The following is a 140,000-nucleotide window of genomic DNA, read 5'->3' as shown; positions in this document are numbered from 1 at the left end:
TTTGCATCAGATGTGGGAAAATATGTAGGTGGAATCTGGGTTTGCATAGTTATGTGAAACACTGTACTCAGCATTAGTCTTAGGAATCGAACTCATTGCCACTTCTATCAATACATTTTAATTTTCAATTCGATTTTGCAGTGCTGAAAAAAAAAACTTCACAAAAATCCTTATATGAGTTTTAAATGTCCCTGCTTACCATGTCCGTATTCTGTACACCAGATATACCACAAAGCTATTCATGGGTTTACCCTCGTTGTATTCAAATATCTAATTGAGAAAAAAAAAGAGTCCATTCTCTAAAGATACTTCCAAGTTCAGGCGTACTCTCTACTATAATCAAACCCAACACGTACTCCCGTTCTAATCAAGGGACACAATAATGCTTTTAATGTTCGTTTAATTGTGTTTGTAAGAATCTCAGACATAAAATACAATTTTCAAAAGGGGAGACTACATCATCCTACGCATAGCCTTGAGGTAATCTAGTAAACTCTAGTTGTCAGTGGAATAAAGATATTCTACTGAAACAATCAGCTGTTTTTTTATTCCGAGCTAGACCATTTAATAGTGCTATCATTGAACAGTGTAGCTCAAGTAGTGGATCAGTTTATATCCATATGTATAGATTACGTAAATCTTTTTTATAAAGCTTATATTAAATCACTCCGTCTCTCTATCTGCACAAGTGAATTCTTTTAGGCTATTGTAATGCAACCATTCATTCACGGATCAAGTTGTACACAATCATTCTTACTCGATGACAACATTCGAATAAATGAAAAAAAAAAAGTATCTAATCCAATAGGGGTAATTAATTATTTCAGATATAAAAAATGGGAGGGAAAACTTGCATTATTGAGAGATATGGCAGTGATTGAATGGTTCTTACCCTTAACTCAATATATACTTGTTTTTAAACATGAATTTTTAGCGTTCCCGAAAGGGGAATAGCCGCTATTCATTTTATGTGGTCTGTCCGTCCGTCCGTCCTGTTTAGATCTCAAAGACTAGAAAAGATATTATTAAAAATCGATATCATGATATTTTAGATCTTTTAAAATTCTGGTGCAAGGGCTACTTTTTTCTTTTCTAAAAGCAAAAAGTTTAATTTTTTAAATTAACTATGATAGCAGTTTTTTTTTTGTTTGTTTTTTATTTTCATATAAAATGGTAAAAATACGAGAAATTGTGAAGTAACTGGGGCAGTCACACGGTGGATTTATGCAAATTGTTTTGATATTTATTTATTTATATATATATCAAGTATTATCTGTCATATTATCTACCTACTTTTAAACAAAATGTTTAATTTTGTTTTTAAAAAGAAAGAATCTATGTATATAAATGGAATATATCGAAACGCGCACGTTTATAATTTTATATTGAATGAGATAGAGTAAAAGCTGATAGCTGCACACTCATAATAGTCTCTGATATTCTTGCATAAGCCTACCACTTCTGGGGCCGATTGGACAGAGTGTGCCGATACGAAAAGGTGCGTCCAATAAGCCTCGTGGGATTTCGACAGTACGTTTCCGGAGACAACGTCATTGCATTAAGCCTCCTCGCTGACGGTGGGCTTTCGGGCGCTGAGGTTAACGGTCCCGGACAACCTCTAAAGGTTCCTTCCATACCTTCCAGGTATGTGCGGCAGTACGACGAGGGTAAAAGCTAGTTAAGAGGACGAGCTCTAGGTGGGCAGTAACGTCTCAACTGGTGAGACCCCTAAGTCTAACATGTAAACCAGAACTCCCCAAGTTTGGGGAACTATCAAAATCATGACTAGTACAAAATTATCTTCAAAACCTGATCCAACTTGCAGGGCGGAGTGCATGCAGGGCTAAAATATGTGATAGCTCTGTATTTTTACATTGGAGTCAGAAAACTACGATAATTTATATTCCTAGCTAGAGATAAGTCTACTTAGTGCGACATTAAATGTTTTTTTCTAAGATCTATACTCTGTAGGACTGTCAAGTGAAATACAAAGTAAAAGTCTACTTAGTGCGACATTAAATGTTGTTTTTTCTAAGATCTATACTCTGTAGGACTGTCAAGTGAAATACAAAGTAAAAGGTTGATCACTTTAACATTTTGTTTTCTTTGCCTATTCACTATCAAACACTTGAAATGATCTGTGCCACTATTACGTTAAGAGCTGTAGAAAAAATTTGGATCCAATGCAAACGGTTGATTCTGTTTCACAAACTTTTACTAGTATTGAATTATTAACAGAGGAAGTTTTATAGATGCCAAACAGATGGGCTAGTCGTGGGACAGTTGGAGAGACTTGCCCAGAACCGAGACGATGGTTGATGGTCAATGCCCCAGACGGGACCGCATACATAGATGATGAATTTTTATTAAACTACATTTAAATGTCCAGATATCTTGACATAAAAGGTAGTCGATTTTTTATATTTTATGCTTTAAATAGCCGTCGCCCAAAAATTGTCTAAAACATTTTAGAACATTTTAAATCAGAATATTTTTTTCTTATTATCGACATACCAACACATAATTAAAAACATATTTTAATATAAAGATTTACTATTTCTATTTGCGGTTTGAACTATTCGTAAATAGCCAATGCTATGATCATGAATAGTAGGCTTTTTGTTACCGGGTAATGGTGTACAATGCATCCGATGTACAATGTATCCGATTCATTTCTTAATGTGATACTGTTGCTTACAAAATAAATAAATCTGCACCCCTAAGCTGTCAGAAGCTAAGTTATTGCCTTAATATTGCCTTATTATTATTATTATTATTATTATTAATTAAAATTCTGTTCAAATTATCAATACATTTATACTATATAAATTATAAATATATCTAGATCTGGGCTCTATTTAGTATTGTTTAGACTGTCAAGTGTATTCACTATAATGAGGATATGTCAAAATTGCGCGCTATAAAAGTAGTTCGTTATTTTAAACTTATAACTAAAACGAAGTTCGTATTAAATTCTTTTTAAAAAACAACATTTGAACCAGTATTCTATTCTTCTTCTTCTTCTTCTTCTTCTTCTAGCCAGCTTTTTGCTGCTGAGCTGTCAGCTCTTTTGCAAACTGTGCCAAGGTTGAATAGTGTGCTGTTTTCTTCATTTGTTTAGCACTGCCGTACAGGGTGTTGGTTATGTTGGGCTGGAGTTGTAGTAGGGTCTGCCTAAGGTGGATTAGGAAGGGGCTTTCAAAAAGGAGTATTCTATTCAATGAGTTAGTTAATAAATGGAAAATTATATTTTAAAATGATCCATTGATACTTTTACCATTGTGACCTTAGATGTAAATTTTTTGTACCAATACGCGAATCTATGAATGAAGCTTGAGTTATTAATGAAGATGTCCATGACTTTTTTTAAAAAGTTAGCTTCCCTGAAGTTTTTCATTGAAAAATGGTGTAATTTTTTGAAAAATATGCTTGCATATATAATTTTTTAAATTAGATGATTCACTTTCGGAAAAGAAAAAAGTAACCGTTGAATCAAAACTTTGAATGATCTAAGACATCATGATGTCCTATTTTCATTTTCTCTTCTCTTTTCTGAGATCTAAACAGGACTGACGGACAGACCACACAAAACTAATAGCTTGTTTTCCCCTTTACGAGGCCGCTAAAAACGCGATATAGCAGGATTCATTCCTAATATTGACTCCGTTAAGATGCTCGTGACCTTTAAACTTTTTAAAAGGGATGTAATTCTATGGTCATTGGAGTCTATTCATTCCACAACGTTCATTCAATTTTTTTTTTTGTGTTCGAATCGACAACAAAATGACGTCATCGCTTTTACCGTAACCTCAAAATAGCGTTGTCATAATTGACGTCTTTCCTTAAACCTCTCTCTCCTGAGGAACTATTTTTGAACGTTACATAAACTGTATTTCAAAAATAAAAACTAAAACACTTCGCTATGAATGAGAACAAGGGGGCGTGTCTTTCTCCTCTAGTGTGTGTGTGTTTGTGTGTGCATTATGCTTTTATGTGTTTGTGTGTGTTTGCGTGTGTTGACATAAAGTTTACTGACACCTTGGACTTTCGACGTGTAAAGCCATCTTATAAATAAGCAAAATATTTCTAAAAATCTAAAAATAAAAGAGTATCTAAGAGAAAGAACCGCTAAAATCACTCACATATCTAAATACTGTAATATTATCTCCATTTTTCTTTACAAAACTAAATTAAAATAATAATCACTATTGATTGATTTGTTAATTTTTTTATCGATTCCTGTATTTTCATCGACTATCAATAATTTGTGCAAAATTTATACTTTCTCCCAGAATAGGAAGAAGAAAAAAAACGTGCAAAGCGAAATAAGGTAAATAACTCCACATCTTCATACATATATCTCTGTAAGTAGCATTTATTTCCCCTTTTATCTATCCAAGAAAATAATTAATTACCCATAATTAATTAACTAATTCCTTTTTTTTTAATGATTCGTGTTTTGTTAGGTACAACAAATACGTTTTTAAAGTATAAACTTGATTCAACAATAAGTGTGGGAGAAATAACGTGTATAAAAATTGTCCCAGACAGACAGAGTGAATTGATAAAAGCTAAGTAAAAAAAAAATGGTTGCATAGCTGTTGTAAGGAAATAATGGAACTTTCCAATATAGAGTTAAGTTAAATGCGTTATTATAGAAGCTATACAAGCCCTACATTGTTATAGTAAACACGAGTATAGCGGACACGGCTATAGTGGATTCGTTTGCTTCAAACACCAAGATGTTCCGTGCTACGTCTTATATAATACAGACGTTACTTCAAAAAAGAAGATGATTACGTCCTACGCGTCATGCATTCAGTCATGCATATTAACCAATGACTTAAATTCTGCCAAGTCACTGGTTTTCCTGGCTAGCTCAGGCAACCCATTCCATGCTCTAATAGCACTAAAGAAGAAGGAGTATTTGTACAAATTTGTCCTAGCATATGGGACGAGGAATGTGCCTTTATCTTTGTGTCTTTCTGAGTATTTTATTAAGTAAATTTTGTTTTTGTATTTGAAGATTATAGTTCAGTGTTTTATGTATAATGGCTACTTTACTTTTGAGTCTTCTATCTTGAAGGCTTTCTAAATTTAGTGATTTTACTAAAGGTGTTACTCTAGTCAAATGTGAATATTCGTTTGTTATGAATCTCACTGCTCTATTTCGTGTCTGTTCTAGTTTCTTAATGTTTTCTTGAGGGGTCCCAAACGGAGCATGCATATTCTATTATTGGCCAAACCAAGGTTAAATAACATTTTAGTTTTATGTTCTTATTTGATTTATAGAAATTTCTTTTAATAAACCCTAATGCTTTGTTTGATTTTTTGACAGCTTCATCAATATGGGGATTCCATGACAGTTTTTCATTTATTATAACACCTAGGTATTTTGCGTTATTACGCTAGAGTTGAACATGTTCTGATGAAGCCATTGCGGTCAAACGAGTTTGAAAAGTGGATTTGTTTTTTGTTTCCATAATGTTAACATAATTTAAACGTATATCAACTGCTATGATCTCAAGGGACAGAATCTTGAATATCATTATTTACCACTTAGCTCCCACGGCCTCTGAAGATCTATATAACAAAAGATGATAATTAAAAAGGCGAATGTTTCCCAGTAAGAAGGTTGTAGAGGATTGAAGAGAACTTTATGGCCTCTCTGCCCACCCTCTCCATCCCAATACCCAATTACCGATTTAGTAAGTCGAAATCAATACCGTACGAGCGTGACACCTTGACAGTCTAGTATATCAGTAGGCACGCCCTTGTCTGGTCAATCCTTGGGTGGGGCGAGGATCAAAGGGACGTAACACTAGACTCACGAAAACAACAACATGAGTTATCCTTTTTTTTAATGATCTTGTCAACAGTCAACATGGAGGTCATGCAGCAGGAGTCCTCAAGAATGTTACAAGGGGATCTAAAGAGACTCAAAAAAAAAATCACACGCATGAGAGTAACATATTTAAATAGTCGCAGCAAAGTCGGAAATAATTTAACTCTTTCTCTCCGTAATTATTTTTCCACGTTTTGAAGAAATTCTTCATTTTACTCATTACTATTTTACTACTCCTGTTATGATTGGGCTTCAATAGCTTTGTTGTTTGTTTTCAGAAAATGTTGTATTTGGTATAGAATTAAAGGAGAATGCATGCTCTTTTTATATAATTCAAAGTCAAGTTTAAAAAATTAAACATTAATTTAATTTAATGAGGTAAAAATCAACGATGGCGTCGTCGATTAGGAGAGAAAGAGTTAAAGACATTCGCCATCCGCTCTATCATAGCTCCGTCAAGTCGTCGCGAAGTGGGCGTCTTCCTCAGATCTTATGAGAGAACTTAATCAGAGGCGATGTTTCGAAGACTTTGCTACAGCTTTTGTCCCCAATGATTTCAAAGTTTTCTGGGAGTAGGAAGGACATCAGTTGTGACTTATTGTTTGGGGTTGGTGCTGTCATTACTGCTGAACCTTTGTCATTGGTTTTAATGTAATCCTGCTTTTGAAATTTTCATTCCACAGAAAATAATTTCATCTTTGAAGAAAACACTTTTTCCAGATTTGCCTAAAGACCATATTCCCTCAGTCTGGCGAGTACACTTCTTAAATTGGCAAAATGTTCTGTGTCATCTTGTCCTGTGAGGATCATGTCGTATTGATTGTATTGTGCCCCTGGAAGACCAGGATTATGTCCATTGTTCTAGAATATTCTAGATCTTGTTTCAGATCATAGGGAACGATGTGATCCTGAAAATGAGTTTATTGTTCATATATAGGTTTTTGTGAAAATGAGTCTGTTGTTAAAATATAGGCCTTTGTGTGTAACAATGGCGGATAGAGGTTTTGAAGCTTTGAAGCTTGTCTTTTTTGAAGAATTTCGCTAGAATATCTTCTATTTTAGGTAGAGAATAGTGTTCGACACCGGTTTAATGGTTACCTCGAAGTCCCCACATAGAGGAACATTGCTTGATGGTTTTATTATTGATAGCATAAGGTACACGTATTGCGTTGTAGAATTTTATTTCAGCATCTTCTTGTGTAGGCGTTGGCATGAATGTCTCTGATGGGCCTATTGCTTTCAAGATTTAGACAATTCAGAGGATATTTTAAATGTTTGATGCCATTTACGTCCAGTAAGCATTCCGTGAACAAATTGAAAGCTCCGGCGCTATGTGATAAGTAGATACAGCTGAAAGGGAAACTCCGATGGTTTTGACAATTTTTGATATTATATGTGTTTTGATTTACAGATAATGAATATATAATTCTTTTTTCTTTTGCAAAAATAACTTAGTAATTGATGTAATTTTCCTGCGCATCCATAACAGTCAGACACTCACCGGGTTTCTATGTGACGTCACACTAGCCTTCTAATTTAATCTCTTGACTTATTGTATAACGGGAGATCATACAGCAAAGTTTACATTCTCGTAAAAGAAATATATCTTTGTCTATGCAGTTAGATCTAGGATATTGTAAACAAAGAAAAAATGCATATTAAAAGTAGATTTACATGCTTGACTAACCAACGGCAGTGTGTATTTTCTCGCCTGACCACTCAACAGACAACAAACGCTATCGTCTGGTTGTCTTGTCATGACTGACTACACGCAGTCTCGACTAGCCTTACACTGACCAGTTTGTTAGAATCAGTCAGACACACGATCTATTTACTTCTTGGGAAAGGGAGAGGCTTAGATGAAAATGTTACTTTTTTTCTTGAGTTGATTATCCTAATGCCTTTAGATCTACCTATAGATGTATATATAAATGTGCCATAGCTCTGGAATAGGCCGTCACTAAGCCCAAGAGCATGTAAGAATGAAGCGATACGATTGGTTAAATCTAGTTTCCTTTTCAGTATTGTTGATGGAAGTGATGTATGCCTAACCTAGACACAAAATCTCAAAGAACCCCTTTTTTTTTGGAGATGTCATGAATTTACTGTCTAATTTATTAAATATAAATGTTTCTAAGCATTTAAATACAAAAAAAGGTAAAATGTTTACTATTACAACTTTTTACGTAGAATTCAAATATGTCAATAAATCAAATTTGAAAAACCATCGGAGTTTCCCTTTAAATAGAAAGCTTAATACAATAGTGGTATTATTTACTTGACTACAAATACACCACAATTCGCTACTGTATGGAGACAGTGAACAAATATATAAGCGTGTCTTAAATCGACGTACACCTCGACAATATAAATGTCACCGGGGTTATTTTGGGTGTCTTATCTTTTCTTATATAATACAAACGTTACTTCAAATAAGAAGATGATTACGTCCTACAAGTCATTCATTCAGTCATGCATATTAACCAATGACTTAAATTCTGCCAAGTCACTGGTTTTCCTGGCTCAGGCAACCCATTCCATGCTCTAATAGCACTAGGGAAGAAGGAGTATTTGTACAAATTTGTCCTAGCATATGGGACGAGGAATGTGCCTTTATCTTTGTGTCTTTCTGAGTATTTTATTAAGTAAATTTTGTTTTTGTATTTGAAGATTATGGTTCAGTGTTTTATGTATAATTGTTTCTGTCCTGAAGGCTTTCTAAATTTAGTGATTTTACCAAAGATGTTACTCTAGTCAAATGTGAATTGGTGACATTGGGTTCATATTATAAACTTCTATTGAAGGCGTTGTCAGGATGAATACTTCATACGTACTTCTATCTTCTGGACATTGATTTACTGTCTTAATTGTAAAACGTGTGTGACAGTTGCTTGTGGAGATGAATATTTTTCCTTCCATGAATATTTGTTTTTATAAGGGCGGATGGCGTGGGTCTGTTTTGAGACGGAAGCGGCACAATGTATTTGTTCCGTTCTATTACATTTCATTCGATAGGAATCTTCTTTAGGGATTATTTATTTTTGTTCTTTTGGTCCTAATAAGAGTTAGAGGATATTTTAAATGTTGATGTCACTGAGAGATCTTATCCATTCACGTACAGTGTGCAGCCTAATATTCCGGGCTCACATAGGTCTCACCAGCTACATGAGGAGGCACTAAACCCTAGTTCAAAGCCCTCAACCCCCTGGATGACAAAAGTGGTCATCATCGAACCACGATGGACGAGCTATATATCCATTCACGTCCTAGTATAGGAGGACTGCAGCCTTTACTTACAAATGTACAGAGGCGACTGCAGCCTTTACTTACAAATGTACAGAGGCGACTGCAGCCTTTACTTACAATGTACAGAGGCGACTGCAGCCTTTACTTACAATGTACAGAGGCGACTGCAACCTTTACTTACAATGTACAGAGGCGACTGCAGCCTTTACTTACAATGTACAGAGGCGACTGCAGCCTTTACTTACAATGTACAGAGGCGACTGCAGCCTTTACTTACAAATGTACTGAGGACGTTTCTTGATTTCGTGATCATTGTATACATTCACATTAAAGAGAGGATTACTTCTCCTGTATACGTCCTCGAGCGGATCTTTGTGTCTTCTAGTTATGGTCGACTTTTAAAGATGGACCTGAAGTCTTCTTTGATCACTAGTGGCAGTGCCGAGCCAGTAGCTAGGTTCTTTTTTTGTGTTATGTTTGTTAATATTGTTACGAATCTCACTATCCAGGCTCTCTGCAAACTGCACCATACACCACCAACTTAAAGAACTTGACAACTCAGGGCTCCAAAGTAACGTAACACTTTAATAGTTGAATAAGTAACAGCCAATACTGTACAATTGGCAGCACGTACATTGTACAAATATCTCTCTAGTTAATAGCCGTTCCGCCGTATCGACTCTTGCACTGGCCTCTCCGTCTCGTTCCGGGCTTGCACTGGGTTCAACAGTTCAGGACTGACTTCACACACTAGGCTCGTTGTGTCGGACTCGATCGCAGACCAAGATCAAGACGCCAGCCGTCTCAACTGTACTTGACAGTACTCCGCACTGAACCGTCGTAATGCTCCGTACAGAACCACACCGCTGAACTGTGCTGTAGTCGACCGGACTGTAGTGGACCTTCTGTCGTAAACCTCCTTTCTGAACCTTCTGTCGTGAACCTTGCTGTATTGAGCCCCTTTTCTCAACCGTCTTGACTGCGTCGCCTCCGCTCTTATATATGGTCCCTACTGGCCTTCTCGAACCGGAGGGAACGCCGCTCGACGTTTCTAGGTGGTCAGATGACTACAACTCTCGTGACGCTCCTGAGCTCTGTTCACGACGTCGATCCTACCCGGATCGCCGTCGATCCTTCCCGAACCGCCGTGTTGACACTCGTCTCGGCTGACAGTCGTAACTCGTCACGGTTGACCGCTCGTCTAGCGCTGGCCTGGGGCGATTTGCGTCGGCTGACTACACACACACCACTACCCCTATCTGTGCCACCACCAGGTTTATAACAATATTAATTCAATATCACATTGTTTTTGTGCTTATGGACAATGTAAAGAGTTCTTCTTCAATTTTTTCTTCAATATATTGTTTAAGAGACTTTTGTTTTACAATACCTCTATTTAACTTGCGCCTTCCTGAAAATGTCTGGGAAAAACCTGGAAACGGATCTCGAAAACGACTCTAATGATTTTTTTTTAGAGATTAGACAGTTGATGTATATCTTACGGAAAAGCATCACTAGCTCGTTGGCCACACTGAGAAAACTCTAATTTGACCGTTATAAGGTTTACTAGAGAACTAGAAAATATCTCCAACGGGGTATAAGATTTCGGGTATTTCCGCATTCAGTTAAAGTAGACCTAGATCAAAAGCCTATCATTGGAGTATTATATATATGGTCTAGTAGATTTATACCTTCGCTTAACCAAATTTTTTTCTCGGGGTGGGGTTGAATGTGGTTGAATTGTTTTTTTTGTTAAATCTAACATCATAGCTGTACAAAGAGAAATAATCGCTCTATAAGTTGTATAAAGAATGAATTTTTGTGAAGTATGTGATGTATGTGAATGGTTTTCTTGTTTGTCAATAGGACATGCCCCCCCCCCCTTTGCAAATCTAAAGGCCTTGGGACATTTTCAAAAAAGTTTTTTTTTTTTTTACATCTTGATAATTGCGATAAACAAAGAACGTAGACCTATAGTTTCCGCAATTTTTGTTATGAGAAATAGAGACTCCGACGATTATCATCGCATATCTGACTTCATAAAGATATGTAGACTTTCCCAGATACAGCTAACACTATCATTCATTAACTGTTGACTAGTACATTGAACTGTGTATGTAAGTCTGTATGTTTATCTGTATATTTTGAATTAGTCAAGCGTAAATGACATTATCTGTCTGGAATGACTAATTTACTTAAGACCATTAGTAACCCTGGCAACTATGGAGTGGGCTTCCTTCACACATGGAAAACTTTTTTTTTCCTACAAAAGAAATGTGATTTAGAACAGCGAGTTTCTAGACCGTTGTAATTCATTTTATTTATTATTTTTTAGGGATGGGGGTGGGGGGGGGGGGTGAACGTTCGTCACATGTACGCGTAACGTCTAGACTTCAAAGAAAGCAATCTTTTAGTTATCCATAAACAATATCTGTCCCAAATTTTTGTTTTTTTATTAGGCTGTTTATTTTTTCGTTTTTATTGTAATTCTTTTTTAAATTTTGCAGGTTTTTTTTTATCAAAATATTTATTTCTGAGGTGTCACATCTTCTCAACTATTACCCATAGCTAGACTTGTAGGAAATTGTGTGAACCATGAGTTCTTGAATCAAAGGTTTAGATTCACTATCTCGAACTATGTCTACAAATATATCACATTCCATATGAATTGAACAGATCTCTAAATAAATAGCTCTCTAAATAAATTTGGTTTATGAATGAAATAAATAGATCTGTCAATGAAAATATCCATAAAGAAACAGGTCTGTAATTTGCAAGAATAGATTGTAATTGAGATGATTAAGTCTATCAATGAAATGACTGTTACTCTGTAAAAGCTGCATTTAAACTATTTATGACTATTTTAATTGCGTCGTTTTGGTAAGTCACTGGGTAGAATATAAATGAATATATACTTGAATAAGTTACTATTTCACTTTAAGTTTGTCTGTAAACTGTTTTTTTTTTGTTCTCTAAACAATATTCAGATTTATGACACACAATGTTTCGTCTCTTGACCCAAAACTATTCAATCTTACTTGGTACGCTGCTTTTCTAGAGACGGTTAATGGTATTGTCTGTGTGTGAGAGAGAGAGAGAGACAGTGACAGACAAAAGGTGAGAGAGAGAGAGAGACTGACAGACAGAAAGAGAGACAGACAGAGAGAGAGACAGAGAGAGACAGAGCGAGAGACAGAGACAGAACGAGAAAGAAACAGAGAGACAGAGCGAGACAGACACAGAGAGAGAGATACAGAGAGAGAGAGAGAGACAGAGAAACATATAGTGAAAAAGAGAGTACTAGGAACAAAACCAGAAGTAATGGTTCTCAAAAGAAAGAAGAAGCGATAGTTAGGGTTAGGGTTAAAAAAAACAATGTCTTCAATAGGAAGTTACAGAAAGAGAAATGAAATGGAACAAAAAATGAAAAAAAAAGAAAAGAAAAGAAAGACACAAAATGTAGATTTAGAGAGTGAGAACAAAAAGAACAAACTTAAGATTAACTCCCCCTGTCCGCCCTTCGTTCAAACTCCCCCGCCCACCTACTTGTTTAAAATATTCACCTTTATTCAAGAAGCTAACCATTACATTGTGGACTGTAGAACCAAGAGACTTGTGTATTTATTTGTAGAACCAAGAGACTTGTGTATTTATTTGTAGAACCAAGAGACTTGTGTATTTATTTGTAGAACCAAGAGACTTGTGTATTTATTTGTAGAACCAAGAGACTTGTGTATTTATTTGTAGAACCAAGAGACTTGTGTATTTATTTGTAGAACCAAGAGACTTGTGTATTTATTTGTAGAACCAAGAGACTTGTGCAGGGGCGGACTGGCTATATGGGCAAACGGGCAAATGCCCGGTGGGCCGGTACCAAATGGGCCGGTCTGGTCGCGACTAAAGAAAAAAAATTCAATGCAGACAACTTTTTTAAAAAAGTGACAGCAGCAAGACACAAAGGCCCGAACACGTTTTCTTTTTTTTTTTTTTTAATTCTTATTACAATTAATTTTGTTTGAAATTCAACAGGAATATATATATAAAAAACAAACAAACACAAATCTATACACTGTACGTATTATTATTTACAAAACGTTAGACCGTACTTTCTGCTATGCACGAGCGGCATGGACTGCTTTGATGTCTTCGAGGTTGTGTTTGACCTACTCGTTTTGCTAGTCGGCATGGGCCTTTGATGGCACTCCGATCTTTTTTGCTACTTCCCTCCCCCGTCTTTTAATGGTTCCAATGAAATTTAATCAAAAAGAGGGATGAGGGAGGTTAGAAAACATTGATATAACGCAGCAAAAAACAAGATTACAAAGACAGTTTGTGTGGACTCTAAAAATAGGCGCGACAATTAGCTCTTTAACAATACTTAATAGAAATTAACCAGGGGCGTAACTAGGCATTTGGGGGCCCGGGGGGATTGACCTCTTGGGGGCCCCTTGCATTTTGACATTCGTCATATGACATGAGATAATGTACGCAAATATATATAAGCCCAAAATCAAATTGGTTCAGTATATCAGTAAACTTAACAAAAAAATAATCATGAAGACTCTTTTAATGAATATTGCCGTTGTTTATTAGTTCAATAATGCACAAGTGACAACTCTCAATTGATATCGCTTCACGTCGTGCATTCTGTGCAGCAAAGACATCTATAACAACATCTACATCGATACTTTCTAGTATTTGTGACTTCACTGACAATAAAGCCATGATAAGCTTTTCTTGCGTCATTGTGCTCCTGAGATAGTTTTTGATGAACTTGAGCTTTGAGAATGATCTCTCATATGACGTAATGGAAGTGGAGTTAGCGGTATTCGGAGGAGGTTGCAAAGTTTGAGCACACGTAATTCCCATATGAAGCCTGTTTCCTCAATATGTCTATTGGTGATTGTATTACTGGTTTGTTGATGAAAAGTGCTCGTGCATCAATGACATCATTGAAAAGGCGATTTTCCATTTATTTCATCATACAAACAGGAAAAGTAGCACAGTTTGTCATAAGCGTGTCTTCATCTAACAGGTGTCTTGGTTCAAGAAGAAACCCAAAGGTATCCATTTTCTTTCCAGCCTTTGGAATCTGCCCTTCATCTCCATCTGAAATCTGTCCAGCACTTCTGTCGCAACACTTTTGAATTGCAGTTCTATTGACAGTCCTACATTAGAACTCAACTTCCCATCAAGTCTTTTCTTTCTTCTGGTTGTTTTGATTACAGGGAATCCATAGTATTCACTACCTTCTTTTGCTTTTTCGATGGATTGGGTTTTTGTCAGTTTCTCATCATTTTGCAGAAAGCATGAAAGGGTACTAATTTCTTTAGCAGCTTCCCGTATATGCAGTCCAGACTTTTGTAGTTTCTTCTGAACTATATTAATTGGGCGCAGGAGCTTTGACCAGAATTCAAGATAGGCAAACAATTCTTAATTTTCCACTGCATGAAGAAGATTCTGTGATAATATTATATGGTATTACGTCATTGTTGGTTGTTTATGTTTTGTGCGAAAGCAAAAGGATTCAGAGCATACAAAAGTGGGAAAGATCCATATCTCGTTATGCTCGAGTATAGAAATACTCCGATAAGTGGACTGCCGTATTCACCAACACAACTGCTGACGAGTAGAAGACTCAGGGAATCATTCCAACTGATCCCAAGCTATTGAAACCATCGGTAGCTGAAAATGCAGAGACATTACTCGACGAACGACAGATGAAAAGCAAAGTGAAATACGATGCAAAAGCTAGACTACCTAAAGATTATTCTGTCGGAGAGTTCGTCTAGGTCAAACATGGCAGAAAGCAGTTGTCATAAAAAAACATTCAGCACCCAGATCTTACATTATAAAGAGAAAAACATACAAACGAAATCAACGCTTTTTGAATAAGAGTTTCGATGAAGACATCTCTGGGTACTATGATATCGATGAAGACAATGAACTGCAAACTGTTGGAACAAAAGAAACAGACAGTTATAGACCAATGTCTAGAGAACTTGTTGTGCCAGTCAAGACAACCAGAAGTGGACGAATCGTTAAAGTTCCTAGTAGACAGGGCCGGCCTTAGGCCTCTGCAGCCTATGCGGTCGCAGTGGGACCCGCGCTTTCATAGGCCCCGCGCTAATTCTAAGTATTAAATTAAACCATTATAACGTAAATAAATTAACAGGGTTTTCGCGACCTCCTGATTTTCCAGGGCCTCCAGGAAATCTCATGAAAAGGCAAAATATACGATAAAGTCCTGAACTTTTTTTGAATTTATTCAGATCTCCTGAAGAATAGACCGAATTGACATTTTCGGGTGTTGATAAATAAAAAGTGGCATTGCGAGGCTGCGAGCTTTCATTTGATAAAAATTTATTGCAAAGACGAAAGTAGGCCTATTTTCTAATTCAAAAAAAATAATTTTGACATTATGCTTATCCCTACCCAGACTAGGCCCCGCGCGATCCGTTTCGCATAGGGCCCCGCAAATGCTAGGGCCGGCCCTGCTAGAAGATATCACTCTTAAGAACTTCAAAAGGAAGGGTGTGATAATAACTTCAAAAGGAATGATGTGCTAATATTATATGATATTACGTCATTGTTTGTTGTTTATGTTTTGTGCGAAAGCAAAAGGATTAGATGGAAATAAAAAGGGAGTTTCCATTGAATGGAGGAAAGATAAATAGAGGGGTAATAACTCGAGTGTGAAGTTTAATTCTGAAATTATAGACGCCAAACCCGAATAATGGACTATTTTAGCATTATTAAGAATAACTTTTAGATCTGTTATACTCGATTCTGTAAATTTTGCTTCAAGGTTAATTAGTGTAGCCACAAAATACTCGCCATTTAGATTTTATGTATTTACAAATTTATTTCGGACACCCATTTGGGGGCCCCCCCTAGGTTGGGTCCCGGGGGGATTTTAAAATTCTCCCCCCCCCCCATCCCCCCCCCCTTAGTTACGCCACTGAAATTAACTTTAACACATACACACAGCCGCGAAATTGCAAACCACCCAACTTATTCACAGCTCAATATGGGTATAAAGCTCTATTTTCTGCGATTTGAAAAGAAAAAGTAAGTTTCTTTTTGTTTATTTTTAATAACATAGATCTACAAATACTACACTTAGGGCTTACAAAAAAATATTATTTAATTAAAAAAATAAATCTAGATCTAAATCAATTTTTATACTATTATAATTAATGGCACACTTATGCTTAGTAATAATAATAAGGCTAGTCTTCGAGTCCGAAAATTAGTGAGGAAAGCAGTATTTCAAGTGGCTGCGCAGACCCACATGAGACCTACATATTTTGCCACATTTAGGGCAAACATAACCATTGTCCGCAGGTGGTCGATTTAGATTTTCTTTTCGCCGTCTGCGTTTGTCCTCGGCAGCAGAATTTCTTTTGGTCTCAAATGTGTTTCCAGCGGCCTTCGTGAGTGACCTCCAGCTGTCTCGTTCTGAGGCCGCATGCAACCAGGTGCTCTCTACTATGTCAGCCAAGGAAAGTTGACGCCTAAGCTGGTCTTTGAATCGACTCTGTTACGTCGACCACCTTTTAGCTCACCAAAAAAAGACTGCCTTTGGCATTCGTTCGTCTCCAATACGGGATACGTGCCCTACCCATCGTAACTGAAGTCCCTCTATACTGTCCATACCGGCGTTCGCAAGGACATCGCTGTTTGTATTGCGGTCTTGCCACCGTATGTCCACGATGGAGCGCAAGCATCTTTGGTAGAAGCGCTCAAGAAGTCTTAGATGTTTCCTGTTTAGTGTCCATGTCTCGGAGCCATACAGAAGGGTTGAGAGAACCACCGCCTGGTAGACACTGATTTTTGTAGGCAGGCGGAGCGATCTGTTCCGCCAAACTCTCGCCTGAAGGCGTCCAAAAGCGCTACTGACCCTGGACAGACGGTTATCAACTTCCCTTGAAAGTGAGGCGTCATTTGACACTATACTACCTAGATATGTGAAGTGGTCTACCAGTCAGTTTACGGTGATCCTTGGGGCTGAATATGTTTCATTGGTTGACTTCGGAAACATGACTTCTGTTTTCCAGAGGTTTATAGATAGACCGAAAGAGGCGGCAGCGTATGTAAATTTGTTTACCGCGTTCTGGAGGTCATGCTCATTGTGAGCTAGCAGGGAGCAATCATCGGCATAGAGAAGCTCAGTTATGACCATCTCCTTTGTTTTTGTATGGGATAGTAGACGTCGAAGATTGAACACATTGTCGTCAGAAAGAAACCGGATATAGATGCCTTCGCGTTATCGCTGCCTCATTTGACCCAGCATTACACCAAAGAAGATAGCGAATAGAGTAGGAGCAAGTACACAGCCCTGCTTCACACCATTTTCTATTGGGAAGTGATCAGAAAGGGCACCATTGTGTCTGATCTGGCCTCTTTGTCCCACGTGAAGCTGCTTGAGAATGGTTAGGAACGTAGATGGGCATCTCAGCCTGGCTAAAATCCTCCACAAACCATCGCGACTGACCGTGTCAAAAGCCTTGTGAGGTCCTCGGTGAGGTGACTGCCCCAGTGCAGCCAACTTAAGCAAACTACAGTCACCAGATTTCATGAGCGTAGCCAAAAGGGGTTTTGTGGTTTCCCTTCCCCCTCCAATACAATACCAGTCGCTGGACTCCATTGAATAGCAGATTTGGTTTTTGAATTTTTTAGCGGAAGAGTAGCAGGCTAATTGCACTGTAGATACCTCAGAATATGCATTTTTAAAGCTTAAAATAACGAAAATAATTATTTGTTTCCGGGGCTTCGCCCCGGACCCCACTGTGGGAGCTCACAGCGCTCCCCTGGACTCCCTAGCTGCCCTTTGGCGGTGTGTACTGTCTTTCCACTAATTATAGGAAGAGCGTATTCTAGGGTAGAAAAAACTTTTGAAAGAATGAAAGATCAGAATGTAATGAAGATTAATTACTTATACACACACACTTATATATATATATATATATATATATATATATATATATATATATATAAATTGCGGAGTGGGGTAAAAATCCCCCCCACCGAAAATATATGACATGCCATTTGTGGGCCGGTTTATATGGTAATGCCCGGGCCGATTTTGATACCCAGTCCGCCCCTGGACTTGTGTATTTATTTGTAGAACCAAGAGACTTGTGTATTTATTTGTTTTTCTTGACACTTTGATTTGAAGACATTTAGCTCAGCCACTTTTAAAAACAAGTCAAAACATTGAAAAGGTGTTTTTGTTTGTTTCTTTTTAAAAAAATAGCTATTTTTTAAGTTAACCATTTCATCATAACAAAGAGTCATACCACCCCCACGCCCCTCGAGATGTTACGGAGCACTCAAAGATAACCACTGTTTAACGGAGGAGTTGCATAATTTTTAATTGCTGTTTGAAATCTTAGATGATTTAGTACAGTTATATTTATGTAACTAAATGTATTTGTAAGTTTATATTTCTGTAAATATATGTGTATGTCAAAATATGAGATTGCGACTTTTTGTGTAGGTAACTATATGTGTATTCAACTTTATGTGTATGTAACTGTGTGTATATTTAACTACGTGTTTTCTTGAATGCTTATATATATATAATATATATCATATATATCACCTCAGCCTGTGGTCCCGTCTGGATCATAGGCCACCAACCATCTTCCTCCAGGCGTCTCGGTTCTGGGCGAGTCTCTTCAACTGTCCCCACATCATCATCATTTCTTTCTCGTGTTGTTAATTTTAATCGGAGACATGGTTCCACGTCCGTCAGTCTGTTCCTTTTTTTATTTTTTTATTAGCTTCTATCAACTCACTCTGTCTGTTTTGTAAAAAGTTTATAGACGTTATTTCTCCCACACACAATCTCGGATCAACCTTTTAAACAGGGTTACAATGACAGTTAGTGTGGAGACAGAAACTCAAAATCGGCCCCCGAAGTGGTTCACCTAGGCTGGTAAAAAGGCAGGTTTCTATATTGTCAGAAAGAAATTCTATCAAAGGCAAATGACAGTGAAGAATGGAGAAAGAGAGTTGACAGATCTTATGTGGTGCCCCAGCGGTTCACAGACCAAAGGATAGGTGAAAGTGGTTGTGAAGTTAGATGTGAATATGGCCTAACTAATGTCTTATAATGAATATATAATTGCTCTAATTGTTTTGTAAAGGGACAATCTCTAATTCCTCAAGAAAAAAACATTTCAGTAAAAAAAATATTTTTTTTTTTTAGTTTTCTGTTCTATTGTTCCGTGAATATGATTCAGTTCACGCGATAATATGAAAAAAAAATTCTTATTAATTGCTGTTTTAAATTATGTCCAACTTATATGCATACTAAATAGATTATTTGTCTTTAAAAAAAAGTTAATTTTTTTTGTGTGTAAATATAGTAGTTAGTATGACAGAACTTACTTAACTTAGCAATACAAATGTAAAAAAAAATAATTCTAAAACCGTTTCCATTGGTGCATTACAGATATGGAGCCTCACAAGTTTGTTACTATTAATAGTGAATGGTTGTAAAAGTGGTGTATTTTTATGAAAAAAACTGCTTGCATAAGTGATTTAAAAAATTAGATTTTTCACTTTCAGAAAAGAAAAAAAAAGTAGCCGTTGCAGCAGAATTTTGAATGGTCTAAAATATTATGATGTCGGATTTTCACTATCTTTTCTAGTTTACGAGATCTAAACGGGACAGATGGACGGACAGACATTCCACACAAAACTAATAGCGTCTTTTCCCCTTTCGGGGGTCGCTAAAAATTAAACAATTAGTTAATTAACTATTGATAATTTATTATTTTTGTTTAGTATCTCGGACAAGGGAAAGATATTGTTCTTGACTGATGTGGTGATATAAGTGGTGATAAGGTGAATTATTCCCCTTTATAGGTCGCTGCTTTAAAGTAAGTTTGAAATAAACAATAGATAACTATACAAATCTTCTATGTTCATACATACCTCACTAGCAGAGTGGCTAGAATGTAGTCTTTGAGTCTTGAGTGCAAATTCCGGTCGTTCCTCTTTTTTATATATATATTTTTTTAATAAATGCTTTTCACAAAACATAATGTCCTTACTCCATACCATCATGGCTTTAGGAAATATAGATCATGTGAAACACAACTAGTAGGACTTTATGCCCAGAACCCCCTTACCGCCCCCTATTGTGCCCAGCGCCCCCCTCTATCACCCCTTTGGCTCCCAGCGCCACCCAATTTTACGAAAACGCCCCCCCCCCCCTTGGAAGACCACTGGTCTAGATCTATTACAAGCTTAATTACATGACTAATCGAAACGAATGGATAAGCTTTTTTAAAAAGAAGTTTTGCTTGTTGTTTGTTGTTTTTTTTCTGTTTTTTTTTTTTTTTTTTTTTTTTTTTTTTGTTTTTTCTTGTTGTTTTGCTGTGAATCAGTGCGTGACACACAAAAAGGTTGGGCATCACTGCTTTTACCTTCTCCAGCTCCAGTTCATCTAAGCCTGAGAGATTAAAATTTGTTTTATTGTTGTATTTGGTTGAATTTTTTTTGCTTGTGTCATAGTTGTTTGTGTCATCGGTGTTGTTGCTGATGTTTTTTTATTGATGTTATTATTATCGATGTCGCTATTGTTGTAATTTTTCGTATTCATGTTGTAGTCATTGTTGTTGTTCAAGTTGCTGTAGCCATTGCTGTTCTTGATAATGCTGGTGTAGCCAATGCTCTTATTGCTGTTCTTGATACTGCTGGTGTAGCAATTGCTCTTATTGCTGTTCTTGATACTGCTGGTGTAGCAATTGCTCTTATTGCTGTTCTTGATACTGCTGGTGTAGCAATTGCTCTTATTGCTGTTCTTGATACTGCTGGTGTAGCAATTGCTCTTATTGCTGTTCTTGATACTGCTGGTGTAGCCAGTGCTGTTATTTTTACTGTTGATGTTGTTATTGGGTTAGAAAATCTATACCTTACACAGATTACGTCGGTAGGTAGGGTAAAAACTTACGTACTGTATTCCTGCGTGCATTAGACAAAAAAAAAGTTTGTTTAGTTTTTAAGAGCAAAATGATCGTTCTAAAAGAGGTGTATAGTAGGAATCGTCTTTTTTTTTAAAGAAGTATTGATTTGATTTTATATTGTTAATCTTAAAAAAATAATTACAACACGTGTTTTGGGTCTATGTTTTTTTTTTCAGACACGGTCACACATATTTTTTAGAAGTGATTGACATAGCACTTTTTTTAACATTTACAATGATCTTAAACCTTACTGAAATACTGATCTAGAGGTCAACCTCCTATCAGTAAGGGCCATATCAGTGCACTATATCTTGATTAGGGTGTCAGCTTTTTATCGTTGGTAACTCCGCTCCTGACTCGGCAATCGCCTTGAGACACTTCGATGAGATGAAATCGTTGAGATTGTGAGGTCAAGTCTGTGGCAATCAGTGCGATCAGTAGTAGATCGATCAAATCTCGACCATGACCTGTATCACTCTGTGTTACTAAGAAACATTGTAACTGAAATAAAAAGTTGAACTAAAAAATAATTAAGCGAAAGATAAAAAGGGTGAAAGTTTAATGCCATGTAATTGAAAGATGAACAGAAACATATGAATAGGGAACAAAAACATGTGAACATATATTGGAAATACCCGATTATATGACGTAGAAACTGCTGATTGGTGAACTCTTTTTTCATAGAGTTACGTTATGTGTCACAAAGTTTGAGAATATCTTAAAAAGCTAAATATTTAGAAAATATATTATCAATAATGGTTTGTATTTAGGGTTAAGACACACGATTATTCGGTTACATTTCACACCACCATTTATTTACACATCACTCTTTTTTCAATACGTTTAAACATCATCTTCTGACTACAAGTTAACCTCTCAATGCACACCAACTTACCAATAAGATATGAATCATCATTTCACTACACATCATCATCTGATTAGACATCATCATTTCATTATACATCTTCATTTTAACACAAATCATCATCTTCTTAAGCATCATCATTCGATTACACGACCATTTCGTTACATTTCACCATTTTACTACACCCACCATTTCATTACACATCACCATTTTATTACACATCACCATTTTAATTTTTTTCACATCATCATATAATGCGTTAGTTTAAACATCAACATTTCATTACCACCATTAGTTTAGGACATCTCATTTTCAATAAGATGCACATCACCATTTCAATGCACATTGCCATCTTATTGCACATCACCATTTCAATGCACATTGCCATTTTATTGCACATCACCATTTCAATGCACATTACCATTTTATTGCACATAACTATTTCAAAATACATCCCCATTTCCAAGAGCATTTTGTTCTATACCTTGGTTTCATTACCAATCGCCCTCTCATTAAGTGAAACACAACAAAACTGGCTCAAGCGTTATACTCAATGATCGATGTAAAACGATATTCAAATTGAGAAACAAATACGTCACGTGACCAGTGCTGTGACACTTCCGGGAGACATCGCATTATTGATTGATTATATTTAGTGAAAGACAAATATGTGAAAAAAGACACAAATATGAAGACATAGACCTAGTTTTGAGACGATCAATGCGCTCTGATCAAAGCCCACTGGAGGCCGGACGAGACCCAGTTTACGGTCAATCAATAGCCTCTGATAAAAAAAAAGAAATACTAAAAACAAAATTTGATAGATTTCTACGCTTCTCTACTCGTACATTTCTATTCGGACGATTCTTTAAACAAAAAAAAATTCGTTTCACATATTTGAACAAGAAACACTTGGTCATAGAATTGTAATTCTAAAAGTTTACTTTGATATCCAGGAGTTTGCTTTGATATCCAGGAATTTGCTTTGATATCCAGGAGTTTGCTTTGATATCCAGGAATTTGCTTTGATATCCAGGAATTTGCTTTGATATCCAGGAGTTTGGACAGCAACAAAAAAAAACGTTCATATTTTGCGGTTTTCATTTTTTGTCTTCAGAAAATAGAACAAAATGCATTCATGTCATGTTTTATAGCATTGCTCTATGTCATGTTTTATAGCATTGCTCTATGTCATGTTTTATAGCATTGCTCTAATATTTGTTGTAGTCGGGGTTTTGGCGCACGTATTCGGGTAAGACCATCCAATAGTATATGTGCCTTTAAGATCCCATAGATTTGAATATATGGTGGGGAAACTAGAAACAGCTATTTGGTGTCTCCGGTGTCATGAACTAGAAAGTGCTGAGGTACTTTACACATTCCGCTCACTTTTGTGCACTTCTTAGCACTTTAACCTTTTTCACTTGCAGCACAATTTTCTTATCTTCTTATCTTATCTTACAGACGTTCCATCTTAATAGAAGATAATTACGTCCTAAATGTATCCTTGTGTCAAGCAAGTCATGCATGTTAATTGGAGACTTAAAGTCTGGTAAGTCCTTGGTTTCCCTGGCTGATTAAAGACCACAGTGCTCTCTTGTACTTTATTTAGTTGGCAGCATTGACCTTTTAAATTAACGTCCTTCACATTGTTTACTATCGAAGATTTATCGTGAAAATACCCATTAGGCTACATATCTTCAATCTATCTAGAGTATCTTATGTAGCTTTTGTTAAGAACATTCTTACTGTAAGCTTTACATGTCGAAAAGGTTTGGAAAAAATAATATAAAGTAGTATGAAAGAGTTGTGAGCAAAGAGATCTTGGGGAGAAGACTGTTCAAATCAGTCACATTGACAATGAACCTCATTACACCAAAACGAACAGTCACGTGACAACCATTGATTTAAAAAAAAACGGAGAAATACGGTCACGTGATATCCATGTTTGATTTGAATAAGGTCGTAAGTTGTAAAGAATAGATAATGGGGTGTTCGTTTACGATTAGTGAATGAGGTACACAATTTGATTAACTTATGTTAAGTAAGACATTCATACAGACTAAAACTTTTTTAGAGTTTAATAATACGTCTTATAAGAATCAAAAAGACATTGTAGCTGTCCATATTGTACTCGAAAATGTAATGTACCCCTTTCAGACCTTGTGATTTATAGGGCAGATGATGTAAATGTCATCTGTTTTTGTGGCCTACGGTTACCGAGGGTGTCACGTGGCTAGCACAACGACCAAACCGCCTTCACCTTTTTTCCCCAACTAATGTCAGGTACCCATTAGAGCTGGGTATACTCAGAGGCGCCCAATGATCCCGAAATTAAAAATTCCAGTCTTCACCAGCATTCGATCCTAGGACCCCCGGTTCAGAAGCCGAGCGTCTTACCGCTCAGCCACCGCGCCTCCACATTTACGATGTAGAAGGTGTAAAAACCTATATTGTATACATTTAAAATAAATATTATACCCAAGTATGTAACAACAATAATAAATGCTTTTCATATGTGTATATATTCGATATATATATATATAATATATATATATATATATATATATATCTCGAAGACAAGCCTTATATATATATATATATCATACAAACAGGTCTAGCTAATTTATCGTTATCCGCCATATCTAAAAAACTACAATATGGAATTTTAATGGCACACTTTATATATATTATAAATACACAAAATAATATTATATGAATATAATTAAGTCTATAAATATTTGTAGTCTAAATAAAATTGTTTTCCTTTATTATATAGTGTTTCCTCTGTAATGTTCAAATGTCATTGTGGCGGTTCGTTTATTCCAATGTCCTTTATCCAAGGCAGAAAGTGTGCACTAAGCATTAGTAATTAATTCCGTTGGAAAAGAATTCTTGTCTACCATCAAATGTTCAATCTCTTCTGGACAAACCAGCACAAAGGTTTCCAGGTTTTCATTCTGGTCAGTGGCGGTGTCCACGCCGTTATGGATGGCCATGAACCGGACCAATCGTTTCGGATTGGAAATTTCGTTGGAGTTAATGTCGTCTGAGCTCCGCGCGGAGGGACTCCGGGACGAGTCCGGCTCCGGAGTGGAGCTAGCGCTGGAGTCGTGTGAGCTGTCCCCATTCGCCGTGGACAGAACCACTCCTACCAACTTTTTCCGTACTTTGTCTCTCAGGAGGTGGCCGTCGCCGTCTTCGCTGTCATTGAGATTACCACAGTTGGCAGCCAGATTGTTATAATTGGAAAGAAATCCTGCTTTCGTGTTCAGGCCGGAGGTTTCCTGGGCAGAAAGTAGATTTTTGGAAGTGTCGGGGTCGTTGCTCTGAAGTTTCCTTGTCTCGCTCTGGTTTAAGCTCGACTCTTTATGAACGCCTTTAAAATTACGTTTATCTAGGACGAGCATTAGACGAGTCAGCGATTTACTGCCAGATTTGGCAACGTTGTTTGGGGGGTAGTCGTTGGGGAGGCTGTTTTTTTTAGCGCCCTCCTGATAGTTTTTAACTCCGCCGCTTTCTTTTGATAAGGTTAAGATTAGATCTTGGAGGTGTTGCTGTTTTAGGGTGACACTGCTGTGGACGTCCACAGAGCCCACCTCCGTGAGGGTCACAGTCCCGTTGTCAGCCTCGTCGTCGCTGTATGCCCCCAAGCTGCCAGCCGGAGAGCCTCGATCCGTGGCGTTGTATCTGGCGGCGTGGATGTTGTGGGGCATGCTGGGGCTAGGGGTGATGTAGGTGCTCAGAGGGAGCTGGGTGGCCTGGTCGGAGCTTCTCTCCGCGGGGCACTCCTCTGTCATTTTGCCTCCGGTGTTGATGGAGACGTTGGAAGTGACGGACTGCCAGCAATTAAAACACTTGACACGTCTCCGGTAGTAAGGATTCATAGTGAAGTAGATCTGAAATAGTAAGTGAATAGTAAGGATTCATAGTGAAGTAGATCTGAAATAATAATTGAATAGTAAGGATTCATAGTGAAATAGATCTGAAATAGTAAGTGAATAGTAAGGATTCATAGTGAAGTAGATCTGAAATAGTAAGTGAATAGTAAGGATTCATAGTGAAGTAGATCTGAAATAGTAAGTGAATAGGAAGTAAAAAAGTAAGCTTGAAGAAAAAAGTAAAAAAAAAGTAAGTAAAATATAAGAAGGAAGTAAAGGTAAGGAAACAATTAGTACAAAGTAAGTGAATAGAAAGTACAAAGTAAATGAATAGAAAGTACAAAGTAAATAAATAGAAAATACAAAGTAAGTGAATAGAAAGTACAAAGTAAATAAATAGAAAGTACAAAGTAAGTGAATAGAAAGTACAAAGTAAATAAATAGAAAGTACAAAGTAAGTGAATAGAAAGTACAAAGTAAGTGAATAGAAAGTACAAAGTAAGTGAATAGAAAGTACAAAGTAAGTGAATAGAAAGTACAAAGTAAATAAATAGAAAATACAAAGTAAGTGAATAGAAAGTACAAAGTAAATAAATAGAAAGTACAATGTAAATAAATAGAAAATACAAAGTAAGTGAATAGAAAGTACAAAGTAAATAAATAGAAAATACAAAGTAAGTGAATAGAAAGTACAAAGTAAATAAATAGAAAGTACAATGTAAATAAATAGAAAGTACAAAGTAAGTGAATAGAAAGTACAAAGTAAGTAAATAGAAAGTACAAAGTAAATAAATAGAAAGTACAAAGTAAGTGAATAGAAAGTACAAAGTAAATAAATAGAAAGTACAAAGTAAGTGAATAGAAAGTACAAAGTAAGTGAATAGAAAGTACAATGTAAGTAAATAGAAAGTACAAAGTAAATAAATAGAAAGTACAAAGTAAGTGAATAGAAAGTACAAAGTAAGTAAATAGAAAGTACAAAGTAAATAAATAGAAAGTACAAAGTAAGTGAATAGAAAGTACAAAGTAAATAAATAGAAAGTACAATGTAAATAAATAGAAAGTACAATGTAAATAAATAGAAAGTACAAAGTAAGTGAATAGAAAGTACAATGTAAATAAATAGAAAGTACAAAGTAAGTGAATAGAAAGTACAAAGTAAGTGAATAGAAAGTACAAAGTATGTAAATAGAAAGTACAAAGTAAATAAATAGAAAGTACAAAGTAAACAGAACGTATTGAAATCATAATAAAACAAGAAAAACATAAAAATACTGTAAAAAAAGAACAACAAAGCTTATATTAAGTGTAATTGTATCAATTAGTTTCGATCAGTTTGGTGTAATAATATGTATGAATTACCTAGACATATTTAATCTGCGGTTTGAAATATTTTTAACAAATTGTTTTTTAATTTATAGCTTTCTCAAAGTGCTATGATTCTATCACTTGTCTGGACCAGTTGGGAAAAAGGATGGGGGGGGGGGGTAGAAAGGGGTGTCTTGGTGAATGTTTACATAATCTTTTTTTATAATGGTATTTTTTTTTAAAAGTTCACCCTGGGCGCGAGTCCTTAAGGGAACAAATTCAACTTATACCATCACATCTGTCAAGTATGATTTCTTTCCCTTGTTCAAGATTCCGAAAAAAAATCATTGCCATTAGTTAATTAACTAGTTGATTACTATTTTTATTCACATTTATGTTGTCAGGTAAAAAAAAAATAATTGTGCAAAATTTCAGCTTGATCCGAGAATGGGTATGGGAGAAACAACGTCTATAGATAAACATTTTACTTGACAGACAGAGAGACAGACAGACAGAGTAAGTTAATATAAGCTTTGTAAATATTTGTGTTCAGCTTAACGTTGCTCAGTAATGCTATATGTTGATGTAATAGGTCTGCAGAAGTAACGCCTTTTGGCACGTAACGAGAATCCACCTACGTAAGTTGAGGACCTTAAAGATGTCTTCAAGGTCAGTTGTCATCATCCCTTCAAATAATATATTTATTTTTTCTTTATTATAATTCTCATCATTATTATTTTAATGAGGCAGTTGATTGACACTCAAGACAAAGTAATCGTCTCAATGGAACAGTTTTACGGCAGGAAAAAATAAAAATAAAAAAAACTCTTTATATTACATAATGTGAAGGCCAGTGAAGGGTATGGTGTAGAGTTATGGTGTAGGGTATGGTGACCGGGTGCTCTGGATAACGAAACGGGTTTGAATCTTAGAACTTATAAATAACACTACTATGGCCTCCTTCAGTCGCGAAGCGACTATGAATCATCTCATAGAAATGAGATGAATGCCTGGGCATCAGTGCCGGTCCTACAATTGCTAGGCCCTATGCGAAACTGAATGCACGGGCCTTGTCTGGGTGGGAATAAGGATAATAAGTGAAAATTAAGATTTTGTATTGGAAATAAAATTCGACTTTGAATTCTATTCATTCTTTACTAAGTACAAAATTGCGACTTTACTTTACGAACCTTGCAACATATGGCATATTTATATGCCAGTGACTATACAAGTAAATAAAGTATTGGAACTTTCGATTAAGGTGAAAATTCGCCCGGTTATTACAATTTTACATGAAATCTGACGGTGCATTATGGGTAATTGGAATCAATGGGACGGACTACGTCAACTTAAAGGCGTACCTGACATACGTCACGAGGTAAAGGTGGTTGTTGGTCGTTGTGCTAGCCACATGACACCCTCGTTAACAAATAGCTATAAAATAAAGCTAAACTTTACTTCATCTGCCAGTATAGATCGCAAGATCTGACTGGGGTTACGTTTTAAAGCGTACCTAATCTTAAAAACACTTAACATACAAGAGAAGATGAAACACAAGAAGAAACAAAGAAACATTTTAATCTTTTGTTTTTGTGTAGCTTCTAAGTCGAGATGAAAATCGTGTTGTTTCCAGTTCTTTGTGCAGACGATGTTTTAATGGTTCAATAATACTGAGAAACATGAGCAGACATAACTTGATGATTGTGAAGGGGTGGGGGGAGGGGGGGTTGTCTGATGAGCAAGGTTCTAATTAAGAACCTAGTCTTACAACATACATCAGTCGGACATCGATACGTCGCATTATTTACAATGTGAGGCGTTTCAAATGTCTTCTTCCTGTCACGTGTAACGTTTCTTATTTGGTAGCCAAGTGGCTGAGAGACCAACACCTCTTTGCCACGGCTTGGTTATATAACATGAGGAATCGAGTTCGAATCTCGACAGGAGCAGAGTTGTCTAAAGACAGCGCGAAAACCTTCTCACATATATCCCCTCCCCCCACTGGTCCACAAAAAAGATTGGACCACTGCTAATATAAGCATGAAAGATTTGCTGTATCAAAACAATTTTAAAAGTAAACTGTGTACTCGAAGAGGACAACTTTGTGAAGGGAACTGAACATGTTGCAAGGTCTATTGTAAGTGGGTCATAGTTAGGACTCAACTTAGAAACATGTTAGGGGTCAGTTACTCCGTTGGTTCGCTGACCAAACTTAATGAGGGCAGTTGATTAACTGCCTGAAATTGTTCTTACCGCAAGCAAAATTCAGTAACATTGGTTTGGCTTGATAACTGCGTGTAGCCTCACCACTTAGCAGATTGTGATTGTGTGTGTGTGTGTGTGCGTGTATGTCTGCATGTGTCTGTATATATATCTGTGTACATGTAACAGCTTAGAGACCACGTCTATCTCGGAGGAGACAATGTCTAAAGTTTGCAGTTTGTAGGAAGTGACATTGTTCAAAGCATGTAAGAAAACAATTTGACGAACCCCCGGTCTGGGCTATAAGTTCAGTGGCGACACCTATGTAGATGTTGATGTAGATGTTGATGTATGTGATCATGTTGATATCGATATTGATATACAATAATCGAATTTTCCTGTCTCTCTCTCTCTGTCTCTCATTCTCTGTGTATCTACTTTAACCTCTCGTCTGCATCTATCGTAGGCCTACTGAGAGTTATATGGTAAGTGCTACTCAAAACACACTCCATAACAGTTTGTATGTGCTAATTATTGTGGTCTTAAACAAAGCAATAATCGGCCTGCTAATTTTAAAGCTTTGTTTTCTAGAAATTACATTTCTAACCCATGTCTTATTTCATCACCTTTAATCATTTCAGTCCATCGCTTGATAAGACCATTAACAAACATAATCGATAGTTGACTTTATATAGAAAAAAAACACGTGCGCATGCGTAAATAAAAGGATTACTTCCCTTTGGGCATCTTATTCTTGTATTTCCGGTCTTACTATAGCAAAGACACCCACACATATTCAACTAAAATATACCCAGAACAACACACACAGGCTTTCTGTTTGTCTGTCCTTAGAGTGACTTACCACAGGGTTAATGACGTGACTTATCTTGGCCAGCACAGTGGGGATGGCCGACTGGACAGGGTGGACGTCAAAGGCGGGAATGTAGGCGAAGCAGATGCTCAAGACGGAATAAGGCAACCAGATGATGAGAAAACACACACACATGATGACCGCCATCTGTGGGGTGGACAAGAGTTCAAACAGTAAGCAACAACAGCCAAGGGGAGATCAGTTGGATGGATGTGATGAACGCATGCGCAAGAGAGTTAAAATACGTAGAATAGCAATAGAGTGTAAAATACATTGGCTAGCAGTAGATTATCACCATACAAGATAGCAGACGTCGCAAAGCCAGGAGAGTAACTAATGTAATTGTATAAAGTTACTAGTCGACCCACGGCGTAGCATACGCCGTTAGTTTGCTGGGCCGGCCTTAGGCGCTTTCACAGGACCCGCACTTTTTTAGGACCCAGCTAATTCTAGGTGTATAAATTATTAAATTAAACCATTTTATAATTTATAACAGATTTACCGCGGCCTCCTGTCGATTTACCAGGAGCTCCAGGAAATCTGAAATTGCAAAATATACGAAAAAGTCCTGGAAATATCCGGAAATTATTTCAATCTTTTGAAAACTCAGACAAATCTCCTGAAATATATTGACGTTTTGGGGTGTCATTCAATATGGAATCCTACGCGCGAAAAAAGAACGGCATTATGCAATACCCGTAATTGTGGAATCTGGTGAAAGAAGCTTCTCGCTCCTCAAACTAATGAAGAATTATTTGAGGTCAACAATTCTCGAAGATAGATTGAAACATTTGGTAATTCTTGCTATTGAGCGTGATCTATGTAGGAAATAGAATTTTTATGATATACACGCAAGGCTCGTAAAGTAATTCTGTACGTAGTAAAAAATGAATAAAATGCAAAGACGAATGTATTTTCTAATATAAACTCTTAATTTTCACTTATAATCCGTATCCCTACCAAAAATAGGCCCCGCTAATTCCGTTTTGCATAGGGCCCTTCAATGGTTAAGTCCGGCCCTGCTATAAGTTGCTATTTACAGAGTAGATTACTTGTTCTCCTACCCCCCCCCCCCCTCTTTTTTTCGCCGCTAAAACTACGTGGGGTAGAAACAAAAAAGAGTGATCTTTCCATGACTTCTTGGTCACAACGGTTAAGTCCGGTCCTGCTATTTTTTGACGGGTGAATACTACTTGTTCTCCCCCCCCCCCTCTTTTTTTTCGTAGGGTAACTCTAGTCCGACATGCAGAAATAAAAGAGTGATTTTTCCTTTACTTCTTGTCCAAACTCTTGCGTCATGAAGAGAATTACATATATAGGTGATTGATTCAAAATAATTCAAGTAAGTTCAGTTAACACAAGCTAGGTTTTTAAAAAGGTTTATGTTATATTTAACTTTTTTTTTTTTTTACTTTGGCTCATTTTTACATTGTCGGCTGGGGTTATTTCTACCTCATTGTCTGCTGCTTGTCTTCTCATCACTTGTCTCCCCTTAGAGCTAAGTCTTCCCAGTAACATTCTGATTATAAACTGTTTTTATTTGCTCTTCGTCCATCGACGTTTTTTATGGTAGGAATCGGTCGCTCCAGACGTCTCTACTTAGACATTTACATGTAACGTATACCTTGATCTCGTTACGTTGGGAGATATCATTTCTGGCTCGTTAGCAATCATTCTATCTGCCGTGAATCCTCCTCTAACCTTTGGGAGTCAGCCAAGGATCAAAATAGTCATTCCTACTATTTCCTAGATGTCTTTAGTTCATTGTCTCTTCTAGAGCTCTTTCTTTGTATGAATGGAAATATTGGTTACTGTGTTAGACTCAGCAAGTTTTTGGTCATTTAAAAAAAAAAAATCATGCCGTGAGTAATGCTCTAACTATGGTCCTCGGGAACTAACCGGCACTTTATGCTCTGCTATCAAAGCCATCGAAATTCTTCCCACAATACATATTAAAGCCTCGGAAGTTCTATTTCATAGCGCTCAATGATCTTTTGGTCGGTTGTACGGCTCGTGTCACATATGTAGGAATTGTATATTTGGGTTTAACTCTTTCTCTCCGTGATTATTTTCTACTGTCCAATGGAATGTTAACCATTCTGCCCATTTGTATTTCATTCCCCTTTTATGATTAAGCTTTAATAACGTTTTTACACAACGCTAATTCATGTTCGTATAACCAAAAATGAAACAGATCGACGTTGGTTTTAGTCATTAGGAGAGAAAGAGTTAAAAAGGCTGGACGCCACTCTCATAGGAGCTCTTTCGGTGTATGAAGCCTGACAAGCAACCAGGCCACCATTACTTTTCACGTACTCATGAAAGATGAGTGTACTTTAAGATTTGAACCAGGGACTCTCTGTCGCTTTTGTAGCCGCTACGTTTATCATCAATCAATGTTTTGAAATGTATAAAAAAAAATTGTCATGATTCTAGAGGCTATTATGTAAATTCCATTGAACATATCGTAGAATTTATCTCAAACTCTATACCACATTGAACGCTTCATTTAAAACAAAAATTATGTCACCATATGGTGGCCAGGTTTTAAAAAATTATAATACAGATTGTCAGCTTAATAAGTTGCCAAATGTGGTCTTTTGGACAAACTAAGTCTTACAAGCTGGTCGTAATAGAAACGACTGCAATGCATGAACTATCAAGTTTCATGTGACACGTTCAAAATACCAGGTTAGAAGAACCACATACCATGACTACATGACAGACTACCTACCCTGACATACCATGACTACATGACCAGACTACATACCCTGACATACCATGACTACATGACCAGACTACATACCCTGACATACCATGACTACATGACCAGACTACATACCCTGACATACCATGACTACATGACCAGACTACATACCCTGACATACCATGACTACAGGACCAGACTACATACCCTGACATACCACGACTACATACTCTGCCATACCATGACTACATGACCAGACTACATACTCTGACATACCACGACTACATTTCCTGTCATACCATGGCTACATGACCAGACTACATAAACTGTCATACCATGACTACATGACCAGACTACATGCCCTGACATATCCTGACTATATGACCAGACTACATACCCTGACATACCATGACTACATGACCACACTACATACCCTGACATACCATGACTACATGACCAGACTACATACCCTGACATACCCTGACTATATGACCTGACTACATACCCTGACATACCATGACTATATGACCAGACTACATACCCTGACATACCCTGACTATATGACCAGACTACATACCCTGACATACCACGACTACATACTCTGCCATACCATGACTACATGACCAGACTACATACTCTGACATACCACGACTACATTTCCTGTCATACCATGACTACATGACCAGACTACATGCCCTGACATATCCTGACTATATGACCAGACTACATACCCTGACATACCATGACTACATGACCACACTACATACCCTGACATACCATGACTACATGACCAGACTACATACCCTGACATACCCTGACCATATGACCTGACTACATACCCTGACATACCATGACTATATGACCAGACTACATACCCTGACATACCCTGACTATATGACCAGACTACATACCCTGACATACCATGACTACATGACCAGACTACATACCCTGACATACCCTGACTATATGACCAGACTACATACCCTGACATACCATGACTACATGACCAGACTACATACCCTGACATACCATGATTACATACCCTGACTAAGCGGTTCTGGCTCTTGGCCCTTCTCTTCCTCTCGGCAAAGTACCGCTCCACACGAGAGGCGCTTAAGCTCATGTGATACACCACACAGCCGTAACAGACCAGCATGATGAACAACGGCACGGCTAGGACACCTGTGAACACGGCTGTGACATAGCTGAAACAAATCAGAAATTGTGTCAAAACGTGACATGTCAAACAGCTGCTGCGAATTTGTTGCACTGAGTCTGAAGTTAGTGTACTTATGACCATTACTACTTGGTCTTTGTTGAAATGTGTACTTTTGGTCATTACTAAGGGTCTTTGTAGAGATCAGGGACTCAAACTCTTGTCTTCTATTGAGTCAGAATCGAGCAAATAATATTCAACTGTGCCAAGCACTTCAATGTGAAGAGTAATGCCTTTTTTATTTTGGTAAGAGTACACGTACTTTATCCTGTTTTAATTTAAGATGAAACAAATGTCAATGTTTGTTAGAGTTAGAGAGTATAGAATGTAGAAGTTATTTTCCTTTTTCGATAATAAACATAATAATTAATAACAAATATATAATTGACTTATTAGTTAATATTTCAATTAGTGCATGTTTCGTTAGGTAAAATAATTAACTTGTTTAAAGTTTAAACTTGTTCCGAAAATGGGAGTGGGAGAAATCAAGTGTACAATTAGTTAAGGCGAGAATATCCGACATATTCAGCCATATCTGTGAATATTGAAGGATTACTTTCCCTTGTTGGTTTCAAACAAAATAATTAATAAGCAACAATTGATTGACTAATTGATTAATTTTTGTTTGTTTTATGTATTGTCTACGCTAATGAATAATTGTGTAAAGTTTGGACTTGATCCGAGAATGGAAATGAGAGATAGAACGTGTTCAAACTTGTTACCAGACAGACAGACAGACAGAGTTGATAGAAACTTTGTAATCAAATGTCATGTCAACTGATGAAAAATGAAATGAGACGTGTTGAAAAGTGTACCTTCTGTCAGGATTCTTCCACGACACAGTGCACGAGGTGCCGAATGGCTCAGGGGCGTATACACCCCACCCAAACAGTGGTGCTGCAGTCCAAATCAAGGCGTAAATGAGTACTCCTATTAAGACCACGCCCGTGTAACGAGGCTGTTTCACTAAGGCTGAAACAGAGTAAAACAAGCAAAATATAAGCCATTTATTTTAAATATATATATATTTATATATATAAAAGAGAAAGCCCTGCATAAACACTGTCATTTGTCTCAATACTGCAAGGTTTAATTCTCCCTTTTCCATCTAATACATTTTAGTTACCATTAATTGATCAAATAATTTGTTAATTTTTCTTTTATTACCTTATGTATTGTCTTCGACTATGAATACTTTGCCAAATTTTAGCTTGATCAGAACATGGGAGATGGGAGAAAAAAAGGGTCTAAAAGAATTCCACCAGATAGACAGAGTGAGTTGATATTAACTTTGTAAACAAAATCCTCAATGGATAGAGTTCTACACTTCACGGAGGTCAATTCTGGACAAAGAGAAAGGCTATTGATAGTATTGATCGTATAGAGAAAAAGATTAAGACTCCATGTCTGAAAATATATTAGCTCTTTCTTTTTACGGTGTTTTGGAGTCTGTGTCTCTATGGAGACGATGAAAAGAGGTTAGCGATAGATTGTGAACGATGCCACATAGGTTGGTCTTAGTTAGGGGAGACGACTCCAGAACGTGACAGTGACAGGTTGTGAACGATGCCACATAGGTTGGTCTTAGTTAGGGGAGACGACTCCAGAACGTGACAGTGACAGGTTGTGAACGATGCCACATAGGTTGGTCTTAGTTAGGGGAGACGACTCCAGAACGTGACAGTGACAGGTTGTGAATGATGCCACATAGGTTGGTCTTAGTTAGGGGAGACGACTCCAGAACGTGACAGTGACAGGTTGTGAATGATGCCACATAGGTTGGTCTTAGTTAGTGGAGACGACTCCAGAACGTGATAGTGACAGGTTGTGAACGATGCCACATAGGTTGGTCTTAGTTAGGGGAGACGACTCCAGAACGTGACAGTGATAGGTTGTGTTATTATAGTGACTTAGATTTTGCAAAAAAAAATATATTATTACTAAAGTCTACTACATTTATTTCATTTATCACAAGTTGTTTTTTTTTTTTGTCTCTATTATAAATAAAGTTTTATTTAGTATTATTCCCAAGGAAGTCAGTCAAGTTTTATTAGTTCAGATCTATTACGCCTCCAACGGTTTAGTTGTCTACCAGCAGTTTGGTGTTAGAATTCATCGACCTGTAACAACATCAAGGCACTACTATACACAACAAACAAAACTGCAGGGTCCGGCATGGTATAAGCTTAAAGAAGAAAAGGTTGGAGACTCACTAATGTCTTTACTTACACGGAAGTGGTCAAGTAGACGAAGCTATGTGGGGGGGGGGGGGGGGGGATTGAACAAAAAAAAATGACGTCAACAAAGATTTGGCACTCTCGTGTAAGCGAAGACTATTACATTTTGGTATTTTATGACCTAGCAAAAAAAAAAACTTAAAAAAAAAAACAGACTTTGATATAATAAAAAGGTGAGCGTAGTTAAATGCAATAGTCCGGCAAGCAAACAAAAAAGAATACTTTTAAAATTCAAATCTTATCTTAGGAAAAGAACCGCTTATTACTGCCATTTATCTCAAGATGATGGATTTTAAGTTTTTAACTCCCCTTCTGTTCTATAAAACAAAACTAGTGAATTATTACCATGTAACGATACAGACAATTGCAGTACTGTATTCTGCGTTATCTTTAACCCCAATTCCGGTTAAGCTGTATTTTTGGTAGTGTTTTCGAGAAAGTATTGTACAAGGTCAATATGACATGAAGTCTCAGTTTTCACACAGTCAAAGAGAAGACATTAGAAAGAAGAAATAAAAACATTTAATGGGTTTAACAAATATTCATCAATGTTGTTTTTTATATTTGAACACAAATATCTTGAATAGCTTTTATATACTAAGTCTGCACTCAATATTTAAAAACCTTATTTAATAATTCTGCTTTGGTTAGTAAATAAAATAACAGATCACGAACGACGTCAGCTGAGATAAAAAAGTTAAATTTTTGTTAGATGTAAAAATATTTTTTAAAGATATTTGTAACGTAGAAAAGAATAGTTTTTTAGCGTTGTATTATTATTATTGGACTTCTATTTACAGAATATTTGTGTGTGATGTTTGTTTTCTTAATGTTCAGTTGGTGTGGTATTATCTTCAACATGTCGCTTTGATAGGGTGTTTAGTTCTAATGAGATTGGAAGCCGAGAATCGTTTTACATTTTCAATTATATATGTGATAGTTTTGTGATTCCCCATCTCGTCCTTGCTCAGGGATAGACATGAAGACGATTTGGTCTAGAATAGTGTTCTCTCTTTCTCTCTCTCTCTCTCTCATCTCTCTCCCTCTCTCAAGCATTTTTCTCTATTGTTCTATTTTTTCTTTTTTTGTTCTTCTCTTATTCTTTCTGTCATTTCTCTTCCAACTCATTTTCTTATCTTCTTTCTCTTTACTTTCATTTTTTTACACATTTTGCCTCTATTACTTTTGTTTCTTTGTTCACTTTTTTCTTCTTCTTCTTCTTCTACTTCTTCTTCTTTCTCTCTTCTTCTTCTACTTCTTCTTCTTTCTCTCTTTCTCTCATTTATCCTCTATTTTTTATTTTCTATGTTTTCCATTTTTCATGTCTTTCTAATGTCTAATGTCTCTCTCTCTCTCTCTCTTTCTCTCTCTCTCTCTCCATTCTTTATCTCTCTCTCTCTCTCTTCTATCTCTTTTTTTATCTCTATCTCTCTTTTATCATCTTTGTTTCTCCTTTATTTTATTCAACATGTCTTCTATTTCTCTTTCTAATTTCTTCTCTCTCTCTTTCTTTCTTTCTTTCTCTCTCTCTCTCTTTCTCTCTCTCTCCTCTCCCTCTGTTTTATTTCTGATATTTGAAAAATCGATCATCAGCCCGCCCCACCAAGAATTCTGTTTGTTTTACATGTTTCGGATGTTCCTTCAGAGTTGAAGATAGTTTACTTCCTAGTCCAAACCTCCCGCAGGACGACGGGGGATGGGAGCGGGCAGGGTTTGAACCCTCGACCGTCGATTAATCCGAACGACAGTCCAGCGCGCAAACCGCACGACCAGGCAGCCGTTAAGATCAACGTGACCCGGTGATAGAAGAAGCAAAGAGATAATTTAGCCTAATAATGCAAGATGAAGGACATACAATACTATTGGACTTGGAGTTATGAACAAAAATATTATTATAACAAATTATAACAGTAAAAAAAAAAATGTTGTCCCATGATGCACTGCTCTAAAGGGTACACGGTATAGAACGGAATCGTGGGTAGTGTGGAAGAAAAAGGGAAGCAACTGACACTGCTGTGTCTTTCGCTAGTGTCCCCTTAGATCCACAAATTAAATTTGTCTGTGTATGTGAAAGAGAATGTTACAGAAAGAATTTTCGTAAGGGCAACAGCAGAAAAGGTGAAAAAAAAATGTGTGAGAAAAAAGAAAAGTGTTCCCAAAGACAAACGCTATTGCCAGGACATTCTAGACTTTTTTTTTGAGTCAGAGGTAGCGTGCCGTATCTTTGTACAAAATTAATTTTGTTTGTTTGTTTGTTTGTTAATCTGTTTCAAATGTTTCTTCCGAATTGATGATTCTTACATCCAAGCCCAAACTTTCCATATGACGGCTGCGCATGGCAGTGGTCAAGGTTCGAACCCAGGATTATTAAATGACAATCAAGAGGTAGCCCAGGAATAATACTAGTGACCAGGGCTACCTCCTTATTAATAGACTTTTTTGTACTAGGATGAATAGTTCGTTCTAAAAGAAAACTCATTGATGTTGGCCTTTTTATATTCTTTCTTCTTATTACGAGAAAAAAGTGTAAATGCTAGGAGAAAGAATTTCTGAAGCTGAAAACACCAGAATACGATGAGCGCCTGGACCGGACCCGAAATCATGCCCCTTGAGGACTTGAGCGGGAATCCGCCAAATGGTTTATTCTACCTACAGAAAGAACTTTTTTACAACGCTTAAAAATTATGTAGGCAAAAAAAAACAACAAAAAAACAGACTCGTTTTGGCGAAATTACATTATGTAATTTTTGTATTCTAAATATAGTGTTAAATAAATGGAAAATAAAACATAAACATAAACATTGTGTTATAATTTTCTTTTCTTTTTTATTACATTCTTAGAAAAACGGACTTCACTGTGGGAGCCTACGTCGCTCCTCTAGGTCTCCAGCTTGTAACAGGGGCTCGAACGAAAATTTTGTTATATAGGGGGTCGCCACCCGGAAATGTTTCAGAAACACTGCCCTAACGTGTTTTATTTCAAGTCATTGTCTTTCATATATATATACACACATACTAGACTTAGATATATATATATACACACATACTAGACTTAGATATATATATATATACACACATACTAGACTTAGATATATATATATATACACACATACTAGACTTAGATATATATATATATACACACATACTAGACTTAGAAATATATATATACACACATACTAGACTTAGATATATATATATATACACACATACTAGACTTAGATATATATATATATACACACATACTAGACTTAGAAATATATATATACACACATACTAGACTTAGATATATATATATATATATATATACACATACTAGACTTAGATATATATATATACACACATACTAGACTTAGATATATATATATATACACACATACTAGACTTAGATATATATATATATATACACACATACTAGACTTAGATATATATATATACACACATACTAGACTTAGAAATATATATATACACACATACTAGACTTAGATATATATATATATATATATACACACATACTAGACTTAGATATATATATATACGCACATACTAGACTTAGATAGATATATATACACACATACTAGACTTAGATAGATATATATACACACATACTAGACTTAGATATATATATATACACATATACTAGACTTAGATATATATATATACACATACTAGACTTAGATATATATATATACACACATACTAGACTTAGATATATATATATACACACATACTAGACTTAGATACCGGTATATATATATATACACACATACTAGACTTAGATATATATATATATACACACATACTAGACTTAGATATATATATATACACACATACTAGACTTAGATATATATATATATATACACACATACTAGACTTAGATATATATATATACACACATACTAGACTTAGATATATATATATACACACATACTAGACTTAGATATTTATATATACACACATACTAGACTTAGATATATATATATATTATATACACACATACTAGACTTAGATATATATACACATACTAGACTTAGATATATATACACATACTAGACTTAGATATATTGTTACGATTCTCTCTCCTAATCAGTCTTCTGTAAACACTGCTAAACACAACACAATACATCAACACATCAAGAACTTGACAACAAGAGCTCCACATAATCTGGTACTTTAATAATGGGTGAATAAGTAGATTACAGCCAATACTAGACAATTGGCATCAAACACATCAACAACTAAAATGTCATTCTGTACATCACCGTACAAAACTCTACTGTCTCTCTTTCTGGACTTGTACATCAACACATGAGGACTCAACCAGGACCGACTTCATGGCCGACTAACAGTCCCGGTCTCGACGCTCTCCGGTCTTGAACTGCCGCTTTCCTACACACTGTGTCCTCGTACACGCAGGCTTTCGATCACATGACCATAACATTGGTCATATTTGCGTGTAATCGTGTAATCGTAGTACTGTCCCTTGTCCATGGCCCCGCTGACCTGAGTGATTCACGTGTGTGTCAGCTGAGCCTGAGTTAACCCTTTTGCGCCGCCAATAGGGTCGTAACAATATATATATATATATATATATATATACACATACTAGACTTAGATATATATATATATATATAGGTCTAGATATATATAGATTGGTAAAAATGGTATAGCGGGAATAGGGTTAGGACCCACTGGTCCACAAATGAGATTGGACCATAGCGCTGTAAGCATGCTATAAGCATGAAAGTAGCGCATTATAAAAGGTTTAATTCAATTTTTAGCGGCCCCCGAAAGGGGAAAAGACGCTATTTGTTTTGTGTGGCCTGTCTGTCCGTCCGTGCGACGGTCCCGTTTAGATCTCAGAAACTAGAAGAGAAAATGAAAATCAGACATCATGATATTTTAGATCATTCAAAGTTCTGATGCAACGGCTACTTTTTTCTTTTCTGAAAGCGAAAAATCTAATTTTATTTGCAAGCATTTTTTTTCATAAAAATACACCACTTTTACAACTATTTACTATAAATAGTAACAAAAACTGGAAGCTTTATAGTAAAGGAAACAACAATTTACCATTTTTAAACATTTATGCAAATGGTTTTAGATTTTTGGTCAAAAAATATTTTTTTTTATTTACAATTGTATTTCTAAGTTATGTAAGTTTTGTCATACTAAAAAAAACATTAAGAGAAAAAAATCTATTTATTTACAGTGCAAATAAGTTGGACATCATTGACAACAACAATTCATAAGTAGTTTTTCATATCATCGCGTGAACTGCAGTACATTACTGCCGTCGTGGAACACAACACTAAAGGAGTATTTTGGGTTTTTTTTCTTTACGGAAATGTTTTTTTTCTTGAGGTTTAGAATAAGAGATTGACCCTCTACAAAACAATTAGATCAATTAGATTCATTTTAAGACATTAGTTAGGCCAGGTTCACATCTAACTTCAGATTTACTTTCACATATCCCTTGGTCTGCTATACCTTTGGGGCACCACACAGGATCTGTCAGCCCTCTTTCTCCATTCTTCTCTGTCATTTGCCTTTGATAGAATTTCATTCTGATATTTTTTCTGAAAATATTGAAACCTGCCATTTTTCCTGAATTTGTGTTTCCACACAAACTGTCTTTGTACCTTGTTAATTTTACATTGATATAATCTAGGTCACAGCCGTTTGTTCGTAGAAATGTCAATATCTTTAAGCTTCTGTTATGCTCGGACTCAGACACTGCCTCTCATTATGTAGTGAAAGAACAAAACGTTTTTCTAGAAAAACAAACTTCCAACAAGATTTTTAAATCTGATCAAACTGTAGGAACTGTTTTTCTTACATAATAAATAGAAGTATTTCTCACTCCAAAGCCTGCACAGAGAATGAAGATCAGGACAAAATAAAACACTTAATTGCTGAGCGGTAAATACAATTGTAAAGATACAAATTGTAACAACGGAGGTGTAGATCGATGAAAGCAATCAAAGTGAAACTAGATGTAACCGGTTGGACCTTGTTTGTTTTTTCAAACTATAGAGAGACGAAAGAATTAGGTGTCAGAAGTGTGGATTTCTTTATACTCAATGTCTTTCATTGTTTATCTTATTTAATGTCATCTGATTAGAATTTAACGTTTTTGTTAAGCTTATCTTGATTTCTAATAGATTGGTAATGAACTTAATGGACTATAAACCTCAACTACTAATATATCAAACACAATAAGATCCTGCAAATTATTCATTGGCGTATCTAGGGTTTGGGAGGAGAGGGTTGAATTTGAAAATCCCCCAGGACCCCAAATGAGGGGGGGGGGGCAAATGGGTGTTTTTACATTAAAAATTAAATATTACGCAAAATGCGGGGGCCCCCAAGGAAGTCAAGCTTGTCCCGGGCCCCCAAATGATAGAAACTTCCTAGCTACGCCCCTGAAATTATTACACCAACAATGACCCTCTGAGAATCATCAAAAAATGCAACTAACTACTGTACAGCAATATCACTAAATCCCTGCTTCAAGCTAAGACACTACTCAAGGGAAAAGGGAGAATACTAATTGACGCAGACAGAAAGTAATAAAGACAACAGTAAGGATTGGTTGGGCTTATCAATGAAAGACACTCGAAACCTGTCAATAGCAAGAGAACTAGAAAGAGACAGATCATCTGCGGTGCCATAACGGCTTTAAAAATTAATGGACAAGTGAAGATAAAGGTGAAGGTGAAGGTGAAGATGGAGGTGAAGATGAAGGTGAAGGCGAAGATGAATGTGAAGATGAATGTGAAGATGAAGGTGAAGATGAAGGTGAAGGTGAAGATGAATGTGAAGATGAAGGTGAAGATGAAGGTAAAGATGAAGGTGAAGATGAAGGTGAAGGTGAAGATGAAGATGAAGGCGAAGGTAAAGGTGAAGGTGAAGATGAAGGTGAAGATGGAGGTGAAGATGAAGGTGAAGATGAAGGTGAAGATAAAGATGAAGGTGAAGATGAATGTGAAGATGAAGGTGAAGATGAAGGTGAAGGTGAAGATGAATGTGAAGATGAAGGTGAAGATGAAGGTAAAGATGAAGGTGAAGATGAAGGTGAAGATGAAGGCGAAGGTAAAGGTGAAGGTGAAGATGAAGGTGAAGATGAAGGTGAAGATGAAGGTAAAGATGAAGGTGAAGATGAAGGTGAAGATGAAGGTGAAGATGAAGGTTGAGATGAAGGTGAAGATGAAGGTGAAGATGCTGGACATTACTATCATATCTGGAGAGTGTTGGAGAACTCAAAACGACTAAAAGTTGTTGGAGAAACAAACCAACAAATTTAAAAGTGTCGGACAATTGACCAACGAATTTAAAAGTGTCGGACAATCGACCTACAAATTTAAAAGTGTCGGACAATTGACCAACAAATTTAAAAGTGTCGGACAATTGACCAACGAATTTAAAAGTGTCGGACAATCGACCTACAAATTTAAAAGTGTCGGACAATTGACCAACAAATTTAAAAGTGTCGGACAATTGACCAACGAATTTAAAAGTGTCGGACAATCGACCTACAAATTTAAAAGTGTCGGACAATTGACCAACAAATTTAAAAGTGTCGGACTATTGACCAACGAATTTAAAAGTGTCGGACAATTGACCATCGAATGTAAAAGTGTCGAACAATTGACCGTCGAATGTAAAAGTGTCGGACTATTGACCATTGAATATAAAAGTGGCGGACAATTTACCATCGAATGTAAATGTATCGCACAATAGACAATTGAATGTAAAAGTGTCGGACAATTAACTATCGAATGTGGTCATCTGTTTCTATGGCCAACGGTTAACGAGCAGGGTGTTATGTGGCAGGCACAACGACAAACCGCCTTTACTTTCCCCAACTAAAAGTCAGGTAAGCATTAGAGTTGGGTAGACTCAGGGGCGCCCTAAAAATCCCGAAATTCACCGAGTTTCGAAACCAGTACCAGAGGTTCAGAAGCGAAGCGCTAAATACAGTCAGCCACCGCGCCCTCTATCGAATGTAAAAGTATGGCGAAATTTACAAACAAAATCTAAAAGAGTGAAAATTCACCATCAAATCTGAAAACCTTATATAATTTCTTATATCATCTACAAGTGTGTGGAAACCAATCGATGTAGGATAACAGACAAGACATTCCAATTTTAACAATTATACCCAAAGAAAAGTTGGCAGCTGGAGACCTGGGAATGTAAAACTAGACTAATTCTAAATTGAACTCTCTTCCAAAAGATCGAGTACTATGAATATCATCTGCGTCAGACGCACACCTATTTTAAAACGTATTTTCATTGTTTTTAATGTATCTAATCATAAATATGGTATGTATGCCATTAATACCAAGAGTTCTCTCATATTCGGGCGATTACATTTCCTTCTTGCTTAAGTTTTATTCTAACATGACGCCTTTTAAAAGTACATATCTTGTTACATATATATATATATATATATTATGATATTGTATTAGTTTGACTTTTTTAAAAAAGTAAAAATAGAACACATTTTAAAGTTATTTATATTTTCACTAGATGTCCGCTTCCACTAATGGCTAGTGGGGGTCAGATGATACTCCTCTCGTTGAAGTAAATACCAGATGGCGATGAGACCACGTCAACTAATTAAGTTCAAATGACAATGCTTTTGTTTTGTAATGGACATAATTAACTATCGATTCTTTGATGCGAGTACAATTTCTCGGTGTACCTTTCACAAGATACAAGTGTAACTCCTAGGTTTACATTTAGTCATGAGAAAAAGCGGGTTCTTGGTTTTCATTTCAACCGGGTCGAGATGCTAATGAATTATTATATCATGTAAAAAACAATGTCACACAAAAGTCTATCCACTTATTTCTCAATATTTCAGAATGGACCTGAATCACAGAATTTTTCTTAAGAATTTTATTTCCAATAGACCTTTTTTTTTCTTCCTCTTCTTCTTCATTGTTCTGATTATCGTGTTGGAGAACAGCTCTCTATACAGTTTGTCCTTTCATCTTGAGAAAGTTGACAGCTCTCTATACACTTTGTCCTTTCATCTTGAGAAAGTTGGCTGCTCTCTATACAGTTTGTCTTTTCATCTTGAGAAAGTTGGCAGCTCTCTATACAGTTTGTCTTTTCATCTTGAGAAAGTTGGCAGCTCTCTATACTGTTTGTCTTTTCATCTTGAGAAAGTTGGCAGCTCTCTATACAGTTTGTTCTTTCATCTTGAGAAAGTTGGCAGCTCTCTAAACAGTTTGTCTTTTCATCTTGAGAAAGTTGGCAGCTCTCTATACACTTTGTCCTTTCATCTTGAGAAAGTTGGCAGCTCTCTATACACTTTTCTCCTTTCATCTTGAGAAAGTTGGCAGCTCTCTATACAGTTTGTCTTTTCATCTTGAGAAAGTTGGCAGCTCTCTATACAGTTTGTCTTTTCATCTTGAGAAAGTTGGCAGCTCTCTAAACAGTTTGTCTTTTCATCTTGAGAAAGTTGGCAGCTCTCTATACACTTTGTCCTTTCATCTTGAGAAAGTTGGCAGCTCTCTATACACTTTTCTCCTTTCATCTTGAGAAAGTTGGCAGCTCTCTATACAGTTTGTCTTTTCATCTTGAGAAAGTTGGCTGCTCAGAAGGACGTAGTCATTATTGTCAGGAATTACTCCACGAACGAACGAGTTTTTTACTGATTGTTGTTTGTTTTTTTTTTGTTTTTTTTTGTTTTTTGTTTTTTTGCTTTAACATGTTTGGAATATTTTGCTAATAATTACTTTCTCTTCAATCTGCCTAATCTCTATTGGAGATGTTTTCCGTACTGCCTTCAAGCGCTCAGCGAACACAACTCTGGTAGATAGCAAAGCGGTTTAGTCCCATCTCATATTTAAATACATAATAACCTTTTCTTAATTAAAATCTCTAAATAAAATATCATGTTCTACAAAAACTTCTGGAAGCTTATAGGCCCGGACAGTGCTGCTCAAACTGAACGTGACGCCCGGGTGGAAAAATAGCGGTGACGGTTTGACCAATATCGAAAACTTTGTTCATTGCACTTGCGGGGATGTAAGAGAGCCTTGTCACGATCTGCACACCGTTTCCCAAGGGCGGACGTTTTATGGCGGACATCCACATATAAAGATAGAAGGATAATAGGCATGTAACAAATTTACTTCTGCTGGGGTCTCTCCTAGACGGAACAAATAGCTTTCAAGACTCAACTTCGACAACTACAGATTTGGTGTGGAAGTTCCTCGGATGTTGGTTTAACCTATCCCCACGCCCACCCATCTGTCAGATTTCCCATCACTTCGTAAAGTGAAAGTTAATATAAAAAGGTGATGTTGCTTTTATCTACCTGACATAAAAAAAAACACAATATCGCGTGCGCTAAATATATATCACATTGAAATCTTTGATACGTTTAGGATGAGAATGAGAAACATATCAAACTGTTTGTCGTCTGCAAGTGAAGATCTGCCAAAGATTAAACTACATTGTAGAACGTATTGTTACTTCCTAATACTGTTCCCTTTTCATGACATTAAAATCTGCGGCGAAATAGAAATGCATAGTTGCAAATAAAATCGAGCAGTTCATTTTTGTTGGTTGTTATTTTATTTTATTGCTGTCATTATGTTAATGTTTAAAAAATTTGAACAAAAAATAGTGAAACATCTTATGACTACATTAATTGCAGTTATAGGCTAGTTCACTTTAACAAAGTAATATAGCAAATAATTGTTGTCGATAGGATTATTTTTTATTTATATCAACTCACTCCGTCTGTCTGTCTGTCTGGTAAAAAGACGTGGGAAAGAACCGAGACGCGAGTTGGTAGCCAATGTCCCAGAGATTGTGATGAATTTTTAAAAAGCTTATATCAACTCACTTTGTCTGTCTGTCTTGTAAAAAGTTAGAACTTTTATTTATTTTTTTTTACTATTTCTTATTCTCGGATCAATTTAAATTTTGCATAATTATTAATTAAACCTGACAAGACACGAATCAATTTTTAACAAAAATTAATTATATGTTGTTGATGATTTATTTTGTTTGATTTCGAAATAACGGAAATAAATATATATATATCTTATATATATATGGATTTAGTCCCATTAGAACACGTTTTTCTCCCACTTCCCATTCTCGGATCAAGTTGAAACTTTGCACAATTATTCATAGTCGATAACAATACACGAATCAATCCAAAAATTAACCAATTACTTCATCATTTAGTAATTATCGTAATAGTTTTTTTAAGCATTTGCAAAAAAAAAAAAAAGTGGAAGGGGACGACACGAAATGGAACTCGTGGATCACTCCTCTTAGGGCCGTGTGCAAACCACTCTGCTAATGAGAAGATTGCGTAGTTATATATTGTTTGTTTCAATTTAGAATGGCTACCTACAAAAGGGACTAATTCAGCTTATACCAACACTTCAGTCAAGTACAATTTATTTTCATTGTTCGAGATACCAAATAAAATAATTTATTAACAATAGTTAATTAACTAATTGGTTGATTGCTTTTGTTGTTAGGTAAAAGAAATGATTGTGCAAATTTTCAGCTTGATCAGAGATTGTGTGTCGGAGAAATAACGTCAACAAATATTTTATCTGACAGAATGAGTTGATAGAAGCTATTTAAACTCATTTCTCCTATGGCTCAGTGACAAAATCTAACTTTTGGCTTGTTGCCCAATCTGGTTGATTTTGTTTTCCCCGTTTTGTCAGCTGACATCCGGTTATTAAATGGAGAAGGTTAACCAAAGAAAAAAGTGATTATATTTTGGGATTTATTTCATGAAAGATTCAATTAGATGAATGTGTCTATTGCATGGGCGTAGCCAGGGGGGGGGTTCTTGGGGTTCAAACCCCCCCCCCGAAATGAAATCCCCCCCCCCTGCGGGGAAGGACGGAATTAAGTGAGTGATTTTTGCTTTCATTTTGTTTATTTTAGGTGAGATTTTAATACTAAATCATCACTTACCACAGCACAGCCGAGGCAGTTTTGAGTTAAAAACCCTCTACCAGGGGTTTTTAAGTTTAAATCCCCCTACCAGGGTGTTTTGAGATTTTAAAAACCCCTATCAGGGGGTTTTGAGATACGAATCCCTCTACCAGGGGTTTTGAATTTTAAACTCCCTACCAGAGGTTTTTGCAGTTAAATCCCCCTCTTCTATAAAACAAAACAAAAAAATGCAAACAACAATCCCCAAATTCCAACAGCACAGTTGAGGAAGATTTTGATTTTAAAACCCCCTCCAAAATTTACGATAACCCCATCTTCAATATAAAAAAGCAAATTACACACTCAAAATCCTATGAGCGTAGCCAAAGGGGTTTTGAGTTTAACCCTCCCTCCCCCTTCCAGTTGGGGTTTGAAGCTAAAAAGTACCTCTTCAATATAAAAAAAAAGCAAGTTACACACTATAAAATCTATGAGCGTAGCCAAAGGGGTTTTGAGTTTAAATCCCCTCCTCCAGATAGCTTTTTCTTTAAAGCTTAAAACCCCTCCAGATGGTTTTGAGTTTAAAATTCCCCTACAGAGCGTTTAGAGTTGAAAACCTCTCTCTTCAATATTATTTTAAAGCAAACTACAGTCACCAAATTTTATGATCGTAGCTAAATGGGGTTTTGAATTAAAAACAAAACAAACAAAAAACCAGAGATTTTTTAGTTTAAAACCCCCTCAACAGATGATTTGACGAAAAATTTTCCTTTTCGATATAAAATCTAAAGCGAAATACAGGCATGTAATTCCAAGAGCGTAGTCAAGAAAAGTTACAAATTTCTACCAGTAGCTTGGGCTCCATTAATTAAGTGTGAATAGTCTTCTGCCGAAATTGAAAATCATTAAATGTGTCTCAACAAAGATGTCTAAGACAGATTTTAGGAGTCAGTCATAGAGATCGGGTCTAAATCAAAGAAATCATATGCCGAACTGGGATTGGAATCCTTAGTAATGTTGTGACAGAGCGTCCCATGAGGTTTTGCGGGACATGTTTTCCGACAAAATGAATTACGCAAAATAAGAGTTGCGGAAACAGCTTGACGGAAAATGCGCCGAACGGCGCGAGAGGGTCTAAGTCAGTAAGAATAGCACATTAGGTTTTTGAAATAAAACTTTTTAATAGCAAGATAATGCACTGTAGATACCTCAGAATATGCATTTTGTTGGCTTTCAAATAGTGCTCGGCGGAAAATGCGCCGAACGGCGCGAGATGGTCTAAGTCAGTAAGAATAGCACATTAGGTTTTGAAATAAAACTTTTTAATAGTAAGATAATGCACTGTAGATACCTCAGAATATGCATTTTTTGGCTTTCAAATAGTGCTCGGCGGCGGGGCTTCGCCCCGCGCTGGGGGAGCGCTGCGAACTCCCCCAGACCTCCTTGCTAGCAAGGGCGGGGAGTCTGCAATAAACAATAAACGTCTTCCGAAAGGGTCAGAATGTAATAAAGATTAATTATGTACACACACACATATATATATATATATATATATATTTTCGCGGCGGGGGGGGGGGGGCGGAAAAAACCTTCCCCGAAAAAAAATCCTGGCTACGCCCATGGTCTATTGACATTTAGTGTCATTTAGTAACTAGGTTCAGTAAAATTAACTTGATGTGTCTATTGACATTTAGTGTCATTTAGTGACAATGTCTAGTTAAATTTACTTAATGTGTCTATTGACATTTAGTGTCATTTAGTGACAATGTCTAGTTAAATTTACTTAATGTGTCTATTGACATTTAGTGTCATTTAGTAACGTATGTCCAATCTAGTTTACTTACCACAATGCGGCATTTTGACACTCAACATTCGGACAATAGACATTGTGGACAGAACACCGACGTCCACTGTACTAAAGAGAAAACCAAAGAATCCGTTGATGGAGCAACCTGCAATAAACAAAAGGTTTTAAAGCAGGTTTGCATGTAGGTTTAGACATGGCATTTCTAAAATAATGTCGTGTCGCGATGCCTGTAAACGTTTTGTTTTGTTTTAATTTAAAGGGAGGGGGTTTTGGAGAGGGTAAATGACTGCATGTATCTTGAAGTGTAAGGAGTGTATCAGTGTGTATCAAGAGATTGTATCAGTGTGTATCAAGAGAGTGTATCAGTGTGTATAAAGAGAGTGTATCACTGTGTATAAAGAGATTCTATCAGTGTGTATCAAGAGAGTGTATCAGTGTGTATCAAGAGATTGTATCAGTGTGTATCAAGAGAGTGTATCAGTGTGTATAAAGAAAGTGTATCAGTGTGTATAAAGAGAGTGTATCAGTACGTATCAAGAGAGTGTATCATTTTGTATCAAGAGATTGTATCAGTGTGTATCAAGAGAGTGTATCAGTGTGTATCAAGAGAGTGTATCAGTGTGTATCAAGAGATTGTATCAGTGTGTATCAAGAGAGTGTATCAGTGTGTATCAAGAGATTGTATCAGTGTGTATAAAGAGAGTGTATCAGTACGTATAAAGAGAGTGTATCATTTTGTATCAAGAGATTGTATCAGTGTGTATCAAGAGAGTGTATCAGTGTGTATCAAGAGAGTGTATCAGTGTGTTTCAAGAGAGTGTATCAGTGTGTATCAAGAGAGTGTATCAGTATGTATCAAAACGGAGTAATATTGTATATCAGGAGAATATATGTAGAGGGCGTATCTAGAGCGCTATCTAAAAGTCTACAATGTGAAAGTGCAGTCTGATTCTATTATTTCTATAACATCACTCTTGTCTTGTAAAAGTTGACTAACAACTTGTTAATGTTAACAAAATGAATGATGGAAAAAAAGTTGTAATTTATCATTGAAAACAATTGAGTGTTGATCATTAGTTCTCGAAATGTTTGTACAAGATAATGTATTAGTACTTTACACAAACATTACACGTAACCTGTTTATATTTCAAACTGTCGCAACACATACTTTTTAAGGATTAGTCGTTTTTTTTTTAATCTACGGCGGAAAACGAAATCTATAAATAACTATCTCTTTGGACAGAATCTTTTTTAAAAGTATAATAAGCTATGTCTTTTTATGGACAACGGATCATTTTTCCATGCACTTAATGGCACAGCCGAATCAGTTTAAAGCTTTTCCATTGGTAGATTTATTGTGTCTGGTAGGCAACATTGATGTTCAATTTAGTGACCTTGACATTGTATTAGTCTATTCCCAATCGACGCCGTGACCTCTACCTAACGTAAGAAACTGGTTCACTTTGTTATTATTATGTTAATGAAGATGGATGGCGGTGGGTTGATCAAGAATAGATATCTCGGAAATCCAGAGAGAAGGCGTTGCTAAGTGTACTTTAATGAATGGCTCTTGCCCTAAGTGAACTCACGAGTCTTAGATTAATGTAAGTTAATGATGGCCCTGGACGTAAATATCCCCACAATGTCACTAGGGACAAAGTTGTCAAATGATTCACATTTTAAAGCAAAAAATGTAATGAACAGCGGTGCTCAATTTTTTTCTGTCCTTCAGATCCAAAATCTTGAATAAATATGAAATGTTACAGGAAATCCTGAGTGTGTATTAAGTTTCAAGAAAACATTTAAGTAAACTTTTTATTTAGTTTCCAAGAAAACTGTTCGTAAACATTTTAAGATTCCAGGTAAACATTCAGTAAACATTTGTTTCTAAGCAAATTTCAGTAAACATATGCGTGTAGTTGTGTGGGGTGTGTGGATGACAGGCCCAAACAGCTTGGCTACGTCTTGACCATCTAACAAGGGGGCTCTAGTTCGATTCCCAACCCGAGTAGAGTTGTGTTTGCTAAGCGCCTAAGGGCAGATACCCCCATAGCCATTGATCCACAAAGGAGATGGACCATAGGGAACTGACAATGCTATATGCATAAAATATTTTATATATTATCTGTGGCATTTTACGTCTCGATATATCATCTATTGAATTATATTCCTTTTCCAGCGTCCTGTGTGACTGGGAAGACAACACAAAGGAATGGACGGGCCTTCTGCCATCTGTCCAAGGCAAAAGACAGGAATGGAGAAGGACGGTGGATAGATCTTGTGTGGTGCCCCAGACTAAGGTATAGGTGAAGGTTACGGAACAAAAGTTTTTCAGCTGAGTTTTAAGATGGCGAACTTCAGGATTCTTGAAGGGCCACCACCTAGCTACAGTAAAGGCTCTCATATCTCTATATCTCTGTGTTAAAATTCCGATTGGCATCTTGACAATGGTCATTAACAATGTTAGACCTGTTTTCATTCCTACCTGACCTTCCCAAGGTTTTCCTTGACCTACTGTAATTACTATTTCAAATATTTTAGACAACCTGTCGCAGAGTACATTCCCTTTAACTCAGAACCTTTTTACTTCATTAAAATGTCAAAGCGTTTAAGGTACATTGATCCCAGATGTCAGGGCTATTGATATGAATCTCCCAGTTGTATACACAGGAGAATGGGAGATTGCTTTGTTGGATAAAATTATTAATTAAGATGAAGAGTTTTTTTTAAGTAATTAATGTAAGGTTCCTTCCCCTGGACATCTCAATGACAGGCTGAACGTAGCTTTATTGCATATCCATTTATCCGAATGTATAAAAGATCTGATTAAAAAAAAAGATGTGCAATGCTTACATAAATTTTATTAAAATAACAGGAAGTTAATCTGCAGCTGGACAGACACAAAGACAAATGTATATATGAAGGTCAAAAACCTGGCCCATGGTTCATGAATTGTGGGAAATAAAAAACAACGCCATTCTAAATCAAACAATGTATAGCATATTTCAAAGGTGAAACTTGCAAACATGGTGGCCATTGCCTTGGCTATCCTGTTGTTTATGTCTTTATCCAGTAGAGTGTTGTTGGACATGGGCGTAGCCAGGGGGGGTTCTTGGGGTTCAAACCCCCCCCCCCGAAATGAAATCCCCCCCCGGGGGGGGGACGGAATTAAGTGACTGATTTTTGCTTTCATTTTGTTTATTTTAGGTGAGATTTTAATACTAAATCATCACTTACCACAGCACAGCCGAGGGGGGTTTGAGTTAAAAACCCTCTAAAATTGGGGCTTTGAGTTTAAAACCCCCTACAGGGGGTTTTGAATTTTAAACCCCCTACCAGAGGTTTTTGCAGTTAAATCCCCCTCTTCTATAAAACAAAACAAAAAAAATGCAAACAACAATCCCCAAATTCCAACAGCACAGTTAAGGAAGATTTTGATTTTAAAACCCCCTCCAAAATTTACGATAAAACCTCTCTTCAATATAAAAAAAGCAAATACACACTCAAAATTCTATGACCGTAGCCAAAGGGGTTTTCAGTTTAACCCTCCCCCCCCCCCCCAGTTGGGGTTTGAAGCTAAAAAGTACCTCTTCAATATAAAAAAAAAGCAAATTACACACTATAAAATCTATGAGCTTAGTCAAAGGGGTTTTGAGTTTAAATCCCCCTCCTCCAGATGGCTTCTACTTTAAAGTTTAAAACCCCTCCAGATGGTTTTGAATTTAAAATTCCCCTACAGAGCGTTTAGAGTTGAAAACCTCTCTCTTCAATATTATTTTAAAGCAAACTACAGTCACCAAATTCTATGATCGTAGCTAAATGGGGTTTTGAATTTAAAAAAAACAAAAAAAATTCAAGAGATTTTTTAGTTTATAACCCCTCAACAGATGATTTGACGAAAAAAAATTCCTTTTCGATATAACATCTAAAGCGAAATACAGGCATGTAATTCCAAGAGCGTAGTCAAGAAAGGTTACAAATTTCTACCAGTGGCTTGGGCTCCATTAATAAAGTGTGAATAGTCATCTGCTGAAATTGAAACCACTAAATGTGGCTCAACAAAGATGACTAAGACAGATTTTAGGAGTTAGTTATAGAGGTCGGGTCTAAATCAAAGAAATCATATGCCGAACTGGGAGTCGAATCCTTAGTAAGGTTGTGACAGAGCGTCGCATGAGGTTTTGCGGGACATGTTCTCCGACAAAATGAATTACGCATAATAAGAGTTACGGAAACAGCTTGACGGAAAATGCGCCGAACGGCGCGTGAGGGTCTAAGTCAGTAAGAATAGCACATTAGGTTTTTGAAATAAAACTTTTTAATAGCAAGATAATGCACTGTAGATACCTCAGAATATGCCATTTGCTGGCTGTCAATACCAGAAATAGTGCTCGGCTTCGCCCCGCGCAGCTCTCCCCCAGACCCTCTTGCTAGCAAGGGCGGGGAGTCTACAAGTTTTCCACTAATTCCACGAAGAACCTATTCTAGGGCACAATAAACGTCTTCCGAAAGGGTCAGAATGTAATAAAGATTAATAATGTACACACACACACATATTTTTTTTCCGAGGGGGGGGGGGACGGGGCTGGCACAAGTATCTTAGTCTTGCTTTGACTGATGTTTAAGCCGAACTTCTGGCAAGCAGCAGATAGTTTGTCAACCAGGGACTGTAGCTGAATAGCAGAATCAGCCACAATAGCTGCATCATCAGCATACAGGAGTTCCCTGACGAGTAGCTTCCTAACCTTGGTTTTTGCCCGCAGCCTTGATACATTAAATAGTTTTCCAGAGGATCTTGTATGGAGAAACACACCTTAAGGGGACTAATTCAACTTATACCCCTACATCTGTCAAGTAGAATTTCTTTCCCTTGTTCGATATCAAACAAAATAATTAATTACCAATAGTTAATTAACTAATTGGCTTTTTTTTCTAATTCTTGTTTTGTCAGGTACAAGAAATAATTATGCAAAATGTTCAGCTTCATCCGAGATTGTTTGTGTTTGTTTGACCAGACGGACACACAGACTAAGTTGAGATGAGGTTTGTGTGAGAGATGACGTGTACACACGTTTGACCAGACGGACACACAGACTAAGTTGAGATGAGGTTTGTGTGAGAGATGACGTGTACACACGTTTGACCAGACGGACACACAGACTAAGTTGAGATGAGGTTTGTGTGAGAGATGACGTGTACACACGTTTGACCAGACGGACACACAGACTAAGTTGAGATGAGGTTTGGAAATTTAAAGAATAGGAATCGTCCACTGTCGCCGCGATACGAAACAAAAAATCTAAAACTACTTGGTATTGCTGTAATACAACTGCTCAACAAAAGACGCTAACCTGTCAAATCGCTTATAGCTTATCGCTTACAGTTAGTCCTATTTGATTTATTGCGTCATAGATGCTGGCTAAGTGTCACTGCTAAAAATAAACACAATAAACAAACCCCACAATTTACGCGCCAAATCTAATATTGTCTCAAACAGCTGGTGTGGCTATCCAGAAGCAAGCGTTGCCTTATATAACGGTATTACCCCCCCCCCCCTCTCCCCACCTCCACACGCAACCTACTTTCACCCCCCCCCCCCCCCGACACGCGCTATTATATCGAGAAGCCAATGTAATGGAAATTCAAATTTCCCTAGATTCCACTTTGAAAGTAGAAATGAGACCTAACCTTGAGAATTGATTCACTGACCAACAAATGACACGAACGTCTAAGACAATGGCTTTCCCCTTTCTTTCCCAAGGGCTGTCTAAAACCAAGGGACATAAATATTTCTTGGTCGTAAAAAAAAAATCTGTCCTTTTTCTTTCTAATTAAAGGTCAAGGGAGATAGCTCGCGAACGCTTCTTTGTTGCTTTTTTTTTTCAGACAATACTACTTGACGTAGCAATTTTGGACTTTGGGGTTCTTCCCCCATAAAACTCTGAAAAAAAATAAAAACAAAAATAAAGCTTTTGTCGTGGTATCCAATTGATTGTCTGAACCAGAACTCGAGAAGCAGACGATCTCTCCTTCAACTTTTCACACTAGAGTTGGGTTGTTGTTTTTTTGTGAGTGTATGGAGGGGAGGGTGGTATTTTTCTATTGTTGTATGGCATGGGACCAATTGAGCCCTAAAATAATGTTTGCTTTAGAAACACTTTCTGCTAAAAAGAATTAGCGGCTGTAGGTTTTGATGGTGTATGTTTTGTTTCTGCAGGTTTTGATGGTGCATATTTTATTGATGGTGTATATTTTGTTTCTGCAGGTTTTGATGGTGCATATTTTATTGATGGTGTATATTTTGTTTCTGCAGGTTTTGATGGTGCATATTTTATTGATGGTGTATATTTTGTTTCTGCAGGTTTTGATGGTGCATATTTTATTGATGGTGTATATTTTGTTTCTGCAGGTTTTGATGGTGCATATTTTATTGATGGTGTATATTTTGTTTCTGTAGGTTTTGATGGTGCATATTTTATTGATGGTGTATATTTTGTTTCTGTAGGTTTTGATGGTGCATATTTTATTGATGGTGTATATTTTGTTTCTGCAGGTTTTGATGGTATATGTTTTGCTTAAAAAAAACTAACCCTATATATGGGAAAACAACTGTACACTTGTAGCAATATTTAACAAAACCATATGATCTATTTCCCTAAATCATTATCGAACTAAAAATGAATTACCAATAATTAACTAACTGGTTACGGGGCAAAATTCCAGAAAAGGTTTTGACCTAGATTCGAGTAAAGGTTTCCACAATAAAAACAAGCAAAACATAAAAATACTTTTTTAAAAAACCAACAACAAAGCTTATCAAAGGGAAAGAGATCCACACTTACAACTATATTTCTAAAAATGTAGAAGTTATTTCCCTTTTTCTACCAAAAATAATAAATTACCAATAATTAATTAAACTAACTGCTAAATTTTTTAATTGATTCATGCTTTGTTAGGTACAATAAATAATTGATGTGAAATGTGTGACAGAGGCTTGAACTTGGCTTAACTACCTATCAAGAGGGGAGGCGGAGTTCGAGGCTCGACACCCGATTCAAGCGGAATTGTGTTTTAACTGAGCGCCTAAAGGCAGCACGGGAAAATGTCGTGATGATGAAAGTATATTTAGTGTAGAGAGAGCGTTCGAAATTTTAACTTCAATTTCAGTGAGAGCTTTTCATCCATGGCGGAAAGAACTAAAAATAGTTGTGTTTTTTTTGGTGTATCCGGTATGCAGAATAAAGTAAAACATTGATAAGCTGTGATATTTTAAAAGGTATGGGACATTCCACTTGTTATCACAGCAGAAGACAATGTTCACCGTTTTGCAGATCATATATTTTTTTGTAAAGTTTGTAACATACTATTTCTATTTAGCCTTTTTGGCATTGATTAGTTTCTCCAGAACATTCCCAATAAATGCAATTTGCATTTCATTAATGTACTCATCCGCCTATCCTTAGATAAAAGGAGTCGTTAATTTGTTCCTCCGCCTCTCCATAGAACAACAAAAAAGAGTATAGTGTCTCCCTCCCTCCACATTTCCGAAGCACCAGAAGGAGACAGAAATTTGACGGCCTGGCTTTGACGGGCAGCAGAAATAGAAATGTCAATGAATGTCATTGTGGTCCTTTGCGGTACAATAGATGGCAGCTTTGTTACAAAACAGACGCTTAAGAGGTTTCACGTGAATAGGAGAATCCCCGGAAATAGCCTAATTCTCGTTAGGATGGAAACATTAAATAGTTGATAGGTTTGATCAAGCTGAATATTTCTCAATAAAAAACTTGTCAAATAAAAAAAATGTACACAATTTTTTTTTAACTCTCCGTTTCTCTCTTCATCTCTCTCTCTCTCTCTCTCTGTCTCTCTCTTCCTCTCTATCTCTTTCTCTCTTTCTCCTCTTTTTCTTTTTACTTTTTTTCTTCTCTCACTGACCGAGCCAATAAAAACAAAAATCGCTCACGCTTTTCTCTTTCTTTCTTTTTCTTCTTTTTTTTTCTTTCATTTTTTTTTGTTCTCTCTCTCCTTCTATCTCTCGTATCTTATGGTTGTCTCTAATTCTCTTAAATTATTTTCTATCCTTCTCTCTTTCTCTTTCTTTCTCTCTCTCTCTCTTTCACTATCTCTCTCTTTATCTCTTTTTTTGATTTAGTCTCCAATTTCATCATTTTTTATAAAACTTCTTTTCCTTTTTCTCCCTCTGTCTCTCTCTATTTCTCTCTCTCTGTCTCTTATTTTATTTTGTCTCACGTTTTATCATTTATGCTACAACATCTGTGTCTTTTTTTCTCTCTTTCTCTTTCAATCTTTTCTCTTATCTCTCTATATCTCCTTATCTCCATTTTTCTTTATTTTTATTTTTCTCTCTCTCTCTCTCTCTCTTTATCCGTCATTATTTTTTCTCATTTCTACTACAACTCCTCTCGCTTTCTTTCCCTCTTGCTCTCTCATTCTTCTAATTCTTCTCTTTCTGTCTCACCCTTCTAATTCTTCCCCTTTATCTCTCATTCTTCTAATTTTTTCTCTTTATCTCTCATTCTTCTAATTCTTCTCTTTTATCTCTCATTCTTCTAATTCTTCTCTTTATCTCTCATTCTTCTAATTCTTCTCTTTTATCTCTCATCCTTCTAATTCTTCTCTTTTATCTCTCATCCTTCTAATTCTTCCCTTTATCTCTAATTCTTCTAATTCTTCTCGTTATCTCTCATCCTTCTAATTCTTCTCTTTTATCTCTCATCCTTCTAATTCTTCCCTTTATCTCTAATTCTTCTAATTCTTCCCTTTATCTCTCATCCTTCTAATTCTTCTCTTTATCTCTAATTCTTCTAATTCTTTTCTGTATCTCTAATTCTTCTAATTCTTCCCTTTATCTCTCATCCTTCTAATTCTTCTCTTTATCTCTCATTCTTCTAATTCTTCTCTTTATCTCTAATTCCTCTAATTTTTCTCTTTCTGTCTCACCCTTCTAATTCTTCCCCTTTATCTATAATTCTTCTAATTCTTCCTCTTTATCTCTCATTCTTCTAATTCTTCTATTTATCTCTAATTCTTGTAATTTTTCTCTTTTATCTCTCATTCTTCTAATTCTTCCCTTTATCTCTAATTCTTCTAATTCTTTTCTGTATCTCTCATTCTTTTAATTCCTCCTTTATCTCTCATCCTTCTAATTCTTCTCTTTATCTCTCATTCTTCTAATTCTTTTCTGTATCTCTCATCCTTCTAATTCTTCCCTTTTGCCTCTCATTCTTCTAATTATTTTCTGTATCACTCATCCTTCTAATTCTTCTCTTTATCTCTCATCCATCTAATTTCCTCTTGCTCTCTTTGCCTTTCTGTACCTGTATGTCTTGAATGAAATATATCATTCTATAGAATGTCAATAAGTTATTTTAGCTACAAACACGTGAACATAAAAGTATTAATTTTCTATTTCATTATTCATTCACTTGGGAGAGAAAACAGCGAGATAGTCTTTGAATCTTTGTCTTACATTCAAATGGATGACCCAGTTTTCTTCTTTAGATCGTGATCTCTATAATTACTAAACAGGTCAAGCACTCAGATTGGAAGAATGTTTGTTTACATTGGAAACAACGAACTGAAAATCTGTTGTGATTTTCTGCTGGTAGCTAGTCAAAGCATTTCAATTAACGTAGCTGTCCGAGACAATTCATATAGAAGGCCTCAACGCTGACCAGCAATGTCACAACAAGTGGGCTGTTCAGACCAATAGCTTGTTGCCACGTCGTCCAGAGTAGTGACGTGGCGAAGAGCCATTGGTCTCTACTTTCCACGGGTTGTGACGTTGCAGGTCAGTGTTGAGTTGTCACGTCGTCTCATTTTAAATTATGTTAATTTTAAATTGTGATGGTAGAGTTAGCAGACACTGTATCCTCACGTAGACCATAACCAAGTCATGAACTGCTCAAATTGAAGATTCAAAATACTTGATAATGGACCTCATTCATCAATCGTAGAGAAGCAACATTACAACTTAAGACCAAATTTTTATCAACAATGGTTATCACGTGGCAGATTTTTTTCTTTGTTTTATCAATGGTTATCATGTGATAGTTGGTTTTGCTGAATAAGAGCCAAAATTAGTTAATCTTTGAATCGGAATAATGAATTCACTTGTAATTAGATTTTTTTATACTCCAAATGAGACGTATAAATTAAACCAAACATCATTCTCCCCTCGATCGTATCCGCACAGATTGCTTTAAATTCCCTTTGAGACGACGCATAATTTCTGTTTGTTGATTCTACTACCATTGAGACTGGTGTCAGTCTAGGTACACTGTTTACTGTTAAGAAAGTGCAAGGTTAAATCCCCCGGGCTAGCCAATAGACTTGTAGAAGCAGCATCCGTGCTTTTCATTATAAGATAGCTTTTAGTACAAAGTTATTTACAAAGCTTCTATTCACTCACTCCGCCTGTCAGTCTGTCTGTCTAGAACAAATCTTGTACTGGTTTTTTTTTCTCAAGCTTTTCATTCTCGGATCAAGTTAACATTGTGCACAGTTACTCCTTGTCTTTAACGAAACATCAATCTATTAAAATAAAATGTGACCAATTATTTTATTTGGTTTGTAATTATTAATTTTGTTTAATGCAGAAAAGGGGAATTAAACCCTGCAGTATTGAGAGATATGGCAGTGATTATTCCCTTTGATAAGTTTATTTTTTAAAAAGCTCTTTTTTATATTTTGCTTTTTTTATATTTGTTTTGAGAGATATATAAAGAGAGAGAGCGAGTTATGTTCTCTAGTTCCTTGTCTTCCTTGTGTTCCTTTTCTTTCTTAAGTTTCTTTTGTTTCTTGTGTTCCTTTTGTTTCTTGTGTTCCTTTTGTTTCTTGTGTTCCTTGTCTTTCTTTTCTTTTTTCTGTTCCTTGTCTTCCTTTTCTTTTTTCTGTTCCTTGTCTTCCTTTTCTTTTTTCTGTTCCTTGTCTTCCTTTTCTTTTTGTGTTCCTTGTCTTACTTGTGTTCCTTGTCTTTCTTTTCCTCCTTGTCTTACTTGTGTTCCTTTTCTTTCATTTGTTCCTTATTGTGTTCCTTGTCTTTCTTGTGTTTCTTGTCTTAATTGTGTTCCTTTTCTTCCTTTTCTTTCTTGTGTTCCTTGTCTTCCTTTTCTTTCTTGTGTTCCTTGTCTTCCTTTTCTTTCTTGTGTTCCTTGTCTTCCTATTCTTTCTTTTGTTCCTTGTCTTCCCATTCTTTCTTTTGTTCCTTGTCTTCCTTTTCTTTCTTGTGTTCCTTGTCTTCCTTTTCTTTTTTGTGTTCCTTGTCTTCCTTTTCTTTCTTGTGTTCCTTGTCTTCCTTTTCTTTTTTGTGTTCCTTGTGTTCCTTTTCTTTCTTGTGTTCCTTGTCTTCCTTTTCTTTCTTGTGTTCCTTGTCTTCCTTTTCTTTTTTGTGTTCCTTGTCTTCCTTTTCTTTCTTGTGTTCCTTGTCTTCCTTTTCTTTCTTGTGTTCCTTGTGTTTCTTGTCTTACTTGTGTTCCTTGTCTTCCTTTTCTTTCTTGTGTTCCTTGTGTTCCTTGTCTTCCTTGTGTTCCTTGTCTTCCTTGTGTTCCTTGTCTTCCTTGTGTTCCTTGTGTCCCTTGTGTTCATTGTCTTCCTTTTCTTCCTTGTGTTCCTTTTTTTTGTGTTCCTTGTGTTTCTTGTCTTACTTTTCTTTCTTGTCTTACTTGTGTTCCTTTTCTTTCTTGTGTTCCCTACTTCCTTGATCTGATTATGAGGTCGATTGCGACTTCGAGTGTGTTTAATAACACGTGTCAGAGATATTCATCTGACATGACAACGACACGAAAGCGACATGCTAAATGTGACATCTCCATGGCAACCAGATCTTCAATTTATCTTTTTTTTTTTCGCTTTTGTTTTAATTAAAAGCTGATGTTTTTCTTGCATATCCCCCTTCGAGCTAATTGTAACATGCTATCATTATTGTGAAAAAATAATGAGGCCATATTAGCTGTATTCAAAGTTTATCTGTTTTTATTATCAAAGTTTTATTTTTTTGAAGTCAGATAAATTCTAATATAAAATAATTTTATGTTGCTATTGGCAACACGTACGTTTTCTTCGTTGCTAACAGTTTGACGTAATATGTATTCAGATCGAGGTCAGTTGTTCACATGATCAAGATTGGACACTGAGTTAGTACAAAAACTAAACTTGGTTATGTGGTCAGCGTTTATTGTTAGAGACTGCGTTTGCATATGTTTTGGAAACAAGAATGAATGATGAAGTAGAGTGATTAGATCTACGCCCACTTTAAAATCAATGAATACATTTAAATGAGTTCACATGCTGAGAAAGAAGCAGTGAAACAGAAGAGAGAAGCTTGCCTTTGATTGTTTGACATGCCTGGGATTGGGAGGTAATTACATCCTGGCCCAAACCTCCAGTACGACGGACGGGGATAGCAACGTGTTCGAACCCGGGACATCGAGACAATATTCCAGAGCGCTTGCCACGACCATTAGAGATTGAGACAAGCGGAATGTTGTTGTTGATATTATTATGATAATGCTGTTAATGTTGTTGTGACCTTGTTGTTGATGTTAGAGTTGTTGTTGATGATGATGTTGCTTATGTTGGTGTTAATGTTGTTGTTGTTCTTCTTGTTGTTGTTAGTGTTGTTGTTGATGTTAATATTGATATTTTTTGTTGATGATGTTGATAATGTTGTTGCAGATGCTATTATTATTGTTGTTGGTTACGTTGCTGTTGTTTTTTTGATGATGTTGTATTTCCTGTTGTTGTGCATGTCATCTATGATTTTTCATTGATGTGGCTGATGCTATTTATGTTATTAATGTTGTTGCAAAAGGGCTTTTTTGTTGATGTTTATGTTGCTGATAATAATCTTTCTGTTGATGTCGTTTCCCCTACAGATGTTGTTGTTGATTTTGTTTATCTTTTCGTTGATGCCTTTTTGCGATGTAGCCCATAATTTTGTCTGATCATTAAAGCTTCTCTTACTTCCACGCATTCCGAGTGCTAAGCCTCCTTACTACACCAACACTAACATACACACACATACAAATACTCATCTTTATTAAGCAAGGACACTTGTTTGTTTATGAAACGACCTCACCCAGGACTAACCTCATTAGCAAACGAAGTCCAAGGAAATCCTACGATAGTGTTTATATTTAATGTACCATAAAATGTTGGTCTTTTTTTTTTATTGTCAATTTTCTCACTAAAATTGTATTTTGATATAACGTAATTTGTGCAAACACATTTTTAAAATGTTTCATTGGCTAGTTTTTATTATTATCCTAATTAACTTCTTTTAATTGAGAAACTGGGGGTGTGGTGGCTCAGTTGTAAACCGCTAGACTTCAGACCGAGGGTCTGGTGTTCGATCTGGGAGAAGACTGGGATTTTGAGTTTTGGGAGTTTTAGGAAGCCTTTGAGTCTACTCAGCTCTAATGGGTACGTGACATTAGTTGGGGAAAAGTAAAGGTGGTTGCTCGTTGTGCTGGCCACTCTTGTTAACCGTCGACCACAGAAACAGATGACCTTTACATCGTCTGCCCAAAAGATTGCAAGTCTAACCAGCTCAAATGGATACCTGACATTGGTCGCTGTGCTGGCCACAAAGCAACCATCGTCCATAGAAACAGAAGACCTTTACATCATCTGCCCTATAGATTGCGATTTCAAAATGGGCTTCTTTCAAGGACTTTTTTGTTAACGAATCAAGTCTTAAAGCTGCGAGGCACATAAAGTAATTGCAATTAAATTCTTACATGTATACTATAGTTCAATAATAGTCATTGTGTTCGGTACAAATTATTCAAATGAAAATAGCAGGAATAATTCGAACACATAAACACTTTGACTTAGCTTGACCCTTAGCTTCCTGTTACCTTATCTCTATTCCTTTCTTCTGGCTTCGGAGGCCTCTTTTTCAAAACTACCCATCTAGAATGAAGCTAGAGAGAAAGACAGAGAGAGAGAAAGAAAGATGAGATGAGATACGTAGACGATTGCAAAAAGTGGAGGTTTCACTTAATATTGATATAGCGCTGTTACAATTTGATTGTATAGATATCTTCCGTTGAGGTGATGGATCTTAATATTCTGATTTACACAACACACTTCGTCAGGAAATGCGATTAGTTTTAAAAATTCAACAAAATAGAATTATGTCTGTGGAATACAAGTTTCAAAACAAATACGATAGACTCTGTAAGATGAACTGACAAACTGAATGAAATAAACAATGGAAGCTGACTTTGTCTTTGTTCAGACCACCATTTCACGGGAAGAGTTGTGACAAACTGGGGATTTTCTGAGATACTCCATTAGCTATTTGAAAACGAGGCGCCAACTTCAAAACGTTGATAGAGTAATTCTAGTAGTTAAAAAACTTTTATCAATTCACTCTGTTTGTCTGTCTGTCTATCACAAAGTTTATACACTTTATTTCTCCAAAAACCATTGTTGGATCAAGTTGAAATTTTGCACAATTATTTCTTTTACCTGACGTAACAAAAATCAATAAAAAATAAAAGTTGAACCAATCAGTCAATTAACTATTGGTAATTAATTATTTTGTTTGTTATCTCGAACAAGGGAAAGAAATATTACTTGACTGATAAGGTCATATAAATAGAAAGAAAAGTTTGAAACTAACAATAGATAACTATAAAACCATCTATTTTCATAAGCATTCTCATGGCATAGTGGTTAGTGTATTGGCTCGAGGAAACTCGAATTCAGGTCGTTCACTAATTTACAAAGCTTACATCAACTCACTCTGTCTGTTTGTCTGTGTGTCTGTCTGGTTAAAAGTGTGTACACGTTATTTCTCCCACAACCATTCTCAGATCAGGTTAAAACTTCACACAGTTGCATAGGTAAGACATGAATCAATAAAAAGTTAACCAATTAGACAATTATTTTCTAGTAATTAATTATTTTGTTTGATACCGACAAGGGAAACAAATTCTTCTGTATTCACAGATATGGTTAAATTTGTTGGTTAGTTTGTTTGTTAGTTAGTTCCCTTAAACAATGGTGAACGCGATTTCCCATTCTTGTATTCCCCGATTAAGTTGAAACTTTAAACAATTATTTATTGTACATAACAAAACAAGCATCAATAAACAAAAGTATCCAATGAATCAATTAATTGTTTAATTATTTTGTCTAATATCAAATAAGGAAAAAAAAACTTATTGATAGCTTAAGTTCAAAGGTCAGAGTTCTTCCACTATAGATAAGCATTGCTTTTGTTTTTCAAACGATTTGTCTTTATTTTGCTTGTGTTATAATTGCATTGAAAACCAGATACCCCCAGTTTTCCCCCTCCACACCTGTCAAATGGTCCGGATAAGTGATAGGATCATAGCACACATATTCATCATTGTTAGTCTAGAGCAGTGATTCCCAAAGTGGTCTATATAGACCCCCAGGGGTCTACGAAGACCTCCAAGGGGTCTACGAAAGTAAAAAACTAAATTGGGGGTCCATGAGATGCCCACGGGGGTCTACGATAATAGATTTCATTTAAGCACATTTAATGTTCACATTCCACTAATGTAATTATTGCATACACTAATATATGATTTGTACCTTCATAAATCCTTTAAATATTTATCCTGCTATTCAAATGAAAAATTGTTGTAATCAATTTCAATACTTATTTAAATATCTTAATTTTGTCTACATGTAACTAATATTTAGAACAACAAAAAAAAAAAGAAAGGTAGACAGTACGGCATTAATTATTTAAAAATAAAAATGGGATTGATTCCTTCCTTGTCGAACAAGCCTAAGTGACTTTTTATGACGATATTAACCAGATTCGCTGGAAGATCATTTGAGACAATGCTACCCTGACAAAAATAAAGATTTTAAAAACTTTCGAACACTCAAAGTTCAAAATAGACACGCAAAATCATAGTTCGACATCATATAGAGAAAATGGTGGTTTGTGAGAGTATTACAAGATTTCTTTTCTTATAGCAAAATACGGAAAAATGCAAAGGTCAAACATTGATTCTACCAGCCGTTTTGCACAAACCTACATCTGTTATTATTAAAAGAATTTCTTTTTAAGCAACAATACAGTTCAAGGTCGCTTCGGTGGCATGAGTTATAAAATTAAAAGCTTCTTATGTAAATCTTTACAAGATACATAAATACAGTTTGGTCTGACAAGGTGTAGCGCTGTGTGCTACAAACTGTCTAATGGTCACCATCTCATCTCATCTATGCCTGTAGTCCCTTCTGGACATAGGTTACCAACCAGCTTCCTCCAGGCATCTCGGTTCTGGGCGAGTCTCTCCAACTGTCGCCACGTCTTGCCCATCTGCTTCCAGATCGCAGAGACCTGGTGAACCACCATCACCACCATGAAAAAAATTCAGCAATCCATCAATACCTGCCTGATGAAAATTCTTATGATCCGCTGGCCAGACAAGATTTTGAATGAGGAACTGTGGCAAAGAACAAAGCAGCAGCCCACTGAAGTAGATATCCTTCAGAGACGCTGGAGATGGATAGTTCACACCCTTCGCAAGCCTGCATCTAACATAACAAGGCGAGCCCTAACCTGGAACCCCCCAAGAAAAGAGAAAGAGGGGACGGCCCTGAAATACATGGCGCTAATGGTCACCGTCTCCTTTATATTTCCTTAGGGTTGACCCACGAGACCTTTCCCATGTTTGGGTATAGTAGCAAGGCAGCAGAGGTTTGAATTCAGTTTTCCTTCTGCTAGGTGGGTAGGAAGCCAAGGTTAATGAGCCCTTCCTGCTTGAAGTTTACTGGTTTAGGCTCCAGTTACTCGCCTTTGACCCATCTCCTGTTAATGAAAACAGTTCAGCAGATTCAACATTTGAGCCACACGTGAAAGATCAAGAAATACACGAGAAACTGCTCTATGCGACACTTTTTACAATGATACTTAAGGCATATTAATTAATTAATTAATATTTAATGTTGGAAAGACTACTTCATAGAACGACAAATTCGTATAATAAATTGTGTAGTTTTAAATTACTTTTTCACTCCTCAACTCACTACAGTTAGAAATTTGTTTAAAAAATGTTAATGAATTTGCAAAAATGTGCAAGTTGAGCAGGGGGTCTACCGAAAACCAGAAAACATGGCAAGGGGTCTACGAGACAAAAAAGTTTGGGAACCACTGGTCTAGAGATCTGTTACAAATTTAAATACATGACTGATCCAAACTACGATTAATATAAGCTTTGTTTAAAGAAAACAAAAAACAAGTTTTTTTTCTGTTTTTCTTGTTTAAAAAAACTCCATTGTAAGCATAGCTCAAGGCTAAGATCAGCCCCCTGTGTTTGCTGCGGCTTGTGAAAGTCGATAAAAAACCTCTTCACATAATGGCAGCATGACCACCTGTTCGTGCACTGAACCCATTTTCCATTGTCAAGGCCGGCCTCTTCAGTGATGTAGTTGGTCTGAAATTCGGTTCTTTTAAATACACTAGTAATTGAACTATTTACTTTTTTTTTTAAAAGTCTAAGTCTCTATGTCGTGTGTAACAAGAAAATGTGTCTGATAAAGTTCGTGCGAACGAGGAATATAATTGTTTCGTGAGACAAGAAATCATCAATTTTGTTTTACTGATTCTTTTATTTTTATTTTTTTTTTGAGTTTTCAAAAATCGTTTTTTTTTTTGTTTTTTTTTCTCTTTGAATGTTTCTTTTTAATGTTGTTCACGTATCTCTTTTTTATCATGTTTTTTTTCTCGTTTAGATGAATCTTTAATTGTCAATGTTTGCAGCAAAACATTATTTTGTTAAACTGATTACAAAAGCAAAAGTAAGCAAATATAATTAAAATTGTATTGTGTTAGAGTTTGATTTTTTAAACTGCCAGTCTGTTGATTCAATTACTTTATATGAAAATTATATTAAAATCTTCGTAACATTTGTTACTGCTGGAAGGAGGATGCAAACACCCAGAATTCAGTCTGAATGCCAAAACAACCACATTTCTGTTATTCATTCAAACAAACAAAATGATTGTGTCACTTAATGAATTGTTTTACTTGCAGCAGACGACGGAAAAAAAAAACCTGCTCTCCTTTTAATGAGCAATTTGTAGTTCGGTTAAAAGCTTGCGCAGAAATCAAGTAGTTTCTTCGAGACGAGAAAATGGGAAGTCGATAAGTTCAGTGATTTCTCTTTCTTGTAAACAGCAGACGAGTTTTAGTTTAATTGTATCACTACATTCGTGTTAGGCTTTGAAAGAAATGGTATTTGAACAAGTTTTTTTTTTCCTTAGGAGTTCAACTAGTTGGATTGTCCTAGTTTCTTAGGAAGATTTTTTTTTCATTACTGCGAAAAGCTGCCCCTGTCCTTTGTTTTATTCAAAGATTATCTTAATGGTACAAAGCCGCTAGGATCATTAACAAGACAAGGGCTGCTTTAATGAGAAACATGGTCATTACCAAGACACAAGGAGGTTTGCTGAGAAAAAAAAGGTCACAACAAGACACAAGGTAGTTTGCTGAAAACCAGGGTCATTACCAAGACACGGTGTGGTTTGTCGAAAAAAAAAGGTCTTAAGAAGACACAGGGTAGTTTGTCGAAAAAAAAGGTCTTAAGAAGACACAAGTTGGTTTGTCAAAAAAGGTCTTAACAAGACATAGGGTGGTTTATCGAAAATAAGGGTCATTACCAAGAAAGCCAACATCAATCAAAGACACGGGTCGTTGACTACTTTCTAAGAAAGAGGCAATTTCGTTTTACTTTTTATTATTCTGCATGATTCAAATGTGTTGATTCTCCTGGCCTATTTAGCCATTTGTCCGATTTATTTAAAGTTTTAAACTAATGCCTACTGTGCGTGCAAGAATCAACTACAAACTGGCCACTGTCTCATTAGTTCAACCTACTGGTGTAGCACCAAACTGTCTCATTAGTTCATTATGTGTCGTTGACTTGTAGCACCAAACATATATGTGCTGTTGACTTGTAGCACCAAACATATATGTGCTGTTGACTTGTAGCACCAAACATATATGTGTCGTTGACTTGTAGCACCAAACATATATGTGTTGTTGACTTGTAGCACCAAACATATATGTGTCGTTGACTTGTAGCACCAAACATATATGTGCTGTTGACTTGTAGCACCAAACATATATGTGCTGTTGACTTGTAGCACCAAACATATATGTGCTGTTGACTTGTAGCACCAAACATATATGTGCTGTTGACTTGTAGCACCAAACATATATGTGCTGTTGACTTGTAGCACCAAACATATATGTGTCGTTGACTTGTAGCACCAAACATATATGTGCTGTTGACTTGTAGCACCAAACATATATGTGCTGTTGACTTGTAGCACCAAACATATATGTGCTGTTGACTTGTAGCACCAAACATATATGTGCTGTTGACTTGTAGCACCAAACATATATGTGTCGTTGACTTGTAGCACCAAACATATATGTGTTGTTGACTTGTAGCACCAAACATATATGTGTTGTTGACTTGTAGCACCAAACATATATGTGTCGTTGACTTGTAGCACCAAACATATATGTGTTGTTGACTTGTAGCACCAAACATATATGTGCTGTTGACTTGTAGCACCAAACATATATGTGCTGTTGACTTGTAGCACCAAACATATATGTGCTGTTGACTTGTAGCACCAAACATATATGTGTTGTTGACTTGTAGCACCAAACATATATGTGCTGTTGACTTGTAGCACCAAACATATATGTGCTGTTGACTTGTAGCACCAAACATATATGTGTTGTTGACTTGTAGCACCAAACTGCTGGCGGACAACGAAAGTTTTAAACTAATGCCTACTGTGCGTGCAAGAATCGACTACAAACTGGCCACTGTCTCATTAGTTCAACCTACTGATGTAGCACCAAACTGTCTCATTAGTTCATTATGTAACGTTGACTTGTAGCACCAAACATATATGTGCTGTTGACTTGTAGCACCAAACATATATGTGCTGTTGACTTGTAGCACCAAACATATATGTGCTGTTGACTTGTAGCACCAAACATATATGTGCTGTTGACTTGTAGCACCAAACATATATGTGTCGTTGACTTGTAGCACCAAACATATATGTGCTGTTGACTTGTAGCACCAAACATATATGTGCTGTTGACTTGTAGCACCAAACATATATGTGCTGTTGACTTGTAGCACCAAACATATATGTGCTGTTGACTTGTAGCACCAAACATATATGTGTCGTTGACTTGTAGCACCAAACATATATGTGTTGTTGACTTGTAGCACCAAACATATATGTGCTGTTGACTTGTAGCACCAAACATATATGTGCTGTTGACTTGTAGCACCAAACATATATGTGCTGTTGACTTGTAGCACCAAACATATATGTGCTTTTGACTTGTAGCACCAAACTGCAGGGGAAAACGAAACCGTTGTAGGCAAAATAAATCTGAAGTAATAAACTTGAAGCCCTTGGATACGTTCCTTGTGACCAATACTGACTTTATTTATGATATACACAAAATTAAGTTAATTTGAGATCAACAAAATGTAGCAGACTTTAGTAATAATATTTTTTTATAAAATCTAACTCACTACACTAACACAGCCTTTCAGTCTCACGTTCTGAGGTCGTCTCTCCTAAGACCAAATGACGACAATGCCACCTTATGTTGCATCAGTCACAACCTCTTAACCTGTTCTTACCGCCACCATAGAAACGCACAAACACACAATAAAAATAGATAGCTTCAAACTCAATTTCGATTTAGTTTGAGCTCAGTTTTTTAAGTCTGTTATGTTTTATATAGGCATTAAGCTTACATTATGTTTGTTTACCTTGTTATATACTTGTAGCTATTTGTATTCTAATTGAGCCACTTACCAACTTGTCCAAAGAGCCACCTGTGAGACAAGGTGGACACAAAGGTCAGGGGGTAGCAGAGCACGACGGCCAAGAGGTCAGACGAGGCTAACGCTATGATGTAGTAATCTGTGTTGGTCAGCTGGTGGTTGTGCCTTAGTCCAGCTCTGCGCTTGACCAGTGTCCACAGAACGGTCACGTTTAAGAACAATCCAGAGATAACTGTATAAGAGAAGATGGTGAGACCCACATTATTCTAAGACCAAATTTTTTTTTAAGTCTAAGACAAAAAAATATTATACACCCTTCGTCTGGGTGGCTGGGTAGCAAACACTGCATGGCTAATTATGAAAAGGGCTCGAGTTCGAATCTCTACTCCACCAGACGTTGTGTTTGCCTAAAGACAGCACGCAAACCTTCTCCCAGATACTCCCCCCCCCCCAAAAAAAAAATAGGTCAAGAGAAAAAATAAACACTAGCGCTCTGAGAATGCTTTAAGCTGTATTATTAGCACACAAAAAATCAACTACCCAGTGTCGGGTAATGACCTCTTGGCAATGACCTCTTGTGAAGTGTGAGTTCTCGAATCTAATAAATATCCCTTACATAAGATCCATAACACAATCTCAAGGACAATACTTGCAACAAAGACCTTTACCAATCGTCAAGAAATGAGACGCTTATCATTTATCACAACATTGACGCTTACCAATCATCACAACAAAGACGCTCACCAATCATCACAATATAGACGCTTACCAATCATCACAATAGTAATTCCAATGATCAGGTCCCAGGAGTAGCTCATAGACGAGACGAATGGGTCATGGTTACTCAATGTCACGTTGGTTAGAGCGATGGCGGCCGTCGCACCGGACGGATAGCTCAAGTTCAAGGACGCCATGGCTAGCTTTTTTTCTTTAAATAAAAGTAGACAAATAGAAATGGTCCCACAAGAAGTAAGTTAGTAGCGCCTCCTTGGCGTACTTAAATCGGGAAAACCCTCACAGCGACCTACATCTCTGAATGTAGATTCAAACTCTCCATAACAAAAAAAAGCAATAATCATTAATAGATTAGTTCACTTGCGACGATTTCCCGCCTACTCAGCTGCGAGATCTGACGTGAGTCGCCGCCATCTGGAACAAATTCCATCGTCTGCTACACTCTCAAGTTGAGGAAGGGGCATTAATCCTATTACACTGGCGCGTTGAAGTTCAGTAACTCTGTAAAGAAACAATTTTACAAAACACTAATAAAAATATGTATAATTATTGGTCTGGAGTAAAGTGACAAAAACATGGCATTGTTAAAGTTTCAAGATGTCATTAAAGATGGAGGTTTAAGGAAATAGGGTCTTGCAAGAGTCTATGGTTGATGTATCAAAACAGATTGAAAAAATGGCAAAAGGTCTTGAAAGAGTCTTTAGTTGATGAAACAAAAGAGTTCTCTTCATATATTTTGATTCCATAAATATTGGAATGAACAAAAAAAAATAAGATCAATTCTAAAATTTATCACTTATTTTCCCGCTTATGTTAGTCCTACATGAAATATCATACTCTTATCATCACGTGGTTTACCAGTTAAGGATAACCATTGGACAGAATAGGTTCGCCGGAAACCGGAAGTTGGTTTAACATCTGCTGTCGAGCTGAATCGGGTGAGTGTTTCAGAAGGATCTCAAGTTGTTTCCCTTTACTCTGTATTATGGAGATTTTTGTCTGTGTTGGCTGATGTAATTTTTAGAAGCATCGACGATATTTGAGTGTATAAAACTAATAAAGGCGGGAAACGGCTGATGACCGGGAACGGAAATAGATGTCAATATTTTAGGACGAGAGTAGCAGATGTATAATTGAGGTGATATCTAATTTAACGGCTTGTGAGTTGTTCTTGTAACTTTTACACTGAGATTAAAAGCCTCTAAATATGAGGAAATGAACCCACGACATTCGCATTATTAGCGCGACGTTCTATCAAATTCGCCGCCAGATTCGAAAATTTCCAGACTTTCAACTTTTGACCACCTTTTTCCTTCTGCCCATGAAGAGGGACTGAAGGAATGGGTGAAAATGAATTTCAAGCTCTGTTCAAGTTTGTGTGACTGTTGATACATAGGAATACAAGGGCAAGTTGGAACTACATCGCAACACAACTCCTACCCAACACCCTGCATGATTTATCTCCCCTTCCAATGGCTTTTTTAAAGAGTACTAATAGATGTGATACAAATCTAAGGTACTAAATAAAGTCTTTCTCCTATTGCGGTCAATTACTTGACATGTCTAGACAGTACAATGAGCGCAACACTTTATTTTGTCACGACTGCATGTGCAGAGCATTTTATCCTTCGTGGGGGCGGCCATATGCCACAGAGCAATCATTTCGGCTAGCGCTACGACAGTCGGCATAGACGGTAGACGATCTCAGGTATCAATTTAATCTCACTGGGAGCAAACGGATTCCTTAATAGATAGCCGGAAAATGCTTCAAAGAATACTTTGCTAGATAGCATTAGAGACCTAAAGAAAACCTTTCGCCATAGACATGCGCAGATGTAAAATAATAATAATAATAACTTAAATAAAACACATGCAGACATGTCTTCGTCGGAATGGATCAAAAAATGAGATCACAGCTTGCCAAGACAACATAAAATATGTTTTTCTCCTCCTTATAAAAATTTCTCTTTATGAAACAAAGCAAGTTAATTCCACGAAAAGAAATCACTAGAACTTTGAACACGCTGTAAACACAGTATAGCTAAAATTTCAATTATATATTTACAAAAGTTAACTTGGAGTGACTGAACGACCCCGTTTATTATCTTCCCTGTACATATACCCTCGCTAGAATTAGCTGGTCAAAAGTAGAAGAAATTATGAGAATTATATTTTTAATTTTTCGGCCTATTTTTAACACAAATGGAAATTTCCATTACTTCTCGACACAAATGTGTAAGTAAACATCCTGTTTACACATCTCTTAAGACCTTGACGAAGCTTGATTACATAACACTTAGTGTAATCGAAATTTCAAGAAGACTGCTCCAACAAAATGTCGGTTACATCCTACTCTTTTCATTTACGACACACACAATAGACACAATCTTAAACTCCTGATTTAAGACAAGGAAAGACTGTGCGTCCACCAATGGTTTCAATTTTAAAACTGACCTGAACATTTCAAAAATTTATAATTTTATGAAGAAAACATGAGAAATGAGAAAAATCTACAACTTCTCAACTATTTTCATCACAGATATGACTTATTTATATTTATTTATTATTAATCGCATTTTTACAGAAGAGAGAGAGAGAAAGAGAGAGAGAGAGCGAGAGCTGCCTCCACAAAAGTGCTACCCGTATCTCATTATAAAAAGGTTGTGTTGTTTTTTTTGTGTCTGTTTCTGCCTGTATTTTGATACTGCTAATGACAGTGGTGTCCATGCATTTTTTTTTAGATTTCCTCCTTTCTAAGACTTGGTGAAGGAGATGGGTAACATCTTCCCCCCCCCCCCCCGAGGGCAGTGTCCACCTACAACTTTCAAAAGACTGGCTTGTGACTTTTTCTTTCCTTTAGTAAGACCTAGATCTACATTTCGGAAAAGTCCTAATGACTTGACTCTGGGTTACTTCCCTTGAGGGATAATTTAAAGGTGACGCGTGGGGACAGTCTAATTGCGAGGTGGGGCTCCGGCGGTACCCTTTGTCGTCTGCATCTTTGACAACCCATTGAAACTCCATTGAATACATATACTTATTTATAATGATACCAAAAAAAATATGGCGGCAAGCCATTTTTTTTAAAATTGTTCCTTGTTTTCTTCATTCTTTATATTCAGGAATCGTTTAAAACAGATGCAGACTGATAAGAAGCTACATCCGGTCACGTGATATTACCTCGGCATGTATTTTTTGTCAATTAATATTTTGTAGAGTAAAAAGTAAAGTTCCCCTTCAAGATCTTGCATTTGTTTCTGTGGCCCACGGTTAACGAGGCTGTTATGTGCCAGCACCACTGCCAACCGCCTTTACTTGTCAGGCATCCATTAGAACTGGCTGGACTCAAGAGGCGCCTAAAGATCACAAAACTATAAATCCCAGTCTTCACTTCCTACAGGCCTGTGACTTGGCAAACGAGCTATTGGTCTCCACTGCCCTCAGGCAGGGACGTTGCAGTTAAGTGTTTATGCCATCTATGACGTTGCAGTTAAGTGTTTATGCCATCTATGACGTTGCAGTTAAGTGTTTATGCCATCTATGACGTTGCAGTTAAGTGTTTATGCCATCTATGACGTTGCAGTTAAGTGTTTATGCCATCTATGACGTTGCAGTTAAGTGTTTATGCCATCTATGACGTTGCAGTTAAGTGTTTATGCCATCTATGACGTTGCAGTTAAGTGTTTATGCCATCTATGACGTTGCAGTTAAGTGTTTATGCCATCTATGACGTTGCAGTTAAGTGTTTATGCCATCTATGACGTTGCAGTTAAGTGTTTATGCCATCTATGACGTTGCAGTTAAGTGTTTATGCCATCTATGACGTTGCAGTTAAGTGTTTATGCCATCTATGACGTTGCAGTTAAGTGTTTATGCCATCTATGACGTTGCAGTTAAGTGTTTATGCCATCTATGACGTTTGAGCCCGGGACTACCCTGTTCAGAAGCCCTGTACCACTCAGCCACAGCTCCCCCTTTTGTAGAGTACTGTAACCAGTTTTATCTCTATAGAGTTCACTTTTCAGTTCTAATTCTAATGATGGGTATAAATAAGAATATTATCATGACAATGGTTCTAAAATGTTTATCCGCTTCTGAGATTAGGTACTACTGGCTAACACCTCTTATGGGTCCTACATTTCAGGAGAAAGTTTTTATAAATATGAAAATGTCTTTTTTTCTAGGTACCAAGCGTACAGTTGGCCATGCCAATGTCAGCAGTGGTTTAATTTTGTTTGTTTGTTGACATGTTTCTGCTGCATGTCTGGGATGTTCCTGTAGACTTAAGAGATTATTACATCAAAGCCCAAAACCTCTGACAAGACGGTAGGGGATGGAAGCTGTCAGGGTTAAAACCTTCGACCATTTAGAAGTCAGTTCAAGGTGCATAGCACACGACCATTTGTTTTTTACAATATTGGTCTTCAAACGAGATCATTTTGACCCTAATTTTAGCCCTTGTTTGCACTCCACGTTCTGTATACATTTTAATAATATGAGACTCGTATTTCTTAATTCTATTTTTAATTTTCTAGCTCGTCCATTAATCCGTTTTTTTTTTCTTCTTTTATTCACAAAGCTTATATCAAGTAACTCTGACTGTCTGTCTGGTAAAAAATTTGTACACGTTATTTCTCTCACACCCAAACAGACAGACAGACAGCGTTACTTGATCTTAGCATTGTAAAAAAAATGTAAAACGTATTATTAATTTTACTTTTGAAAATGACGTAAGTCTGAGCTAATAGTTAGAATTGAAAAACGTGTACACGCGTGAACAAAACAGCGTGCAGATTTCTACAGTCAATGGTTTGATTCACGAATACTAACCTTGACCTTGGAACAATTCAATACACAAAATGGACTACAGTGATATGCATATGTAGTTTCAATACAAGTTAGATATTAATAGGTGCTAGCTTCTGGCATCTGTGTGTGAGCGTACTGCCATATTAAGCACTTATGCTACTAGGAACAAAACATCAAAATAACAAACTCTCTTTTGGTCAGCATTGACGAATAGCAATGACGAATATTATAAATTAACAAGGTACCAATCATCTAGTACAAGCAACCACTATTTGACTTACACGATTGAAATTACACTTTGGAATGAGACAGCAGAAGTTGGAGTCAACACTTTATTATTCAAAAGTATACGCGCACTTAACGGAAATGTTATTTCTATTTTCTTTATTCCCTCCCTTGTTTTGACGAAGAGGAAGATAAGTTACATCCCTTCGGGCAGTGCCAACTTTTATCTTTGAAAAGACTCCATTATTATTTAGTTTAAGTCTAAAATCGTTTCCTTTTTTAAAAATGTATATATTTTAAATACTTTTATACAAAGGTTAGAATTATATTTTATTAGTGATTAAAAAAAAACATATCATGAAAAACATAACTACAAAAAACATAAAACAAAACCAAGTCTTTGCGATAGATATTGAGAGAAGTAGAAATGTCACAATGATCCTTAACTTTATTGTTCATTGAGTTACAGTTTGTGACTTACTGATGGTCAGAAATAAATGTAGTGCGCATGCCTGTACCTAAAGAATCAGGCGGAGCAGACGGCAGAAGAAATGTCAGAAAGTTGACGTCTTGTGTGTGAGGGTTTACTTCATGTCTGTAAGAGTTGACGTCTTGTGTGTGAGGGTTTACTTCATGTCTGTAAGAGTTTACTTCATTTTTGTGAGGGTTTACTTCATGTGTTAGAGTTTACTTTACGTGTGTGAGGGTTTACTTCATTTGTCAGAGTTTACTTCATGTGTGTGAGAGTTTACTTCATGTGTGTGAGAGTTTACTTCATGTGTGTGATAGTTTATTTCATGTATGTGAGGGTTAACTTCATGTATGTGAGGGTTTACTTCATATGTGTGATAGTTTATTTCATGTATGTGAAGGTTTACTACATGTATGTCAGAGTTTACTTCATGTGTGTGATAGTTTATTTCATGTATGTCAGAGTTTACTTCATGTATGTGAGAGTTTATTTCATGTGTGTCAGAGTTTACTTCATGTGTGTGAGGGTTTACTTCATGTATGTGAGGGTTTACTTCATGTGTGTGATAGTTTATTTCATGTGTGTCAGAGTTTACTTCATGTATGTGAGGGTTTACTTCATGTGTGTGAGAGTTTACTACATGAGTGAGAGTTGCTTTCATGTGTAAGAGTTTAATTGATGTGTGTGATAGTTTATTTCATATGTGAAAGAGTTTACTTCATATGTATGAGAGTTAACTTCATGTGTGTAAGAGTTTATTTATATGTGTGTGAGAGCTTACGTCATGTGTGTGAGAGTTTATTTCATGTGTGTGAGAGTTTATTTCATATGTGAGAGAGTTTACTTTATGCTGTGAGAAGTAATACGCCTACAAGGCATCAACTGACTGGGTGCCAGAATCACCCTAGTATGCTACCTAACCCAGACATTACGTTCCATACGATGGACACCCCTTTGTATCTGTCCTCATAAATATGTAAAGCTTAATAATGCATTGCAAACTTAATATATAACTGCATGGAATAACGTAACCCAGTGTATGTGAGATGGAATTCGCAAGAGTTCCGAAAAGCCTGAATAGATTTGACCACGAACTAATGAAATAGGTAATGAAAAGACCACCACGTGAATTAATCTCTTTCAATAAACAAAGTTCCTGCATTGCATAATACTCAGAGCGTGTGAAGTGTTCCATTAAGGAAAAAGTTTGGGGAACACTGACCTAACATTCTACAAGCTGCATGAACTCTCAATGTATGCAAACAAAGTAGAAAAACAAAATACTTTAAAAACAATGCGTATATATGGAAAGAACTGCTCATTTACAGCAGTCATCTTTCAGTATTATAAGATTTATGTCTTTTTTTCTAAATCTAGCACAATTAATTACTATTAATTAATTAATTGGTTATTTTTTTATTGATTCGTGTTTTGTTAGGGACAATAAATAATTATGCAAAGTTTTAGCTTGTAGCTACAAGACAAGGTCCAATAAATTGTTTGTAGCTACATCTCAACTCTGTACTGAACAGTAGCCTAGCATCGTGTATCTGCTTTTGTAATGGCTTGGATTTGATTCTCTAACAAGTATACTGTCCTAGTGTTGAATTCACTTGTGTTTAAGAAAAAGAAACTTTTAGATTTGTTTTGGAGACGCTTTATGAAAATCTTAAATTCCTTAATGAAATTCTTGACTGGCAAAGAGGTTAGCAGAACGGGAGACACACGTCACTGAATAGCTGTTACTTCGTGTATGTCGCCAACAATTGACTCTCTAGACATCTTTCATTACGGTGTAAATCTAAGGATCCTTGACCCTGGTAATAGGACATCAGACCTAGACCTAGATCTAGTTATATGGCCCAGACTTGGGTGAAGGACTGTAGTGGTCTTGCGAAACACAAGGCGTGTGAGGACATCGCGTAGCCCATTGATTTTTTTTTTTTTAGATGACGTAGTGCTTCATGAATTATTCAAACAGTTTTTTTTATTATAATTTCGCCCAAAACAAAAACTGAGGAATATTTTTTTTAATTTACCACAAATTCAATCAATATTAAAAATCAATACATAGATAAACAGTCCTAGTGTCCAAACTTAATATCTTCAAAAGGAGTTCATTGTGCTAAACCAATAACTTGATTACAAGTCTAATGTCCAAGATCAATATCTTGATAACCATTCAAATTGTCCTAAGCCAGTATCAATATGTTGATAAAAAGTCAAATTGTCTAAAATAAATATCTGGATAAAAAGTCTAAGTTTCCAAACTGTATCCATAGTTAAGTCATTATCAAACACGAAATCAGTTTTGCCTTTTTTCGCTCAAATACCAAATAGATAACAAGCGGACTTTTTTTCGGTGTGCGAACCGCTTGCTGGGAATTCCTGACCTAATTGAACTGCCCTTCTCTACACTTCGCCCAGTATGGAGATGAGGTTAATTTAGTCAATAAATATGCAGATGTGTCAGCATCTCACAAACATCTCCTGACATCGACTTGCTCAATCCATCAGCCAGCGGTCCACTCAAAGACATCACTCGTATCACTAATGTAGATTGGTTCTTTGACGTAACTTTTGCACAGAAGAATATTTACTAAAACAACAACTAGGTTGAATAAAAAGGCGGAATAAATATTTAGCTCTGGTAACGTGTGAGAGAAATATCATGCAATAGGAAAACATTCATACATATCAATGTTATGGAGAGCATATATTATGAGGTGGGAGCATAGACATAAATAAATATAGACTGGAAAAAGGAAATAACTTCATGTAACTTGAAAACATGTATATCTATTGTATTCGGATTTCCGAATTTTGAAAAATTGCATGATCTTCAGTCTTAGAGATTAAACAAAACTCCTAGACATAAATAAAGTACACAGAAATGCAAGTCACAAATTTTCGTTTCATAAAACTCTATTATCGGCCAGTCTATATTTATTTATGTCTATGGGTGGGAGGGTTTATGAAATATCAGTATATATATACATAGGTTAGTTACGTAATGTATGTAACTCTTCTTAAGAGTGTGTTACCTAATGCACACGCCAGGGTCTCATAAGATATTTGTTTACACATTGTTTCGAGACGCTAAGATAAATTTCCCATAGTCCTTAAAATAGCCGAAAAAAAGTGAGCTTCTTTTATGTTGGAGAAACTAATTTAAGTCCACAACGCAGACGAAGATGGTATTTGGTTTGGTGATAGAGGAACCGGCCATTTTTGGTCATTATTATTTCGATCTCCGTAGATTTCTTTGTCCCTATCTCTCTCCACATAATGCAGTCTAGGGCCACGTCTTCCCAGTAGTCACTATTAATGTCCACTGTCTTAAAATTCTATCTGAGCTAGGTCACGGTCACGGAGGTCGGGGAGACCAATTTTTCTTGTGCAAGCCGCAAGTTGTCCTTAGAAGATGACTCTGGGACTTCGTTCGTCCTCCATATGGAGAACATGACCAAGCCAAAGCAGTTATTTTCGGAAAGTACTCATTACAGAAAGAGTAAAACCAACCTAAAAGTTAGTTAGCATATTCCTGTACTATTGGCAGGTCATCAAGCATGTTAGTGAAGACAATTTCATTTTTAAGTGCAATCAGAGTCTAGACAAATCTCGGCGCTGATTTCGCGGGGAACTCTTGTGAGCGCGTTTGCGTGTCAAACAATAATGATCTGCCCCCTCAGCGTACTTTAGATTGACAGTTCTAAGCTACTTTCACCTTTTGCATTGCATTAAGATTTCAGAATCAATATTGTTATATTCAGTGACTGATGAGATAATAGTGTTAAAACCGCATGTATTTATTTCTGGATTTTGTTTTAGAGAGAAAACTATTCACGTTAGTTTCTGTTGCATTGAAATTTATAGTTATGGTTCAGCTTCTAGAAAAAAATGATTGATTTACCGTTGGCTTTTGCTTTTAGTCGAAGGAAATCTGTTGAGCCTTGTTTATACATTTAGTATATTTGTAACAAGCTCTTCGGGGTTTGCAAAGACCTTCTTTCAGGGAACAGTACCAGAAAAAAGAAGAAGAGGCAGACAGAGAAAGCGATGGGAAGACAACATAAAAGAATGGACGGGCCTGTCATCGAAAGAGGTTCTAACTAAGGCAAAAAACAGTAATGGAGAAAGACGGTTGACAAATCTTTTGTGGTGCCCCAACTGTCCAACAGATAGGTGAAAGTAATAATTATTTACATAATATTTCTTTTCGTAAAACGAAACTTAGAAAGGCGACAAAGAAACAGACTTTATTGAGAACATCTTTAATCTTCACAACCCAACAAACTTTGGTAAAAACATCTTTAATCTTTACAAGCCAACAAACTTTGGTAAGAACATCTTTAATCTTTACAACCCAACAAACTTTGGTAAGAACATCTTTAATCTTTACAACCCAACAAACTTTGGTGAGAACATCTTTAATCTGTACAACCCAAGAGACTTTGGTGAGAACATCTTTAATCTGTACAACCCAACAAACTTTGGTGAGAACATCTTTAATCTGTACAACCCAAGAGACTTTGGTGAGAACATCTTTAATCTTTACAAGCTAACAAACTTTGGTCTTTAACATTTCCAATATCTTTACACGTAAGGTCAAAGTTCACAGTATATGGTCACTTTTTGATACGACTTACATGACTTGCTATTTTAGTCACTTCTTTCATTTGAGAAAATTTTTGTTTTCCCCCGAACAAGGGGAGAATACTATTTTGAGAAAAATGTTTATATAATCAAATTATTTCCGTTCTATGGGCGGAACGAATTGAAATGAATGTAGACTTGTTTTAGCTTTTTAGTAAGATCAAGAGATGACCCAGGTTGAGGTTGAAGCCAAAATTCCGTCTAGAAGAATAGAACGGGTATAAACTGATTACTGTTTTTGGCCAGACATGTAAAAACAGGTTTATTGAATACTAAAGAAAGTCTCTACCATGTAGAGTTTTGCGGACATGGAAATTCAATCATTTAATATTTTGGTTTCTGGTAGACATTAAATATCAATAACCGAATTGTGTGGACATCCAAATGATGTAGGGCGCTGAACTAGGTTCAGTAAATAAAAACTCAACTGCTAATCTGAATGTGTCGAGTTCCGACTGGAATGGTAGTTGGGATAAACATGACATGTAACATAGACAATAGCAGCGCTTAGGTACCAAGGTTACTAAGAGAAGGAGATAAAGAAAATATGGCGAAACATAGGTAGGCCCAGATTGGGATTCGAACCGAGCCGGCGCCATCGCCTAAAAATGATAAGGCACCAAGCTAACATCCACTTTCGATTTCCCGCTCTCCAAAAAAAAATAATTAAAGCGTTCAAACGAGTATGTGGTCCCGTATCACCATCCAGGGTCAAGTGGTTATACCCGACCACCACCCAGAGCCCGCCCACATTCCTATCCATAATAGTCCTCACAGAAGAAAAGAATCTGACTTCAAAAAGGGGAGGGGGGGGGGTGAAGCAATGTTACATCATTGAAACTGCTGGGCAGAGAAAGAGGTGGAGGCTACGAAATGAAATTGTAAGTGTCAAACTTGATTAAATGCCTAACCTAGAGGGAGTAAGAAGGACCAAGAGGGAGAGAGGGAGAGATGGACCAAGAGAGAGAGAGAGACGAGAGGGAGAGGTGGACCAAGAGAGAGAGAGAGATGGACCAAGAGAGAGAGAGGGAGATGGACCACGAGAGAGAGAGATGGACCAAGAGAGAGGGAGAGATAGACCAAATGAGGGAGAAGTGGACCAAGAGAGAGAGAGAGAGGGAGATGGACCAAGAGAGAGGGAGAGATGGACAAAATGAAGGAGAAGTGGACCAAGAGAGAGAGAGAGGGAGATGAACCAAGAGAGAGAGAGGGAGATGGACCAAGAGAGAGAGAGGGAGATGGACCAAGAGAGAGAGAGAGGGAGATGAACCAAGAAAGAGAGAGAGGGAGATGGACCAAGAGAGAGAGAGGGAGATGGACCAAGAGAGAGAGAGGGAGATGGACCAAGAGAGAGAGGGAGATGGACCAAGAGAGAGAGAGGGAGATGAACCAAGAGAGAGAGAGAGAGGGAGATGGACCAAGAGAGAGAGAGGGAGATGGACCAAGAGAGAGAGAGAGGGAGATGGACCAAGAGAGAGAGAGGGAGATGGACCAAGAGAGAGAGAGGGAGATGGACCAAGAGAGAGAGGGAGATGGACCAAGAGAGAGAGAGGGAGATGAACCAAGAGAGAGAGAGAGGGAGATGGACCAAGAGAGAGAGAGGGAGATGGACCAAGAGAGAGAGAGGGAGATTGACCAAGAGAGAGAGAGGGAGATGGACCAAGAGAGAGAGAGGAAGAGGTGGACCAAGAGAGAGAGAGAGATAGACCAAATGAGGGAGAAGTGGACCAAGAGAGAGAGAGAGAGAGGGAGATGGACCAAGAGAGAGGGAGAGATGGACAAAATGAAGGAGAAGTGGACCAAGAGAGAGAGAGAGGGAGATGAACCAAGAGAGAGGGAGAGATGGACAAAATGAAGGAGAAGTGGACCAAGAGAGAGAGAGAGGGAGATGAACCAAGAGAGAGAGAGGGAGATGGACCAAGAGAGAGAGAGGGAGATGGACCAAGAGAGAGAGAGGGAGATGGACCAAGAGAGAGAGAGAGAGGGAGATGGACCAAGAGAGAGAGAGGGAGATGAACCAAGAGAGAGAGAGAGGGAGATGGACCAAGAGAGAGAGAGAGGGAGATGGACCAAGAGAGAGAGAGGGAGATGGACCAAGAGAGAGAGGGAGATGGACCAAAAGAGAGAGAGGGAGAGGTGGGCCATGATTGAGAAAGAGGGGGAGAGGTGGACCAAGAGAGAGAGAGGGAGATGGACCAAGAGAGAGAGAGAGGGAGATGGAACAAGAGAGAGAGGGAGAGGGAGAGGTGGACCAAGAGAGAGAGAGGGAGATGGACCAAGAGAGAGAGAGGAAGAGGTGGACCAAGAGAGAGAGAGGGAGATGAACCAAGAGAGAGAGAGGGAGATGGACCAAGAGAGAGAGAGGGAGATGGACCAAGAGAGAGAGAGGGAGATGGACCAAGAGAGAGAGGGAGATGGACCAAGAGAGAGAGAGGGAGATGAACCAAGAGAGAGAGAGAGGGAGATGGACCAAGAGAGAGAGAGGGAGATGGACCAAGAGAGAGAGAGGGAGATTGACCAAGAGAGAGAGAGGGAGATGGACCAAGAGAGAGAGAGGAAGAGGTGGACCAAGAGAGAGAGAGAGAGAGAGAGTGAGAGGTGGACCAAGAGAGAGAGAGAGGGAGATGGACCAAGAGGTAGAGAGGGAGAGATGGACAAAGAGAGAGAGAGGGAGAGGTTGACCATGAGAGAGAGAGAGGGAGAGGTTGACCATGAGAGAGAGAGAGAGGGAGAGGTGGACCATGATAGAGAGAGAGGGGGGAGGTGGACAAAGAGAGAGAGCGAGGGAGAGGTTGACCAAGAGAGAGAGAGAGGGAGAGGTGGACCAAGATAGAGTGAGAGGAGGAGAGGTGGACCAAGAGAGAGAGGGGGAGAGGTTGACCAAGAGAGAGAGAGAGGGGGGGAGAGGTGGACCAAGAGAGAGAGAGGGGGAGATGGACCAAGAGAGAGAGAGGGAGAGGTTGATCAAGAGAGAGAGGGGGAGAGGTGGACCAAGAGAGAGAGAGGGAGAGGTAGACCAAGAGAGAGAGGGGGAGAGGGGGACCAAGAGAGAGAGAGGGAGTGGTGGACCAAGAGAGAGGGAGAGGTGGACCAAGAGAGAGAGAGAGAGGGAGAGGTGGACCAAGAGAGAGGGAGAGGTGGACCAAGAGAGAGAGAGAGAGGGAGAGGTGGACCAAGAGAGAGGGAGAGGTGGACCAAGAGAGAGAGAGGGAGAGGTGGACCAAGAGAGAGGGAGAGGTGGACCAAGAGAGAGAGAGAGTGAGAGGTGGACCAAGAGAGAGAGAGAGCAAGAAACGTGGAAGAAAAAAGAAAGCCACAACGAAAGGGAAAACAAATGAAAAAAAAAACATTGAAAGATAAAGAGAGCGATGAAAGAGATAAAAGAGATATAATGAAAATAAAGCGAGAGAGAGAGCGAGAAAGGGGAAGAGATGTGAGATTTTACAAATGTCGTTTTGTATAGAGCAGGGGTGTGCAAATAACGTCCCTCGGGCCACATGCGGCCCGCCAGAGTGTTTTATGTGGCAGCGAATACCTTCAGAATTCAGGTGTGCCAATAGATTAAACATATAATAAAGGGAAAAAATTAAATTAAATAATTTTAAATATCTTCTTATCACTTGTGATGAAGAGGCTACAGAAACATTGTTTAAAGCAAATGAAGAATATGCTTATTGGCAATATTTCGAAACATCCAAAGACACAAACTCAGGCCAGTATTTATTCAATGCTATGAAGTATTGGGTTGAAAGTGTTAGGTTGCCTTGGAACAAGATGGCAAGTGTAACAACTGATGGAGCCCGTGCTTTGATCTCAGCTATCAAACGTATAAGAGCTAGGGGTCTTATCCAAAGGCAGCTCTGTGACAAGTCAAAAACTCGCTGTCAGAGTCACTCAAATTTATCACAGCATTAATTATTATTTTTCATTATTTATTTATTTTATTTTGATTATTTCACCATCCTACCCCTAAATTCTCCACCCGCCCCACCTTTTCCTCTATACCAGGCTAGACTTAGTCCACCACCTTGGAGAAAACTAGGCCAGTCCTTTCATTTATCTGCCCTTGATCGGGGAAAGATAATCACACTATCTCCTTTGTCTTATCCGCCGGATGTCTGACTGACGGTCGCGGTTGACACCACCTTGGTTTGAATGCAAGCTAATCCTTCGCCCCCCCCCTTCTCTCACGTCTCTCTTTGATCTAAGAGATTACCCTGGTCAACACACCGCGTGATATTCCAAGGTGCGGCTCCCACCTCGAGTCAAATCCACCCACGTGTAAGATAAATCTTAGCCTAGGGCATTTCCTGTGTCCGCCCGCACTTTCCAGGCTTATATAAAGTAAACCAACTCAAGCCAGACCCTTTTTCATTTCTCATTCGAGCTGAGCTATCGAGTCTGGACTATATCACTTATTCTCTCTCCTAGAGGAATACCTGGTGGTAAGCCGAACTTAATCACAAGTTCCATCTTAATTACTTTTGTGCTATTTCCATTGGATATCATCATGTGTATTTTGCTTAGTTCATTTATATTTAATTAGTGCATTGTATATTTCTCACTGGCGTAAGTAGAAAACATAAACATGTGCTATGTATATATTTTAGTATTGCATTAATCTATTAATGCTACGTTGCTCAATTGATCATTGATGCAACCATGTATATATTTGTACACCTTATTTTATTTCCTTTATCTCGGTTGATCGCCTTGATGATTTTACTATCGCACTAATACTGCGCTTAGAAAGGAGATATGAGTTATCTTCCCTGTATTGAATTATCTCCCCTTTACTCATTTTACCCTAATGAGAGTTGCGCCGCTTGAACGGACACACCATTCAAGCGCGCTCCATTGTTCTCGACCCACGGTCATATGTAAACAATCATCTGGGTCGCTGACCACCGCCCAATTCAACCCCCCCCCTTTTCTTTCTCTATCCACCTGTGTTGTTTATTTGAGATTATTATTTCCCCTTCTATGTACATTTTTGTATTATTATTTCCCCTTTTATGTACATTTCTATATTGCTACTATCTGCCATCTATTTTCCCAAATCCTATTTGTCATCATCTCCTCATTGTGCTCTAAAGCAATTTCACCAATCTGACGAATGCACCTCAGTCGAGGGCATCGATAAGATGCATGAGAGACATGTCCTAACTTGTCTTTATTTATCCGCAGCCTCCCTCAGGTGTCTGCCTTTTATCTATTGGATTAATCATCTATTGCCTATTTACCTGCCTATTTATTTATTGGATCAACGATCTATTTACCTGCATCTGTGCTTAGTGCTATTCAGCACTGCACTTGCCTACTGAGATCTACTCAACTCTACCACTTGGCGCTATCGGCATTGCCCGCCTATTCGACAGCCCACCTGTCAAGCTATTAGGTGCGACGTCCCTATGGACTCAGGTCTGTGTGAGACGTCATAGCTACGCCAACCCTCTGCAACTCACTGGACATATCCTGTCAACTACGATGCCCACGGCAGATCCGCTCTGCCCGCAGTAACCTTGTGCCCACGGTAGCCGGCCACCCGCCCTACTGTGCCCACTACAGATATTAGATTTTGGGGATTGAGACTCCACAAGAACTATATCACCGGCGTCCCTCTATCCGCTAGAGCGCCATCTCCAGCTGCAGAACCTCAAGCCAGGACACAGCCAGCTGCGACATCAACAGGACAACCAGCTAAGTCAGAGGACAAAGTGACATACTCTTATTAGGTGCAAGAGTGATGATTAAACATAGTATTCACTAGAGATAGATGCGAACCCTCCCCCTTTTATTCTTATATGTATATTTATGTAAATAAATATTCTTCATTTTAAACTTTTGTATCTATCTTTCATTGCTTTGTCTCGTTGCGTGTCTGCTCCCGATTCATATGCTGATAAGTGGGGGTGTGATAGCTTTAAAAATAATCATCCCCTAGACATAAAACGAGCCAAACACACGTCACATTTCCCCACCTGTCACAAGCTCCGAGAAGTACTTGAAGATGTGGAAACAAAACATTCCGATGTTTGGTACCACAGTAGGGTCAGCTGGGTTAGCATGGGCAAGGTATTGAGAAGAGTATGTGATCTCTAGGAAAAAAATGATTTTGAGGGTGAAGTTGGATGGGAACCTGGTCTAACTGATGTCATATAATGATTATCTAATTGATCTAATTGTTTTGTAAAGGGTCAATCTCTTATTCCACAAGAAAAAAACATTTCCGTAAAAAAATAAAAAATAAAATTTCCTTTTCTTCAATAGCCACAGTACTGCACTTCCGTACACGCGATAATATGAAAAACTACTTATTAATTGTTGTTTTAAATTATGTAACTTATAGCCATACTTAATAGATTTTTTCTCTTTATAAAAAGTAAAAAAAAAATTGTGTGTAAATGTAGTAGTTAGTTTGATAGAACTAGCGATACAAATGTAAAAAAAAAAAAAATCTTTACAAAACATCTAAAGCAATTTACATAAATGTGTTAAAAATATGGTAAATAGCTACCTCCCATACTAGAGAGCCTCCCGTACTTGTTACTATTAATAGTGAATAGTTGTAAAAGTGGTGTATTTATGTGAAAAAAAAAACTGCTTGCATAAGTGATTTAAAAAATTAGATTTTTCGCTTTCAGAAAAGAAAAAAGCCGTTACATCAGAACTTTGAATGGTCTAAAATATTGTGATGTCGGATTTTCATTTTCTTTCTTAGTTTACGAGATCTAAATAGGCGGACGGACTGACAGACATTCCACATAAAACTAATAGCTTCTAATCCCCTTTCGGGGCGCTAATAACCAAATGTAAGAACAACTCGATGCTGACAGATTGTAACTAGACAGCAGTCACAGGGATAACACCTAGTTAGTTTCACCACAGTTCCGGGATCTAATGCACGAGTGTAAACAGTTAAATACTTTACAATAAATACAATAGTACAACCGAATTGTTGTGATAAATTGTTGTGATATAGAAAGCAATAACAACATTAAAAAAAAATTCGTAAAAATTAGTTTCAGAAATCACTACATCTTGTTGAAATTCCTCAATTGTGTAAAAAAAAATGTAAAAGAATACAGTATATATGTAAATTAAAAGTCAGGTAGCATATTTTCGAAGTTATAGATACTTATATATATATATTTGCCCCCCCCCCCATTCCTAATTTTTTTTAATGCTGCCCTCGATAGAAAAGATTGCCCACCCTGGTATAGAGTATCATTCATACTATGGCATGCTCAGTGCGTAATGGTCCTATCTTTTTTTTTTGTGGACATGTGGGGTAAGGAAGTATCTCACACATACAAACATATCTTAGCTCGGGGATCAAACTCAAACCCCAAGCGTTTTAAGCCAGTCAGCCATACAAAATAAAATTTTTAAAAAACTTTTTGCTCTTGGCATAGTTAATTTGTATGCACCACTCAATCTAAGTCAATGCATTATTGAAGTTCTTGCCCTTGTTATGGAGTGTGTGTGTGTGTGTTTCTATGGTGACGGTGTGAAGAGGCTAGCGATTGGTTGGTGGCTATGTAGTGTGAATAATGCAAGATAAGCGGAATTGTCGTCAGCTGTCATGGTAGGCTACAGACTGCTTCAGAATGCCAGAGTGAAAAGACGTCTTTTTGTAATGAGTTACGTTTTGTTCTAAATATCATTTTATATTATTACTAAAGTCTACTTCATCTATTTCATTTCAAGTTAAATTTCTCTGTATTGTAATAAAAGTTATATGTAATATTGTTCACAAAAGAAGCTGTTCCAGTTATTTCAAGTTTTTAAACTATAATACACCTACAGCGGTTTAGTTGTTTACCAGCAGTTTGGTGCTACACGCCAACGACCGTTCACAACACCACTCAACAACAAAGTTTGCAAGCATGGGAAGCCATTGCGCTCCATTGAGAATCCTAAACCAATCCAACCCATCAGAAAGAAAAACATGCCGTCAGAAGATCAACCAGCTCATCCAGTGACTAAAAAGAGATTCTGACTATTAGACAGACCAACTAGAAAGTGGCATCCGTAGACATACGATCCAGGTATTCAGGAAAGAGAGACATTCAGCTGGTCATCCACGAGACATGAAATCAATACTACTGTCACAGATCACATTATAGAATTGTGTGTACATTTCTCATTTGAAAGAAATATAAGCCCTCGACATGAGTCTCGGGATTTAATCCTCAAATTTAGACACTTGACATCCAAGTCAGGATTTACCCAAGGGACGTAATTAGTATGTTTGAAATCTATTGGTTGATTTGAATTTAAACAAAGACATTTTTGAAAAGAGTTAGCGCCAGAGAATTGGCGGTAGTAAGAAGTAAAAGTCAGTCGATAAAATAATGTCCTTATAGTCAGTCACGTTTTCTAGAGCTCTGTTTGAAAAGCCTTTGTAATATGTTCCATGCTCATTGATTTGTAATTTGTACATAAACTGTACTTACGTTGTATTTAATAAAGTTCCAGAGTTTTGTTTTATCAAAGAATCGTTAATTTGTGAGTCTAGATCGTCAATTTTGTTAACTATTGAATTCAAGTAAAATCCCCGGCATAACAACACATCGTAACATCGTGCATGTTGTTACATCTGGCACAAGTGTTGTTACATATGGCACTCTCCGACAAATAAAAGTTCATGGACAACTTTTAACGAAATTTATTCAAGATCTAGGACCAATTTCTAAACTCTTCAAAGGAACTTCATTCTTATTTAACGGAGGACAGAATTTCTGTGTTTAACAGGTCAGTTGGTTATCGATAATTCTTTTATAAAGATTTTCGTTAGAGTTACGTCTAACTCACGAAATCTATTATTATATGTAATTGGCAAAAGGAATAAGACCAATATACATAATAACTGGCAATATAAAAGACCAGTAAAGCAAATAACTGGCAATATAAAAGACCAGTAAATCAAATAACTGGCATTATAAAAAAAGACCAGTAAAGCAAATAACTGGCATTATAAAGACCAGTAAATAATCATATGTGCAGCACAAAGTAAACAGAAGACCAGATTTAACCAACTGTTAAACCAGTAAAAAAGTACATCGGCTCAATAGATCTATATATTCAATCATACGACTCCAGTAACTACAAGTCTACTGTCAAGAATTTATAGGCAAATTGAGGCTTCAAGAACTTTTTCATTATATTATTATTACATCTGAGATAAAGCCAAAATCCAGATATTGAACATTTTGCTCCAATACAAGAAACTAACAAAAAAATTAAATACGGCTTCCGGCTCTAGAACACAACGACTCCAGTAGTACTTCTACTGTAAAACAAAGTTATACTTCATAGCCAGTTACGGCATAACTAACATTGATTTGTTATATTCAAAACATTACTATAATTCTACACTCCAAGTTGGTATATTTTTCAACATGTCTCCAAAGACAAGAACACAAAGATGGTTAGAATTATTTGACATAGCTAAAGAAAAACAAGTACCTAAACCAGAAGAATGGGTTCATCGACAGGAAGAAAAAGAATATCAAGCAAAAGTACATTGTAACATGACTTCAACAACAGACATAATAGGTGAAGCCATAGCTTTAGCAGAAAAACTCAACATTCCTTCACATGAACGAGAAAGATGGTTTGATAATAAATTAGCTGAGTTCGACAGAGAAAACGACAGAAAACGGCAAGAAGAACTAAAACGAGAATTATTAAAATTGAAAAATACCGAATTCAAAGCTGAACAAAAGAATGATGCAACATTAACAAGAATATACCAGAAAACTCAATTAGGAAAGCGTACAGCATATCTCGAAGATGGATTTCTCAAGAAGTATATTATCCGCAAGTACAATGTAATTGAACAAATATATGTACCACAGAAGTACAGACAACAAATAATCAAAGCCAAGCATGAGTTTTATGAAACCATACATATGAGTGTAACAAGTACTAAGAAGAGAATTGCCAAAGAATATTATTGGCCTAGCCTGACCAAAGATGTCAAGAAATACATTAATAATTGTTCACATTGTCAACATGATTATTGTGAGAAGAAACAAACTCAAAAGAAAAGCAACATAACTAAAACAAAGAATGAACCAGACTACAAAGCCAGAATTGACAACAATGAATCTATGCATCATGACTCAAGTAAATCTACAGGGACATCACTGCCTACTACATGTCCATCCCTACCCACTACATGTCCATCCCTACCTGACAATATAAGCCCATCCCTGCCTAGTACTTTCCCATCCCTAACCACTGATGATGACTTCATACATCAAGATTTGAACAAGACATCTGCATCATTATCTACCAATACTATGATATGCATTGAACATTTTTGCTACAATCAAGACAAGTCTCATGAACCAGAAGCAGATACTTATGTTCAATCAACTTTGGCTATACCAGACAAAAGAAAAACTATGCAACTTGACTCTAACACTCATACAAGTATTCCTCATTTGAAAGAATGTGAGTCAACTCAAGAAGCCATTACAACCAAGAACATTGAAAGTCAAAGAATATTACATGAACACATGAAATCAAGATATTTTGCTCAAGGAGATCAAGTCAAATTACTGTTACCAGATTTCAGTAACAAACTGTTTTACAAATGGCAAGGTCCATTTACCATCACCAGAAAGATTTCCAACCTGCTTTATGAAATCAATGTCAACAAGTTTACCAGAGTATTTCATGTTCATATGTTTGAACATTACCATGAAACAGATAATGAAGACATCAAAGCAGAAGTTGAACATTTTACAAGCTTAGCAACTATTCCTGAGGAAGAAGAAACATCATCAACACCCATTCCTGAGATAGATGTTTCATTACCGTCATCAAATAACATTGACATTCCCAAGGTCATCACTCTGAATGACATAGCAGCAGCAAATCAAAGTGACATTCCAAAGGTCATCACTCTGGATGACATAGCACTACAGCGAGTGAAGGACACTAAAGTGTTCACAGACCATGCAGATTTCTTTACCGGTGTTTCTGAGACATTTCCAGTACTGCAATTTGAAAGAAACTCAGAAAGCAATAACATTGACAACACCAAGTTTCATCCTCCGTCCACTCAAAGGGCAACTTTTCTTCAGAAAGGAACAAATGAACTTCTTCAACATTGCTGTATCGACCGATTGAACTCAGACATGTTCAGTCATTGCTCTATTGAACATTATAACGCAAAGCATTCTGCTACCATTGTTCTACAGCGTCAAAGTTCATCAACCAGAAAATTGAGTTTTGGTTTCGGACAATTCTTATTTTCACCAAACTCAAACGCGGTTCAATCAGACATTATCTGTGAGATCATTATGACATGGAGACAACAGCTTCATAAACTGAAAGACCTTTTCTTCAAATTTAGAAAACGCACATGCACATCCATGTCGGCAATTCAGAAGGGTTCCGAACTTTACATTTCTACTCTACATATGTACTATAGCATATTTAGTGCCACTTGATCCATTATCATTCATACTCGTCAAGGAAGAACAGTATTCAGTTGTACTTAATCAATTAATTTGTCTACTCATTTTTTCCACAGGAGTTCTATATCAGATGTTGTATTTATTTCAGCACCAAGCAACCCACTGAGGAAAGTCACTCATTCAAGATACTTTGTTTATTATGTTTCAGCATCTTTGCATATGACATGCATCAGACATTTTAATTTTTAAATCATGAGCATTTTATTTCAGGTATATTATTGCATATATCCTATTATAATAGTACAGATACATGACAGACAATTGGAATTTTTCATTGCTTCACACATGTTGAGATTTATATCACATTGAGTATTATTATTCAGAAGATTGTCATGTACTATCACAATTATTTTTTCTATGTCAATTGTTCATATGCAATATATTTTTCCATGTACACATTTCCACATTAGTACTAACCAAATGAGTTGTAGTATCATAACAATTTTTTGTGTATTATACGCATTTCTATTACCATACAAATGCTAAATGGAGAAGGGGGTAATATGTCACAGATCACATTATAGAATTGTGTGTACATTTCTCATTTGAAAGAAATATAAGCCCTCGACATGAGTCTCGGGATTTAATCCTCAAATTTAGACACTTGACATCCAAGTCAGGATTTACCCAAGGGACGTAATTAGTATGTTTGAAATCTATTGGTTGATTTGAATTTAAACAAAGACATTTTTGAAAAGAGTTAGCGCCAGAGAATTGGCGGTAGTAAGAAGTAAAAGTCAGTCGATAAAATAATGTCCTTATAGTCAGTCACGTTTTCTAGAGCTCTGTTTGAAAAGCCTTTGTAATATGTTCCATGCTCATTGATTTGTAATTTGTACATAAACTGTACTTACGTTGTATTTAATAAAGTTCCAGAGTTTTGTTTTATCAAAGAATCGTTAATTTGTGAGTCTAGATCGTCAATTTTGTTAACTATTGAATTCAAGTAAAATCCCCGGCATAACAACACATCGTAACATCGTGCATGTTGTTACATCTGGCACAAGTGTTGTTACAACTACAATACCACTCGTCTATACACTCCAACAATGATGTGACAATCTGACCGGGGCTCTCACATCGACCGACCAACTCCACGGTATGTCTGACAGACATGATTTATTTACCTTGAACGACAAAAACTTAAGTGGCTTATGTTATGTGTCCTGTCAGTCGCATGAATTATGGAAGCACGTTATGATCATATGAGAGCATTTCATAATCTCCTCAAACGTATATACATATTAAAACATATATATATATATATATATATATATATATATATATATATATATATATATATATATATATATATAGAGAGAGAGAGAGAGAGAGAGAGATAGATAGATAGATAGATAGATAGATAGATAGATAGATAGAGATAGAGATAGAGATATATACATAAGGCTTGCCATGAGTCCGAAGAGTAAAGAGGAGTGCAGAATTCCACGTGGTTACGCTCTAGGTAAAGTATAGTACCCCTTTCAGACCTTGCAATCTATAGAGCAGACGATGTAAAGGTTTCTGTGGCCCACGGTTAACGAGAGTGTCATGTTGCCAGCACAATGACTAACCGACATCAGGTTCCCAAACTAATGTCAGGTACCCACCAGAGTTGGGTGGACTCAGAGGCATCCTGAAAATTGCGAAATTCAAAATCCCAGTCTTAACCGTTAACCGAGATTCGAACCCGAGATCCATAGATTTAGAAGCCAAGCGCTTTACCACTTAGACCCATGCCCACATCAGTCCTAGCTGTGATCTTCAAATTTTTTCCTCATTCGACGCAGACAAAACCGTCAAACATAATCCATTTTGAGAAATATATCAATAAATAGAACTGTAGTTTGGCTGCAACACCAGTGGCGTCGCTTAGAGGTGCTTAGAGTTTGCTGACGTAAAGTGTTACACATCGGGGTGTCTTGAGAAGTGACGTTATCTACATACACAAATACATCCCTGCTAATCGATTAATGTGTTTAGAGTTTATTAGAAAAATGTTGTTGTTTTTTTTTGGTGTAGAAGTAATTGGGAATGGGGATGATATAGTAAGCTTAACGGGTGTCACCACTGGCGGATGCGGGGGAGGGCCGGTAGGGGTGATAAGAGCTGGGCGCCCAAAGATTCCAGTCTTCGCCAGGATTCGAACCCGGCTCGGAAACCAAGCGCCTTATCTTTATTATTATTACTATTTATTACTTATTGATTATTTATTACTTATTGATTATTTATTACTTATTGATTATTTATTACTTATTGATTATTATTACGTAACCAATTTTATATTATATCGCCCCACATCAGTACGTTTCGGTTGTAATCACAGTTAGTGAAGAAAATATATACATATATTTAAATAAAATATTGTTATTATTGATATTTGACCCCTTTGAATTTAATGTCGCGCCGCACTCAAATTCTAATTATTAATAAATATAACAAGAAAGAGGGGGGTCGGTACCAGGATAGACTGTGGGAGGGGTGGTAGATGCTTCCCTCCCCCCTCCCCGACAGTTTACCAACAGACTTTTAATCTTTTTTTTTGGTTTGTGGGGGGGGGGGGGTGTATTTCAGTGCAGAAGTTACACAATTGGAGGCGCTGTGGCTGAGCGGTAAAGCGCTTGGCTTCTAAACCTAGACTGCGATTTTTTATTTCGGGATAGTTTGGGTGCTTCTGAGTCCACCTAGCTCTAATGGTTACCTGACATTAGTTGGGGAAAAGTAAATGTGGTTGGTCATTGTGCTGGCCACATGACACCCTCGTTAACCGTAGACCACAGGAACCTTTACATTATCTGCCCTGTAGATCACAAGCTCAGTAAGGGGAAACTTTACTTTTATTTTAGCTACACAATTTGTGTAAAAAAAACTAAACGTATATAAATGTGTATATGCTACAGACTACATTCTTATCTAGAGTCGCTCTCTTTAATGTCAACTTCAATCATTGTTAATAAACAAAATGAAGAGACCTTCCATACTTCGTGAATTATTTTACTTCTATCTCAACCTGCGATATTTGTGGACGGGAATGCGTCTCCAAAATAGGGCTCCACAGCCACAAGAGGAAGTGTGCAAGATACTGAAGGAGGCCAATGATTATAACTTCTACCTCAACCTCTTCTTGTCTGTCAAAAAAAAAATACCTTTTAAAACAGGAGAATTATAGCTTTCATGTAGTGCTACTTTCATGCTTATAGCTCAGAGCGCTATGGTTCAATCTTATTTGTGGACCAGTGGGGGCAGGGGGTATCTGGGAGAAGGTTTTCCTTGCTGCCTTTAGGCGCTCATTAAACACAACTCTGCTCCTGTCGGGTGTCGAAAATCGAGCCCAGATCATAGGTAGCCAAGCCAAGCCAGGTTCAGGCGTACTAATCCCCTCGACCACGTTTCTCATAATGTGGCGACAGTTTATTTTATTATATAATTCCGCAGGTTACAAAATTCGCATGCTCTATTATGACTTTGTAATAACTATTTAAAGAAAGACTTTGTTTTTTTTTGAAAAGTTAGAAATCAAAAGAAGCTTTTAAGTATAAGCGGCACAAATGAGATGAGTTTTGAAACCAAATACTTTTTCGTAGTCGCCTTTTCCCTACCTTTTCTATTGGGCATAACTTTAAATTTATGCTAAGGGTAATAGGCTAATACCAATTGGTTTTTTTTTCCAGAGCTTTGCATAATTAATTATATTTCTGTAGCAAAATAAAGTTTCATACAGAAGTATTGAACAAAATTAATTTCTTACATATGAATGTCTTTTTAAATATTATTTTTTCCAAGACATTTAATTGTTTTCGCTGGCGACCCTCAAGAACTCCTTTAAGCTAAGTCTTATTTTCTCAACCTCTAGGAAGATGAGAGTTTTTAAGGTATTATAGCACGATTAGGAATTAGTTGTTTTTTTTTAATATAGAAAGGGAAAGTTTTGACTTAGAGACAATGACGCCGCTAGTAAAAGCAAGACGAGGATTTTAGGAAGAATTGCGAAATGTAAACAAACTACTTTTGGCGGCAGTAGAGAGAGGCAGTTTCTGTGAACGTAAGAGATTTAGCTGGTCGACATTCGACTGTTTCGTTATTAGTAAACTTCTTAAACTTCTTGTTTAGGCCTATAAATTCATAGTTGAATATTAATAAACTAAAAGTACTATTCCAAAAGTTGCTTTTAATTAGGCATAACATATATATGTATATCGCCAAACCAATTCTGATGGTTTATAACTGTATATGGTTGAATTTCCCCAGAGCATTGAACCTAAAGTGTTGAGATCTTCTTTTGGCCAGAACACGCCTACTACAAGAGGTCTCTCTCTTAACAAGAAAAAAAAGGATTTTAACCTGAGCCATCAGCTGAAGAAAATTGTCAAGTGTTCAATGGGCAGCAAATACAACTTAAAAAAAAACAATGTCTACTAGATTCTAAATTTTGTATTGTTTTGTTTTGATTGTTTGGTTTTGTTGTTGTTGTTTTTCATCTCAGGCTTAAACTCAAGGGAAAAAAACTAGAGTCTTCCTCTTCAAAGTTCTCATTACAAGTAAGTCGCGTCTGCTGTCACTTTAACTTCCGGCTCCATTCATCAACTTCGACAACAATTTGGCTACCATGAAACGTCAAACTTTTTTTTTGTCCCAAAACTAAAACGGCATCGTCTTTGAAGGTTGAAGTGAAATACTTTGAAAATTTGTCCAGGCCATAAATTTCAGCTCTGAGAGAAAATCTTCTGTAAAGGGGAATAATGACGTTGGAAACTTTTTTCCCCCCTCCAGCTGAAATAATTATCCTTTCATCTTAGCACCGCCGTCGCAACTATTCATTTCTTCATCAACTCGTCCAGTGGTCACACAAGCGCCTCCAACATTTTCAGCCAATGGGAAGTCTTCGAGCTAACCTGGAACTTCTTGTATTATTTTGATTTGTCGTATATTATTATGATTATTACTATAATTATTACTATTATTATTATTCTAGAAACGAACGAGTATTCATTCTCTGGCGCTGCCAATGTCGAGTTTCGTTAAAGAGAAACAAAATTCATTGTAGTCCCTTTATCAGTGTCCACTAAGAAATTTTCGGGTGATGTGGCAGGTCTGCAGCAGTAGCGCCCTCAGACAGGCAACGAGAATGTCCCTAGGAATTTTTATTATTTTTATTATCATTATTATTATTATTATTATTATACAACGTGTTTCAAATTCTCTGGCACTCCCAGAATGGAGATTTATTAAAAATTACATTAAAAATTCATTGTAATTCCCTTACCGGTCTCCACTGAGAATTGTGTATATGTTATGCTATGGCGATCTGTTTGTTTGTTTCACATGTTTCGGATGGTCCTTCAGAGTTGGATATAATCCACTTCCTAGTCTAAACCTCCCGCAGGACGACGGGGTATGGCATCAGGAAAGGTATGAGCCCGGAACATCGCGATGACAGAACGAGTCCAACGTGCGTACGGTACGACCAGTCAGATCTACAGCAAAACCGTATTGTAATAAATAATGAAAATCTTCCTAGAAATGTTTAGGGTACCGAAGATGTCACTACCTCATCGGCTGATGTGATTTTGCGAAATAGTGGTACTGCGATGTCAATGACTATTGCGGATTTCGTATTTTCTTTTAAATTATCATTATTAACTCCTTCCTAATTATATAATAAATATAATACATTCCTCGTGCTCTGTTGGTTTCGTTTCTCTCCGGTGTCATTTTGATCTGTTTTTTGAAGACAGGTTATGTCCCTTGAATGACTCCACCCTATCGCCCCTAACTGGCAAGTCAGTACCAGACTTAGGTAACTAGCTTATTCGTGAATACGTCTGTGAGGATAGATTCTTTTGAACTCAACTTTGTAGTGAGAACTTACAAAAACGAAGGCAATTATCCTAAAATAGGAGTCGAACAGGAATTGTTCATTTCTGGAAAATGTCTCCCACTACTTCTGTTATTTAGCAAACTTATAGGAGTTAAATAAGCTTGATTTGCTTTCCTTTAATTAGATCGAATCAAATAACAAACTAAGTCATTAAAACTGTTTTAATATTAATAAATAGGATAGTTAAATTTATTTTTACTTATAAATAATAGAATGTAAAACAAAAAAGTTTTAATATCTTTTAAAACATAAAAATAAAATTTAATATGAAATAAAAAAAAAGAAATGAAATTTATTATGGAAGATATAAAACGAAAAAGATTTTTTTTTAAAGTTTGGTTTTAATGACTGAATAGAGAGAAATATAATACATGACATTACATGACATTTGTTGTTCTTCCTGTTCAAATCATTTCCTCTAGTTCAAATCTTTTCTTTTAGTTTCAATTTTTTTTTGTTTCTGTTCAAACGTTTTTCTTTCTCAAATTTTCCTTCCTTGTCAAATCTTTTTTAAGTAATCAAATCTTTCTGATAAATATTCAAATCTTTCTTTAATATTCAAATCTTTCTTAAATATTCAAATCTTTCTTTAATATTCAAATCCTTCTACATGTTAAAAGGTTTTATTTGGTTCAGTCTGTTCTCACGGCACTACTATGTCCTCCCTGCTCTACTATGTCCTCCCTGCTCTACTATGTCCCCCCTGCTCTACTATATCCTCCCTGGTCTACTATGTCCTCCCTGGTCTACTATATCCTCCCTGCTCTACTATATCCTCCCTGGTCTACTATGTCCTCCCTGCTCTACTATATCCTCCCTGGTCTACTATATCCTCCCTGCTCTACTATGTCCTCCCTGGTCTACTATATCCTCCCTGGTCTACTATGTCCTCCCTGCTCTACTATGTCCTCCCTGGTCTACTATATCCTCCATGCTCTACTATATCCTCCCTGCTCTACTATGTCCTCCCTGCTCTACTATATCCTCCCTGGTCTACTATGTCCTCCCTGGTCTACTATGTCCTCCCTGCTCTACTATATCCTCCCTGGTCTACTATGTCCTCCCTGCTCTACTATGTCCTCCCTGCTCTACTATATCCTCCCTGGTCTACTATGTCCTCCCTGCTCTACTATGTCCTCCCTGGACTACTATGTCCTCCCTGCTCTACTATGTCCTCCCTGCTCTACTATATCCTCCCTGCTCTACTATGTCCTCCCTGCTCTACTATATCCTCCCTGGTCTACTATGTCCTCCCTGCTCTACTATATCCTTCCTGGTCTACTATGTCCTCCCTGCTCTACTATGTCCTCCCTGGTCTACTATGTCCTCCCTGCTCTACTATGTCCTCCCTGGTCTACTATGTCCTCCCTGCTCTACTATGTCCTCCCTGGTCTACTATGTCCTCCCTGCTCTACTATGTCCTCCCTGGTCTACTATGTCCTCCCTGCTCTACTATATCCTCCCTGGTCTACTATGTCCTCCCTGCTCTACTATGTCCTCCCTGGTCTACTATGTCCTCCCTGCTCTACTATGTCCTCCCTGGTCTACTATGTCCTCCCTGCTCTACTATGTCCTCCCTGCTCTACTATGTCCTCCCTGCTCTACTATTTCCTCCCAGGTCTACTATTTCCTCCCTGGTCTACTATGTTCTCCCTGGTCTACTCTTTCCTCCCTGGTCTAATATTTCCTCCCAGGTCTACTATGTCCTCCCTGCTCTACTATGTCCTCCCTGGTCTACTATGTCCTCCCTGTTGTGCTATAAACTCCTTATTCAAATGTGTCCTCTAGGTCTACTATGTCCTCCCTGCTCTACTATGTCCTTCTATCTACTATGTCCTCCCTGGTCTACTATGTCCTCCCTGGTCTACTATGTCCTCCCTGCTGTACTATAACTTATTCAAATGTGTCCTCCAGGTCTACAATGTCCTCCCTGTTCTATTCTGTTCTCACTGTCCCACCATTTCAAATCTTTCTGCTATATTGAAATATGTTATCCTACTTATACCATTTTTGACATGCCCTAGTTGACTGACACATGTTCCTATAGTTATGCCACTAGCCACATGTCACGCCAATGGTTCGGTTTTGTTTTTAAAGAGTGTCACATGTCAACGAGCTAGCTTTCAAAACGAACTTCGCCCATTGTGATTATTTATAAGACAATACCATCTCATGTTCGTTGGTAACTTTTGAACGCCATAAAAAATATACTCAGATTTAAATTGAGTGTTATGAAAGAGCTGAGAATAACGTCAGTTCAAACGCTACACACTGTTTGATAACAGTTATCTTCCCTTGTTTTAAATATAGATCGAGATCTAAAGCTTCTTAGCAGCCTTGGCCTTAAAAGATTTCTTTCTGTGAGTGTCCAAAAATAACTTCCTTATGTAACTAAAAATAAGAGAGCAGTTTTGTGTATAAAGATGCGATGAACAAGGGAGGGCATCGTGTTATGGGGACTACGAGTTATTTACCCTTTTAAAGTGGGATTATTAAACAAAATAATATTTAAAAAAACTAAGCGGCAAAGAAAACACGACTATAACATGTGAGTCACTAAAGTAACACGATTCAATGACATCCTCATCAGACGTGACCTCGTTAAGCCGCCACATTGTATTTATAGAGTTGAATCAGTAAATAATGAAAAGAGATTTCATTTCGTCGTTAATAGAGATGAAACGGGGAAGTGGGTCGCTGAATGGAAACTGACCTCTGGTCATCTGGTGCCCAGTCGCTTTCACTTTCCTCCTGTGACCATTTGACTTAAACTTTCTTCTAGTGACCAGCAGACTAACTTTCCTATAGTGACCTGCAGACTTTAACTTTCTTCTAGTGGCCTGCAAACTTTAACTTTCCTCGTGTGACCAGCAAACTTTAACTTTTCTCGTGTGACCAACTGACTTTTAACTTTCCTCTAGTGGCCTGCAGACTTTAATTGTCCTCCTGGGACCAGCAGACTTTAACTTTCTTCGTGTGACCAACTGACTTTTAACTTTCCTCTAGTGGCCTGCAGACTTTAATTTTCCTCCTGTGACCAGCAGACTTTAACTTTCCTCGTGTGACCAACTGACTTTTAACTTTCCTCTAGTGGCCTGCAGACTTTAACTTTCCTCTAGTGACCAGCAGACTTTAACTTTCCTCTAGTGACCTGCAGACTTTAACTTTCATTTTATTTTTCTATATCTGTTTCAATGAAACGAATGTAAATGTATATTCTCTCTCTATTATTTGAACAATAAAGTATGAATTTACACACAAAAAATAGCAATGTTATTTTTTAAACATTTTTTCTTCCTAAATCTACATTTTATGTTAATATATAGGAGATAGAAGTCATAAAAGTCAACACGCACTTTATTGAAACAGCTGGTTTTTTGATTTACGGGTTTTAGCTGGAAAGAATGGTTGCGTTTTGTTCTGGGTTTTTTTTTTCTAGCTTAAAGTGAATACCTAATGGCGGGAAAGATAATTTATTGTCTTGTTGTTTGTTAGTTCTGTTGTAAATAAACTTTGATAATCAATTGTACTCTTACTAAACAGAAAGGGGAGGGACATTCAGGGGAAAATTCGGAAAAAAAAACGAGGGTGTGGAAATCTTGGTTGCGAGAGGGTGCAATAAGGGAATACAACAGAAAGAAACCAAGGAGCCCATAAGCAGATGAAGATTTTTTTTTTTTCAGCTTGAAGAAAAAAAAATGGGCAAAATAGAAGATCACTCTTTAAAAGAATAATGATTCGAACGATTATCTCCCCTATTTCATGTAAAATATTGATTTGTTAATATATAGGTGTATGAGGTGTTAGGTTTTGTCTATAACAGCTTTGTAAGCAAGGAGATTGTCTCCGAACAAGGAAGTTAATTAAATATTTAAACATGAAAAATATAAGGAACAAAGCAGAGAAAAGAATTATAATGCCGGGAGTTATATTATCTAATATCTAGCTTGAACTTGAAATCTGATAGGAAATGAAGTATTTAAAAGAAAGACTTCTTACGAGAGCTATGTTCTCCTCTCCTTTATTTTTTTTCTTTTTATCCCCCTTGAATTGACGAGTTGTTACTTGATGTTTGTAAGTGCACTAAGATCTGAACCTGATCATTCAGCCTCTCACCCCCGCCTCATTCCAGCCTCATCCTAGCCTCTCATCCCAGCCTCCCACCTACTTTGCATATACAGATGTCCTTATTTCTACTTTATTTTGTTAAGTCACGTGTAAATCTTCAATTGGTGATGTGCATTCAATAGAAAACATGTTGCTTGTTTTATTTGGAAGCAAAGGGAAACAATTCTGAAAATGTAGTATTACAAGTTATCAGGCAGAATAACTCATGCAAGGGGAGGCTATATGAATACAGAAATGGAGGTGCTTTATATATATATTGTTATAACCCTGCCATGCACACCGCCATCCAAGGTAGTGCAGAAGGTGCGCACTGCCAGAAACCAGACCGAGACGGATGTCAACATTAGGTAGAAGAGAACAAGTTCCGCCCGAGTCTACAGCCGATATGACGAGACTGTGTTCAAGGCAGATGTTGTTTTATGTACTTGTGATGTCCCTGTAAATAAATAGCCTTGCCTTCTTGAGTTGCCTCCCTTAAATTATTACATTGGTGTCAGAAGTGGGATTTGAACCCACGCCCACAGAAGTTGGTGTCTGGAAGTGGGGTTGGGCAACTCAACGAAGGCCTTAGGTAGGATCTTATTTAAAATGACGAGCTGGAGTTGAAGGAACTGAAAAAAGAGCTCGAGTGGCGGCGTCTGAAACGCTTTGAAAAGAATAAAGATATTTTTAGAGCACGCCTTCAGCAGGCTCTGGTTGATGAAGGGGCGGATCCGGAAACATATTTGAGGTGGATCCATATTTGAGGTGGATCCAAATATCGGCGAGCTTCTGAAAACTATGTAAGATTCACTAAAAGACATATACGACTTGATGCGTGAAGAAATGAAAATGATGGAGTGAACATGATGGGGAACAAGGTGGATGAGGTTGTATTGAAAAAGAAAGGCCAAATAAACCAAAGTGATAAAATGATGTCGCAAGCCAAAGGAGGAATAGACTCGTTGATAAAGGAGCAGTTGTCTGTAGATACTTTAGTGAAGGAGCAGTTGCCTGGTCAGGACTGTGGCCGCACAAACAGTGGTGAAGGGGGGCACTCGGGATTGGAGCGCTGTCTGTGACTGTGTTGTGGCTAAGTCTTGAAGGGGTGACTTTCAAGACGAGAAAGGTGACAACGATTGCTGCGACTATCTCAATGGGAAGTCGGCCGAGTGGGGGGGAGCGATCGCCAGTTTGCAACAGTGGACCTTAAAGACCTCTGTTTATCTGTCAGTACCTTTGACGAGAACTCAAACCATGAAAGCCTGAAGACCATTTATGATTCGTTGCCTTGGATGTCGTCGGGTGAAATTGTGAAAACGGGCCCCAAAAATGGCCAAAACAGAAACAACGAAATTGACTTTGCCTGCGGGATAATAGAGAAATCGAAGCTTGGCAACTGCGTCCAGGCGATTGACAAGAACTGTATATGCGGCGCCTGTTATGAACCGCATGATGCACGCATCACTAAAAAAAATCGTATTCCAATGGAACCTATACTCTACGGCCTCATTGTGGGAAATATTTCACCTTCGCTTATGTTATTTGGAAAGGAAGGAGTTACGGTTCTCGCGGTTGTTTTTGTTTGTTTTTGTTTTTTTATTATATACCTTGACATTCAAAAAGAAAATTTTGAAAACAAGAACCCATATCTTTTACTGATCGCTCAAAACGTGCATAATTCCAGATATCTGGAAAGCTTCAGAAATCATACATGTATCCAAGAAATCAAAAATAAATAGTTGAAATGATTTCCACCCAGCAGCACTAACGATAGCATTTATAGTCATGTAATGTAGATTGGATGTATTGTTGGATGGATAAAGACAGAGAGAGAGAAAGAGAAAAAAAAAAAAAGCAAAAAGCAAGAAAGAAAGACTGTAAAAGACATAATCCTATCCCCCCCCCCCCCAATCGGAATTCTTTTTCTTTTCTCTTTACCAAAATCAATTATCATTTCCAGTTTAAAATTCCCTTCTAGAAAATGGACCAAAATCACGAATACAATTTAAGGCAAACAGTAAAACTCGTCTCTTGATTTAATCTCAAGAACTCTCACTTAGTCTTTAACTAGCCACTCTAGTCCTTTAATTTCTCGGTTTAATTATTAACACTTGTATTTGACTTATACAATGCAACACTTGGGAATTCAAGAAGAGGAAACTAAATCAAGCAATTTCCATCTTTACATTTTGTCGACCACGGGGCAGATGATGTCCAGCCAATCGGATGCTATGCACAAAGGTAAAGGATTTAGTCATGGGGGAAGGACGACTAACAGCTTTACAGTTATTATTATTAGTATTTATTATTGTTGTTGTTGTTTGTGGGGGGGGGGTGAACTCAGAGGCGTCCTAAAAATCCAAGTCTTAACCGGGATACGATCGCTTGACAACCTTTCGTAAACCAAGCGACATTGACTAAAAAATAGCCAAGCGACATTGACGGACAAATAGCTAAGCGACATTGACGGATAAACAGCCAAGCGACATCGCTGAACAAATAGCCAAGCAACATTGAAGGACTAATAGTGACAATCGAATAGAGGAAACAAGTAAATAGACGTGGCTGTAAAAAGTAAGAAAAATATGTGTTAGTACAGGAGGCTATGTTATAATCTGTTCATCTCAAACTTGGAGGTTATACCGAGACCAATCATTATAGAAGGCCTCAACACTGACCTGCAACGTCACAAAACTCTAGGCAGTTTAGACTAATAGCTCGTCGCCACGTATCAGGTCTGTACGACGTGGTCACGAGCTGCTGGTCCTAACTGCCCACGGGTTGTGGCGTCGCAGGTCAGTGTTGAGGCCTTCTCTAACGAATGGTCTGGGTTAACCACACAGTCAAGATTCACAATGAACCCGAGAATATTTTGATGATCTGTTGGAAAGGGGGAGCGTGTGCGTGTGTATAAGGGGGAGCAAGTGTTGGGGACGGGATGTGTATTTTTGAGTGTGTGCGTGCGTATGTGTGTGTGTTTTTGCACAAGTGTTTATATATATATATATATATATATATATATATATATATATATATACACATCATGGGCGTAGCCAGGATTTTTTTTCGGGGGGGGTTTTGGGGGGTGAATTTTTTTCTCCCCCCCCCCCGACCCCCATCCCCCGCGAAAAAAAAATTATATGTATTTGTTTGTGTGTGTGTGTACATAATCTTTATTACATTCTGACCCTTCATTCTTCCGGAAGACGTTTATTGTGCCCTAGAATAGGTTCTTCCATTAGTTAGTGGAAAAATTGTAGATTCCCCGATATTACTAGCAAAGGGGTCTGGGGGAGCGCTAGGAGCTCCCCCAGCGCGGGGAGAAGCCCCGCCGCCAAGCACTATTTCTGATATTGAAAACCAACAAAATGCATATTCTGAGGTATCTACAGTGCATTTTCCTGCTATTAAAAAGTTCTATTTCAAAAACCTAATGTGCTATTCTTACTGACTTAGACCCTCCCTCGTCGTTCGGCGCATTTGCCATCAAGCTGTTTTCATAAAATTGTAGACTCCCCGCCATTACTAGCAAAGGGGTCTGGGGGAGCGCTAGGAGCTCCCCCAGCGCGGGGAGAAGCCCCGCCGCCAAGCACTATTTCTGATATTGAAAACCAACAAAATGCATATTCTGAGGTATCTACACTGCATTTTCCTGCTATTAAAAAGTTTTATTTCAAAAACCTAATGTGCTATTCTCACTGACTTAGACCCTCCCACGACGTTCAGAGCATTTGACGTCAAGCTGTTTCCATAAAAATCTGTCACTGGTAATGTCTGAAGCCTCTTCCCACCTACCATGAGGACCTCCATGAATGAGTGGCATCAAGTTGTACTAGGATTTCATTGCAAATCTTCTTATGCGTAATTCATTATGTCGGAGAACATTACCCGCAAACCTCATGCGTCGTTCTCTCACAATCTTACTAAGGGGTCGACTCCCAGTTCGGCATAGCATTTCCTTGATTTAGACCCGATCTCTATAACTGACTCCTAAAATCTGTCTTAGCCATCTTTGTTGAGCTACATTTAATGTTTTTCGATTTCGGTAGATGACTATTCACTGCAGTTTATTAATGGAGCCCTGCCACTGGTAAAAATGTGTAACCTCTCTTGAATACGCTCTTGGAATTAAGTGACTGAAGTTTGCTTTAGATATTATATCGAAAAGAGAAGTTTTATCGTCAAAATCTTCTGTTGGGGCATTTCTACCACAAAATGCTCTGTAGGGGGATCTTAGACTCAAAACCATCTGGAGGGGTTTTAAACTTTAAAAAAAAGCCATCTGTAGAAGAAGGGTTTAAACTTAAAACCCCCGATTGGCTTGGCTACGCTCAAATAATTTTAGTGTGTAATTTGCTTTTTTTTTATATTGAAGATGTATTTTTAGCACCAAACCCCTCTGAATGGGGGTTTAAACTCAAAACCCCTTTCGGCAACGCTCATAGAATTTTGAGTGCGTAATTTTGCTTTTTTTTCTTACACTGAAGATGTATTTTTATCCTCAAACCCCCCTGGCGGGGGGTTTAAACTCAAAACCCCTTTGACTACGCTCATAGATTTTAGAGTGAGTAATTTTCTTTTATTTATATTGAAGAGGTACTTTTTAGCTTCAAACTCCACTGGAGGGGAGTTTAAACTCAAAGCCACTTAGACTACACTCATAACATTTTTAGTGTATAATTTGCTTTGTTTTTATTATTAAAGAGGTATTTTTTACCTTCAAACCCCGCTAAAGTGGGGTTTAAACTCAAAACTGAGTCAAAACCCATTTAGCTACGCTCATAACATTTTGAATGCGTAATTAGCTTTTTTTTATATTTATCGTAAAATTTAGACGGGGTTTTAAAATCAAAATCTTCCTTAACTGTGCTCTTGGAATTAGGGGATTTTCGTTTGCATTTTTTTTGTTTTGTTTTATAGAAGAGGGGGAGTTAACAGCAAAAACGCAGGTAGGGGGTTTAAAACTCAAAACCCCTGGTAGGGGGTTTTAAACTTAAAACTCCTAGTAGGGTTTTTTAAAATCGAACCCCTTCTGGTAGGGGGTTTTAAACTCAAAACCCCCTGGTAGGGGGTTTTAAACTCAAAACCCCCTTGGTTGTGCTGGGGCAAATGATGGTTTAGTATTAAAATCTCACCTAAAATAAACTAAACTAAAGCAAAAAATCAGTCAATAAATTCCGACTCCCCCGAAGGGGGGGATTTCATTTCGGTGGGGTTTGAACCCCCAAACCACCACCCCCCTGGCTACGCTCATGACACACATATAGATAGATAGATAGATAGATAGATAGATAGATAGATAGATAGATAGATAGATAGATAGACAGACAGACAGACAGACAGACAGGATAGATAGATAGATAGATAGATAGATAGATAGATAGATAGATAGATAGATAGATAGATAGATAGATAGATAGATAGATAGACAGACAGGATAGATAGATAGATAGATAGATAGATAGATAGATAGATAGATAGATAGATAGATAGATAGATAGATAGATAGATAGATAGATAGATAGATAGACAGAAAGACAGACAGACAGATAGATCAATAGATAGATAGATAGATAGATAGATAGATAGATGCTATATCAAGTATTGTATTATAAACTAGTATTAAACAGATACGTTCATTGTTTTCAGTTTGTCTTACCAGCTCTACGAGCATTCAGTAACAACCACCAAACTATACTGAGTATCTATACTATCATGTTGTCGTTACGAACTAATTTGGAGCTTACACCAGACTATTGTTATCCATGAAGAGTTCAGGTCAGCCCTCTTGAGACTCTTGACCAATGGAAATCCAACTGCCAGGACTGAAAGACCGACTCTCCGTCACCCCCATTCTGTCTTAAAGGCTCTCGAAACGGGCAAAACATATTTAAAACCTGTTCTTTAGTGGGTTTGTACTCTAAGCGAGATCGAAGACCTTACACCATGCGGGAATGAGTGTGCTACTCTAGAGGAGAATTTTATACATGACAGAAAACTATTAATAGCTTTTTTTTTTTGGTGTATCCGGTGTAAAAAACTAAAGGAAGTGTTGATAAACTATAAAGCTATAGTCACAATATCTTTATTCATGTCAGAGCTTCTTACAGGAACCTGGGTGGCTGGAACCTGGGCACGATATCCAAAAACATCTCTAAGGATTTTTTTTATTAAATTTGTTAGGAAAAAAATTACGAGATTGTTGGCCATAACAGGGAAAACTCTATTTTGACTTTTCTAATTTTTCAAAGTATGCTAATAAATACATTTCAATTTCGTCTTTTGAACTAGGTCTAGATCTAGAGCCAACATCTGTTTTGAAAGGACTATTGAGAGCATTATAGTTTCAAGAGGTTAAGAATTCTGTTGGGGACGGAGGAAGCAGGGGGTATCTGGGTGAATATTTACCATGATCACTTTTTTATATACAAGTTGAACGACCTGGATTCAAACTCGAGCGCTTTAGCCTTCTCTAATACACAAATTACTGTACTAGAGAAGTGCTTTTGAAAATAGAAGGTTCTATAGATATATATTGTTAGTTCCAAACTTTAAAGCAAAGTATAAAGAGGACGAACTTAACTTATACCACCACATCAGTCATCGAAAATTTATTTCCCTTGTTCAAAATAAATAATTACCAATAGTCAATCAACTAATTGTTTATTGTTGTTGTTTTTATTGATTTTTGTGTTGTCAGGTAAAAGAAATAATTGTGCAAAATTTCAGCTTGATCGGAGTTTGGGTGTGGGGGAAATAACGTGGACAAACGTTTTACCAGACGGACAGACAGACAGACATACGATTTCAAAGACGAAAAAGGAAGTTGATATAAGTTTTGTAAAAACAAATGGGCAACTTTCAGTGGTGATAAACGGATTTAAGACATAGACTAATCGCCACGCACTGAACTGTTGTTCAAAGTCTAGCTCAATGACAACAGTCCAGTGACATTCAATTTAGCGTCCTTGACATTGTCTAAGGTTATCCTGAAAATCTCTAACATTCGCTCAAGTCCACCAGTGAAGAGAAGAGCACCCGTGGCGGCTACGCAGGTGAACGGTTAAGCTTTATCCAATAGCCACCGAATGCAACCAACTCAAACATGGCGTTACGTCTTCTCACCTTTCCTTATTCGCCTTTTTATTTTTTCTCCAATTTAATGTATCGTTGTAGTTGTTTTTTAAATTATTAAAATGTTTGTTTGTTTTACATGTTATACAAAGATATCAAATCAACATTCATGTGTGATATAAAATATCCATTAGACAATTCCATTACCATTAAGAAGTCAGCTTACATGTAACTTTAACATTTCGGATGGATTAAATAATTCTAATTTTTAAAAAAAATTAAGCGTAATTAATTCAATCTGTCCTGAAAGGTTTACTTTTTAATTATTAGATGAATCGGAGAGAGAGAAGGGGGTACTTCATATAAATCAATACTGTGCGTGTGTGTGAGTATGTATTTGTGCGTGTGTCTGAACGTCAAGGGAAACAATCTAGAGTCTAATTTTATTAGCCCCCCTGACACGAACCTGTAATGGATTTAAGCTTTGGAAATTAGAGAAGAGAAAATCTATTTCTTTCACGGTCTGTCAGCTTGTTGACAGCTAATCTTGAATTATCTCCCATAGATGTTATATGTGTTATGCAAGTTGCATAATACACTTAAATGTGTATTGAAGACACAAGTACACGCGGTTTAAACAAAATTTTATTAAAATTTCTGGTTTAAATATAGGTGGTGAACTTTTTGAACGCGAACTCTGTGACTAGAAGCTTGAAGCTCCATCTATGAAAATTGCTGCTTATGTCCCCCTTTTTTAACAGTTCGTATCTTTTCTTCAAGAAGATTATATTTCTATTTATAGAGATCTCATCAATTCCTTCTATTCACAGGTTTGGATATTACATCATGGATACCTAATAGAGTCTTAAAAGACAGCCACAGTCGCGCTCGGAGATAAAAGACCGATACAGGCTGACACTGGGACTCTCAGACCTATAAACACTGACACACGGAAGTTATATCATCTGTTCGGACAACGTCAGGGATCAATCATTGATTGAACTGGTGTGACAGCCTCTAGAGGCTTCCTGGCGGTTGATGTGAGAGGAGAGAGAGGCTTGCAGCTCTGCAACAGGATTTATCATTATTAAGAGTTAATCCTCTCCTTCCTAGCTTTTATTCACTCTGGCATCTTTTCTCTCTCTCTCACACACACACACACACTTTTTGTCCTTCTTTTTCTCGTTCAAGCTATTGATAACTTTCTCTTTCACTCTATCCTCACTCTATATCGCTATCTCTTTCACTCTCTTCGTGCCTCTCATTTTCTCTCTCTCTCTCTCTCTTTCAGTCTCTTTGAATCTCTTTCTTTCTCACACAATATTTTTTTGTCTCAATCTCACATACTGTATGTCTATCACTCACTATCTTTTTCCCTCTCTAAATTTCGCCCATTCTCACACTTTATTGCTCACTTTCTCTGAAACTCTCATTACGTTTTCACTCACTCTCTCACTTATTCTATCATTCTCTCGCTCATTTACGCTCACTAGTCAATTCACTCTCTGAGTTATGCACATCTGTCCGTCTCTCTTTAACTTCATCTATAAATCTGATAAATTCTGGTTTCTAAACAGGTGTTGCAAGTTCAGATCTGTGCCTACGAGGATGTTTAAGTAGTCAGCACAAAATTCTCTCTTCCAGGCTATAAAAAAAATTCCCCAAGCATGAGCAGACAACTGCTCAGATACCTATTTGATTCATCCTCATACATAACCTCATCAGATAATGGAGGGGGGGGGGGGGCTGGGATAGAGAAAGATATGTCCCAGTATTTCACAATCTTCATTTCAGAAACTGTTTATCTCTATGTAATACAAAAGTGTAACCAAAGTTCGGGATACGGTGAACGGTTGTTTTATCTAAAATACAACAGCAACAAAAATCAATTGAATGTCCTAGAAACACTATGAAAAAATTGACCCCAAATAGGCCAAATCTAAACTCATAATTCTTCAATAGCTTGGCCGTCCCGCTATCTTCAATACAATATCTCCAGCAACCTGAATTAAAACTAGGTGACGACAAAGTTTGAAGCCTCGGTGATACAATTACAACTAGGTGACGACAAAGTTTGAAGCCTTGGTTATACAATTACAACTAGTCGATGACAAAGTTTGACGCCTTGGTTATACAATTACAACTAGTCGATGACAAAGTTTGACGCCTTGGTTATACAATTACAACTAGGCGAAGACAAAGTTTGACGCCTTGGTGATACAATTACAACTAGGCGAAGACAAAGTATGAAGCCTTGGTGATACAATTACAACTAGGCGAAGACAAAGTTTGACGCCTTGGTGATACAATTATAACTAGGCGAAGACAAAGTTTGAAGCCTCGGTGATACAATTACAACTAGGCGAAGACAAAGTTTGAAACCTTGGTGATACAATTACAACTAGTCGAAGACAAAGTTTGAAGCCTTGGTGATACAATTACAACTAGGCGAAGACAAAGTTTGAAGCCTCGGTGATACAATTACAACTAGGCGAAGACAAAGTTTGACGCCTTGGTGATACAATTACAACTAGGTGACGACAAAGTTTGAAACCTTGGTGATACAATTACAACTAGGCGAAGACAAAGTTTGAAACCTTGGTGATACAATTACAACTAGGTGAAGACAAAGTTTGACGCCTTGGTTATACAATTACAACTAGGTGAAGACAAAGTTTGTAACCTTGGTGATACAATTACAACTAGGCGAAGACAAAGTTTGAAACCTTGGTGATACAATTACAACTAGGTGAAGACAAAGTTTGACGCCTTGGTGAAACAATTACAACTAGGTGAAGACAAAGTTTGAAACCTTGGTGAAACAATTACAACTAGGTGAAGACAAAGTTTGAAACCTTGGTGATACAATTACAACTAGGTGAAGACAAAGTTTGAAACCTTGGTGATACAATTACAGCTAGGTGAAGACAAAGTTTGAAACCTTGGTGATACAATTACAACTAGGTGAAGACAAAGTTTGACGCCTTGGTGATACAATTATAACTAGGTGAAGACAAATTTTGCAAAGTTATTTCTTTCCCCATAATCTGTAGAATTTTAAAGAAAATCGTTAGACCCGTTTTTTTACATTAATGTCCACCCATGAATAGTTTACAAACTTATAAAAGGAATATGGGAGGGATTGCAGAAAAAAATGTGCGTGTCCTAATGTGGATCTTATTTGTATAATTTAGCTTTAAAAAAAAATAGATTCTTCTTTCGTTATTTTTTACTTTGGCTTCAAGTATGTTGTTCTTCATCCGTTACGTTCATCTATTATTGGTCTGCTAGTCCCTTACCCTAACAATAGCTGCGACCCTTCTCCTTTAAGAAGCTCTTAGTGTTAATGTTCGCTACCTTAACCCTAGCTTATTGGTGCCCAAACTTTGGCCCGAGGACCGAATCGGGCCCTCAAAAAATTCGGCCCGTGACAACAGTGCAAAATAAGCCTCGATTTCTAACAGGTGACCGAAAATTAAATGGGCCCCAAGACCCAAACAATTTTGGGCACCGCTGACACTGAAAACTATTCCCTGTGTATAGCATGCGCCTCCAACTGAATCAAAAAAAAAAAAAGGTGCCAGTTGGGACCCACGCAATATCAATTACAGTAGATAACGCCAATATTTAAAAATAAAAATTGGTTGGTAGCAGAACGTATCGATTGTGTGCAAGGCCGGCTAGAGATCCAATCAAAGAGATGATTGTTACTGCGCTCACACTCCAGCAATGTTTAACGTGAGTGTTTCTGAGGTCAGGTGAGTCATTAGTCAAGCTAACACTGGGTGACAGACGTGGCGTGCATGCCATAGGATCCTGTCATTTGGCTGGTAAGTGATATTACCCCCCGCCTCCTTTTCCAAATCCTTTATTTCGGATATCAAGAATGTATGATGTAAATTAGAAAGGAATTTATATGGACAGCGAAAAAAGCATTGGGCTCAGCTCTGGGAGAAAAGCGTGCCAAATGAAAAATGGCTGTGCCTTCTATCACCAATGAGAACGCCACCTTAACCTGCGATACATGTGGACGGGAGTGACTCTCCCTAATAGGGCTCCACAGTCACAGGGAAAAAAAGGTTTCTACGAGATGAACCATAGCCGTTCTAAGACTGAAGGCCAACAAATATATGTATATATATATCATATCCTAGTCCTGAAAAGCAGGGCCGGTCTTAGGCCAATGCAACCTATGCGGTAGCAGTGGGCCCCGCGCTTTCATAGGCCCCGCGCTAATTCAGGGTGTAATCATTAAATTGCAAAATATATAAGAAAAACTCCTGGAAATCTTCTGAATTTATTAAAATCTCCTGAAAACTCTTTAAATCTCCAGAAAATTAGACAAAATTGTAATTTGTGGGTGTCTTAATTGCGGAAAACCCCAATCCTACGCATGATAAAAGGAAAAAAAAGGCATTGTGATTTTCAGCTTTCATGAAATAATCGGGCGAATTTAAAGCTTAATCGGAAGTTCAATGCTTTATTTACTTGTTATAGTCACTAGCATATAAATATGCCATTGGTTACAAGGTTCATAAAGTACAGATCGCAATAGTTAACTTAGTAAAGTAGAATTTTTTATCTTATTCAAAATCTTAATTTTCACTTATTATCCTTATTCCCACACAGACAAGGCCCCGCGCAATCAGTTTCGCATAGGCCCCGCAATTGCTTGGACCGGCCATGCTGAAAAGTTAGCTACGTGAAAAAGAAAATACTGTATAGAAATCACTAATGGAAGGTGTAGTCCAGTTAAGATAAATATATGGGCCAGTGACGAAATCCAATTACTATTATTATAAAAATACAATAGTATTGTTATAGCCTATCGATTTGGCAAAGTAGGATTTATCTATATTAATCTAGTTTACTTGGACTGACAGGTTTGTCCTATATGTGGTAATAGCGTTGCATTTGAGAGGGAGAGAGAGCGTGGCAACCAGAGATTGCTAATATAATTGTGCTAGAGAGTTTGACAGCTGTTGATATACAAGAAAGAGAGAGGGGGAGAGAGAGGGGGAGAGAGAGAGGGAGAGAGAGAAGGGGAGAGAGAGAGTAATAGGAGAGTAAGAGGGATGGGAGTCAGACAAGCTCATAAGTGAGTGCGAATGTGTGAACAATGTTAATGTGTTTTGTGTGGGTGAATATGCGTGGATGGATGTTTGTGTGGGAATGTGGGGGGGGGGGGGGGAATGTGTGTGTGTGTGGGTGGAATGCTTGTGCTAATGAAGGTCTTTTCCAGTGCACTTGGGTTAACACCAAGCAAGGCGGAGGGGGGGAGGTGATAGTTTTAATGACAGCGTTTCTAAAAACGTTTGCTTCAGGGGCTACTGTCTGAGATTCTATAGTCAGTCATTAGACATACCAACGGAGAGCATGTACCGTAAATATTTGTAAACTCATATCATTTCTATATCTTATTCAATTAGTAACAAGTTACTATAGCCATAGTTTTTACTATACTCAAAATGTGTGGCGAAATGGCCTAGAAAAGGGGAGGGGAGATGAACCACATGGGGTGGGGGGTTAAGTTTGAGAAGTTATCAACCAAGAACGACTTTAATGCCAAGGTTAAAAAATTAAATTACTTAATCAAGTAATGTCGATTCGTCTTCTTAATAAGACAAACGCCTGCATTAAGATTAATTATTAAAAAAAAACTGTTTAAAGAAGTCCGCGTATTTGTTTGTTTGTTGTTGTTGATGTTGTTGTTGTTGTTGTTGTTGTTGCATTGCATTGCATCTTAATATTGTGACGTTTTTGGTACTAAAATAAAAACAAGCCTTTCAATCCCTAAAAAGCAAGCTTTTTAATATATACAAAATTATTGATACATGAAGTAGTTTAATAATCCATACAAAATTGTGCATGTTTCATAAGAGTGTAGAATCAATTTTCTAAGCTATTTCTCTTGTAGCACAAACTCATTATTACAAAGCTTATATCAACTCTGTCTGTCTGTCTGTCTGTCTGTCTGGCTGGCCACAAGTCTGTACACATTTTTTCTCCGACATCAAATCTTGGATCAAGATGAAATTTAGCTCAATTACTTCTTTTACCTGACAACAACAACAAAAATATTTTTAAAAATTTACCAATTAGTTAATTAATTAGGTAAACAATTACTTTCGTATCTCAAACAAGGGGAAAAAATAGTACTTGAATGAAGTGGTGGTATACGCTGAATCGTCTGAGGCTTAATACAAATTGAATGCCATGACTGATCCAAACTTATTGATACACTAAATATAAGCTTTATTATTTTGTATAAGTTTCTTTTTTTTTTTGCTTGTTTTTATTATTGAATAGACATCATTGGTCTTTCAATTTGGGGCCCTAGACGCGTTGTTGTTTTGATCCGTTTTTTTAGATCTTATTCAATATTTCTCTTTTCATTGTCTTATGCTTTTCTTTTGTTTGCATTATATGGCCACCACATTGCTTCTTAGCGTTTTCTATTCTTTTTTTTTTATTCTGTATCTCTTACTGCTTGGTAAACGTAAAGAGAATCTTGAAAATTAAAAGTAGGCGAAGAGCAGATAACTGTGTTTAACGTTTAGTCTAAAAAAAAAAAATTTTTTTTAATTCTTTAGTAAATCTATTTTAAGCAGAAACCTTAAAATCACATCTCTTTTGTGCCAGGGCCGCCCTTGGATAATTGGAGACCCTAGGTGAAGTGAGTTTGGTGTCCCTAAATGAAATATTTAAAAATTTAAAAAAAAGCGAAAAAATAATTGTGCAATTTATATTAAAAACCTACCTATGTAATATACAAGTTAAGATAAGATATCTATATCTAAATAAACAACTGAAATTCTATATCGCAACTTCCATAGCAGAGACAGAGTTAGACTAGAAAGCATAGACTTAAAGAGCTCTACTAAGTTTGACATCTGATCTGTTTCCCTTTTTATTTTCTAAATTTGTTTTCAGTACTGCCTAGTTTGGCTATGCACTATTGGTGGACATGGCTCATGTATTGTCCACTTCAAACAGACATCCGTAATGCCCACGTGACTATTACATCTACGTTTCATTGCTTGTCACAGCGTTCACGTTTGGAAACTTACAGCTTTTGTTTCTGCTCGCGGAGGAAACTTGCCTCTATTCTTAATGTAAGCCCTGGTGTCAAACCAACAATTGCATCCTCCCGCTCAGAAATATAATCCCAAGAAAAAAAAGTGCACCGGTTACGGAACCCTATGACGTAGGGATCACGTGACACAGTAGTCACATGATCTAGGAGTCACATGACACATTATTCCTATGACAAAGGAGCCACGCTTGCCAGTGCTCCCTAATGAATGTTAGCACAGAAGCGTTATTAGAGCAGATTTGAGCTAGACAATGAGAGAACATGCATTGGAGACGATCACACGTTTTATGTGGAGTACCAGAAATTAAACAATCAAATTTAAAAAAATATATACCAAGCTTATTTAAGGAGAATAACTCCACACTTGCAGTCTTTAAAAAATATCTCAATACTGTAATAGTTATTTCATTTTTCAATATAATACAAAATTAATTAATTACCACTATTTTATCAATTATTTGGTTAATATTTTTATTGATTCATCTAATAAATAATTATCAGTATTGATGTTCACTGATTTGAGGTTCACATCAATACTGATAATTGGGAAGACATGGCTCTAGACCGCAACAGATGGAGAGAGACAGTGACCAAGAAAGCTATGGACAGTGAAAGTACATGGGTCTCAGCTCAGGAAGAAAAACGCAAAATCCGAAAAATGGCCAGCTCCTCTACCACCGAAGCAAAAGCCACCTTAACCTGAGCTATCTGTGGACGGGAGTGTCTCTCCAAAATACGGCTCCACAGCCACAAGAGGAAGTGTGCAAGATACTGAAGGAGGCCAATGAACCATAGTCGTTCTACGACTGAAGGAAGCCAATATAATAAATAATAGTGCATAGTTTCAACTTGATCAGAGAATGGGAATTGGGAGGAAATACATGTTCGAAATTTGTATCAATAAGACAGACAGAATTGATATAAGCCTTGTAAACAAAAAAAGAGAGAAAGCTGACTAATGTCATATTGTGTGTTATGCACACATCGCCAATACTTTTTTGGGGCTGGGGGAAGCTTGTCAATATTATAGTCTCAGGTAGATCTATGACCTTTCATAGTTTGTACCTTTCACATGTTTCGAATGCTTTCTCTGAATTGACGATTCCCCAAGAATGGTTGAGAATTGGGAAAGGGGGGGGGGGCTGAGTTCGAACCCGGGATCATTGCAACAACATGTTCCGAGCACATACTATAGACCAGGTATCCATCCAAAGCTCGCAATATGCGTTCAAAAAATAGTAAAAACTATTTTTTTAAATGTCAGGGGACGAGGGTATACTATATATCTTATAGTATTGTTAGTTATAAAAAAATACAATATTTATTATAAATATTTATAAATTATCATCAGAACTTCTAGCGCCAAATGGTCCGCCTCAATACGATTCGCACCAAAAAGTTGCGTACGAGGCTGTATACACTATCTTAGAAGGGCAGGGTCGGTCCTACCTCTAAGCGGAGGCTGTAATATAAGGCATAAAATAACTGAAGCTGATTGACGTGGCGGGGCAAATAAAAAAACAACAACTGGGTTTCTATAATTTAAAGAAACAAAACAAAACAAAAAAACAGACAGGATACAAAGAAACGAACAACGCAGACAATTGGAAATAAAATACAAATATACAAAAAGGCAAAGAAAGAGTACAAAAAAATGTTGGCTCTATATTAGACGGGGGGGGGGGGAACTTTAGGGGTCAAGTGATCAATAATTGTTTCAGAATGTCCATCTTCTCCTCAGACGCAGACTCGTCTTTGGGTTGGCTTGAGGCATTTATATTGTCTAGTGGCTAGGAGGCTTTATTGGGTCTAATTACACACACACAGACACGATGAATGAAAAGAAATGATGAATGAAAGAAGTCTGCTTCTGCTGGAGAGACGGACGAGCTTGACCTCCAGTAACTGGAGTGTTCATATCCCGGAAGAGGTAATGATTTTTTTTTTTAATTCTAAACAAATGCGACGCACGTCCCAAGTCAATATTTAATGAGTATCTTGCAATGATTAAGTAAACCCGGCTGCGCGTGATTATGCTAAGCAAACATTGGATACTCGAATCGCAAGGCCCTAGTTATGGACAGAACCATTGTTTAAGATTAGGAATAAGTTGTTGTTTTCAACTAAATATTGGAGATTTTTACGATGAGCTTAACAATGTCAAGGTCGCTAAAAATGAATTTTACTCGACATTAAACAAAAATGAATTCTATAAAGTGAACACTATCCCAATGCTTGTTAGTTGATCTCCGTATCAGATCTCCTTTAGTCATTTGTTTCCTTTTAAAGAATGACTCTCGATTCTAGCGATGCTAGAGAATGAAGTGCTGGTTCAGGCATTCAATAATAATAATTATACCATAATACTATATAATGCTAAGAGTAGGCTTGCTATTTTATTACAAACTATTCAATGGTTAGGCCTCCGCTGCATGTGGCAAAATATGTATGTCAGAGCTGGGGCTGCGTAGCCACGAGAAATACTGCCTTCCTCATTAATCTTCGGACTCGAAGACAAGCCATATTATTATTATTATTATTATTATGTTAGAAAAAGAAAGAGTATTCATTCTGTGGCGCTGCCAGGGTCGAGTTTCGCTAAAGGGTGCACAATTCACCGTAGTCCCTTTATCAGTTTCCACGGAGGAATTATTGGTATTAGTATTAGTATTAGTATTATTTAATTTTATAACCTAACACAGGACGGCATTATCACCAATCTACCTGACCTATTTTTTTTTACGGAAATATAGACTGTCCAGTTTTGATATTACTGCCTATTAATTAAGCAGTGAGAGAGGTACCTTACCTTACTTAGATAGTACCAATCAAACACAAGGCACGTATCTGTGTTACCTCACTTGCCCATATCTCTCATCGTGAAACATACGTTTCGCACCTACAGATGGATAGATCTTCTTGGCATCATTAGGGAACCAATTAACAGCGTCTTGTCATTGCACAATCCAGACAATACATCCGTTGCTTAATCAATCTATCAAGTATGGTGTACCGCGCGTCCCATCTGTCTCATTTTCACCGCAAGGTCTGATTGGAGAATTTAAAAGTGTTGTCAGCCTGTTTGGTGACATTTCGCCGAACGAGAAGCACAAATAGGACTGAAGTTTTAAGAAAAACAATATATATATATAACAAAATTAATTAATTACCGCTAATTGCTTAATTGTTTCGTGTATTATCGACGACTATTCGTCAACATCAAAATTTTTCACTTGATCTGAGAATGTGAAGTCGGAGAAAAGACGTGTAGAAAAAGTAAAAGGGAAATAACTCCTCAGATATAACAACACCTCTAGATGAGTTGCATTTATTTCCCTTTTTCGATACCAAACAAAATAATTGATTCCCTAATTGGTTAATTTTTAAATTGATTTATTATCGAATAGTTAGGTACAACAAATAATTGTGTTAGCTTTCTTCATCTTGATCCAACAATGGGTGTGTAGGAAATAAGACATAACACAAATTGTACCAAACAGACAAATCGACAGACAAAGTTGACATAAGCTTTGTAAAAATATTAGTTAGCTAGGGTTAAAAACAATTTTTTGGCTTTCCTAATACAGTAATACTGCTAAGAATCTGTCTAAATCTAAAAAGTAAACTGGCATCTGAATCAAAAGTGACAAGAATTTTCCTATCTTGGTTCAGTTTTTGTTATTTTGTTTTTATGTCATATTTTTTCTTTCTTTTAAGTAAATAGAAACCTCTAATCTTTCTAACAATAAGCAAGCACAACAGCACCAACAACAGAGGCAACCGCAGCAACTATAAATTCAGAAACATCAAAGCAGCAATAGAAACAGTCGAAGCAGCTAGAACATCAGCAACAACAATAACAGCTACGGCATGATAGATCTACACGTCTGTAAGGTTTTTCTTGTTGGTATTTTCCTCAAATATTTTTTTTTGTCAACTTAATCTCCTTTTTGATTCTCCAAGCGATGCTACCAACCGCCAACCACGTCTCCAACCACCTCTCGAACCACCTCAACAATCGCCAACCATCTCTCCTACTCTCCAACTACCACTAAAACCACCAACCACCTCTCCAGTCACCTTTTCAACCACTTTTCAAACCGCCAACCACTGCTCCAACCACTACTAGAACCACTAAGCACCTCTCCACCTAACCACCACTACAACCAATTCTACAAGGACGTCTCCAAGCGCCAACCACCTTTCAACTACTCTCCAACCACCAGTCCAACCATCTCTCCAACATGTCCATATAGTAAGCATATTTAGAGTCTTTCATAAACTAAAAGTTGCGCTCTGTGGAGATTTTCATCTAATAATGACGCCATCATCTTTGTAAACAAATATTTTACGAAGAGTGGCGCTAACTAAAAATATTATTTTTATCACTACATCGCCATCTGAGGTCTCGTGTATATTTACCGCGAGGACAGCCACAGACATAGAAGAGAAATCTTAAATCGACCACTGGTAGGCAACGGCTTTGTCTTCGTTTGGTATGACAAAATAGATGGATCACATGAAGAGCTACATTTTTCTAAGTCATTGGACCTGGAAACAATGTTTTATCCGACGTAAGTGTTATCTTTTTATCTTCTTGTTCTTTGACGTCAGATCGGCTTCTAAAAATAGCGCAAGTTACATAATAATGGACATAAGGAAAAAAATATAATCTGAAATATTTCATGTCTGTCTCAGATCGAATGTCATTGTCACGTGATGAAAAGAACTCTACCTTAAGATGTGAGTGTATGACTAGCGCTAAGAACGGCAGCACCAGAGTCGGTGCTCTGGCTACTGGTACGAAGTTGACTTTAGTCTAGAGGAAAGTCCGAAACATGAGAGCCAAAAAGCTAAAAAAATGATGATACATGAAAAGAACAAAAAGGTTGCGCTGTCAATAAACAGTGAGTGACTCTCCCGGCCTCCTTCTATTGAAAGCCACTCCATTCAAGTTTCCAAGAATGGCATCATGTAGCTATCCGGATATATTCCATACACTGGTATAAACAATACTGGGGGTGAAAAGCCGCTTTATCTTTTTTATGGCGTCTTATTCGCCCTTTTGAAGCCTTATCCTCCAGTGTTGCCCAAGCTACGTCTCGCGGGTCACATTCGGCCCTTGGCTTGATTCGATCCGGCCCCTCGGTACTTCTGCCCACTATGTGTAACGAAGCTGTAGAGGTTCACCTATGTTATACTGGGCGATGTTCTGGGGTTGAGTCAGCTCGTGACTGTTGGGTCCTAAATTTTGTTGACCGTTGGACCTAAATTGTTTGGGAACCGCTGCAGTTAACTATTGCTAAAAGCTTGCTCTCTTGTATTCAATAATGATATGTCTGGAAGCCAGGTCTGAGATGACATTATTAGGCCATTAGGTTGAGATTTAGCTAGTAACCTATTTATGTTAAATCTTGACAGGGAGAAGGTTTCCTTGCTGCCTTTAGGCTCTCAACAAACACAACTTTTCTCGAGTTTGGATTCGAACTCGAGCACTCTTGCTAGGTAGCCAAACCGTAGCCAAGCGGTGTTGGCCTCTCAGTTTTCACTTGTTATAATTACGGACTTTTACAAAAGTTATGTTGTGTTTTTTTTTTCATTACTATCTGCAGAGAAGTTTCCCAGAAGGTAGACAAGTGCGCAAAGTTTCCATTCAAAGTTTCCATTAAAAAATGGGAAATGGTTGATTGTGCTCAAAGTTTCCATTAAAAGAATGGGAAATGGTTTATTGCGCTAAGAAAAGAAAATATATCAGATTAATCGTTTTGGTGAGGGAGTAACTAGTTTGAACATGTCGACTTAGATCAAGTGGATTCAAATCAAGGTGACGTACATCAAATGTTTTCTTGCTAAGATTTAAGATGTGAATCACATTTCAAAGTCCAAAGTGGTTTTAGGGTAAAATATGTGTTTCAATAGAGAAATGCTTATTTAAAAAAAAAAAGTATAAATTTAGACTCAGCTTCGTTCTGAAATCGAACTTAGGGTGTAAAAAAACAACATTATTTTGATTAAAACTTGATATGATAGAATTACATTTCCAGACCTTCAAAAAAGTGTTGATTTTTTTTCCATATTACGCAATGGTTACAGAATGATTGAATCATTCCTAAATGGCAGCAAAAAAAAAATGTAATGCCATTGATGAAAGCGTATTGTCAACAAGAACCAGCCTAAGGTCAGAGAAGATCTTAGCTCAGAGAAGTTAAACAGTCTCAAAGAAGATCTTAGCTCAGAGAAGCTAAACAGTCTGAAGTCGTTGAATATCATAGCTCAGAGAAGTTAAACAGTCTCAGAGAAGATCTTAGCTCAGAGAAGCTAAACAGTCTGAAGTCATAGAAGACCTATGTAAGTTCAGATAAGTTAAATAAACAGTCTGGAGTCACAGAAGATCTTTGTCAGTTCAGATGAGTCAAATTAATGGTCTGAAGTCTAAGAATATCTTTGTTACTCAGAAAAGTATAAATTTATGTGAAATTGTTTTCAATGCACTTTTTTTTAAATGCCACATTAATTATTTATGCGATAATATATGTAAAAAGAATTTTGTAAAACGATCACTTTTTGATTTCCTTCATTTTTTTCCCAAAAATATATTTATGATTTCGAAATAAATAAATATTGAAATCATTAAAACATAGATTTGTAAAAAAAAAAAATGGTCATCAGAAAAGGGCACTAACTATTTATTCACATTTCTCTACAGATCAGATGACCTTTGACATATTAAGCGTAGTGGGCGTTTCTTCTTTTAGATTTTTACTCTTTCGTATATATAACGAGTTTCTTATGTAGTGTCTACAGACGTCTGCTAGCCTTGCACGCGCGTAGTCACGTGATTATAATCTAAGAAAGGACGTTGAAGAAACTTTTTTTGTTGACGTTTATGGTTAGCATTTAATTTCGTGTTTTTTGTTGTTGTTGTTTGTTTATTTGATTTTTTTTTTTATTTATTGTCTTAGACGTTGTAGATTTTCATCATTGGCAAATAACGAATATAAATAGCTAGCGATTTTATATATCCGGTGTACAAAAAAAAAACAGGAAGTGTTGCTAAGCTATGTAATTTAAAAGGTGTACAACTATGAGCGCTTTTTAAAAAATCAAATTTCTAAGCTCATTTGCTTATAAAATAAACTAATTTTTAGCGGCCCCCGAAAGGGGAAAAGACGCTATTAGTTTTGTGCGAAATGTCTGTCCATCTGTCCGTCCGTCCCGTTTAGATCTCGTAAACTAGAAGAGATATTGAAAATCCGACTTCATAATATTTTAGAATATTCAAAGTTCTGATGCAACGGCTACTTTTTTTTTCCTGAAAGCGAAAATTCTAATTTTTAAAATTAATTATGCAAGCAGTTTTTTATAAGAAAAAGCTAATTAGTATGCATTATATGTTAGACCTAATTTAAGACAAATAGTAATCTTATAAACATCATTTTCGTAAACATTTTTACTATATAGCGGAGCGGAATTTTTTTTTTTTTTTTTTTTTTTATTGAGGATTCGAATATGAGATTGAGCCTTTTCAAAACAATTAACTTATTTAGTTCGAACCGAGGGTCCCGGGTTCGAATCTTGGTGAAGACTGGGATTTTCAACTTCTCAGTCTACCCAGCTCTCATGGGTACCTGACAGTTGGGGAAAAGCAAAGGCGGTTGGTCGTTGTGCTGGCTACATGACACCCTCGTTAACCGTAGGCCACAAAAACAGATGAACTTTACATCATCTGCCCTATAGACCACAAACTAGTTAGGCCAGGTTCACATCTAACTTTACATTCACTTTCACGTATCCTTTGATCTGCGGGACGGTTGGGGCACTACACAAGATCTGTTAACATTCTTTCTCCATTCTTATCTCTCATTTGTCTTTGATATAATTTCATTCGGATTTTCTTTCTGAAAATATTGAAGCCTACCTGGGTGGACCACTGGTCGTGCGGTTTGCGCTCTGGACTGTCGTTTGGATTTATCGACGATCGAAGGTTCAAACCCTGCCTGCTCCCATCCCCCGTCGTCCTGCGGGAGGTTTGGACTAGGAAGTAAACTATCTTCAACTCTGAAGGATTATCCGAATTATGTAAAACATGTTACTTTGTTACATGCCGATTTTGAGTTTGTGTTTCCACACAAACTGTCTTTTGTAACCTTGTTATTATGTAGTTTGTAGCAGTGATTATTATATTTATTGTTTGCCATCGTAAATATATCGTGTAAATTTCCAATAGACATAGAATGTTACTGACTGAACTGACGAGACTTATAACCGCTCATGTCATTGTCAAAGACAAAAATAAAGTTCCCCTGTCACTCCCTGCGCTCTATAAGCAGATGATAAGGTCATCTGTTTTCTTTGACCATCGGTTAAGGAGCACGTTGTCATGTGGCCAGCACAACGACCAACCGCCTTTAATTTTCCAACGTTACTCAGGTTCCCATTAGAGTTGGTTGGACTCAGTGGTGCCCTAAAATCCCGAAATTCAAAATTTCAGTGTCATCAAGATTCAAACCCAGGACTACAGGTTCGGAAGCCAAGTCTTAACCACTCAGCCACCTCGCCCCTTAGCTCATATTATTGTACCTTCTAAATTGATTGTGAAAAAAAAACACAATGGTCATTAACGACTCTGTGACTTTACTTTTCACCCAAGAAGAAAACATTTAGAAACTGTCGAAAACCAATCCCCCACACTCCACAGATTTTGCCTCTCTGAATCAAAAAGAATACTCTCTGATTGATTAATTTACAAATAGCCATGTCCTGTTGAAGGACAGCATAACGTACAATGGGACAGCTGCGCTGGATCGCACACCTAGCCCGTATGGGAGATGACCACATGCCAAAGGCGATTTTTTTTTGGTGGGCTTAAAGTTGTTTGTTTACGATGGGTAAATGAGGTCCATTGTTTTTTGCTTTTAGCTTTCCCTATACGCTTTGATCGTATCATTTATTTGGACCATTGGGAAAATGGGAGGGAGGGGGGCAGAGAGAGAGAGAAAGATAGGGATATCTGGGTGAATTTGACTGTAATCACTTTTTAAAAGCATTTATTAAGAAAAATGGGGGTGAGACGAAATGAATTCGAACTCAAGCCGAGGAACTAACCACTCAGCTAGTGAGGTGCGTAGGAAATAGAAGATTGTATTGTATCTATTGTTTGTTTAATTAAACTTACTTTAAAAAAAGGGACTAATTCAGCTTATACTGCCACTTCAGACAAGTACTATTTCTTTGCCTTGTTCGAGGTATCAAACAAAATAATTAATTTAATTATTTTACCAATAGTTAATTAACTAATTTGTTGATGTTTTTTTCATTGATTCTGGTGTTGTCAAGTAAAAGAAATAATTGTGCTAAATTGCAGCTTGATTCGAGAATGGATGTAACGCTTACAAACTTTTTACAAGACCGACAGACATAGTGAGTTTTGTTAACATACCCTGTGAGAAATACGATAGGTCTACTTAATACTGCCTTTTATGCAGCTTCTACTGTATTGCCATCTTTCTTTCATGAAATTGTCAGCCAAGTTTTTTAAAGTTTACTTAGTCTTAAGGCAGTATCTCCTAAACAGTCGTCGAGTTCATTGGAAGTCAGCCCCTGCGGCTTCATTTTGTACTATGAGCAGATATTTAAAAGAGATCGGATAACAAACGCGTCACTTGCCAAATAGGGTCTGAAGATTGGTCATCGCTGATCTTGATCTAACTACCAGAGTGTCGGTGTGCGTGCCTTTGTTTGGGTGTGAATGTGTGTCTGCTTAAAAGAACTTATTATGACGTCAGTAGCCCGGTATAAACACCTCGACCCGTTGGCCAATTATCGGGCTCGTGTGTGAACTAGGCATTAAAGAACCGTGTGACGTAATGCAGGGAGCGGGGAGGTAATGCTGGTCATCACAGATGAGAGATGGACAGCGATTAAAGCCCGCTTCCTGTTTGTGTGTGTGTGTCTCTGTGTGTCTGTGTGTGTGAGTGCTGAGAGGTGTGAAGAGTACAGAGATGAATACCGGACACAACCAGTGACGCTAGATCGTTGTGTTGGCCACCAAACCCTCGAGACGACAGATGAGCTTTCCGGCCCTAGGAACATTCTGACCACAGTACACAGTGAACCCCCAGAGACTGACGTCCATTGCACTCGATGATTTTAAGTGTCATGATGGCTGAATGGTAAAACGCTTGGCTTTAGAATCGAGATGTCCCGGGTTTGAATCTCTGTGAATACTGTGAATTTGAATTTTGGTATTTTTTGGGCGCGCCTGAGTCCACCAAACTTTAATGGATATCTGACATTAGTTAAGGAATGAACATTCGCTTGGTCGAAGTGCTGGCCACGTGACACCCTCGTTAACCGTCGGCAAAAAAAAAAATGATCATTACGTCGCTCTGCCTAGATCGCAATGTCTGAAAGGGATACTTTACTTTTGTGTGTTTGTGTGTGTGTGTTGTTGTTATTTTTTACGATGGTTTCGCGGTGATGCGGTGCGTTAAATTCAAACGGCCCACCAAAAGTGAATCACAGTAATCTTCTCTTTGTTTACACTTTGATTTCTGTTTAGGGACAAATAAGAAAAAACGATATGAAGAAATATGGTGGCGATATAGTGGAACATAACATCACAAAATGAAGAGGGAAGAACATTAAAGATTTAACATAAATAGACAAATCTTTAGGACACCTAATTGGAAGATCGTTATCGCCAACTAAATCATAACAATTATTTTGTGCTAGAGAGTTTAGAAGTTGAACTCTACAGTGATGTTAAGTGTACACAACTATCATATGGCTTATGACTATACTTCGTTTGTGTCTACTTTCGTATTCTTTATTTAGGAATTTATCTCCGTGTGTGACAATCTTCAATAGGAAAGTTTCATATCAGTCAATCTAATTCTGTTCACCTACTATTGCTACACGTTTACATTCTTGGACAAATGTTTTTGAAGTCGGAAGTAATGTTTTTTTTCCTTTTAGGCCTACTAGTCGACCGGCGGCGTAGCATACGCCGCTATTTTGCAGGGCCAACTTAGGCCACTGCAACCTATGCGACCGCAGTGGGCCCAGCACTTTTATCGGACCCGCGCTAATTTTAGGTGTATAAATTATTAAATTAAACTATTTTATAATTTATAACAGATTTCCCGCGGCCTCCTGTCGATTTAACAGGAGGTGCTGGAAATCTCCTGAAATTACAATATCCACGAAAAAGTCCTGGAAATATCCGGAAATTATTAAAATCTTTAGAAAACTCATACCAATCTCCTGAAATATACACTTTATTTTTTCACTCTAAAATTACCTAGGATAACTCCCTCCGTCCGAGTTGCAAAAATAAAAGAGTGATCTTTCCATTGTGTCCAAACTCTTGAGCGTGCTCTGTCACTTCGATAGTTACTACAGAGTAGATTACTACCCCCCCCCTTTTTATTTTAACATGAGGTAGAAATAAAAAAAAAAAAAGAGTGATACAGCAACGGTCCTGCCCTGCTATTGTGTGACTACATTCTACCGCCCCCCCCCCCTTTCTTGTTTTCTTGTGGACTATCCGCAGAGTGATCTTTCCTTTACTCCTTACTACTCGTTTAAACTGTTGAGGGAAGAAGAGAATTATATATATATATATATATATATATATATATATATATATATATATATATATATATAGAGAGAGAGAGAGAGAGAGAGAGAGAGAGAGAGAGAGAGAGAGCGAGAGAGAGAGAGAGAGAGAGAGAGAGATTAGCATTTTGCAGATCTATTTATGAATGCAAATGGTAATATTAAACTGTACATTTCAATGTAACTGATAAAGAACAAAAATCTGTACAAAATAAGATGAACAAACTCGATACAGGTTACAAGTCCAGAAAATTTGAAACACAGCAGGTGGAAAGAAGGAATTAAATAGGCATTCTCTAGAGCAGGGGTGGGCAACCTTTTTCTATCGAGGGCCGCATTAAAAGATTTTTAGGAATGGGGGGCCGCATAAGTATAGGCCTATAATATGTATTTACAACATAGAAAATATACATGTATACTGTATTAAACATTTGCATCTTTTTTTACACTACCAATTGAAGAATTACAACAAGATTTAGCGATTTCTGAAACTAATTTTACGAATATTTTTCAAAATTTTGTTATTGCCCTTTTACATCACAACAATTCAGTTGTGCTGTTGTACATGATGTAAAATATTTAATTTTACACTCATGCATAATGTTCTGGAACTGTGGTGGAACTAGCTAACTAGTTGTTATCCTTGTGACTGCTGTCAAAGTACAGTCTTTCAGCATCGAGTTGGTCTTACACTTGTTTTTTTTTTTCAAACAAAAAAAGCTTGTTCACGATTTATGTGAACCCAAATAATGGAAAAATTTAGCATCAAGTTTTTTTAAAGTGTGGAAATACAGCTTCTGGCACCCATAAAACTCCCGTGGAAGGTCTTAATTTGCTTGAAGGTATTTCGTCTGGAGCTGAATTAGCTTCTGTCCTAAATGGTGAAGTGAGGATATTGAGAACTGGTTTCAAGATCTTGATGTCTTAAAATTTGCATTGCAAATTCAACAAGTCTTGTACTTTTCAACCATTTTACTAGACACTTTTCAGCAAAGGAAAATGATTAAACCTGTTTTCATTTGCTTGCCTGGAGAAATGGAAAAGTTTTGTTTGGAAAGATGTACATACATTTCATGAGCAATCAACCCATTGATATGATGACGATGAAAAACATGAAGTCCGTCTTCCACTCCTCATTAGAAATATTAGAAACAAAGTCACAGTAAATGTCCCTCAAAGAACACAACAATTTCTTCCTTGAGATCCTATAATCTTCTCAATACCTTGCCCATGCTGACCCAGGGGACACTACTGTGGTACCAAACATCGGAATGTTTTGTTCTCACACCTTCAAGTAGTCTACTTCTCGGAACTGCGTTTGGTTAAGTACCCTAGCTCTGATCAGTTTGATCGCTGATAATTGGGTCAATAACATGTTGGCCATTCAATGCAGTTTTGTGCAAACTTTCCCATGTAGAGTTTATAGTGGGGATATTGTTCTTTCATTTATTAAAAAAAAACGCTTTACTCATTCAAAGCACGGGCTCCATTTGTTGTTACACTTGCCATCTTGTTCCAAGCCAACCCAACACTTTCAACACAGTTCTTCATAGCATTGAATAAATACTGACTTGAGTTAATGTCTTTGACTAAATGGTTTGAAATATTGCAAACAAGCATAATCTTCATTTGTTTTAAACTTTTTAGAATGAATGCAGAGACAATGTTTTTTAAGCTCTTCGTCATAAGAGATAAGAAGATTTTTTGTCCCTTTATTATATGTTTAATCTGTGGGCACACCTGAATTCTGTAGGTGTTCGCGGGCCGCATAAAACACTCTGGCGGGCCGTAATTTGCCCACCCCTGCTCTAGAGTCTAAAGTTAGGTGAATTTTTAGAATTTCGGAAAAATCTCTAAGTTAAAAAATCACAGACTTCACTTCGATTGAGACTCGAGATTCAAGCGTTTTCTCACTGAGTCATTTACCTATAATAATATCTAGATTTGATCTAAATAAAGCTCTATTTAGTCTTGTTCACAAGGAAGTTATTCAAGTTATTTGAAATTCTATTATCTAAGATATAAAACGCCTTCAGTTGTCTACCAGCAATTTGGTGCTACAAGTCAACGACCAGTAATAATATTCTTACTTCAATGCAACGTGAGATGTGTGGAAAGGTGACATAAGTCACTCAACTACCCATTAAGGGTATTCGAGTTAAATTTCGTTGTAGTGGCGCCCAAAGATCTCGAAATTAAAAATCCCAGTCTTCACCAGGATTCAAACCCGGGCCCCCTGGTTCGAAAGCCAAGCGTTTTACCGATCAGCCACCGCGACTCCGAATAATTAGTAATACATATTACAAAGCCCCACTACCCGCTTCTACAGGCAACTCTATCTATTTCTGCAAGTAAAATATAACTTTTGCTTTTTTTTTCTATTTCCATGTCGCATTAAAGTGCTATCGCTGGTAGGCACAAACCTCCTACATAAAAGATCATGTACTCTCGAACCGCTGAGTCTACAATTAAAATTTGTTACAATCATTGATTTTAGTTACAAAGTACAGTTAAAAAGTAAAACAATGTACTTTAGTGGTAAATAAGATGAGCTCTTGCATGCTTTAATTACCTCCCTTTAGGTCAGACATTTTGTTTTTTTACAATGCTTCTATTAATTCACTCCGTCGTTTTGTCTGTCTGTGTATAAATTTATACATGTTTTTTGTTGCACTTCGCGTTCTCGGATCAAGTTGACATTTTGCACAATTATTCACAGTCAAATACAGTACATTAATCTAAAAACATCAATCAATTATTAGTCAATTAATAGAAATCAGTTAATGTCACTTTAAATAGAAAAGGGAGTTAGACCTTGCAGTATTGAGAGATATCGTACCAATTTTTTTGCGGTTCTTTGCCTTGGATAGGATTTTTTGTTGTTTTTATTTTGCTTGTTGAGCTTCCTTATCGCTTTTGGAAATCATTCCTAGAGAATTCATTGAGCTGGTCTCAGTTCTTTATTTTTACCTTGTTTTATTTTCCGGGAGCTAAAACTTGGGGCTAGAAAAACGTGCCCTTGTGTAGCATTACCAGAGAATGCTGATCATGTCGTACAAAGCTACATCCTCTAAAGAGAGCTCCAAGCAGGGCACTGGCCCCGGAACCTTACTATAAGAGAACTGCCTGTTCTGGAAACCACAGCGCGGTTCATCTCAGATATAGACTAAACCAGGGGTTTCAACCTATGGATCGAGCACCCCCTTGGGGGGTCGAACTACAATTTGCCAGAAGCTTCTAAGGACCATCCAAAATGTGGTGGGTTTTTCGTCTATTCCATGGGAAATTTTTATTATTATTATTGTGGTGTACGCAAAATGATTATAAACATTTTACAAAATAGTTTTAACAGTTTAAAATATGAATCTAACTCTAAACCCTTTATACAAATGAGATAGAAGAACTTTTTTAAAAATTACATTTTCAAGTTAGTAGAGTAGACTATGTTCTGTTAATCTCTTTGGTCATAAGACTCAGTAAATGGAATTAGATGTCTATGAATCTCTTGCTCTTTTGTCTGGTTTGGCCAACTGAGCATTACAAAATAATTTTTTTTAAACTTCATAAAATGCTAAATGCTGATAGTAAGACCATTCACTTTTACAAGTGAAACTGTGGCATGAACTTAGATTATTGTGTCGGATCACTCTTGAAATGTATTTATACGTGTAATGTAAAATTGTGAGATAAATTATCTAAAGGATAATAAAGATTATAATAATAATAATAATATTATTATTATTATTATTATTATTATAAAAGAACGAGTATTCATTCTCTGGCGAAGCCAGGGTCGAGTTTCATTAAAGAGAAACACAATTCTTTGTAGTCCCTTTATCAGTGTCCACTGAGAAACTTTCTGGTGATGTGCCAGACCTGCAGCAGTAACGTAGAAATGTTATGGGTCTTGTAGGTATCTGTGAGGTCAGTTATCATTATTCCTCGGTTGATATAACAATGCAATGGGGTATATTGTGTTGTTTTTTTTAGATAATTTCCATAAACGCTTCATCTCCAAGCCTAGGTTTTCATATTATCTTTCTTTTTCCAATCAATTTATCTTATGTTATGAGACAGTGGTACGGCGATGCCAATAACGGTAGAGTTTTTTTTTTCTTTTTTTTTTTAATCATTTTTTTAATTGTAAAAATGAACTAATTTTCATTCTCTGGCACTGCCAGGGTCGAGCTTCGTTAAAAGGAAACAAAATTCATTGTAGTCCCCTCAACAGTGTCTACCAAGGAATTTTCTGATGATGTGGCAGGTCTGCAGCAGTACTGCCCTCTGACAGGTAATAAGGATTTCTGAAGGAATGCTTAGGGCTTCGAATGTTTCTCCGGGGTCAGTTATTATTATTAATATTATTCATACTTTTACTTTTTTTTATCCTCACGCGAGGTCAATACCTCAAGCTGTGTCTTATTAGACGCCAGAGTTTAAACCCAGAGTTTAAGCTCATTACTATATTTTACTCCAAAATTGGAGGACTGGCGCTAAAATCTCAGTTGGTTCAAAGTGTCACGCTTCACTTTTTGTTAAAACCTTTTTTTTTTTATCTGACCACGCAATACATTTATTATTATTCTTTGTATTTTGTTTTTCTTTTCATTGTATATCTGGCTATGTAATATTAACACCCTTTCAGACTTTGCAATCCTTTGCGTAGATGTGTATACGATAAAAGAAGGTTAATGAAGGTGTCAGCACAATGACCAATCGCTTGTACTTTCCCCCCAATAGGTACCCATAGAGTTAGGTGAACTTAAAAAATTCCGAAAAAAATCCAAAAGCTAAAAAAATCACAGACTTCACTTTGATTTACACTCGAGATCCTAGCGTTTTCTGACTCTGCCACTACTTAAACTATAATCTAGATTTGGTCTCTTCTTACTTAGGGTCATTACAGTGTAGAGCGGGTTGCCTGAAAACCGATTTCTTCTTCTTCTTCGTTCTCATTTTACATGTCGGAGAGTTCAGATCATCTGAAAACCCATGATTTAGTAGAATGTAAGTCTCTAATAAACATGCGTGACTAGGTGAGCAGGGTCTGCAGTGCCGTAATCCGAAAAGAAAAGGCCATTTGAGATATCGGTTACTTTTAGGGCTAAATATTTCCTGAGGGCCCTAAGCTTGTGTTGCCTATAGATATATATCCGGCCCTGTCTATATGTATGTAATTATTTTGTGAAGAAGCGTCTGGAGTGAATAATATGAGATAAGAAGATCTTTATAAGTTACACGTACAATTCCTACATATAAATGACATTCCAAGACATCACTTCTTAAATATAAATTTGACAAACATTACAGGACATTATTTCTACACGTGACTCACAATTCATGCTAGAAATGTCAAGAAAGAGTTATCCTCGTGTCTCCCAAGAAAAATGAAGCAGACCTAGGTCTAGAGCTATATGAAAAGTGACGCACACAAAAAACACAAAAATCACAAACTGCTGTTATTATTTGTATTCCCCTCCCTGTTAAAGCTTCTCTTGCGCATGCTCTGATGCCATTGCTCGCGGTGCCGCGGATCTCCCCTTCTATCAACACATTCTCGAGCGCGTCCCGTGATTAAAACAAAAAAAAAAAAAAGCAACATAGCCATGGACAAAATGGCTATCGATCTTGTCTTGCATATCGCGCAATTCTTTTTACTCTCTGCTTAGCGATACTTTTACGTGTACATTTTTGTTTAAGTTTTTGGTTTTTTTTTTAAATAACAATAGAAACAAAAAATGGCCGTCTGCTGATTCGTTGGCCTATTTTTTTTTTTTTAGTCTGTTAGATTCGCAAGCGTTTCAGAAATGGCACCATTTTTACAAAGCTTTATTAAGGACCTAGTTTAGAGACGCACTAGAGTAGTCGCACTTTAAACGCGACGTTAAGTGACGTCACGGACAGTGGGATTTAGTTGGCTTTAGACTCTTTAAAAGGATATATATATATAGGCCTGCAAGGCTTTCAACAGCGTCACTACCCGTCCCTACCGTCAGCTAGCTAACCTTTGAACCTTCCATCATCTCATGGAATCACTGGCTTGATCAGTACATTAAAAATAGATTACTGGCCAGGCAAAGTACATTTACCATCACACTATAAATTGCTAAACATTAAATGACGTCACGTTAGTGGTATTTAGTCTATTTATGCGGACTTTTATTTAGTTGGCTTTAAGACTGTTAACGGGACAACATCATGTTAGTGACAGCGACTGTAATGACAATCCGTCGAACTTTTGCACGGCTGGCGCTCAGGCGGGGTCGCTACTATCACTCGAACAGCACAGTCAAGCATCTAGGGTCTTTGTTAATATATTGTAGAAATATGTCAACATCAAGCATCCTATACATTATTACAGCTTATATTTACCCACTCCGTCTGTCTGTCTGTCTGGGAGGATTCTTATACACGGTTTTTCTACAACTTATCATTCTCAAATTAAGTTTAAATTTTGCTCAATTTTTTATAGTCGATGGCAATACATGAATCTTTTTTTTTTAATTAGTTAACCAATTATTGTTTTTAAGTAATTTTAGAATGTAGCAGTGATTGTGCGGTTCTCCCCCTAGATAAGATTTTTTTTTTTGGGGGGGGGGGGTTGGTCCAATTATACCTTAACATATACTTTGAATAACAAAGCACTTTTAGTTAGATACTATTTAGACTGCACACTAAAATGAACAATTTGGTCTTTTTTTCCAAGATCTAATTATGTAATGTTTAATTATACTTTATTGAATTACTTCGTATAGTGTTTTATTTCCTCATTCTTAATCTTCGGAATTGGAGACATTGGCAATTTGGCATTATTATTATTATCTTATAAACCACAGACCTTCCTTCACTATCGAAATAAAAAAGAAAATAAAAGCAAATTCGATATTTCTTTTTTTTTTTTTTTGAGACTATGGAAGGTGTAGACAATATTGCTGTAGTATCCGGTCTCAAGACTGTAGCATTACAGTAAAGCTGCAACACTGTATTTTATAAGCACTAGATCTACATCGACATATCCTCTAGATATAGAGATCTAGAACTATGAATTTAAAACATTGTCAGAGTAAAGCATGAGGGCCTATAAAATGACTTTTTTTTAATGAAGGGCATTAAAAGAGGTACAGTTTTATTGGAACTGTACAACAAAGCGAAATACAAACAAGATTACAAAAAGAGCTTGTGTTATCACACAAACTCAGAGGCAGCCCCCATCAAATTCACCAAATGGACGAGAAATATATTCAAGCCATATGCTTGTTTTGATCGTTTAAAGAAATTTTAAAAATTTGGCGTTATTTTTCACATAAAAGCAAACAGTGCAACACGTCGTCTTTGATAATGTCCGTCCGTCCGCCCCGTTTAGATCTCATAAACTAGAAAAGATATTGAAAAACTGACATCCTGATATTTTAGACCTTTCAAAGTTCTGATGCAACGACTATTTTTTCTTTTCTGAAAGTGAAAAATGTAATTGTTGAAATCAACTATGCAAGCAGTTTTTTTCATAAAAATACACCATTTTTACAACTATTCACTATTAAAAGTAACAAACACAGCTCACCACTGGCCTACGACGTCACAATCTGTGGGCTGTGGGATGTAAGAGAGATGACAATTTACCATATTTTTAACACATTTATCAAACGATTTTAGATTTTTTGTCAAAAAAAAAATTCTTTTACAAATTTATTGCTAAGTTATGTAAATTTTGTCATACTAACTATTAAATTTACAAAAAAAAAAGGTTACTATTTTTTTCAAAGAGAAAAAATATATTTGATATACATATAAATGGAACACAATTTAAAAACAACAATTGATAAGTAGTTTTTCATATTATCGCGTGAACTGCTAGGTTCTACCGACACAAGAAGACACCTAACTAAGGATTTTTAAATATTTTTTTTCGAAACATTGTTTTTTTTTAATGAGACTTTGAAAAAGATAAACATTTAATGAAATCAGTTAGGCCAGGTTCACATTTAACTTCACCTTCACTTTCACCTATCCCTTGGTCTGCTGGACCGCTGAGCACCGCACAAGATCTGTCAACCTTCTTTCTCCATTCTTCTCTGTCATTTGCCTTTGATAGAATTTTATTCTAATGTTCTTTCTGAAAATATTGATACCTGCCTTTTACCTGCCTGGGTGGACTACTACGTGGGCCGATTTTGAGTTTGTGTTTCCACACAAACTGTCTTTGTAACATTGTTTAAATTGATTATTGTGTTGTCAGGTAAAAGAAATAATTGTGCGAAATTTCAGCTTGATCCGAGTTTAGGTGTGGGAGAAAGAACGAGTACAAACTTTTGGCCAGACAGACAGACAGACAGAGTTGATATAAGCTTTGTAAAAAAAAGAAGTCATGTTCCGGCGAAAAAAAATATACCTACGAAAATATGTGTTTGTGAGTTTGAGTGAGGGTGCGTTACAAAGAGGGCCGTTCTTACTCAGGTAGTCGAATTCACGGGCTGAAAGTATGCTGGGGTGAGGTTTGGGGGGGGGGGGGACGTTAAAATGAGTACCACTTTATTGGACGTGCAAAAAAAAAGAGAGAAAGGAGGTTCCTGCCAAAATTAACAATGTAAAGCCATGGAACCTTTCGACGGACGTTGAATGATGCAAGTGACACATATAAACCAACGTGTGCGTCTGCGCTGTATTTTGTTTACAAAGCTTATATCAACTGAGGCCGATCGTCATAGAAGGCCTCACCACTGGCCTACGACGTCACAAACTGTGGGCTGTGGAGACAAATAGCTCATTGCCACGTCGTACACGACTGTGGCGTGGCAACACGCTATTGGTATAAAATTCCCACAGGTTGCGTCGTTGCAAGTCAGTGTTCGTGCGCTTTATGGCGATCGGTAATATATCGTGCCATTCACTCTCTCTGTATGGTAGGATGTTATACATTATTTTTCCCTCTTCCCTTTCAGGTTTCAGAAACTTTGTATATAATCATTCATAGTTCCTGATAAAACATGAATCAATCAATACAAATAACGAATTAGTTAATTAATTAGGTGTAATTAATGAATTGTGTTTGATTTAGAAAAGAGAAGATAAATTGTACAGTAGTGAGAAGTATGACTGTAAATGTGTAGTTCTTTCATGTATATAAGCTTTTTTTTTTTTTATTCTGTTTGTACTTAACACATTTTTACTTCCCCCTTCTGAAAAATTCATTCTGTCAGAATGACTGATCTCTTAAATCTCTGTTGGCGAACTTCAAAAGTCCCAGAGGACTGGCAAAAGGGAGTGATTGTAAAGCTTCCAAAAAAGGGCAACTTGGCAGACTGCAACAACTGGAGGGGCATTACTCTCCTCTCTGTCCCAGGCAAAGTTTTCAGCACTGTTTTGTTGAGACGGCTTCAACAGTCTGTAGATGAAAGGCTCAGAGAAGAACAAGCAGGTTTCCGAAGAGGCAGATCATGTACAGAGCAGATTTTCGTTTTACGAAATATCATAGAACAAAGTCTTGAGTACCAACACGGCTAACGATCAGTTTCGTGGACTTCAAAAAAGCGTTTGATAGTGTCCACCGAGAATCACTATGGAAAATAGTTAGAGAATACGGTATCCCAGAAAAATTCGTCCAGATCCTACGACACCTTTACAGTCAGTCTAGTTGCTGCATTAAAACAGAAGAGGGAACAACAGAGTTTTTTTACAATCGAGACAGGTGTGAGACAGGGGTGCATCTTATCTCCCTTCCTTTTCCTCCTAGCCATCGACTACATAATGAGGAGAGCAATGAACCAGACTGCCTTTGGTATTCCATGGCATGAACAACTCCGATTGACGGACTTGGACTTTGCTGATGATGTTGCACTACTCGGGGCTACAAATAAATGCATTCAAGAAATGACGGAGAGCCTAGACAGAGAGGCACCCAAAATTGGCCTCCGCATAAACTTGGATAAGACTAAAATTATGCGAGTGGGATATAAGGCAAAGGGTGTCCCCGTCAGACTTGGCGAGTCAAAGCTTGAAGAGCTGGACAAGTTTACATACCTTGGCAGCATCATAACAAATGATGGAGATGCTTACCATGATGTAGCGTGCCGAATAGGAAAGGCAGGGAGCATTTTCCAAAGGCTGCAGCCTATTTGGACTAGCCAAGCCATTGGACTTGAGACAAAAATACACCTTCTCAACACAATCGTCATTCCAACTGCTACATATGCATGTGAGATGTGGAAGTCATCTGTCAAAATTGAGAAAAGACTAAATGTGGCTCAACAGAGATGGCTGAGAAGAATTTTGGGAGTCAGTTACACAGACCGGATCTCAAACAAGGAAATCCTATGCCGAACTGGGAGTCGAACACTTAGTGATGTTGTGACTGAGCGTCGCATGAGGTTTGCGGGACATGTTCTACGTCAAAATGAATTACGCACACCAAGAGTTGCGATAACATGGAAGCCAAAACGAGGAAAGCGCAAACAGGGACGTCCCCGTATTATCTGGCGACACACCTTCATGGAGGACCTCAGAACAGTGGACACCAGGTGGGAGGAGGCTTCAGACATTGCCAGTGACAGATCGTTATGGAGACAGCTTGCCGCCCAATGCGCCGAACGGTGCGGGAGGATCTAAGTCTAAGTCTAAGTCTGAAAAATTCCAAAGATGTGTAGTGGGGGGGGGGGGAAGGGGCACGATTTTCCGGGCGCTACCCTCATGGGGGGTGGGGCGCCACACACAGAGAGGCGCCTTTTATATCTTCATGGTAAATGGAGAAGGGAGCTCCAATAAAGTACCTTGCCCCGGGCGTACGTCTTGCTCACAATGCCTCTGTCCAGATCAGGCCAGGTGTTGGACCACCGCTGGAGCGTAGAAAGGGTTAACTTGCCTCTATGTGTAAGCAGGTGTTGGACCACCGCTGGAG

The 140,000-nt window shown here is 37.1% G+C and overlaps 1 protein-coding gene across 1 annotated transcript; it reads right to left on the bottom strand.

Annotated features, from left to right (window-relative positions):
* Positions 1-24,531: 24,531 nt before the first annotated feature.
* On the bottom strand, positions 24,532-134,567 carry LOC106063629 (pineal opsin-like). Its single transcript, XM_056006641.1, has 8 exons — positions 134,445-134,567; positions 71,710-72,176; positions 70,972-71,172; positions 50,132-50,239; positions 34,938-35,094; positions 33,949-34,111; positions 30,191-30,346; positions 24,532-25,836 (listed from the first exon to the last, which is right to left on the bottom strand). Exons 2-8 carry the CDS (start codon positions 71,852-71,854, stop codon positions 24,796-24,798), a joined length of 1,971 nt encoding a protein of 656 aa, XP_055862616.1. The 5' UTR covers positions 71,855-72,176; positions 134,445-134,567; the 3' UTR covers positions 24,532-24,795.
* Positions 134,568-140,000: the final 5,433 nt, after the last annotated feature.

Source organism: Biomphalaria glabrata, chromosome 12 (genome assembly GCF_947242115.1).
Source record: "Biomphalaria glabrata chromosome 12, xgBioGlab47.1, whole genome shotgun sequence".
Lineage (NCBI taxonomy): Eukaryota > Metazoa > Mollusca > Gastropoda > Planorbidae > Biomphalaria > Biomphalaria glabrata.
The sequence above is the reverse complement of the archived record's forward strand: the minus strand, read 5'-3'. Positions and strand labels throughout refer to the sequence as shown.

What these genes read in the sequence shown, in the direction of transcription:
- LOC106063629 (XM_056006641.1), bottom strand. Translation starts at nt 71,854, where the DNA reads ATGGCGTCCTTGAACTTGAGCTATCCGTCCGGTGCGACGGCCGCCATC. An exon ending in GTGGCTCTTTGGACAAGTTG is followed by an intron (nt 50,240 to 70,971) that starts GTAAGTGGCTCA and finishes TGTTTATTGCAG; the next exon opens with GTTGCTCCATCAACGGATTC. An exon ending in GTCACGTCATTAACCCTGTG is followed by an intron (nt 25,837 to 30,190) that starts GTAAGTCACTCT and finishes TTACTATTTCAG; the next exon opens with ATCTACTTCACTATGAATCC.